This window comes from Citrus clementina, unplaced genomic scaffold, assembly GCF_000493195.1.
Source record: "Citrus clementina cultivar Clemenules unplaced genomic scaffold, Citrus_clementina_v1.0 scaffold_2, whole genome shotgun sequence".
Classification (NCBI taxonomy): domain Eukaryota; kingdom Viridiplantae; phylum Streptophyta; class Magnoliopsida; order Sapindales; family Rutaceae; genus Citrus; species Citrus x clementina.
In genome coordinates, this window is record NW_006262688.1 from 24,880,337 (window position 1) to 25,024,515 (window position 144,179).

General features: G+C 32.6%; 9 protein-coding genes across 10 annotated transcripts; 7 read left to right on the forward strand and 2 right to left on the reverse strand.

Annotated features, from left to right (window-relative positions):
- The first annotated feature begins 1,214 nt into the window (after positions 1–1,214).
- LOC18051621 (heavy metal-associated isoprenylated plant protein 16) lies at positions 1,215–1,956 on the forward strand. 2 transcript variants are annotated; one of them, XM_006447803.2, is made up of 3 exons: positions 1,215–1,364; positions 1,470–1,548; positions 1,651–1,956. In XM_006447803.2, exons 1-3 carry the CDS (start codon positions 1,287–1,289, stop codon positions 1,818–1,820), a joined length of 327 nt encoding a protein of 108 aa, XP_006447866.1. In that variant the 5' UTR covers positions 1,215–1,286; the 3' UTR covers positions 1,821–1,956. The 2 variants fall into 2 exon arrangements, with proteins under 2 accessions (XP_006447866.1, XP_024047454.1); XM_024191686.1 differs by having other exon boundaries at positions 1,215–1,548.
- Positions 1,957–6,261: 4,305 nt separating this feature from the next.
- On the forward strand, positions 6,262–7,723 carry LOC112101003. The gene is made up of 4 exons (XM_024190895.1): positions 6,262–6,291; positions 6,370–7,405; positions 7,499–7,584; positions 7,652–7,723. Exons 1-4 carry the CDS (start codon positions 6,262–6,264, stop codon positions 7,721–7,723), a joined length of 1,224 nt encoding a protein of 407 aa, XP_024046663.1.
- A 9,096-nt stretch (positions 7,724–16,819) lies between these two features.
- LOC112101004 (heavy metal-associated isoprenylated plant protein 47-like) lies at positions 16,820–18,649 on the forward strand. Its single transcript, XM_024190896.1, has 3 exons — positions 16,820–16,886; positions 17,055–17,136; positions 18,432–18,649. The coding sequence occupies exons 1-3, from the start codon at positions 16,881–16,883 to the stop codon at positions 18,647–18,649; spliced, it is 306 nt and encodes a 101-aa protein (XP_024046664.1). The 5' UTR covers positions 16,820–16,880.
- Positions 18,650–29,748: 11,099 nt separating this feature from the next.
- Positions 29,749–30,702, forward strand: LOC18051622 (heavy metal-associated isoprenylated plant protein 16). Its single transcript, XM_006447804.2, has 3 exons — positions 29,749–29,854; positions 29,968–30,046; positions 30,149–30,702. The coding sequence occupies exons 1-3, from the start codon at positions 29,849–29,851 to the stop codon at positions 30,436–30,438; spliced, it is 375 nt and encodes a 124-aa protein (XP_006447867.2). The 5' UTR covers positions 29,749–29,848; the 3' UTR covers positions 30,439–30,702.
- Positions 30,703–33,385: 2,683 nt separating this feature from the next.
- On the forward strand, positions 33,386–34,085 carry LOC18051623 (heavy metal-associated isoprenylated plant protein 46). The gene is made up of 3 exons (XM_006447805.2): positions 33,386–33,391; positions 33,532–33,610; positions 33,787–34,085. Exons 1-3 carry the CDS (start codon positions 33,386–33,388, stop codon positions 34,083–34,085), a joined length of 384 nt encoding a protein of 127 aa, XP_006447868.2.
- A 7,066-nt stretch (positions 34,086–41,151) lies between these two features.
- LOC18051624 (subtilisin-like protease SBT5.3) lies at positions 41,152–45,996 on the forward strand. Its single transcript, XM_006447806.2, has 11 exons — positions 41,152–41,321; positions 41,437–41,546; positions 41,657–41,754; positions 41,855–42,019; positions 42,747–42,855; positions 43,681–44,215; positions 44,313–44,410; positions 44,499–44,744; positions 44,825–44,939; positions 45,027–45,240; positions 45,342–45,996. The coding sequence occupies exons 1-11, from the start codon at positions 41,232–41,234 to the stop codon at positions 45,881–45,883; spliced, it is 2,322 nt and encodes a 773-aa protein (XP_006447869.1). The 5' UTR covers positions 41,152–41,231; the 3' UTR covers positions 45,884–45,996.
- A 69-nt stretch (positions 45,997–46,065) lies between these two features.
- On the reverse strand, positions 46,066–48,734 carry LOC18051625 (cytochrome P450 724B1). Its single transcript, XM_006447807.2, has 9 exons — positions 48,514–48,734; positions 48,096–48,420; positions 47,853–48,005; positions 47,476–47,739; positions 47,277–47,363; positions 47,115–47,193; positions 46,860–46,966; positions 46,663–46,784; positions 46,066–46,400 (listed from the first exon to the last, which is right to left on the reverse strand). The coding sequence occupies exons 1-9, from the start codon at positions 48,732–48,734 to the stop codon at positions 46,286–46,288; spliced, it is 1,473 nt and encodes a 490-aa protein (XP_006447870.1). The 3' UTR covers positions 46,066–46,285.
- An 11,226-nt stretch (positions 48,735–59,960) lies between these two features.
- LOC18051626 (glucose-1-phosphate adenylyltransferase small subunit 2, chloroplastic) lies at positions 59,961–63,267 on the forward strand. Its single transcript, XM_024191998.1, has 9 exons — positions 59,961–60,372; positions 60,726–61,022; positions 61,191–61,460; positions 61,543–61,722; positions 61,941–62,044; positions 62,118–62,229; positions 62,385–62,483; positions 62,662–62,781; positions 62,901–63,267. The coding sequence occupies exons 1-9, from the start codon at positions 60,109–60,111 to the stop codon at positions 63,015–63,017; spliced, it is 1,563 nt and encodes a 520-aa protein (XP_024047766.1). The 5' UTR covers positions 59,961–60,108; the 3' UTR covers positions 63,018–63,267.
- A 1,521-nt stretch (positions 63,268–64,788) lies between these two features.
- LOC18051627 (premnaspirodiene oxygenase) lies at positions 64,789–66,545 on the reverse strand. Its single transcript, XM_006447810.2, has 2 exons — positions 65,617–66,545; positions 64,789–65,406 (listed from the first exon to the last, which is right to left on the reverse strand). The coding sequence occupies exons 1-2, from the start codon at positions 66,532–66,534 to the stop codon at positions 64,789–64,791; spliced, it is 1,536 nt and encodes a 511-aa protein (XP_006447873.2). The 5' UTR covers positions 66,535–66,545.
- Between the last annotated feature and the right edge of the window lie 77,634 nt (positions 66,546–144,179).

The window sequence follows — 144,179 nt, forward strand, 5'->3', positions numbered from 1 at the left end:
GGTGCGCGTGAGGCGCGATTTTGTAATCTAGCGACAGCCACCCATTGATGTGGTTGGCAATAACAACTTTCAATGCTACTGGTGCAATTGGCAACAATGAATTGATTTTGATTTTCGCTCTCTAATTGAATATGATATTAAAAAAAAGCTAATAATTTCTAACTGTCTAATTATTAATAGGGATATTATCATTTTACCACTAAAATTATTCTGGCATATTATGTCAGTACTACGGTTTGGCGAACATAGCATTTTAGCACCAAACGTTTGCGCTGTTATCAATTTACCACAATTTCGTTAAAAAGGTTAAAAATTTGCTGATGTTTTGCTAATGTCATAAGGGCATCAAAGACATATCCTATTGAAGCCAAAAAACTCTATTACAAGTGTAAAATAAACAATAAAACTAAGTAAAAAAATTTTTAGGGAAATAATTAGAGAATTAAGAAATTGATAACCCTAAAATTGGCCCCTCTCTCTCATTAATTTTTTCCTTTAATTAAATTGTTATTGTTTTTAGTTGTGATTAATACTTGAATTTCATAGATTATAATATTAATTTTGAAGCAGAATTTTTTATTAATTGTTCTTTGCCGTTTATCGTAATTCTACATATTATTCATTATTTTTTATTAATTATAATTTTTAGTTGTTTTCTAAATCTTATTTTTGTTCATTATTTCTTCATTTTCAAAGGGTAAAATTATCTTTTATTCTCTTGGGGGTAAAATCGACTTTTAACTCATTTTCTGTTAAACATTAACGTTTTTCTAACAGAATGGTGGTAAATTGATAACAGCGCAAACGTTTGGTGCTAAAATGCTATGTTCACCAAACCGTGGTACTGACATGATATGTCAGAATAACTTTAGTAATAAAATGATAATATCTCTTATTAATCATTTTAAATAATCAGGACTTATATGTCAGAAATTTTATCTCTTTGACTTTTAAAAATATTTCTTAAACGACAGGAAGTGTAATGTTAAAGTTCAGATTTAACACATCTCAACTATTTTTCCATTACATCTGACGTTCATAGATTGAAGTCAGAATAAGTTAAAATTGGCGGTACCTTCCAACAGTTGCTAGTAGCCGGACCCTCTTCAAAACCGACTTCTTAGAAGATTTTACATTATATGGACCCCACGATGCCACTACGAATGTATAGTCTCAGAACATGGAAGCTACGCAGAATTTTCTTCAGCTAATTGACCAACCCAAATCGCCAACACGGCTTCGCATTATCGCATATTCAACAAAGAATTAACAAAGCAAAAGCAAAAATGTTTACCATTTTCTTTAAAAGAGCATGCTTTCTGTTTGCATCATCATCTCCATCAAAACAATTAAAACCCATGAAGGTATCGAATTTGGAATTAGTTTTTACATGCACTTACGGCCCCATGAGTTTCTTGAATGGGAAAGTAAATTTTTTTTTTCTTGGTTTTGTTTTTCTGATATTGCAGCAAAAGGTTGTGATCAAATTGTCGTTGGAAGGCCACAAGTCCCGCTCTAAGGCTCTGAAGATCGCCGTCCGCGTTTCGGGTAACAAACACTTTAGTTATAACAATTTTATACTAAGCAGAAGCATAACAGTCGCAAACATACACTGTACCCGGGTACTAAACATATAATTATTTATTACAGGAGTGGAATCGGTGGCGCTGAAAGGAGACGACAGGAGCCAGATAGAGGTGACTGGAGATGGGATGGACCCTGTTTTGCTGACTAGTTTGCTGAGAAAGACGATGAGATTTGCAGAATTGCTGACCGTTATTAATTTAAAGCCAAAGATCATGCGGTTACGGATAGAGTAATTTGTTGTGTGAAAATACAGATAACTGATTTACTTTTTTTAATTACTGTGTGAGAAAGTAGAGATCGGCAAGGTTATATGAAAATTTGTTAAAATTTCTTGCTTGATGAAATACAGTAGTCTCTGTTTCTTCATTACACACATATGTTTTATCTAATAATATCTAAATCCTGCAAAAATATCCTCACTCGATTCATTTAAATCTATTTAAACGCAAACTGCCCTCAAGTGCAATTAAACGAGTAATTACGGTGTTTTGATGATGATTGATGATGGTTGACAATTTTGATGATGATTGACGGTTGATGATGAATTAATGATGGATGATGGTTGACGATTTTGAAGATGATCGACGGTTGATGATGAATTAATGATGGGCAGGAAAAGGATTAGAGGAATTGAGTAAAAAAAATATGGGTGCTGTACTGCTGTGCCAAAGGGGACCGAAACTCACCAACTTCAAAGAAAGGCGAACCGATGAAGCTGAAGATGAAGATGAATGGCGACACGACCAAGACGAACAATGAATCACGAACGGGATGCTTAATGGACGACGAATTGATGATGCTTAGATGATGATGACAAATTAGCCATGATGAATTTGGGCTTTATGGGGTTAAGTGATTGGCCTTCAGGGTTTCTTTTTCTTTTTTTTTTTTTCTTTCATACTTAAAATTAATCACCAAAAATTAATTATTTAATGAATTGTAAAATACAAATACCGTTCGGATATCCAAGTTCAAGTTAACCGAGAACTCGACTTGGATATGCTAGGGTTCAAAGCATTATTGTTGGCTGATCCATAATATTTTAGCACCCGGCTCTAGGGTTCGCAAAAGAACTTGGGCCAACTCAGGGCTGCAGGTTTAAAGTCCGGTCTATATGGATTGGGCTTAATATGGATCCAAAAAATATAAAGTCCATAAAGATTGATGCTGCGTTTACTTTTTGGATTGGAGTGGGAATCCTGAAGAGTGGGAATCTTTGGATTAGGAGTGTGGAGTAGGAGTGGAAGTAGGGTGTTTACTTAGACTAAATGAAAGTATGGATTCTCAATCAGAATCCTAATTATTTATTTACTTTATCTTGGATTGGGAATAAATTATTTTAAATTATAATTTTATCCTTATGTACAGAATTATAATTTGTAATTAAAAAATTAATAAAATATATTTGGAAAATAAAATATATTTTTTATTATATTTCTAAATTAATAATAATTACTAACATTCTTAATTATGTAAATCATATTTTTTTATTAATTTAAATTTAAATTATGTGAATAAAAATTATTAATAATAGCAACACAAATGAAATATTATTATTGATAATATAGTACAAAATTAATATTTTTTTAGAATAAAATATTTATTATTATTAAATAAATAAATAATTAATATTTATTAAAATTAATGTTTAATATTATTAATTTAAATATAACATTTATTTATTTTTATTTTATTAAATTTAATAAAATAAATATGATATAATTATTATTTTTAATAAATATAATATTATTTATTTTATTAAATATGATATTATTTATTTTATTAAATATTATTTATTTATTTATTTAATTATATGGATAAAATGGGAAGATGGGGGAGTGGCCCCCATGGAGTGGGAATCCCACTCCCACCTCCCCCCATGGGAGTGGGAATCTCACTCCCCACTCCAAAATTGAGTGGGACCCACAGATTCCCACTCCCACTCCCCCCTTTTTTAAGGTAAGTAAATACTGGAGTGGGAGGAATCCACACTCCACACTCCCACTCCAAAAAATAAACACTACCTGAGTCTGGATAAAGGCCCAACAAAAAATTAATTTAGAAATAAAAAATAAATTAAATTTAAATAAAAAATACTGAAAATATTAAATTAATTTTTTATATTAATATTTGTGATTTATTATGTTGTGTTACTAATATTTTATATATTAGACTATTATGTTATTATGTATTGAATATTTATTTTTAACTAAAAAATTTTTTCTTTATAAAAAAATTATTTTATAATTAATGAAGAAATTTAACCCGATCAATCTAAATTCAAATGGGCTTTTGAAGGACTTGTGCTTCGTTTCAATAATGTGGGCTTGAGTCCAACTCTATTCAACTCAGGTCCAAACTAGACCCAGATTAATTTGTTATCCTAGTAGAGAAGTTTTGGTACAACTATATATAACCATCATGACTTCTCTGTCTAGATAAATAGTAATTTCACCCATACTTTACACTTTGCACTTGGGACCTGCAAGTGATAAAAGTAGCCTAAGAACCTTTATTTTTTTGTTAAGGAGAGTTCGTCAATTTTTATTTATTAAAATTAATATATACTGCTTACTTCTTATTATGTTTATAATAGTTAATAACTCATTTGGTATAAAGTATTTAAAGGAAAATAAGTGTAAATGGGTCATTTGCGAGATATTTTAATATCCTATTTTAGAAATATAAAATATATATTTATTATAAGGACATATGTTTAAAAATAACAAAAAATAAAAATATGTTGTTATTAATTTTTTTATTCACACTGAAATTTATATTTCTCTTTTTTGGTATTTTAATTGTTGTTTATACAATTTATTTAATTAATAATAAATATAGATAAAAATGTATTTGAAAATAAGGATAATATTATAAAGTTATGGTGTTAGATAAATTATTGGCTATTATGAAAACAGTATAAAGGTAAGTAGTAAATGTTAATTTCAGTGAGAAACTGGACGATCTCCCCTTTTTCAATGCAATGAAGAACTTGTTAAAATAGTTTGAATATTTATTCATTAGGGTGTGGCTATTTGCACTATAAAAATTACTATAAACATTCTAATTTCAATAAAAATTTATATTACAAAAATACCCATCGTATGAATTACTATTAAGAACAATTTGTTATAAATCAATATTATATAATCATTTTGAAAACCCATAAAATAGACTCATTATTCAATTTATAATTCTCATACTTTAAACCCTTAAACTTTTGTTTCTAACACCTTAATTAATATTTAGATGAAAAATGAGGAAATTAATTTGAGAAAAAAATTTGACTATATGTGTGATATTTTTTATTTTTTAAAAATAAAATGAAATAGAAGTACTACAAATGAATTATTATTTTTTTGCTTTGGCCCTTTTTCTGTCATCATCTTCATCTCTTCGTATTCTTCTTCTCCTTCTTTATCTTTTTTTTTTTGGTATTATTTATGAAATATCACCACGTTATCATTGTAAGTTACTTTGGATACAAAATTTAATGTCGAACATAAATAAGCAAAAAATTGATTACAAAAATCTATTAAATAATTTGTTTACAACTTGACTTTATTATATTCTTGTAATTATATATTAAATCTCTTAAAATCAGTAGTTAAATAGTTTTATTAGTGTTTTAAACAAATAAAGTTAAGAAACTTAAATAGTTTAAGAAAAGAAGTTTATGAAATTTTAAAAAGTGTACAAAGTAAAACTTAATTGTTATAATTAGTGGATAAGTGTGCAGAATAATAGAGTATTCGAAGTAATATTTAGAATACAAATTGCCCCATCCTTATTTATTATTTGCTTTTATTTTAATCTTTGAATTAAGGGTTCATTATTGGCTTGGTTATGCGGGAAATGGGCCAAATTTTTTGTATTTGTTGGATCATAAATTTGATCCAAGATGAATAAATCAAGCCCAACTCATGGAAGGTTCCATGAGTAGGTATGGTTGGTGAGGTTTGAATTATTTGTGTTAGGTGTGTTAGGTGTGGTTGGTGAAGTAGGTGAGTGGTAGGTTTTAATGGATGGTGAGGATGTATTTATTAGTTGAATAAATGAATGGTTGTGATTAGTTTGTTTCATGTATAAATACCCCCTCTCCCCTTTGGTTTAAACATCAAGTGAAGCAGCAAAATCTCTAAGGTGTAGAGAGTGAAAAATAAGAGTTGTAATTGGTGAGGAGTATTGTTGAAGAAATAAAATAGTGTGTTTTTTGTGTGTTTTAATTGTTAATCCTCCAACAAAGTGGTATCACAGCTAGTACTTGATGCTATATATAGTCATATAGCATATCAAATCGAAGATCTCGACGAGAGGAACGTGACGCCGCAAACATCATCGCGATCCGAGACTGGACGCGCCCACACTTGCCGCCGGAAGTTTTCTGTCCTGAAGCTAAGTTGACTCACTGAGTTGAACCAAGCTGAGCCGAACTGAACCAAGCCGAGCCAAGCTGAACCGAATCAAGTCGAACCGAGCCAACTCGAGCTGAACCAATCCGGACTGAACCGAGACTACCAAGCCGGTGTTGACCGTTGACCGACGTTGACCGTTGACCAGTGTTGACCGTTGACCGTTGACCGAAAGTTGACTCGAGTCCTTCCCCAGGTTTTTCGACGTGCCGGATCGATCTGTGCATTCAGAGTCTCCAAATTCTCACTCAATTTGTGAGTTATGGCAAACGGTGGTATGATGTCATTTCAAGTTCCACAATTAAAAGGAAGTAAGTTTGACAATTGGAGTATTAAAATGAAGGCTCTATTGGGTGCACATGACGTATAGGATGTCGTGGAGAAAGGTTTTATTGTGCCAGAAAATGAAGCCACTTTAACTGCGGCGCAGAAGGAAAATTTAAAAGACTTGAAGAAGAAAGAGAATAAAGCAAAGTATCTCATCTTTCAATCATTAGATGAATATGCTTTTGAAAAGATTGCTGGTACAACCTCCTCAAAAGAAGCATGGGAGAAACTAGAGACCTCTTACAAAGGAGCGGAGCAAGTTAAGAAGGTTTGTCTCCAAACATTACGAGGAGAATTTGAGTCCTTACACATGAAGGCGTCGGAGTCAATTTCTGACTACTTTACTCGAGTTGTGACCGTTTCCAATGAATTAAAAAGAAATGGCGAGGAGTTAAAAGAGGTAAGGATCATTGAAAAGATACTTCGATCAGTAGACTCGAAGTTTGATCATATTGTTGTGACAATTGAAGAAACAAGAGATCTGGAGGATATGACGATCGAGCAACTTCAAGGAAGGTTGCAAGCCTATGAAGAAAAACAAAAAAAGAAGCAAGGAATCGAAGAACAACTTCTCAAGATGGAAGTTAATCCAAAGAAAAGAGAAGAAAGCTCCGACAACGAGAGAAGGCACTATGTCCGAGGTAGAGGTCGAGGACGAGGACGAGGTAGAGGTCGTGGTCATGGACGAGGTTGGAATTTCAACAACAACAACTCCAATTATGCCAAAGGAGAAAGCTCAACCAGAGGACGAGGCAGAGGTAATTCAAGATCAAGGTATGACAAATCCCAAGTACAGTGCTATAATTGTCAAAAGTTTGGGCATTATGCTTCAGAATGCAGAGCTCCAAGCACCAAAATTAAAGAGAGAGTGAACTATGCTGAAGAGAAAAATGGTAAAGATGGCACACTTTTACTAGCACGCAATGACACAAGTGGAGGTCAAGAAAATACATGGTATCTTGACACAGGTGCTAGCAATCATATGAGTGGAAACAGAAGCATGTTCGTGCAACTAAGTGAATTTGTGAATGGCAGTGTCGCTTTTGGAGATGATTCAAAAGTACCAGTGAAGGGTAGAGGTAACATTTTTTTTCGTGCAAAAGATGGTAGCCACCAAATAATTTTGAATGTTTACTATGTGCCCAATATGAAAAGCAACATTCTTTGTTTAGGTCAACTTTTAGAAAAGGGCTATGATATTCACTTAAAAGATTATAGTCTTTTTCTAAGAGATGACAAAGGAAATCTAATTACAAAAGTGAGAATGTCAAATAATAGAATGTTTCCTTTAAATATTCAAAATGATATTGCAAAATGTCTCAAAGCCTGTCACAAAGATCAATCCTGGACTTGGCATCTTCGATATGGGCATCTCAACTTTGGAGGACTGGAGCTAATATCTAAGAAGAACATGGTGAAAGGCTTACCATACATCAATCACCCTGATCAACTTTGTGAAGGATGTTTACTTGGCAAGCAGTTCAGAAAGAGCTTTCCAAAGGAGTCAAACTCAAGAGCTCAGAAGCCACTCGAGCTCATTCATACTGATGTGTGCGGTCCATTCAAGCCAAACTCCCTTGGTAAAACTAACTACTTCCTTCTTTTTATAGATGATTTTTCAAGAAAAACTTGGGTGTATTTTTTGAAGCAAAAATCAGAAGTCTTTGAAGCTTTCAAGAAGTTTAAAGCTGCAGTTGAAAAAAAAAGTGGATACCAGATTAAAGCCATGAGATCTGATCGAGGTGGAGAGTTCACTTCCAAAGAATTTTTAGAGTTTTGTGAAGCAAATGGAATTCGACGCCCTTTGACAGTTCCAAGATCCCCCCAACAAAATGGTGTTGCAGAAAGGAAGAACAGAACCATTCTCGACATGGCAAAAAGCATGCTTAAGAGTAAGAGGCTACCTAAAGAATTTTGGGCTGAAGCAGTTGCATGTGCAATCTACTTATCCAATCGATCTCCAACAAGAAGCGTGTGGGGCAAGACGCCACAAGAAGCTTAGAGTGGAAGAAAACCTGGCATCACCCATCTAAGAGTTTTCAGAAGCATTGCCCATGTACATGTACCAGAAGAAAGTAGAGCCAAGCTGGATGACAAAAGTGAGCAGTTCATCTTCATCGGCTACGACAACAACTCCAAAGGATACAAGCTTTACAATCCAAACAACGAAAAGATCGTGATCAGTCGAGATGTAATTTTTGATGAAGAAGGAGAATAAGATTTTGGCTCTAGTGTGGATGACTTCAACTTATTTCCCATTGAAGAAGATGATCATACACAGGTAAAACAAGTAGACGAACAATAAGAGCCTGCCACTCCACATATCTCACCAGCACCAACCACATGCGGAGATTCACCGCCGTCTTTCTTAAATGAAAGAACCGAAGAACGTACAAGGAGTCTTCAAGATCTCTATGAGGTAACTGAGAGACATGATAATCTCACTCTCTTTTGCCTCTTTACTGATTGTGAGCCAGTCAACTTCCAAGAAGCTGCACTAGATGAGAAGTGGAGAATTGCAATGGATGAAGAAATCAAAGCCATTGTGAAGAATGATACTTGGGAGCTTACTACTTTTCCAAAAGGTCACAAGGCGATCGGTGTCAAATGGGTGTATAAAACAAAAAGAAATGCGAAGGGAGAAATTGAAAGGCACAAAGCAAGGCTAGTTGCAAAAAGCTATAGTCAAAAGGCTGGCCTAGACTACGACGAGGTATTTACTCCTGTAGCTCGACTTGAAACTATTAGACTTATTATTTCTTTGACTGCTCAGAACAAATGGAAGATTTTTCAAATGGATGTGAAGTCTGCTTTCTTGAATGGATTCCTTGAAGAAGAAGTTTACATCGAACAACCATTAGGCTATGTGGTGAAAGGACACGAGGACAAAGTTTTGAGATTGAAGAAAGCTCTTTATGGGTTAAAGCAAGCACCAAGGGCATGGAATAGCAGAATTGACAAGTATTTTCAAGAGAAATGCTTCACCAAATGCCCATATGAACATGCTCTCTACGTCAAAGAAAAATATGGAGATATTTTGATTGTGTGCCTGTATGTGGATGATCTCATCTTCACTGAAAGTAATCCAAGCTTGTTTGAAGAGTTCAAGAGAGTGATGATCAAAGAGTTCGAGATGACTGACATCGGACTGATGGCATATTACCTCGGCATTGAAGTCAAGCAAAAGAAAGAAGGCATATTTATCTCCCAAGAAAGCTATGCAGAGGAGATTCTCAAGAAGTTCAAGATGAATGATTGTAAGCCTATAAGCACGCCAGTGGAATGCGGAGTCAAGTTATCCAAACATGATGAAGGCGAAGATATAGATCCAACATTCTTTAAAAGTTTGGTTGGAAGCCTACGTTATTTGACATGCACAAGACCAGATATCCTTTATGCTGTTGGACTTGTGAGCCGATACATGGAGAATCCAAAGACCACCCATTTTAAAGCTGCAAAAAGAATCCTTCGCTACATCAAAGGTACAACTAATTTCGGCTTGCTATACTCATTTTCTAATGACTACAAGCTTGTTGGATATAGCGATAGTGATTGGGGTGGAGATGTAGATGATCGAAAGAGCACCACGGGATTTGTGTTCTTCATGGGAGATACTGCTTTCACATGGATGTCAAAGAAGCAACCAATTGTCACGCTATCCACCTGTGAAGCTGAATATGTAGCTGCCACATCAAGTGTTTGTCATGCAATTTGGCTCAGAAATTTGCTAAAGGAGTTGAGTTTGGCACAAGAAGAGCCAACTGAGATTTGTGTTGATAACAAATCAACAATTGCCCTATCCAAGAATCCAGTCTTTCATGATCGAAGTAAACACATAGACACTCGCTATCATTTCATAAGAGAGTGTATTGCAAGAAAAGAAGTGCAAATCAAGTATGTAAAATCACAAGATCAAGCAGCTGATATCTTCACTAAACCACTCAAACAAGAAGACTTTGTAAGATTCAGAAGTTTGCTTGGTGTCACAGGATCAAGTTTAAGGGGAGGTGTTGGATCATAAACTTAATCCAAGATGAATAAATCAAGCCCAACTCATGGAAGGTTCCATGAGTAGGTATGGTTGGTGAGGTTTGAATTATTTGTGTTAGGTGTGTTAGGTGTGGTTGGTGAAGTAGGTGAGTGGTAGGTTTTAATGGATGGTGAGGATGTATTTATTAGTTGAATAAATGAATAGTTGTGATTAGTTTGTTTCATGTATAAATACCCCTTCTCCCCTTTGGTTTAAACATCAAGTGAAGCAGCAAAATCTCTAAGGTGTAGAGAGTGAAAAATAAGAGTTGTAATTGGTGAGGAGTATTGTTGAAGAAATAAAATAGTGTGTTTTTTGTGTGTTTTAATTGTTAATCCTCCAACAGTATTACACCACTGGATCTTTCTCTTGATTTTATTTTATTCCGCAAAAATGTATCAAATACAAGAGAAATTTATTTTTCTAGCAAAGAAAACTTACACCACGAAACAAAAAACTATCCTACCCCATTGTTTGTGTAAATCTATCCCACTTTTATAAAATATTTACAATAAATTCATATTATTTCTAATAAATACAAATCAACAAAAATATTTGTATAATTAATCAACTAAATCATTCTTATATTTTTTCTTACTTTTTCTTTTTTACTATTAAGGTTGCTTTAATATAAGTTTTATTTAATTATTTTACCTTTATGATATAAAATGACCCAATTACCCAAAAAAAAAGGTGCTCTTATATCTAATACTTTAGGTACTTAATTTTATGACTTGTAATATAATTTTTTAAATGAAGTCTAATAATTTTCTATATTTTACATGCAAATGACATAAATTTGCAACCTGATAATTTATATAACTATTGGCTCATAAAGACATTATGTTAGTTTAATTAAAGATTAATAATCATACTAATAAAGTAGCATTGAAAATTTAAAAACAATGTACTTTATATAAAATAAAAAAATGTTGCAATTAAAATTTTTTTGGCACTTTTACTTTTAAGGGTGAACTAGTCAATTTAATTTTAGGATAAAGCAATCTTACTAGTCAAATATAATATAAAATCTAAGTCACAAAAAATAAATTTAGAATTTAAGATAGATTTAATTGATTAATTCCTTAGAATTATTCTTTAATTAAAATTTTTAAAATTAATATGAATTTTTTATAATTATTTTCTAGGAATGGGGTGGATTCACAGAATTCTAGGGTTGGAAATATCACCACCCTTAAAGTTGATGAAAGTTATAATTTGAAAGGGCATAAGTCATTGCCACGGAACCTTCAAAAAAAATTTTGAAAAGGGATATTATTATTTTATCATCTCATTGTTTTTGAAATATTATTTATCATTAAAATTTTCTATAATTTTGCCATCTAATAATTAATTTTTTAATAATCATTTAATATTTCAGTTTTTACCATTTTACCACTAAACTATTATCTATTAGGAAATTACTAATGTCATAGGGGTATTTCAGGAACTTCAAATATTAAACCAAAAATATTACAATATTTTTAATTTTATCAGTTGATTATTTTATATATAAATTAATCAATTGTTAAAAGCATTATCTCTCTATATATAAGTAATTTTTTTATTTTAGAGGATTAAATAGTATTTAAAGAATTTAGGGATAAAATAAATTTTTACAATAAATTTTGTTTAAAATTCTATTATTTTTACGATTTTATTGTAAAATGATAAAAATTAAAATATTAAATTAAAAAATTTCTGAAAACTCTAATGATAAAGTTATATATTAACAAAAGTAAAGTGATAAAATGATAATATCTTTTTTTAAAAAAAAAATCTACTTGGACTTTACAAAATTAGTTTTACAATGAAAAAAATTTATACTTCTACACACTTTTGATGTTTAAAATTCAATTAAATCTATTATAATGTTTTGCCCTTTTCTATGGTAAGCTATTAATATTACAAGCGGGGTTTGATAAGTGTTTTGTAAAGGTAAGAGGAGCTCAACTCAATGGTAAGGCCACGTGATGATGTGAAGTGAACTACAAACCCCCGGGTTTCAAAAAGAACAGGGTCCTCATATTCTTCTTTATGGTCCTCATTGTTGGCCATCTGAGTTTTATTATTTCATGTTATAGCCTGGTCAGATTTAGGATTTCTTTATTAAGACCCTTATCAAACCAAAATCTTAATTCTTCCCCTTGTCGTAATTATTATAAATTTTTGCAGGAAGTTTATTGTTTTGGGATAAATAAAAGAATTAAAATAGAGCGCCACATGTTGATATAGGGAATTACGAGGATACTCTCTAGATAAACTGATGCGCGAGGTATGCCCTAGTAAAATCAAAGAATTAAAAAAAATGTCGAAAAAATGACCATCACAAGTGCAGTCTCAACACCCAAAATGGAATATTTGATTTGATGAAATCAAATTAAATATATTCTTTCAGAAAAAGAGAGACAGATGGCTTTAAAAATTAGACAACCTCTGCAAAAAGAACCTTGGACCACCTACAGTGTACGCCATGTGCACTAAACGGCCGTGCCCGCCAAAAATCGTTTCCTTGCTCCCCAAGCATGTTCCTAATGGCTAGAAAACCGCCTTAATGATAAAAGGATGTGAGAATTTCAGGAAAGACAATAAAAAATCTCCAATAGAAATGTGACACGTGGTAAGGTACCCATACTATACTATAAAAGGCAAAAAAAGTTTTATCTCTCTCATAAGCTCTCACACTCACACATTCTTAGTCTCATCACAAATACACACATAAGACCTATGGGTTGAGGTCTTTTTCAACCTCCAACCACCAATTTGAGCGTCGGAGTGTGGTAATGCAGTTAATTTTTCTACCTCAGATGGCATAGATTGCCTTATTTTCATTATTTTTATTGCACTTAATTAAGAATCTTTTCCCTTTTAATATTGATTTAGCTAAAATTCATATTGTTGATTTGTTTCTAGAATCATTATATAAGGTTAGAGGTGGCAATATGAGTCAAGACACGATTAGATCATGCGAATGCAATACAATGATTTTGTATTTGGGTTGATATAAATTGATCGATCGATAATTGTACTGTGTCATAACCCTTTTTCTTAATGTTTTATTCATATTGAATCACCTTAACATGTTCAACCATTTACGGACTGTAAGCCTTTAAAACCATACGGTTTTAAAGTTTTTTCGGACCTTTCCGTACTTTAAAATTCTGGACTAGAACATATATATATAATTAACCACTTAGAATTCTAATATAGGTTTAAGAGTTTTACTTGTCTTTCATTAATGTATTTTCAGTTGACTAAATTACACTTGTGTTAGAGGAATTAAGAGAATATGCTAATAACGTGAGATAAAATGGGGTTTCTGTAATGATTCTTTTGAAAGTTTGGGATTAATGTAATAATGTCGATTTAAATGGGGGTTGAACGAAATTTACCCACATATTAATAATACAATATGCCTTATTACATCACCATTAAAAGTTGATATTCTAAATAATTAAGCATGTCATCAATGTCAACCCTTGTTTTGGTTACTCTTCCTATTTTAATTAACTGAAAACGGAAAAAATCGATGCCCAAGATTGCGTCACACGGCCACCTATTTAATTGTCACGTGTTCACAAGAGTAATAAACAAAAATGCCCTTAATTAGAGTGCATGTACCATAGTTACAGAGATTTGCCCAAAATAATTGGAGGATTTTCTTTGATTTCTTTTGGTTAGTTGTCAACTCTCCTATACAAATACATGATACGATGTAGTTAAAAAAAACGCAACTTTCATCTGCAAATCTTGCTCCTTTACATTACTTCTACCCAAAACAAAAGGCAGTCGACTATGAATGTTCAATAGCAAATTACCGCTACTGAGGACTTGACGGTGAAAATACCTACTAAATTCTTAGGTAATTACAAAAAATAATAACAGCAAAATTATATTTTAAAACATGCAGATGTTTTCCACTTTGGAATTTTTATTGATTGTAATGATTATATATATAGGAGTGAAATCGGTGCAGATAAAAGAGCAAGTGCAAGGGATTGTGATGATATTAGAAGGTGAAGACCCGATTGCAATTTGTTCTTTTGTGAGGAAAAAGGATCGGACTGCCAAAATCATACAGTATGGTCCGTTATGAAGAAAATTAAAACGAGAGAGCTGCCACGTCGAAAATAAGAGCCAACCAAAGACGAACAATTGTGTTAGGTCCTAGTATAGATATATTTTAATTTCCGTTAATAATTTCTCCTCACATATATATGCTTGTATGTGTGGGTCGACGAATTAAAAAACTTACATCGATGACGAATGAGAACAACATTTGCATGAGATGTTTTTTGTTGATTTATTCCTCTCTTCATAGTCGTCTCTGATTGTTTTTTTATTTTCTTTTGAAATTTATCATTTTTTGAACATGATCGTAAACAATTCATGTGAAAATTTCGACTCAAACCCACACAGAGAGAGTATCTGTTTGCTGTTTCAGTATTGCTGCTGCTTGTCCATGAGATTTAATTAGAAATTTCTTCTATACATTGTGTGATATTGTTCTGAAAATTTCAGCAATACTAAAGGGGGAGAATGGCATTAAGGTCCCCAATATTTCTGACTAACTTGTGTTCCTAATTTATTGAAAGATAAATGCGACATTTTGAGATATATACACCAAATTCTTCCTACCTTTTGAGTTTCGACAAATATATAATATTGGACTGACAATTAGGTTAATTATCATAGTGAAAGAACCTAAAAAAATGCTTTTGTCCAGTTAGAATTTTGACATAGGGGATGCAATGGATAATTACAAAAATTAGAAAACTAAGAGGTAAAAGTGAAAAATAATAGGAATCTAAGTGTTCTACTCTCTAATTTATATGAAAGTGTTTGATGATCATATACATTCGAGAATATTTGATTTGAATTTGAATTGCTTATAGTTGTGCGTATTAACAAACATGATCAATCGATAACTATTTGCCAACAACCTCTTGGTTAGTTTGGTTTGCACCTTCTTTCTTGACTCTAAAGTGGAGGGTTCGAGTCTTCTCAATAATTGTAGGACTAATTTCTTATACTAAGATTCAATTATGTACTTTCAATTCAATTCGAGCTTAGAATGTTAAGCTTTGATGGTAAATTTATAGAGTTTAATTTGGGCTTTAGAATATTAAGCTAAATTTTTACTAAGTCAGATTTGGTTGTATTGTAGATAATATTTTTAAAAAATTGATGAAGTAGAAGGGGTTGCCTTCAACTTTACTAACTCAGATTTGGTTGTATTGAAGATAATATTTTTTAAAAAAAATTGATGAAGTAGAAGGGGTTGCCTTCAACTTTAATTAGACATTATGTGTATTGTGATGTTGCTCTTAAAACTGTAAATTTGTTTTGGCAGTATGTAGTATTTATAAAAGTATAAGAGTTTTATCAGATATAATTAGGTCTCTTGATTTGGCTTGATTGCTTAATCTGCAAGGTCCACTGGGCAATAGCAAACATGATCAATTGATGAAAATTTAGAAATATTTACATTCATAAGCTTCACAGGAGCAAATGATAATTTCGTCCAAGTTCACATTCCCATAAAATTCCTTTTTAAGGTTTTGTTTACATGTGAACGAGTTTCGGTTCGATAAATATAGGCATCATTTCCATGTATATAGGTGTAGAGGTGAAGACTTTGCAGAATATGATCATTTGCTAAGATAATCAAAAGTAACTAATTCATGGCACTTATGATCAATAACAATAGAAAGAATTCTACCGCTTGATGACACCATCTAATACTAGTCCCATGTTAATTAATTATAAACTAATCAAACTGTATATATCTAGTTAAGTGTATTTCAGATCACAAGGTGGTCCAAAATTCAATGAGAGTCCACTTTATAAGAACATTTTAATAGGAAGCCAATATTTTTTACTGGTTTTTAAAGTAAGATATGCTACTTTGGATTTATTCGTTCATACATAATAATTAATATGCTATTTAATTGTGATTTGTTAGTATCCTTATGATTTATGAAGCATACACTTAATTGTTGTACATTTTATCAATGCGTTTGATCACACCGACCATCGTCATTTTACCATTTCATTTTTTCGTCCAAATGTTGCCTCCACTAATCTACCTTGGAAAAAATAATTATGCACATATAATGACACTGGTTTTACATGAACAAATTTGGAATTTTTTGTGCTTCTAGTTCACGCAGAGCTTACATAAAACACCAGTAATTCACAGACCAATACAGAAACAAGCTCGTGCTACGGATTCTTTTTTTCACATGCATTACTATATTTGTCTATTAACAATTTGCATTGCCTTTCCCTTTTTTGAAAATTAAAAATATGAACACAATAACCAAATTTAATTTAACCTACAATTATATATTTTCTCAATAATATCACGTCAAACTCACATTCCCAACAAGGCCACTCAATTATACAAATAGGAGGAAGAGTTCTACCTCGGCTCCATAATTCTCTGAAGAAACAAGCAGTTATCATTTGGTATATTGTCTTTTGATTTTGGGCAAATCATCTCCTTCAAGTTACGCTGAACCATGAGGGTATGTATTTTCAACGCGCAATTTAATTTTGTATTCAAGAATAAATGAACTAGCCTTTGCTTTTCAAAAAATATTATTCCGTGCTGATTATTTTACGTGCTGAAACGAATTGAAGTTGCTTTAGTTATGTATTTTTCTTCTTACTGCATATTTTTTTTCTCACTGCAGAAAAAGATTTTGTATAGATTGGACAACATGCATAGCCCAAAGTGTCGCACAAAGGCCTTCAAGATCATAGCTGGCTTTCCAGGTAATCAACAGAATGCAATTGATTATTCATATTTCATAGTAGCTTGTTGTACCGTTTCTTAAATTTAATATTGGTTTGTCTTGCAGACCCATACTATATTGTTTAGTTGATTTTTAATTTTCTCTAAGAAATCACCAAACTACTTATTAAACCAATCTTTAAAAATAAATTGTAATTATAAAAATATTCATTAATAAATTATAATTTTAGACACAAAATATAGTTTTAAAAAATTCACTCTTTTAATCCATTTTTACATTCAACTTTATGTTATTTTTCATAAACCCTATATTGATATTCTTTAGTTCCCTTGGCTTCTCACAAAAATTAAACCTCCATGGAGTCAGAGAAGACAAAGGAAGAATCAATTGAAGGAGCTAACGGAGACTCTTTTCAGATCGATATACTGGATATTGGATTTTATTTCTATCAGTACCAAAGTTTTTTTAGGCAGACGTCTAGTCATTTTCCTGGCATCAACCGCTTTCAATAGCATTTCCAAGTTAAAAATGCGGTATAATTATCACTTATTCTCAAAATCAAGTAGTGGTACCACTTGACAAAGGGCTCTCACTTTTACCATTATTAGCTGCTCCAGCCGTTTTGCTTTGGCTTTCCTTACTTCACTTGGAATTTTTCCTCCAAAATATATAATTGGGAGTATTATTTGTGTTCTGTGTAATATTTTAGTTTTCAATTTAATAAATCTAATCATTTATTTAAGGTTTTTAAATAAATTTAATGGGTTTAATTAGTAAAACCATATTATTATAATAGTTGGGTTCAGTAAGAGTATATTGGACATTTAGGTAGATTTGTTGAGTAAAATTTAAAACTTTAAAATTTAAGAGTTTGTTTGTTTAGTAAATGAGTGTAGTGAGTAGTTTGGTGGATTTAAATAATCTTACTCTTTCTCTATTCATACTTTTGATGCAATTTTAATTTTTTCTATTGACGGATTGGGCCCTTTTGTGCCCCATTTGTTTGGATGTTACTTTCAAATATATTTTTTAATTTAAGTTTCCACTTAGTTGTCCAAGTTTTTTTTTTTTAAAAAAAAAGAATATGATCATTGTCTCGACTTATATATGTTGATACGGGTAGGGATAGTTCTATATTCAAGGGTTTGGGGGCAATTGATCCCACTCGAAAATTGATTTTAGGGTAATTTTATAAATTATTATTATTTGTATTATGGTATTGCCACCATGAATCAAGTTTGTAGATCCGCCCCTAAATACTGAGTAAATAACGATAGAATTATTGTAACATTAAGTGTACAAATTGAAATAAAGGTTTGCTATCGGTGGCGATGAAAGGGGATGACTTGAGACACATGGAAGTAATAGGAGATATTGATGAGGTTGCTCTTGCAAACATGCTTAGAAGGAAAATTGGGTACGTAGAGACGATGAAGCTTGATATTCTCGATGGTCGAAATCAGCCGGCAATAGAGCCCGAGGTGCCGCAGCAGCCCTTCCCTGCTGAGACCCCTTGCTGCTCCATCATGTGAAGTGTGAACTCTGAGCAGCCAATTAATATTAACAAAATGTAAATAAATTATTATCATTAAAAATCAGAATCAAGTAGTCGCATGCAGTTGATCATATTAGGAATATATCCAATGATTGTTTCTGTTTGAATTTCCATTTGTAATCTTTATATACGTTCAACGAATTTCATGGAATTAATTTAATCTTTTTTTTTCAAATTTTTGTTACATATGATGTGAGTTGTTGAGCTATAGAATGGCTTTCAAATAGTGATAATTCAAGTGTTTGTGTTTTAACATATGACTTGCCGATCAGATTATTCCTCCCTGTATATATCCATATAGAGATGCTTAATTAAGATATAAACCCAACTCGCTTGTAATCATCATAAAATTAATTGGAGATTTATAATCGACTTAGCTAGCTAACGGATTTCATTCATATTGAAATCAACAATTGATGATGATGGCGACGGGGCACGTGGTTCTGTGTAAAAAGTCATGATCAGTACTGATAAGTCATTAAACCAAACTGATAACGATCAGCATGCAAAATTTTATTTTCACAAACTTTATCCATAGTCGGTCCATAAAACTACACAAACTAATTTCGAAAAAGCAACAATTGTACAGTTATAATGGTAAAAGCCAACTTTCTAACAACTCTCAATCACATAGTTTAATTACATCGTGAGGATAAATAATTGAATAGACAATTGTATTAGGTCCTAATAGAGGTATAATGTTAATATTGAAAATTAAATGTTGATGCATGCAAAGGCAACTATAAGCAAGCATCTTTAAGATGAGATCATCAGATATGGCTTTCATTCTTGACGCACTTGGCTCTCTTGTTCAATTATTCTTTCAATTGCACTCAAATTGATAACACTCGCCATTTCATTTTCAGCCAAAGTTTATGTATGTGTATTCTGCAACTAAACAGAGTTATAATTGTAGTTAAATGAACATGTTTGAAAATTGAGGGGCGATACACTCACCCAATGGGCCTCCAACCAAGAAAAAATTTTGAAAAATAGAAATTGTTTTCGAACGGGTTGATGATCATTTTAGGATTACCCGTCGGGGTAACCATTGTTCCCCTTACAAAATTTGTGTAAAAGATATACAACTTTTGACTTCTGGGAAGCTTTTTAACTACTTTTAATTTTCAATCACATCTACGCGGAGTTTAATAATCACACGATAAAGATGAATAATTTGGAAATTTAACTTAACCACTTAGTCTTTGATTCACAAACGTGATTTCAAGCTTTGTATTATCGAGTTTGTTTTTGTGTTTTCTTCTCCATTGGCCTTTTTTGCCTTTCACATGTATGATGTTGAAAATATGAGCCCACAATTATTGTTGTTTCCTTTGTGATCAACACGTCTAAACTGCGTGCCATGGCGGAAACTTATATGGCTGCAAAATAGTTTAATTAGGTCATTTCTATATATAAATAATTTTGTTATTAGCAGAGCATTTTCCAAATTTGTAAAAATGGTTTAGTTTTTCCTATTTTTGATGTTTTGCTAAATACATAAAACTAATTTTGAGGGTTGGGCTTCTCAAAAGAGTTGTATGATAGTGTGCCCTTTTAATGTTCTTACTAGAAATCACTTCTTCGTTCTCCTTTATCCCTAAACTTCTTTATTATTATATATTTATGATGAGGCAGTTTAATTAATTCACTCTTCTTGAGTGGTTTTCAAAAAAATTTACTGAGTTTTACCAATTTTCTTAGCTTAAAAAAATTAATTAATTAGTAAATTATTTTTCTTGCGGACCAAGCATTAATTTTGTCGAATGATGGTGATGAAACTCTGATGATGTCACCTTAAAGATATCATACAAGCCTTTGCATGCATCACCTTAAACATATTTTACCTTTTTACGAGCGTCTATGGATTATAAATATACGTGTAGGATTAAATAAGATTATTAATTTGTCAACAATTGTAGGCTACGAAATTAATTAGCATCTACTGTCCAAGAGTTTGCCTTCTCCATCGTATCGGTCCATATATAGTTATTTATTATGGTAATTATATTAAGAGAATGACTACAGTGTAATATTGTCTTTGTGACTCTGATATATGGTACTCTCATTCTCTTATTGTTAAAAATCTCTAATTTTGAAAGTTTTCATTGTTGACTCTCCCTCCCTAATTTTACATTCTTATCCTTCTCAAATAGGACTTTAAACTCGATATCCTAGCAACTAAAGATTTAGGGGTCTAATGAAAATTAAAAAAGAGTGTAGGGCATATTGTTCCAAACGGTATTGTATTACATATATACTCGTAATTAAATGAACGCTTTTGAAAATTTGAGTGTTTAACGAACACTTTTGAAGGCTAAAGAAAAACTAAAAGAATGCTTTGTAAAAAAAAAAAAATCACATACTTTGGCCAGCACTTTACCCTTTACGAACCGACCCGGTGCGAGCGGAGATTAGTCTGGGTTGTGGTACGGGCTTAGAGATGTCTCTCACAGTTGGAGCCCACTCATGACCACCTCGTGGTTCAGACACAAAAAAAAAACACATTTTGGATGTAACAAATATTTTGAGAACCAATTGGAAATTAATGCCTAAGCCTTGGGACTATAGTTCTAGCTGGGATATGTTATCAACTGAAAGAACTTGATTAATTTCTTCAATAAATATAAGATGATCGGCCATCTTATAATACGGTGATTAGAATTACAGCGTCGTTATCATAATAGATTTAATAAACAATTGGTTGCTTTTGTCAAATAATTAATGCAATGAAAATTTGATGATCTCATCTTGAAGAAGTCGTATCGATCTTTGGATGCATCAATGTTCATTTTCTTCTTTTAGTTCAATAATGGGTAGTTGTTTAGGCGACCTATTATATATGTTAGTCAGATTTTCAAATCTTGCCCACAATCAGTCAGTTTCCGTGATGACGATGATGAAAATAATTGAAGTCACGATGAAGTCACGATGAAATATATTAATTAATTTTCCATAATTTAAAGCATTGAACACTAATTGGGTCTTTGAAATGTTCATAGATTTAATTTGGTATTGTTTGTTAATTTCCCAATTTAAAAACATTTAAGTTCTTTTCGGTTAACAAAGTGAGGCTGCACAATAATTTATTTAATCTTGAAAACCAGCTCAACCGATAGGCACATCTACTGAATTTAAAATTGATTCCGCAATCACTGATCACATAAAATTTCATTCTCAGGATCTCTTAGAAGAAGAATGGCTGCTAATCAGTTTATTAATTAAGTAACATATGAGTTACGTAGGTTATAATGGAATTAATCTTGTACATACTTTTTATGGTTACGTACGTAAGTTTAAAATTTAATTAAGCCTATTGCAATGTTTTGTCCTTTTTCGTAATCTTAATAAAGGTAAGGCAATACATATAATGAGTGGGGTTTGATAAGAGTTCTAAAAGAGTGTGAGGAGCTCGACTCAAAAGTAAGACCATGCGGAAGTGAAACTACAAATAAGGAAACATGGGGGACTCAACTGCAATTTTACCAACCTCTTTGCATATATTATGTTTGGCACCCTAAAATATATGCTTGTCCCGTTATAACCCACATTTGTTCAGTATTCTTCATTATGGTCCTCATTTACTGCCAGCTGAGTTTTATTATGTTATGTTACAGCCTAGTTAAGTTTAGGATTTCTTTATTATGGCCCTCATCAAATCTTGATTCCTCTTGTCAGAATTATTATAAATTATGGGACGAAGTTATATTTTCATTATTATGTTAACCATTTATATATACATGGGTTCCTCGTACTTTAATAAATGAGATGGTGTGTTAGCATTCCCGCACTTAAATAAAGTATAAGAGTTCTCATGACTCAAATATAGGTATATATTAATATATAAAATATTAAAACTTATTTCAAAATTAATTGGTGTTAACACGCATGAGATGACCTAATTTTATTTGAAAGTGTTAGTAACTTAAAAGCTTTTTCAATTTACGTATTTGTATTACACAAGGTTAGTGATAACGTATCGTGTGGAATCCCGATTCATGAGTTGAAACTGTCTTTCGAGGTTGGTGTTCATGAGTTGAAATAGCAATAGCAAAGAACAAAGAAAGAAGCAAAGAAGCGTCACCGTCAACTCGTACATACTCGTTGAGTCAAGTCAAGCATATATTATTACTCAACTGCCTGCCTCATCACCGTCCAAAGAAAATAAACCATCATACTATCTAACATCACTTGGACGACTCTACACTAGCAAATTAAAATTATTTCATTTCAAGTGACGACTAAATACAAGTTTCATTTTTAAATTAATCTGAATGTGAAACAAATTTTAGTAACTATTTGCTTTATTTTCTTTCAAATTAGATGAAGAAATTAATAGTCGCTGTTTTGTTGGGTGAGCTTTTGGTAAACAAATCTTGAAGTAGGTACTACTAGACGATTGAAGTTTAATTACGCTCACTGCAGCTAGTGCTTGAGAGAGCGTACATATTTGGTTCACATGTATGTAATATTTAAGAAAATCAATTAAAAGAAATTAAACAATGAAGAAGTTAATAATACATATAATACTCAATGAACAATATGCATGACTCGGTCGAGTTGACTTGCTGAGTCCATGGCCTAAGTGGTCTTCGTTCTTGTTTTAAGCTGCTTATGTAACAATCATCAATTCAATGTTCAATTTTAGACTACAGAACAAGTCTTAATTAACTGATAATTGAGTAGGAATCTAAATGGTAAATCACAACGTTGTCTATGATCATTGTCAACGGTTTAGATCAAAATTCATTTAAATTAACAACAAGATTGCTCGCATAAACATAATGCCAAACTCAATAATTTTTTAACCCCTTAGTCAATGTTTGGCACGCAAGATTCGATTGCATTTAGATTAGATTAGATTAGTTTGGAATATACATAGTACTCTCTTAGTTTTGTACAAGATAGGATTGGACTGTGTTAAATTAAATTTGAATGAAGTTGTTCATAGATATTTATTGAGAACAATTAAAATTAATTTTAAAATACAACTAATTAAAAATATATGTAATAAATTAGTAATTGGTGTTATAATTATAATAAACAAATTTAAGTTTTTAAATTATACATTTCTATATATATGAGATATACTATTGCCTATAAGATAAATGATTGAAGCTATTTAAATATTTAAATTACTATAGATGATTATTTTTTGTCCTTAATAGTAATTTAATGAATGGTTATTTTTATAATATTTTTTTATGATTTAATTATAGTATGAGGTCATTTGAACCCACCAAATTACTTTCTACAAACAATTGGTCAAAAAACCCGTAGCCTAAATTAAAATTAGACAATGTACACTTCATAATAACAAAAATAACCCCAATTTAATTTATTTTTGAATAATAAATTATTCACCTCTGTTTTTGTAATCAAAATTGATCTTTTATGGACTAGATAAGCTTACAAAGTGTGGACAATAAAAATAAACAAAAAAGTACTTTAAGTTTCTAAAAATTCAACTCTTAATTTGATAGCAATAAACATTGATTTATCTCTTTATTATTCATTTTTGTACTTGTAATGGAAAAAGAATTCTCTACAATTCTGTTATCAATTGCAAACTTACAACTCTCAAATGGGGATTGGTGCTAAATATTAAGTAAGGACGCTCAGATCTTGTTTTTGTGTTTTTTTCTTTTGGTGCTATTTGCCTTTGGTTTTACGGTTAATTGATCATTATGCAATTCTTCATATAATATACTTCTAGTGTTTATACAATTTTTAAATATTCCTCTGCTAAAGGATTCCATAAAAGCCCAATTCATGCCTCGTGAAATAAATGCTAAAACTTGCTTAAATTAAAGGTCTCCAACAACAAATGCGGATGGTAATTCAATTTGATTCCTTTGTTCCATTAATTTTTACATTTTTTTCTTTTTTTTCTTTTTGAATGAATATTATTTGTTTACAATGAAATTATGTTTAGCTTAAAATAAATTTTGAATTTAAATTAGGATGAGAACAAAGAAAAGTATAATTAATTAAGTATATGTCTTGTCCTTAATAGTAAATTATTTATAGGCATTTTAATAATTGAAATTTCTAATTAAAAAATAGTTGCAAAAAGTATTTTTAAGTCAAATAGCCTAATTTTAATTAAAAAGAGCTACTACGTGTATTTTTATTATTTAAATATCCAAAATACTTAATTTATTTTTTGTAAGGGTAAAATTTTGTTAATGGTCAACTCAACAGTATAAGTATTAAAAATTGAAATGAATAGGACTTGAGTGTCAAAATTTAGAAATACTATTTAGTTTCTTTTTTTTATTTTTAACAAAACATAGACTATAGTGCAATTAAACGAAAAAAAAAAAAAGACAAAGCAAGGGGTTACTTATCCTATTGGTATCGTAATTTTGCCCAATTTGATAATTCAAAAGAAAGTGAAAAAGAACTATGCAATCCATGAATTTGATAAGAGGAAAAAAAGTAAAAAGGGTTGTACAATATATTTTAGTACTAAACTCTCAAACTTTGTTTGGGTCAGATGAACTTTATTCAAAATATAGCTTTTCAATTTATTATAAATAAATCTCATTTCTTAGATCTCACGGCCCAAAAATAATGTTAAATGGAGAAAATCAGATGATTATGGAGGAAAGGTGAAGAAGAATGGGAAAATAAAATTATCGCTATACTTATAACTAAATTGTAAATAAGAAAGAATGTAAGGGATTCAATCAAAAAAAGACAAAAGAGGGGTACGGTGTCACAGGGTATCATAGCTTTGTCCAATTCTAATATGAAAGTGCTCAATTAATTTTCATCATATATTAGATGATTCAGGGCCAGTTTGGGAATATTGTAGCTTTTAAAATAATTATTGTTAGTTTTGTTGTAGAAATAATCAGCTATAAAGAGAATCAATTAAGTGTTTAGTAAATTTTATTTTCAATAGTATTGTGAGTTTTGAAAGCAATTATGGACATTTGGTAAATTTTACTGTTAAATTGCTGAGAAAAAATAAATGACTAAAATGTACATAATACAAGATAAAATTTACTTATACATATAAAAACATATACATATAATATTTTTAATTGTGTATTATAATAATTTTTACTAAAAATAAAATTTATAATATATTGATTTTACTTTTTTATTTTTTTATCTTAAAACAATTGATAATTAAATTAATAATATAGTGAAACAAATTTAATAATAATTCGACCAATAAATTGATATTAATAAATTTATATTAATGAATTATGATAAATATTTATTTTGTTTCCAATTTGAATAAGGATAATTTTAGATTTAGTTAATAATTTTAAGGATATTTATAAAATTGTATTAAAAGATAAAATTGATTTTCAAAATTAGAATTTAAAAATTACTCTTTTCTATTTTTTAAAATTAGCTTAGGAAGTGACAAAAATAATTTTAATTTTTTTATTAAATATTAAAATTAACTTTAAAATTTTTAAAATTATTTCTAGAACTCCTAAAAGCGACAATGATTTAGTAAATAATTGGTAGCTTCTGTCAAATTGTTGATGTGATGAAAATTTGATGATCTCATCTTGAAGAAGTCATGTCAATCTTTGCGTGCGTCAATAATGGGTGGTTGTTAGGACAGGCGGCTATATATTTTTCAATTTACAAATTTCGCCTAGAATTAGTCACTTTCCGTAATGATGCCGATGGAAATAGGTGACGTCATGACGAACATTAAAATTGATCGTCAAAATTCGATGCCATGATCTTAATTAATTTGCTATAATTTGAAGCATTGAACAGTAGTTAGGTCTTTGAAACGTTCATATATGTATATATAATTTGGTATTGTTTATTAATTTGCCAATTTAAAAACATTTAAGTTGTTATCACCTGATCTTGAAAATCAGCTCAACCAAGAAGTACATCTACTGAATTTAAAATTTATTTTACAATCCCTGACTACAAAAAAAAAAAAAAAATGATTCTCAGGATCTTTTAAAAGGAGACTGCATGCTAATTGGTTTAGTAGTCAAGTGATTTTAAGAGTTACGTAGGTCACTGGAATTAGTCTTCTACGTACTTTTCATGGTTGCATAAGTCTAAAATTCAATTCAATCAATTATAATGTTTTGTCATTTTCTATGGTTTTCATAAAGGTGAGGCTATAAGCGGGATTTGATAAGTGTTTTATAAAGGTGTGAGGAGCTCAACTCAAGTCTCAATAGGAAGGCCATGTGATGATGTGAAGTGAACTACAAACCCCCAAGTTTCGAAAAGAATAGGGGAACACAAGGGACTGATTTGAATTTTTTTCTAAATTTTATGCATATATTAGTTTGGCCCCCCTAAACTTTATATTTATCCGTTATGAGCCAATGATGTTTCATATTCTTCATTATGGTCCTCATTTTTGGCCATCTGAGTTTTATTATTTCATGTTATAGCCTGGTCAGATTTAGGATTTCTTTGTTAAGACCCTTATCAAACCAAAATCTTAATTCTTCCACTTGTCATAATTATTATAAATTTTAGGAGGAAGTTTATATTTTTATTATTACGTCCCCCATATATTTATGAGTTCCTCTACTTCAATAGATGAGGAACGCCATGTGATATAATAGCATTCCTACACTTAAATAAAGTGTGAGAACCCTCATTAGAAAATAAATTTATATGTGTGTGTATATATATTCTCATAATAATAATTATTATTATTATTTCAAAATTAGTCAATTATGATGTAATAACATGCACGAGACGACCTAATTTTATTAGAAACTGTTGGTAACCAAAAAAACTTTTTCAATTTACCTATTTAAATTACACAAGGTTATTGTAACATTCTAGATCAAAGAATAAAAAACAAGGAACAAAGACAGAATCAAAGAAGCGTCACCGTCAACTCGTAAATACTCGTTGAGTCAAGTCAAGCATATATTATTACAGAACTGCCTGCCTTATCACCGTCCAAAGAAAATGAACCATCATACGATCAGTGGCGGATCTAGAAAAATAATTTACCGGGGGCTAAATTAGATAATAGTAAAATATAAAAAATTAAAATTTTGAATATATAAAATATTTATAATTAGTCTCTACGCATTTTTATATTTTAAAAATGTTATGCAATAGGCTCATTATCAATATTATTAAATTTATTATTTCTTATAGAAACAATCAAACTATCACGTATCCCATCCGATTCCAAAGATGATTCTTCATGAGTTTTATTACTGAAACTGTTCGTTCTACTATTATTATATAAACTGGAAGAATTAACCATATTTTTTAGAATAGAAAATTTTTTAGTAGTGGGCTATCATTATTTTTAATTAAAATATATATTTTTATATTTTTTAAAAATCAAAGTTTAAATTTTATGGGGTTTATATTTTATAGTGACTATTTTAATAAATTTAATGAGGCTAATTAAAAAATTAAAAAAATTCTTTTATTTTTAAATTTTTTTTTTGGCCAGTGGGGGCTTGAGCCCCCACTGGTCATGTGCTGCATCCGCCTCTGCATACGATCCAACATCACTTGAACGAGTCTCTGGACCTACCGTTGACGTGGTTGACTTGAAATTATTTCATTTCAAGTGACGACTAAATACAAGTTTCATTTTTAAATTAATCTGAATGTGAAACAAATTTTAGTAACTATTTGCTTTATTTTCTTTCAAATTAGATGAAGAAATTAATAGTCGCTGTTTTGTTGGGTGAGCTTTTGGTAAACAAATCTTGAAGTACGTACTACTAGACGATTGAAGTTTAATTACGCTCACTGCAGCTAGTGCTTGAGAGAGCATACATATTTGGTTCACATGTATGTAATATTTAAGAAAATCAATTAAAAGAAATTAAACAATGAAGAAGTTAATAATACATATAATACTCAATGAACAATATGCATGACTCGGTCGAGTTGACTTGCTGAGTCCATGGCCTAAGTGGTCCTCGTTCTTGTCTTAAGCTGCTTATGCGACCATCATCAATTCAATGTTCAATTTTAGACTACAGAACAAATCATCATCATCAATTCAATGTTCAATTTTAGACTAGAGAACAAATCTAAACGCGTAATTGAGTAAGAATCCAAATGGTAAATTAGAAACTTGTCTATGATTATTATCAACGGTTTAGATCAAAATTCCTTTAAATTAACAACAAGATTGCCCGCATAAACATAATGTCAAACTTAATAATTTTTTAACCCCTTAGTCAATGATTCGCACTCAGAATTAGATTTTATTGACTAATAGAATTAGATTGGATTAGTCTAGATTATACATAGTACTCTCTTAGTTCTGTACAAGAGAGGATTAAACTCTGTTAAATTAAATTTGAATGAAGTTATTCGTAGATATTTAATGAGGAAAATTAAAATTAATTTTAAAATACAACTAACTAAAAAAACAAATATATAATAAATTAGTAATTGGTAGTTATAATTATAACAAACAAATTTAAATTATTTAAATTTTACATTTTTATATATATGAGATATATTATTGCCTATAAGATAAATGATTAAAGCTACTTAAATATTAAATTAACCATACATCAATTATTTTAAAAATATTTTAGAACATAACCAACCAATGAATAGCATGCTAATGCTTCTTGATAATAATTTTGTTAATATATATAATATGCTATTAACTGAGTATTTTAAAATAAAATAAAATAAAATAAGACGTCATAAATTCACATATAAGTAAATAAGTACTTAAGAATAAATTAATTGACTAATAGCAAATAAATAAATATTTTGAATTATTAAATAAAAAGAGAAGATTTTGATAAATGAACGAAATATATCTTCTTAGTCTAATCAATAGTTTAGAATTAAATGTAAATCTAATACATTTAATCCATTTCTAATTATGCATGCCAAATAAATATTTTGTCCCAAAATTTAATCTAGCTTCGCTACATTGCCATGGACAGAGAAGACTTATCCGAAGATTTCACATTATATGGACCCCATGATGCCACTGGCGAATGTGTACAAACTCAGCAGCCAATACGAGGAAAGCTACACGAAATTTTCCTCAGCTCACTCTGAACCACAAAAAGGCTCTATAAATATTAAATACCAACCAATGCGGCTTAGCATACCCAACAAAGAGTTAACAAAAGCCAAAGCAACAAAGTTAACCATTTTCTCTCAAAGAGCAGGCTTTCTGTTTGCATCATCATCTCCATCAAAACAATTAAAACCCATGACGGTATGAAATTTGGAATTAGTTTTTTTACATGCACTTACGGCCTTATGAGTTTCTTGAATGGGAAACTAATTTTTTTTTTTCTTTTTCTTGGTTTTGTTCATCTGATATTACAGCAAAAGGTTGTGATCAAATTGACATTGGAAGGCCACAAGTCCCGCTCTAAGGCTCTGAAGATCGCCGTCGGCGTTTCAGGTAACAAATACTTTATTTATAACAATTTTATATTAAGCAGAAGCATAACAGTCGCAAACATACAGTGTATCTGGGTACTAAATATATAATTGTTTATTACAGGAGTGGAATCGGCGTCGTTGAAAGGAGACGACAAGAGCCAGATAGAGGTGACTGGAGATGGGATGGACCCTGTTTTGCTGACTAGTTTGCTGAGAAAGAAGGTCGGATATGCAGAGCTGGTGAGCGTTGGTCCCGCCGGTGAGAAGAAAGATGAAAACAAACCAAAGAATCCTGAGGTCAAACCACAACCACCTCAATACTTGCCTCCCTATTACGGCGGGTGGGTGCCTCACTATGATTACCATGTGGTTTCTGCTGATCGATACGCTGACCCCTGCTCCATCATGTGAGAAGAGAAACAGAGACATGACACAGAGGATTTGAGAAATTAAAATTTGCACTGCACTTGGGGTAGTTATAGTGTGACCTTGGGGTTGGAGATGATAGACGAACAAAAAGAAAGAAAGGGAATTGAAATTCTGATGAAGCAAGTTGATTAATTGGTTGCGTTTCCAGGGGAGAAGCATGCAGTTTAATACTGTATTGATATTGTAATTTGTTGTGTGAATATATAAATAATTGATTTACTATTAAAAAAAAAAAACTTTTTTTAATTACTGTGGGAGAAAGTAGAGATCAGCAAAGGTGATGTGAAAATTTGTTAAAATTTTCTAGCTTATTGAAATATAGTGGATTATCTAAATCCTGCAAAAATATCTTTACTCTCTTGGTTTTAATTTTAGGTCTCTTTGAAAGAAGATTACTCCCAAGGACATTCGAGCAATTAGTTATCAATCAATTTTATTTACTTGGCTGTTTAAATTTGATTAGGTATAAAAAATTATGCTTATCCACTTTCCTATTCCCCTACCTTTTTTGAAAGAAAGTCTCTTTAAAAAAAAAAAAAACAAACGTGTGCTCCATCTACACTAATAATAATGGAGGATTTTTTTAATTAAAAACCCCCATGGGGTGTGCGGGCTAAGCATGACTCCCCTACTTGTAAATTAAAAATAAAAAAATATTCGGGGTATATAAACCAAACTCTCTAACTCAAGAAAGAAATAGCCAACAAGAAAAAATTAGCAAAAGTAAATAAAAAAAACAAAGAATAAGCAGGAGAACACTGTAAAGCCTAACGAAAGAAACCGTATGAAAGTGAGATAGCGCACAGAGCGATACTTGCTTCCATTCACTAATTTAAAGTACTTCTTTGAACCAGAGGCACGCGGGCCAGCAACACTAAAGTCGGGGCTAAGGCAAAATTGAGAGTTTGTCCCGAAACCGAACCAAATCAATGTCCACCCTCGTTTGTTAGCTTTCCTCTATTTAGATTACTATACATTACTTACTCCATATTATTTTTATAATAGCTAATAACTCTTTTGGCATAAAATAATTTAAAGGAAAAGAAGTGTAAATCGGTAAATGAGTCATTTACTTAATATTTTATCTTATAAATATAAAATATATATTAATTATAAGTAAAGATACTTAAAAATATCTTATTATTAATTTTTTTCACATCAAAACTTATATTCTTTTTTTAGTATTTTAATTTTTGTTCATACAATTTATTTAATTAATAATAAATATGAATAAAAGTGTATTTGAAAATAAAGATAACACTATAAAGTTATGATGTCAGGAAGATTATTGATTATTAAACTACAGATAAGTGATATTTACTAATTGCAGTAGGGGGATAAATTGTATTTTATAATTTCAGTAGAAAAAATTGAGAATCTCTTTTTTTTTTTTATTGCAGCAAAGAACTTATTAAAACAGTCTTAATGATTGTTCATAATCTCTGAATTAAGGGTTCATTATTGGCTCGATAATGCTGAAATTAGGCGAAATTTTTTGAGATTACGCCATTCGTTCTCGCTCTTGATTGTTGAAGTAATTTTATTCTCAAAAAATGCACCAAATTCAAGAGGAATTTATTAGCAAATAAAACTTACACCACAAAACAATAAACTATTTTAAAGTTGAGAAAAGTTATAATTTGGAAGGCGACAAGAGTCATGCCACATAACCTTCGAAAATCTTTCTCAAAAGAAATATTATCATTTTATTACCTTTTTTTTAAATATCACTTTACCATCAAAATTTTATAATAATTACTTTTTCTCACCTAATATTTTAGCTTTTATCATTTTATCACCAATCTATTATCTGTGAAGAAACTATTGATATCACAGCTGTACTTCAGGAACTTCAATCTATTAAGCCAAAAGTATTAAAATATTTTTAATTTTATCAATTAATTATTTTAGATATATAAACTAATTAACTAATATAAGCATTATTACTCTATCTATAATTAATTTTATATTATTTTATTTTAGAGGATTAAATAGCATTTACAGATCTTAGGGATAAAACAGATTTTTAATCAAAGTTTTGTTAAAAGTTCTATTATTTTTAACGATAAAAATTAAAATATTAAGTGGAAAAAATAATTGCTTAAAAATTTTAATGATAAAGTAACATATTAAAAAAATTAAGTGATAAAATGATAATATCTTTTTTTTAAAAAAAAAAAACTACTTGGACTATTTCACCCACTTTTGCCAAATACAAAATTAGTTTTACAATGACTTTGAGACTGTAAAGCTAAATGAATGAAGACAAATTAGGGATGGTTAACATGTCAAACGTCATCGACCTTTTGTTTGTTCATTATCATATTTGGTGGTCATAATTTAATACTAATTGCTAAGTTCACTAGTTAGTCTTTCCACATGCCTTCGTTTTCCATTGCATAGTCAAAGTCATAATGTGAACATTTCTGGTCTCATTCATTTCCTACTTATTTAATTAAATAGGAACATTGCCACTTCAGTTTTTTAATTGGTAGATATCATAATGAATCTTAAACGAAAGAAATTTATCAATAGTCTTAAATCCATTTGGCTATATAATAATGTTGTGCAGATCCAGTCCCAATTTAACAACGAAAATTTATATAATTCTGAAGAACCTACTACAATTAATGATGTTTTTATTATGGGAAAAAATTCTTCATGTTATTATTAGGTTGAATAAAAATTTGATTTCTAGAAAGCAAAGTGTATGCTTTTAATTTTGAATAGTTGGAATGAAGGTACAATGAATTTAAGTTGTCATTATCTTTGAGATCACCAAGAAATTGCCCTCTATACGACTTCTGAAGTAGAACCACAAGAGGCGCTATATAAATGCACAATAATAGCCAACAGCCCAACACAGCTCCAAGCCTTCAAACCTCCTAAAGAAATCAAGAATCAAAACAATTTCCAACAGAGCAAGACCATGAAGGTATAAAACCTTGTGATAATTAAACTAATTATGTGTACAAAGTTAAAATATCAAAAATTATTGTGTTCATAAGTGTTTGTTGCGTGTTAAAGTTTAGTCAATATTTGCTGTTCTTTATAACTTTGGTTTAATTGTTGCAGCAAAAGATGGTGATCAAAGTTTATATGAATAAGCACAAGTCCCGCTCGAAGGCCCTGAAGGTCGCAGTTGGATTTTCAGGTAAAATAATCGTTTTCTAATGCCGACATCTTTTTACAAACTTGTACATTGGTAGTAGCAATCCAGTGTCAAATTGCGACCAATTATGCACGAGTCCGCATTAATTAACTATTACTTAGTTTTCATATATTTGAAATCCGCAATGATTATGTCATGGTTCATTTCTTCATGCTTAGGTGTGGAATCAGTGGCATTGAAAGGAGACGACATGAGCCAAATAGAGGTGACGGGAGACGGGGTAGATGCGGTTGCGCTCACGACTTCGTTAAGAAAGAAGGTGGGTTATGCGGAGGTGGTGAGCGTCGGCGCTGCTGGTGCTGGTGCTGGTGCTGGTGAACAGAGCATGGATGATGAAAAAATTGAGGCCAATCCGGAGCCAGTGGTGTGGCCTAATTATCATGTTGCGGCGCCACTGCCTCATTACGATGTTTGCGTGGTTAGAGACTATGACCCCTACAGTTGCTCCATCCTGTAAAAACAAATATACATATACACATACACAGCGAGCCACATACAGGGACGCTGAGAAACAGAGTTAGCTAAATTCGGAGAGATTGGAATTCATAGCGTGGAGGAGCAATCAGTCCAGATGAACCAATAATTCTCAAGTGTGGATGTTTACACGTTAGAAATATTCAGATTTAATGCTATAAACCGTAGTTTTAGCATCTATGCTTCATTGTATAGCGTCAAATGATCTGAGTTTCACAACATGCGAACACTTTCCATAGAAATTATATCAAAAGACTATTAGCTCTATCGTACCAACCTTTCATCTGATTAATCGGAGGGCGGGCATTGGTGCGTCTATCTGCATGGCTCCTCTGATGCCAACTAATGAGAAATCGACACATGTCGACAAGCTTCTTACTTGGCATCCAGGGAGCCAGGCAGATCAAAGCGTATCCTGCAAAACTCAAATCAAGCAGTTAAAATTTTGTCAGCTGAATAAATCAATTAAGCAAATGCTCCCCTGAGCTATATCTGGAAATTTTTTATGACTCCACTTTCTACGTAGCCAAACACTCACTTCACTTTCGCTTTTGATTTGAGATTCTAGTTTTGCTTAAACTGGGATTTTAAAGACAAATGAAGTAAGCAAAGACAACAGAAAATACAGAGATAAGAGATGGAGTGTAAATCGAGACGGCCACTATTACTAGGAGCATCATTACTTTATTACTAGACAATTAATACTTTCAATAATAGTCCGTTATTAGCTTCAATAATGCTAAAATTAAACCCCAATTCTTGCTTTTTGGAGGATTAAACACTTTTGTCTCTTTCTAATAATATAAAAAATGTGGACCTGCGTGTCTGCATCACTGCGTGTTAGGGATGGTTGATGATAACAACGTGGGGGTGAGTCAAATCAAGTCCATGACGGCCTTTTGACCTGTATTAGACGGAGCCAGAGCCAGCGCATGGGACAAATTACTGCCTCGTTCTGGGTGGTTTAACGGATTTTCTTACGGCCGTTTGAGGGCCTATTTTTTTAAATTTAAAAAAACATTGCTCATAGGAGATTGACAGCTTGGCTTTTGGGACCCATTCGCGTGCCGGAACTACCACGTGCTCTCCGGCTGTGGGCTTGAAGTTTTTGACCCTGATTTGACAAGGCCCATTGGTCCACCCTGTCTCTGGGTAAAGATTGACCCTACTGGCACCCGTTCTTTTCTCTTTTAAAACCCCTACTGCTTTGCATTTATAATTTTATCCTTTTTATTTTAAAATGTGTAAGAGATTTAAAACCTATCTAATTAAACCCGCCTCTGGTTTTGCTCTTGTTTTCTTTCTCCATCACAAACTCTTTAAATCTACAAGGTTTACAAACAAAAAACAAGGCAATTAAAAAAGTAAGAATTTGATTTAAAATAAGTTTACTCACTTATTTACAATTTTTTTTTTTTGGGGAAATATAGTTTTGTCATAGATTATTAACTTTTTGAACATGTTAGAGAACAATCATATTTTGTGCCCATTTTGTTTCTTTTTGAAATGGAATGAGAGAATCAATCATTGGTGTTTACAGAGGAAGAAAATCTGCTGAGAGATGATATTCCAAGAAGATTGAAATGGGGGAGAGAGAGAGTCACTCACATGGTTTATTAAGGAAGTTTAACAATGAAGGTTATTTTATGAATTAAATAGGACATAAAGAGTGGGACTATTTTACCTCACCAAATTATTCACTATATCTACCTTTAAAAAATAATTGTTAATTATTAAAATATTTCTAAATCAAATTATAATTATCGTGTGTGTATATAAATTTTACTCTTTGAATCCATCTTTATATTCAAATAGTGATTTTTATCTCTGTGTTTGTAATTTTTTTTTTTCCGATTAGAACTCGCCTAGAATTTGCACCTCTTTAGAATGAAAATATGAGGAAGAGAGTTCACAATTGTATGTACCTATGTATGCAAGGGAAAACGAGTTGTCCGGTGAATTTAAAAAAAAATCATAAAAAATCAATACCAACACTTGGGAGGGGAAAAAAAATTAGTATTCCTTAAAAAACAAAAATGTTCCCAACGCAAACGAAACTCGTCACTCGTTTCTCTTCCTACGACTGTAAGTTCTACCTAAAGCATTAAAATAATTTTTATCTCCATGAGAGAATGTCTCTCTGTCATGAAATCTAGATGTTTAATCGTCCTCTATTATCATCATCGTCACAAAGCTAGAGACATATGCTACAATATATGAAAAAAAAGGTCTCACTTATTGAATATGAAAAATAAAAAATGCAACAAATAATTTTCCTTTTACGAATTCTGGTATTGCTCCAGCGACATGAATATTGAGTTGTTTGGTGGGTTTAAACTATCCCACCCGAACACAATTAAAAAATAAGTTCGAAAAGGATAATAAAGGGGTGGTAATAGCATCACGAGTAAATAAGGTAAAACTTATATAGTTTCTCTCAGTGGACCATTATAGGGTCAAGGCCTAAGCAAATATGAAAACTTTTTAAGTACGTTTTTGGTATTGCCTTTTGTAAAGGTCATATGTGCTTTTTTTATAAAATAATAATAATAATTTGTGGTGTTTTGTTAATTTTGAAATATAAATTTTTTGAGCTCTCTAAAAACTATTGTGTCTTTATTATTAAAAGTTCAAATTAATATTAGAGACAAAATAGCTTCTCATTTTTATATATAATGTTAAAAATAAACCTACATAATTTTATTAATTTCATGTACGTGTGTGTGTATAAAGTTGTTGACGAACACAGCATAAGTTGTTTTTTTTTTTTTTAATTTTTTGCTTTTTTTGAATTATTGGACTTGCTGTTGCCGGTTGCCTTCTGTCTTTATTTCGGTCTTGCTCTTTTTTGTTCCTGGAAATGAAATTCTATGTTTTATATGTACACTATTATTTTTCATTTGACATTCTTTTTATCTTTGCTTTATATGTGCATTGTTTTTTTTTATGTAATAATAATTGATACCGTTTGTCTAGAACTATATATTTGGAAGACTATATTATTGTTGTGGGGTAATTTTTACTTTTCTCCCCTAAACTTTGGGCCTTCTACACTTAGATGACCAAGATCCATTTATTAGTAGTAAATACCCCCCTATGAAATGCAAACGGTAATTCTCATATGGTTAGTTATGGGCAATTTGGTAATCTAATTTGACAAGCATAACTTTTGCGCATTTTGATTGACATGAGCACAGTGAATTGTCAAATCATTACGAAAAAATGGTGTCTTGTAAATATGCATAAAAATAAAAAATTGTCAAAAAATTCAAAGCTTAGATCTTCCTCTCTTTTCTCTCAAATTGATCGTTTCTCTTTCATGAAGCTTAGCCGAGAGCTCTGTTTAGAAGGTTAAAAAAATCTTTATTTCTAACAAAGCAGTATCTATTACTTGTCTAAAGTGAAGAAGAAACATCAAACCTACATCATGTACCGTTCTGAATTTCGCCAATACCCGAAAGACTTGAATCGCTATGTTGAAACTAATAATAGGTTAGTTTTGAACAAAGCTTTTTTTTTTCTTTTTTCTTTTTTGGGTTCCATTTAGAGTGTAATGATACTATGTGAGTTGTTTGTAAATGTCAAGTGGATGCTTCATTCTTTATTTATTGACACATCTTTGATAATGTTTGTGGAACTGTGAAGTATAAAATCGAGAAAAAATTTTCCAACATAAAATATGTGCCATTTTGGGTATTTTGAAAGCATATGGTTTCAACTTATATGATAGATTGTGCATTTGATTTATGCCATGTAATATTCATGATGTACTTTTTTAATTGAGTTTTAATAGGCATGAAAAATGTTGGAAAGTATAAACAAATTTTTTTGGTCTTAATGACAGTTATACAAAGTTGAAAAATTGAAGTTTAAAACACTTAATGATAATTGTTTTTAATTGCATAATGTAAGATATGCCTCAATAGTCTTAAATTAGATAATTGATAATATGTTATTCCGACAAATTGAAATGTTTTCATATAGAATGATAAGTCTCTTTAAGTTAGTTAGATGGTGTTGAATCTGTATAGTTCTGTTATGTACTAAATTTGTTGGCATCTAATAGATGATATGCTGCATTTTTGTGTTATTATCAATCACCTACGCTTTGCATTTTCTATTTACTAAATTTTAGCTTTTTCTTTAACATTGATTTCCATTAACTTGACTCCTCCATTTCATACTACCTTTATTATATCAATTCTTCTTGTTGGTTACTGCACTTGAGCCCTCTGAATCCATGTTGTTGAGATTGAAAGATTGAGACTTTGAGAGAAATGTAGTTGAGTTTGCAAAGTGTTGAGAGGAAGTAGTGATGTTTGTAAACAAGGCTCTGAATTTAAGCCTTTAAATAGGTAAATATGTGGCAATGTGACTGTTGGGATCCAACGATCAAATTGCAATCATGAGTACTTCTTTTAACTTGACCTAAACTTTTGACCTTTTTAAATGAGTATTTTGGTTAATGTAACTTATGATTAGGATTAGAATTATCCTTTTATTTGTTGAATGCAATTGTAAATAATCTAAATTTAAGGGGTATAATGGTAATATTATGGTTGTTATAATTTTCACGCCCAATGTATGAGATGTGAAAGTTCTTGAAAATCCAACTAGGGCATTTCAATTTTTTTAAATTTAACTAACAGTCAAGCACAAAATTAATTGATGATAAGGGGGTCTTTACTAGTAAATAGATCTTGGCCATTTAAGTGCAAAAAACCCAAAACTCAAGGGAGGAAAGTAAAAATTATCCTATTATTGTGTTTTAAATTTTGAACACGAAAGATATTATTGGTTGATTTTTCTTATCAATTGATAGTTTGGTGTATTTTATTAAAATTGGATGATTACGGAGTTAAATCTTTTATATATTTTTATTGGTAATTTAATTTCTGAAAAATAATTTTAGTAATATAAAACTAAACATACCAATAGTTTAAAACAACTTTTTTAATTGACAACCGAACACTATATTCCATTGGCCAACCAGATATCTTTATGCTAGTATGTAGGATGACTAGGATGAATATATATATGCGAATATAATTCGGTGCAGAGAAAATAATGATTTCTAAAATTTTGACACTATATTCCATTGGTCAACAAAACCCTGTACACGTTGACCGTGCCCTAATAATGGTCACAGTTTATTCGCAGTTGCTCAATTCCATAAAAAAGTGACATGACCAGGTTGGGCATAAAATTATAATCGCGAGAAATCCAAATTTGACAGGATGAATTCCACAATGAATTTTTCCCTTTACCTTATCATCCCATATACATATAGATAGTCAAATCCACGTGTCTCTGTATTTACCTACGTTGGAATGTTTGATCAAAATTGAATCCCTATCTATTACTATCAGCCTATTTCTTCTCTTCATTTTTACTAATCAATATACTCTTTTAAAATACAAATTAACTACTTTCAATCATTGAAATTTTAGATAACCCCCTCAATAATTCATCTAAATTAAAATTTACCATTTGGGAGTGTAACATACTATTTTAAAACTTGCGACGAGACGAATTAAATCTCAAAACTGTTATTGTTGTTATGTCTTGTGATCGAGTTGAAATTTCTATTTATTTTCTAATTATTTTACTGTTTTAAATTATTTTTCTATTTTTTATTTTTTTTGAGATTTTTATCTTTTTTTTAGATATCATTTTTGGGTACCGTTTCTTTTATTTCTCATATTTAGACTAGGGAAATTTTGTTATAAAATAATATTTTGAATTTGTTTATTCTAGTATATTCTCGATATTAATCGTTAGTATAAAAAGCCTAAAATTTTAGTTTTAATTATTCAAACTTGTCAATAATATTTTCATGATTGAGAAAACCCATGAATGATGCATTACTTGAATGAAATCTCTTGGAATATTACTTGAAAATTGTTTGGAAAAACCCATATGTAACTTGAGATATATTTGATTTTGGGTTTGTTTACTTATCACAATGTTTAATTAGAATCAAACACGAAAATTTTGAGTTCATTATAATTTTACGCACACAATAAAGATAAGGCAACTTACAGGCCCTTGATGAGTTGGCTAGAGGTGGGCCCGGCCTAGTTTTGCCCATAACTTATGGTAAAGAAGCCTAAGTTTTGCATGTGGCAGTTAGTGATTGGTCAATTATGTTTGCTATACTAGTACACTATTTTGGCAACTAGCACACGAGCTTTAGCCTTTGGCTATATAAAAATGGGAAAGGAAAGGTTGAGATATTTGAGATTCTTGCTTTGCTTACACCGTATCTTCTTCAAAGTCAGAACATTTCACGTTCAAAATTTGACTCATAAAATTTCTCTGTGCAGGTCTTTGCAAAATTATAGACGTAAATATAATTTTAAGAACATTTCAATCTTAGAATTACATTAACATGTGCCCTAACTCACATGTTAAATAAGAGGAGAGATTATATTATCCATCTTATTAGATATTCGTCAAGATCTCGTTAATAACTTTTTATAACATTGATCTCCATTTCTAATTTTTTTTTTTAACAAAAAAAGGAAAAACTTATGAGCTTATTTTAGAGAGTAAGAAAGGTTAGAATAATTTAAAAAAAAAATTGAGTAACTTGTTTTTTAAGGATAAGGGTTGTGATTCCTTAACATATAACCTAAAGCGCACACTTAGAAATCACATTAGTAATGACATAACATTATACTAAAATAGTATCATATTGACTGTTGAGTGTAACTTTTAGGATGATGATGACATGTTAAGGTTTCCGTTTGGGATTGAGGTACTGTAGCTTTTAAGCTACAGCTGCTGTGGAAAAAAAGTTGTAACTATCAAACAAAAATTAATAATATGCAGTAAATATAAATTTTAATTAATAATTTTGACAAAATTATTAAAGATACAATAAATTTTTCATTATATAAGTGAAAAATTATATCAACATAACTTACAAGTTATAACAATTAGTATTTACCAAACACTTTAGTGCAACCTCAATCCTAAACGCACCCTAATCATACCCAGCTCAAACTGCTATCCTCTGTTCCATTATTGTGTGTATAAAAAGAAATGAGACCTTACAAAAACGGAGGAGAAGCAGACCAGCACAATACCAACAACAAAGTAGCAAAGCAACTAGCAGTAGCAAGCAATGAGGATTTTCATTTTAAATCCTTCCCTTTTCCTCTTATCCTGTCTTTTCTTTTCTCTATGCTACAGACCCACCATTGCTGCCAAAAAGGTAAGCATTTTAATCCTCTTACTCCCTCCATTATTAGTGATTTAAAAAAAAAAATTAGAAACTTTCTCTTTGCAGCCAATGTTGCTAATGATTTCATAATCTTTCTTGTATCTAGTCTTATGTTGTTTACTTAGGTGCGCACTCTCATGGACCTGAATTATCAGCTGTTGATCTACATCGAGTCACTGAGTCTCACTATGAGTTTCTTGGGTCATTTTTGCATGGGTAATGAATTTAAGTTCAAGAAAAATTGGTCATATGATATATCTATCTATTTGCACGTCTCTTATTCGGATCCAATTTGAGTGACATAATTGTTTCAACTTCATAAACAGTAATGACAATCCTGAAGATGCAATCTTTTACTCATACACTAGACACATCAATGGTTTTGCTGCAAAGCTAGATGATGCTGTAGCAGCTGAGATTGCAAGTGAGAAACCGAAACAGGGCTCCTCTGTTTCATCTCTGTTCTTGCATTTTTGTGTTGTTTCTTGATGAGTAACTGGCTTTTGATTCTTTACATAATGCAGAACATCCAAAAGTTGTTTCGGTTTTCTTGAATCAAGGAAGAAAATTACACACAACACATTCATGGGAATTTCTTGGACTCGAGCGCAACGGCAGAGTTGAATCAAACTCAATCTGGAAGAAGGCAAGATATGGTGAAGATACCATTATTGGAAATCTTGATACTGGTGAGTTCTAGTTTTTGTTTTTTGGAAAAATAAAATAAAATTATTTGACCATTTTAGTTTACTATATAATTTTTTTATATTAATATAATTTATCTATACTACATGACAGCCACTAGATCTAACATATGGTATAATTATTAAATTAGAGTTCCGATTTTTTGACTCTATCCATGCGTGGAAAGAAAGATAATTCACCATAATATGACTGAGAAAATTGAAAACGATGTTTTGATTGTTAATAATTTGATACAGTATAAACTTGAAATTCATATGAACCATGTTTGTAGACAAACTCTCCTTTTTGACTAATCCAAGTTCACCAATGACAAAATTATTTGATTTAGTGGTTTCTAGATGTTTAATATATTCAACTTTAGACAACCACTTTCGGAAAAAATGATCGAGCTGTTGCAGAATAAAGAATTCTTCTCCTTATGTAACTTGAAATTAAATTCTTACTTTTTAGGTTTGCATCAGAGCCAAGACCCTGTGCAAACTCTAATTTATCAACTTAAGCTGTTGGGTCTAATGGTTTCTTTAATCCATAGTGGGAACTTACATGATTGATTTCTTGTTGGAAAAATGGTCCAGATACATATATGTTATTATGAAACACTATATGATATCAGGTGTGCCAATTTATTATTTCTTTCTCTTTCACTATCAAGTTTGACATTCTGTTATAGGAATCACTTTTGCTTCAATGGGGATTATTGTGTTGTGTTAGGTGTCTGGCCTGAATCAAAAAGCTTTAGTGATGAAGGCTTGGGACCGATTCCATCAAAGTGGAAAGGAATTTGTGAAAATGACAAAGATGCGAAGTTTCTTTGCAACAGGTTTTTCTCATTCATTCCTATACGTTTCCATGCTTATGCACTAGTGCTTTTCTTGTTGAAACCTTTTGTCCATTCCATGAATGGATAAGAATTATTCTCAAAACCCTTTTTGCATCTTTATTGAATTTGAATCCTCACCCTTTAATACCCTTTTTGTCAATGGGGTTAATTTTTATGTTAAAAATTTCTCAAATAGTAGCTTTCATCAATTTGCATTGTAATTGGTCCCCAACACTTTGTTTATGGAATCAATTAAGATTAAACTCTCATAATGAAGGATCTTAAATCTCCTTTCTCTGCGGGTAGGAGTGGTACCACAAAACAAATTCATTTGAAAATTTCTCATAAAGCTGAAGCTTACTTTGATAACATAAATGATCACTATTCATTCTTCCTACAAAAAAAGCAATGAATACAAGATTAAAATAATAATAATAGTAATTAGCACATCTATCTTGCTGCTTTGACAAGTCTAATAGTTTAGTTGTAAAAAAATAATAGTAATTAGCACATCTATCTTGCTGCTTTGACAAGTCTAATATTTTAGTTGTGGAAAGTCAATCCCTTGTTTTTTAATCCGTCGGTTGAGGATAAATCTTAATTTTATGAATTCAATGCAAATCTCACATACTATTGACTTGGATTCAGTTCTAGCTGGCATGATTAATTATGATTTAATTAAAGCGTCGTCAATTTTGCTATTTTATATGCAAGTTGAGATACTAGGCAGAATTGTTCATGTTTCTACTGTAAATTGACTAAAATATTACAGGTCATTTGGGGATTGAAAATTGTAATTTAATTTTATTGGTATGTGCCCTGAAGGAAGCTAATAGGAGCAAGATACTTCAACAAAGGCTACGCAGCTGCTGTTGGACCACTCAACTCTTCCTTTGATACACCGCGCGACAAAGATGGCCATGGAACACACACATTGTCAACAGCTGGCGGTAACTTCGTAGCCAAGGCAAGTGTTTTCGGCTTGGGCAAAGGAACAGCAAAAGGAGGATCACCGAAAGCCAGAGTAGCAGCTTACAAAGTTTGCTGGCCGCCTGTGACGGGGAACGAATGCTATGATGCCGATATATTGGCAGCCTTTGATATGGCCATTCACGATGGCGTTGATGTGTTGTCTGTTTCTCTCGGTGGCGGGCCCTCCAAATTTTTCAATGACAGCACTGCAATTGGTTCTTTTCATGCTGTTAAGCATGGAATGGTTGTCATTTGTTCTGCGGGTAATTCTGGTCCTACTGATAGCACTGTGTCAAATATTGCGCCTTGGCAAATCACAGTTGGCGCTAGCACAATGGATAGAGATTTTCCGAGCTATGTTGTAGTTAGCAATAACAAACGCTACAAGGTTAATGACTTTCCTTTCTTTTTCGATGCTTGAAATTAATCTTTGAGCATATTTTAAAGAACGTGAACTTATATATTAACATACTTTGACTCTGAAGGGGCAAAGCTTATCATCTAAAGGCTTACCGCGCAACAAGTTATTCCCACTAATCAGCGCAGCAGATGCTAAAGCAGCTAATGCATCAACTGAAGTCGCGTGAGAACATAATAATTTTAACTACATTGGTATCTTATGTAGCATGTAAAAAGATGTGGATTAACTACCTAATTATTTCACATTGCAGCCTACTATGCGAGGCAGGAACACTTGATCCTAAGAAGGTGAAAGGAAAGATCTTGGTATGCCTTCGCGGAGATAATGCGAGGATAGATAAGGGACAGCAAGCGCTCTTGGCTGGTGCTGTAGGCATGGTTCTTGCAAACGCCCTAGAAAATGGGAATGAGCTATTAGCCGATCCTCATCTCCTTCCTGCTTCACATGTCAACTACACCGATGGCGCTGATTTATTTAGATATGTCAATTCAACCAAGTAAGATGGCAGAATTTCTCAGCATTTCATTCGCTTCCGGGGGACAACTGTTACTATAATTTGATTTCTATTTCGAACAGGCGTCCTGTTGGTTACCTTACCCGTGCAACCACAGAACTCGGATTAAAGCCAGCTCCAATCATGGCAGCCTTTTCATCAAAAGGACCAAGCTCTATTGCCCCAGAGATCCTTAAGGTACTATAATATCAATGGCAAATAAAATTTCTTCAAACTTTTGTGTCATTTAAATTAAATAACTCGTTACCATAATTTTATGTACAGCCTGATATCACTGCACCAGGAGTGACAATTATAGCTGCCTATACTGAAGCAGTAGGGCCAACAAATGAAGATTACGACAGGCGTCGGATTCCATTTAACGCTCTCTCAGGAACTTCAATGTCATGTCCTCATGTTTCTGGCATTGTTGGTCTACTCAAAACTCTCCACCCTGAATGGAGTCCTGCAGCAATTAAATCAGCCATCATGACCACAGGTACATGAAAACCAGTCCCTTAGTGATCACATGATGCTTGGTTTCAGCTTCAAGTGCCGAAAACTCGATTTTGATCCCTTGCTTTGCCCTCTGTTTCACAGCATCAATACAAGATAATAATAAGGGACAAATTCTAAATGCTTCGTCTTACAAAGCAACACCTTTTAGCTATGGAGCAGGGCATATACAACCAAACCTTGCAATGGATCCTGGGTTGGTTTACGACTTAACTGAGAATGATTACTTGAATTTTCTTTGTGCTTTGGGATACAACAAGACACAAATTGCACTCTTCTCAGACAAGACCTATAGATGCCCCGAGTATGTTAGTACAGCCAACTTCAACTACCCTTCAATCACAGTCCCCAAACTCTCCGGCTCAATCATAGTGTCACGAACAGTAAGGAATGTTGGTTCTCCGGGAACTTACATAGCTCGTGTCAGAAATCCGAAAGGAATCTCAGTATCTGTTGAACCGAGGAGCTTGAAGTTCTTAAGGGTTGGAGAAGAGAAGAATTTCAAAGTCACCATTAAGTTTAGAAAGGTCAGAGCTGCAACTAAGGACTATGTATTTGGGGACTTGGTATGGGCAGATGATAAACAACACCAAGTAAGGAGTCCCATAGTGGTGAACCCTGCCTAAGAGCTGGACTAAGCCTTTAATTTCTCTGATAATGGCTATAAGAAAGCCTTATTAATGTTTTATTTCCATTCTTCAGCTATGTTGCTGACTTGCTATGTTTCTGTTATGCTAATTAATTACAATAATTAATGGTTAGCAAAAGAGAAAAATCTAGTTGACAAAAGTAACTTCTTTCCCTCCGGATTCATGGCCAGTAGTTCATATACATAACTTGTTCACTAGTAGACAGTTCAAAGAAGATTATATATTGCTATTTAATTCACAAGGAAAAATTACACTGATTACAACCACTACATAAAATAAAACTAGCACGGAAGAATAGTAAATAAGAGACCCTTCTGAAAAAATAAACAGATGGAAGACAAGAAGAAAGCCCATATGATTCTTCAAGATACTGGGGATTTAATGTTGCTTGTTCTCAGCTTCATCAGAACAACATTCAACATTGAGCACCAAGCCTCTTTTAAATTCCACATAAGGATATGCTATAGGTTGATCCTCATCTTGATTCCTCCATCTATAGAATCAAAAACAAAAGGCCAAACATTAATCAATAGGTCAATCACTCAATGTATGCTTTTATCTGTAGTTTTGTCTGATAAAATCACTAGTTTGTAAATAAAAGTCGAAATTTAATAAACACTTTAATTGTTTGAGCTTTCAGAGTTAGAAGAAGCACGACAATCCCGAAAATATCCACAGTTTGACTAAAACTAAATCAAACTTATATAAATTTTGTTAATAAATATGATTTATAGATTTATAGTAGAATAAATTACCTGAAATTCTGTACTAGATGGTGAAGGAAGAATGCAACTTCAACCTTGGCAAGTTCAGACCCTGGACAGCATCTAGACCCACCACCAAAGGGTGTGAATTTCTTGCATGTTTGATCTTGATTCTGCATATAAATATTGTGCAAAACAAAATTATTTCAATTATGTCATGTTTGATGATCAAAAGCTACCAATTATACCTCCCATCTCCAAGGATGAAACTGGAAAGCATTTGCATGTAGAGATGGGTCTAAATGAACAGCAGTGAAAACAGGAAGCACTTTCCAACCAGAAGGAATCAAGTAATCTGCATAAAGAATATAAAAATTATATAAAGTAGCTAATCTTTTCATTATAAGACACTAAAAGTAAAAACAAACCCATAAAGTTCATGCATGCATGACTATGTGTAAAGCATGATTTGCAAATTATAATATTTGAACAAATTTGTCTACCTCTATATTTGACATCTTTCAGAGCCTTTCGGTGCACAAATTTTACTACATTACCGTATCTTAGAGCTTCATTGATCACCTACAATAAAACAATTCAAAAAAAGGATCGATAATGAATTAATAAATGTACTTAAGAAAATAAAAATATATAAATTCTCTTACATTTTGAGTAAAATCCATTTTCTTGTAGTCTTCCCAATTCAAATGCTCATTATTCTGCTTCATGCTTCTTATAGTTTGATGCTCAAGCTACAGTGTTAAAATAAATAGGGTAAATTACAAAGTTGAGGGAGTACTGCATGGATGATGCTTGTGATTAATTATCACACACATATATAGAAAATTAATTAATTTATATTACCTTTAGTTGTTCTAATGCAGTGGGTAACTGGCCAAGAAAATGAACCACCAAGGCCATTAAGAGAGAGGTAGTTTCATAGCCACCCAATAGAGAATCCAAAACAAAGCTCACTTTTTCATCCTCAGATAGGGTATCAACACAAAGAAGTATCTCAAGAAAATCACTATTCTTTTTTTCAGAATTATCAGCAGTATTATTATTACTACTTCTTCGTCTTCTTTTCTCTATAATTGCTTTAACAGTTGAAGATATTCTTCTTCTAGCCTGTAAAGATAGTCAAAAAGAAGTTGCTCACATGCCTTAATCTTTTTGCAACACAAAAAGAATAATAATATAATAATAATGATGATGATGATAATAATAATAATTGATGTCACCTTAACAGCTCTTGCATATGGAGTGCCAGGAATATAAAGTGGAAGAGATATAAGTCCTTTCATAAAAGTTAAGAAATCTTCAAGAATTTTTGTGGTCTCTGGCTCTTCTGGTGTTAAACCTAGCACTTGCTTCACTATTACATTGAATGTGAACTGTAAAACAAAAAATATTCAGAATTTATATATGCATGACCATTAACGTTTATAACTTCAGATTAATTATTAATTTAAAAATAACTGTACCTTTCTGGCCTCTTCACAGAAGATGACTTGAGGCTTATCTTTCCAAGAGTCCAATATCTGAATTGCAAAATTTTCAATGTCATTGAGAAACTCAGGCTTTGATTTGGTGATGGTGACTAGAGAAAGAGCAGCGTTTCTGAGCCTTCTGTGAGTGTCACCAACAGCGACAAGCATGGAGAGGTTGCCAAGGATGCCAGGAATTGTCTTTGGGTAGCTGCATTGAAACAACTTGCCTTCATTTTGTAGTATGAAATAATTCAGCTCCGCATCACATGATACCACTGTGGGAGTGAAGAACAAATGAGACTTGAACACTTTCCCATACCTGAAAATTCAAAAATAACCAAATTTTTATTATTTATTTTACTTAGAGCAAGAATTGGAAAATTTATAGATACACATCATACACTCAGTTTACCTAGAGCAATGGTCTTGAAGAAATGTGCCAAGAGAATTTGAAGAATGAGGCTTTAAGAAGCTAAGGGTTTCTCCAAGTAATGGCAGACCAAAAGTTCCCTTAGGGACATGGCTAAGTCTCAAGAACAAGGGCAAGTTGTGGTTCAAGATTATGAGACCCAAAACAAAAGCAAGAAGCATAGAAACCAAAAGAAGAAGCCAAAATGAAACAAATTCAGCCATGGAAGATAAAAAGAAATTAAAACACAATAAGCAATTAATTTTTTAAGAGAGACTTTTGGGAAGCAAACGTATGGCCTCCAGTTGCTATATATAAAGAAAGGTGATGAGAAAGCAAGCAGGCTTTTTCAATTACATTTACAGTCATTGAAATTTTTACTTTTATCAGAGCATAGGAAATGTAATCCTACATAGCTAGACTAGCATCTAGAGCCACTGTTAAACAGCACTAGGGTTTCAGAAAAAGAAAAGAAAAAATTATCATAATAATTATTATTAATTATCAAACAATTAAATGTATTTATTTCATAGTTGGGTTGTAAATGAGGTGTACTTGAGCTCGTGTGAGCTTGTAGAAAGTATAATCATGGCCGTCGGATCGTGCTTTCATGATGAATCATGAAAAAAGCGGATTTTTTTGATGAATTTATATATTAGTTTTACGTTCAAATTTTTTTATTTGATTCCTTTCAGCTGCTAAGCAAAGTACATTGAAGTAGATTGACCGACCGACCCATGCAGGCACATGGACACAACCAATACTGATCATGCAGCTTTTATTACTTCATACTTATTTTTTATTCATTCCCCTTTTTTTTCTGCCCAAATGAGTTTTATGATTTTATATTTATATATATATATAGTCGCGTCCTGCATGATGCAAATTAATTAATATTGCAAATACGTACGTAACTTGTAGAATTTTGCAATTGCGTCCACGAGAAAGAGATTTTCCTTTTCTCGAAAAGTAAAAAGTTCAGTCAAACAAAGTGCCACTTTTGGTTTCATATTTTAATTAGAATAATTGTTTATAAAATTCTCGATGTTATTCCAGGATTATTCATTACATATTGAGTCAAATTACAAATATCTAATTTACTGGATTATAAGATTACTTCGAATTTAAATTAACTGGACTATTAAATAACGACAGGTACCTTTTGAGTAATTTAAAACATATAAGAATTAACCGGATAATTAAACCAAACTTTAATGACTAAAAGATGAATCTTTATTCTTACCAAATGTAGATGTCATAATAATCAATTCATATCAGTACCTTTAATCGGTATATAGTCTAAATTCTTAATGTCATAATTAATCATAATAATGTTCATTGGTAGAATGGCCTTGATTTAAAAGTATCTTCATATGATTTTCTATCAAATCAGCAAAAGTGTGGTTGGGGTACTCTTATATGCAAGTTTAGAAATACATTCAGCACGTTTAATTTGGAACCGGAAATCCAATCTACGCCTTAAGACAAGAATCAATCAAATATCTTGCAGGTCGTGGCATGCCCCCAACGGTTTCATCATGACAGTGTATGATCCAATTTGGTGTTTCATTTTTTTTTTCTTTTTTGGTTTTAACTCAAAGCACCCAAGTTGAACTAAATCCCTTCCCGCCGAAATAAGGTAGTGATGACCATGCTCGTAGCATTGACTTAAAGGTAAAAGCCCCCCCTCCCTCTGTATTATAGTGTAATGTAAATGATCGTTTAGATTTTATATTTTGACTTAAATACTTGTATAATCTTTATATTTTAAAAAATATCTCGAGACATCTTTATTGTTAAATAAATTAAATTAATGTTATTTTTTTCTTATCTTTTACAATAATGCTCTTTTAACAATATCCTTACCTTTTTGAGGATATTAACAAAAAGAAAAAAATGTTGATTTATTAAATTATTCTTAGAAGTAACATAAAAATTTCCACAAAATTTTATATTATTATTTTGCTTTTAGGATTAATTTGGTAAATTAATTTTCTATAAAATAACTACTAATAAAATTGTTGCAATGATATTAAATATTGCTTTAAGTTGATTGATATTAATTCATTTATAAATAAATTACTAACAAGATGATTATACGGGTACAAAAAAATTAGTTCCTTCATATTGATATTAATTTATTGGTTAATTTACTAATAAATAATTATTAGTTAATCTATTAATTAAAATTTTTAAATAAATTAATTAATGTTATTGTTATAGTAATAATAATATAATATATTTAATTGTAAAAGTGTTTTGAAGTACTTTCATAAAGAGGTTAAACGAAGTAAAAATATATGAATTAAATAACCATTTATCTATATTCTTATATATGATATCAAAGTACTTATTTTAGAAGCAGCTTAAAAGATTCGCATATCATGTTCCTATTAACTTCTTTTTTGCATTTTTATTTGAACTTAAATATGATCGTCACACTTGATCCTCATGTCATTAATTTAGGTACTAAATTAACGCATTGACCATTAAATAAGAAGAAAAGTGTGTTTCGATATTTCCCTATCATTTTCCTCGCACTTGGTGCAGCTTTCTTTGACTAATCTGCTTGGCTTGAAACTCCTTTGTCTCATTACAAGAAAAGAGCAAAATAACAATAATGGAGAAAATAAAGTCTCACCAAAAGAAAGCAAGTGGATGCACGTATTCAATTATTATTACCGTGCAATATCTCATGTTGGTCCAACTTTCGATCGATTGAGTATCAAGTTTTGCACTAAAGTAGAAGTAGCAATTCCTTTCAGACAAAGCAGCGCAACCAAAAAAAAAAGAGGAGGGGGGGGGGGGGGGTAGAAGTAACAATTATGCATTAGATTCGTGGACAAACAAAATGTATATCTTACGGTAAAATATAATAATAAACGTATCACTAAATAATAATGCTGTATTAATCACACGTACGAATAAAGGAAATCGACTGGCTATGATACCATGCACGCAACTGAATAATTTGTTTATTTTTGTGTATATTAGATATATATGTACAGTGGTAATGATTTTTTTGTATAGATAGAACAACGATACACTAATAAGAAGAAGATGTCAATACATACAGGGATACAAGACATAGGGTGACTGGATATGAATTTATGCTAATTTATATGATGACGATTCTAGAATTCTCGCAATAGTTTGCACGAAGTATTTCGGAAATTTAATTTACAGAAACGAAAATTATATTTAACTAAGTTAAATGGCGCTGGCGCACCAACTTTAACTTATTTATATGTAGTCATAAAAGAATATTTTAGATAATAATACCCTCAAATATAATGATAGACTAGCCGTATCTATGACCATAATCGATACGTGCGGTTGACGGCGTCATTGACGCTGTCTTGCCTATGGGCATCATTGTCAAAGTGATCCAAGTTAGCTTCTGCTTTAAGATAAAATTAATCATAATTTTGGACCGTTTTAGTAAATTTCTCAAGCACGAATGACCAATATATTTACCTAAACGTTGGTGGGTAGATAAATCTATGTAAACTTTAGGTACTAAATTGAAAGGACCCAACAGACTTGAAGCTTGAAGCTATTATCTTTCAAATATGATCCAAGTCTGGGAAATACAGTACTCACTCGATTCAGAGAGGGTGGGGCTAGTGATTATGATGTTTGTGATGAATGTCCCGAAGAAAAAAAAAAAAGATTGAAGAGAGAGAGAGAGAGACGGAGAGGGAGAAATATAGGATGGGCGCACCATATTATCTGTGTATTTATTTGTTAATATTTTGTTACATTTACACTAATTCAGAATTGACCAATAATAATAATAATAAAGAAAAAGCATTTAACACACATGACATTCACACATTAATTAATTAGACGATCCATTGTTACCACTGATGTCTTATCTAAGTTTTCCTCCAGAAGAAGAAGATGATATTGATTTGAATGACTTGGCTCTTACGGGAGATGATATTCCATTTTCCACCGATTCAGTCAAAGCACAATTTGCAATATATTCTTCTTGGGCTCCTCGATATTATTACTTCCCTAGGGACCATTAGTTTTTCTTCTTTATATCATTTTCCCTCGTGTGGGTACCAAATTTAACCCTAATGCGCTGTAAACTTCTTTACATATATAATTATCAATCATTGAAGTCGAGATCGACTCCAAGATTTATCATCTCTGTACGTATTCCATCTTACTCATGATATTTTCGGTTTGAAATATTGCATACCCATTTGCTGATTTGCTCATGATATTGGTTTGAAAAATCAATTAAAAATCTTAAATTGGAGTAAATTTTCAAATTTGAGATCTTCCTCAGATTCTGAAAATAGTAAATTTTCAAATTTGAGATCTTTCTCAGATTCTAAAAATACCCATTTTGGTCCATTTATGCTTGTCTTCATTCATGAGAAGCTTTGCATCAGTGTCAGTGTGTCTGATAATCACATAGTTCGAGATAGCACGGGGAGATGTCAGTTGGACCAAAACTCTTGTTCTTATTTTTAATGTCTTTGACTCATTTGCCTCGAATTGTCTCTTTTCTCTCTTATCTTTTTCTTTGTATTGATTGATTAAGTAGTTGAACTGTTGAAAACTTGAAGGTCTAATTAACTCTCTAGCTCGTTGTGTGCGATAAATATTTATTTTCTTCTTTTAAAATTTCCTTGATTAAATTTCAATTTTCATAAAGTATTACAAAACGCAATTTCAATGTTGATAAATATTTATGCTCTGACAAAAGAGTCCACAATTGAAAATTTAATAAATCTCAACTCTGTCTCAAAAGTCTACAATTTATATTATATGTTCATGCTGCTCTGCATTAGTAACTTAATACTCTTTATAAAGTATAACAAAATATGGTTATTGTTGCTCATTGAGTCAATTTCGTAACAATACTTTATATAGCTAAAAATTTTTGAGCGAGAATTTTGATCGTCAAAATAAATCATTTTCATATTTATCTTTTTTTCACATGTTTGAATCCAAATCTTAAACCTTTTTGTTTTTTGTCTTTTTAGTTTTTAGCTAACTGCAAGATAAACCACCCTTCCGTAAAGATCTCTCCTTATTTCATATTCTCTTGTTCAAAAAGATTTTCCATGCGTTATTCATTTTGCTTATTGTTTGTTTATGGACACTTTTAGCTAAAGTCATGCATTGATGATGATCACATCCATGAGACTTGATACTAGCTAGTATATCGTTGGCCACAAGATACCCAAATGAGCAAAAGTTGCCCTCACATTAGCCAAGATCATATGCCACATAGAAATATCACTAGCTTGTCGCTAGCTAGCAAGTAGCAACAATGCGCTAGCTTGGTCAAATTAACTTAGGTTTAGCTAGCTAGGTACAAGCCTAAGTACAATATCGCTTTCATGTTTCACAAATTTATACTGCCCTACACGTCGTCAAAGAAGTTTGAGGTACTCCCACTGTCACGCGTCTCTATGATTCTTTATTCGGTGATTCAAATCATGGAACCCCGCGCATTTTTAAAGAGTGGATTGAGACTTTTTTTTCCCCCCTTTAATAATACAATCACACAATTCTATCTGCTATTATCGCAGACAATTATTGGTACTGCAATTACACAATTAGTTAGGATTATTAGTTTATGTTAAATTCTTATGAAATAATGTCCAAGCTGCCTATTAATTAGGTAGGACTATTAATTTATATTAAATCTTTATGAAGTACTTTTTAAATTGTTTATTCTCTTTAATATTTGAGATTTATATAGTCCACTTATAAATTTTTGTACAACTAATTAGGACTAATAGTTTATATTAAATTCTTATAAAGTACTGTCTAGACTGCCTATCCTTTTTAATATTTGAGAGATATCAGTTTCACTCATAATTTTTTATAATAAAAACTACGTGACCTCCACTTAACTGTTCTTAATTGAAGGAAAAAGTTGAATTCACTAGGACTTGAACCACTTGCCCTTTTGAACGTGAGACCAGCATTCCACCAAATGTAAGAGTGGACTCAGACTAAAGCGTTGCCTTAACAACAAACAAGACATTGTGTTAAATTATAGCTAAACAATTTAATTAAATTGCATGGGCCTTTAAATACTCAAAAACTATTACTTGAAAATAATATCAAAAGAGGATAATACGCACGTATATATATTCCGAATGAATGAGTGGGACTATTTGTATTGTAAATAATGTTTTGCACACTCTAATTCTAATAAAATTTAATATTATTAGAGTAATTTACTACAAAACTTAGTTTAATTAAACCAAATGAAATGATTCTTAACAGTTAATACCCATTTTACATAAACTGTAGCTTATCTTGATAAAATGTAGACATAAAAGCAATCAACTCAATAATTCAATAATAAATCTAAAAGATTTTAAGTTGGTTTCTTAATATAAAAAATAAAAAACAAATATTGTAAAACAATCACCCATACCGTCCAACCATCTGAGAAATACGAATATTGGTAAGAGAGAAGGAGAGTTATTTACATGGTGAATAAAATTCTTAAAGTTTTAAAGAATTTTGAATATAAAAATTTAGAAAGCAATGAAATATCTTTTTTGAGATGATTTTACATTATATATGCATGGTGTGCAAAGTTTTTTTTTTTTTAAAAAAAAAGATTTATTGAGGATACTTTTTAGATCCTATTGAACATACATAGTAAAAATTAAATAGTTTAAATTTAATAAATGAGTATTTTAAATATTAAATCGTTCGAAATATTATCTACAGTATAAATAACTACTCCCCAAATTAATTAAGAACATCATTTGCTTGCACTTCAATTCACTTAACAAGGACCACTAGAGCTTAGCTTGAACCATGGCTATATAGTTCCGGCTTCCACAAAATCCCCAGAGACATCAATGCCATTAGTGCCACCCCATCATTGCCACCCCCATTAATACGCAGTGCTCTCTTCTAGGAGCTGGTGAACATATATAATTAATTGATTGCTATTTTGAAATAATAATATAGATATTGCAAAAGCTGCAAATTAATTCATTATATTGTTTAGTTTTTGGACTAAGATTTTTTTTTTATTTGACTTCTTTAACATTTTTAAGAATCTTATATTATATTATGTGTTTATTATTGATGGCATATGAAGATTATTTTTTAATTTATTAATCATCAGGTACTTACGTATAATTTTACTCAGTTAAAGTTCTGATTATAAAAAAATATTAATCCGTAATTTCTATGTAAGATCTCTTTTGTTCAATACTTATCAAATAGTGTCATAATCGTCTTATTAAAAAATATATAGAAAGAATCATGGCTGACCACAGTGAATATTAATTATTGAATGAATGTAGAGTTATTAAGTCAAAGAGCAAGTTTGCCCATCCCTACTTTTTGCTCCCTCTTTTTTTTTTTTGTTGGGTTCAAGAAAAATAATATATTAAAACAAAGTCAAAGAGCAAGTTTAATAATATTTTATGCCAATGATTAATTGCTATATTACTATAATTAATTAATAACAATCACGCCACCTTACTATTTTATAAAGATCGCTTTTGAAGATTGATATGGAGTGACTTTGGATTCCATGATTTGGAATTATGGGAATCGCCACCCATGCCATGCCATGCATGCACCCATGAAACTCAATATAAATGCTTGCATCGATCATTCTCAGTATGCATGATCACAAAAGCGGCAATAAATTAAGAACCAACTATTATAAATATGTAGGGAGAAGGTTTTCAATTAAATTATTTCGAACCAAATTAAAAATTTAGAGATCATTATGACAGAGACACACACACACCGACACATACCATGGCATTTGATTATTCTCCTTCTACGTGTCATTATTTTTCTATATAATCTGAGTCGTCGGGCAATTGTGAAGGAGAATGTATAAGAGAGAAAAAAAAAAATTACTGAAATGCTTTTTATGTTCTTTATGTGCTTCCTAAATAGTTAATAAACCGTAGTAATTTCTTATTAATTATTGTACATTAATGTTGATTAGCGAAAGAAATAAATCTTGATTCTTTTGTGGTTTCTTGATTATTAGGATGCTCGCTCACTGCTGCCGCTTGGTAAAAGTGAAGATGGAATTAGAATGCCAGACAATCTGATGTGAGTGGTGATTACACGTGCAACGCATGTGGTCCCCGGTGACCAAAGAACCCATTATCAATTTGTTTTTTTTTTTTTTTACTTTTTGTGGGGGTAGGGGGACAAAGAATCAATAATTCGGAGTCACTCACCCGTGCGTGTGGTTAAAAGAGAAGGTGATTTCTGGTTGGAGATGGGATCCATTGATCATATAAAGTTGAGAGTACTCACCATCCTTCTATTATTTTGCTTCTGTTCACCTTCTTTATCTTTTCCTTTTGAGCTCTTTTAGCTAACTCATGTAATTAATGGGTATGATTGGTTTTAGCATGTGGGGTGTACGATTCTATTTTTCTCACAATGAAAAAGTATGGCGACGCCATTGAATGATTACTTTATTCAATCTCCAATTTGTTTGTCCAACCAAAAAAAGAAAAAAAGAAATTTATTTCGACGAAAGAAATGGTTAGTACAAATTATAGACTGTAGAATAATAATGATCATTAGAAATGATTAATTTTGACAAAACAAACGGTTAGTACGATTTAAAGACTGTAATTAATGATAAATTTAGGTAAATGGTGGTTAACAAGTTCATTCATCACTTCAAGATAAGGAGAACCGGCCCTTCTTTTTTCCAAACATAGGAAGAGGAATATTCATCAATTTCCATTAATTGTATATAACATGGTTAGATTTCTCTTTAATATGTTATAATAAATTTCTTCTTCATTGAAATGTCGAGAGAAACTCTGATTCTTCAACATTATGGTTCTAATATCAATAAATTAGAATACAATATTTTTATCTTTAACAACAATAATTATATTTAGATTTGAGGATATATATACTTGGAAGTAAGAAACTGGACATACATCGGATTTGAGGAACGATAAATTTATTTGGAATTAAAAATTAAAAAATTATCTTTTTTGTAGAAAATTTTAATATGAAATCTATTCTCTATTGCGAGTGCTCTTTTACAGCGACCAACTCAACTGCAATGGCTCTTTGGTAGAGGTACAATAAATTGCAAGCTTGGGTTTACTTAAAGGTTGGACCTATTTGAACCCAACATTTTATTTCTTAACACCCCCAATATCAATAATTCTAATGGGCCATTACCAAATGACCCATTAGATTGCATGGTTGGATCTCCTTAAAGGTTGAGGCTATTTGAACCCAACTTTTTATCTCTTAGTACCCCTAATATAGTAATATCAATTATTCTTCAATTTCAATTATATGATCTGTGAATTTAGTTGAAAATCTAAAATCAAATATCAGGCATAATCAAAATCTAATGGGCCATTAGATTGCAAGGTTGGGTCTATTTAATCGCGACATCTTATCTCTTAATACCCATAATATCAATTATTCTTCAATTTCTATTATATGATCTGTGAATATATTTAAAAATCCAACATGAAATATCAGAATTAATCAAAAGCATCGACGTGGCAGGAGATAAACAAAGGGTAATTATGGAATTAAACGCTCCTAATATTTTCAGAATTTTAATTATGGATATCAAGAAACGGGGGATAAAAAGAAGGGTTTCGGTTTCAAACTCGAGAGCCGCACTCCAAAAGAAGAGGCTCGGCCCTCCCTATTGTTTCAAATTCTTGGGCCCTCAATTCGATCCCCATTTGTTAAGCCCAATTTCATCCGCCTATTCGCCCAAAGCCGAATGTGCTATATCAAGTATACCTACAAACACAATAAATGAAATCATGAACTATGACAAAGTTATTTATTTATCACGATCACGATCGCGATCATACTGAAACATGGCTACATATCCGGGTAAAAGCTCGTTTAGTCCTTATATTTTGAAGTTAGTGCCCGTTTAGTCCCTATATTTTTAAAAATACCTCAAATCATCCCTACCATTAAATTATTGACACTTTTGCCATTATCTTTTGTTCCTTTTAACTTATTTTTATAATATTGCCCTATTATAATAATTTTTTAGACATTATTAAAAAGAAAAAAATAAATTACCAGTTTAACACCAAAAAATAAAATAAAATAAAAATATATATATTAATTTTTGTGGAACACACTCTTGAGTTAAAATATTAATTTTTCTAAGAAAATTGATAATGTAATTTTTTATGATATTAATTTTTTAGACATACGTGAGCTTCCACAAAAATTAATATATACCTTTTTTTTAATTTTATTTTTGAGTTTAATTTGATAATTTAATTTTTTATTAATATCCAAAAAAGAAACATTATTGTAAAAATGTAATATTGTAAAAGCAAGTTAAAAAAAAAATAATGGCATAAGTGTCAATATTTAGTAGCAGGGACGTTTTGAGGTGTTTTTAAAAATACAAGGACTAAATGGACACTAACCTCATAATATAGGGACTAAACAAACTTTTACCCCTACATATCCTCACTCCTATAGCAAAGCCCAAAGGGTTTGGAGTAGAGTTTTGTTCCCTGATATTTGAAAGCAGCTCAACCAAAAAGCAAATTTGACATGAATAAAAAGGAATAAATTTATTGCCATTAAGAATTTATGGTCATTGTTTCTTATTAAGATATGTCTTAAAACATCCTTGGGCGTAGTATGATTAGCCTTAATTAAATGCATTTTGCACATGCGATCGTTCATCTAAATTTAAGTAAGAGTACAAGAGAAATTTTGATATTTAATGAGTGAACTTTCCCTTATTCAAACCATTGGAAAAAAAAAAAAAAACAACAAGGAGATGTCATTAACACGCAATTATGAATACAATATCTCTCACTAATTGCTTATGCAAGTAGCCCTTTCTAGAAATTAAAGATATTAAAAGAATAAAAATTATTAAATATATAGTGCTTAAGGATCTACAAACTAAACACTGACATTTCCCAACATGTGAAGCAAAACTCACATGTTTGGACATATCTATCTACATACGTTTCTCCCTCTTCCCTTGTTTTAATTTTTTCTTAAATTTAATAAAACTAAAAAAAAGGACGGTGCTAATTGCTTTGAATGAAAAATAAAACAAAAAAATAATGTTAAAAAAAGTGAGAGACAAAGTCTTCTCAAAAAAAAAAAAAATTCCATCACCGCTAACATTTTTTTTTTCTAGAAGAAAAAAAAAAATTGACGGTGCTAATTGCTTCGAATGAAAAATAAAAAACAAAAAATAATAATTAAAAAAAGAGAGAGCGAGAGAGAGAAAGTCCATCGTCCATGTGACCGTTGGTGTTTAATCAAATCAAATCCCTCATCTCCCCCAATCTCGAACCACGACGTCCACCAATTATTCCTCAAGACTCCAAAGATTTTTTCTACGAAATGCCAAAAGTACCCTTGATTGAAATAAAACTTTCAGGTCCCGTCCCGTAATTTCCTCTATCAATAAGTGGTCAAATAACAATCCCAAAAACGCATCGTAATCACACGCTCTCCACATAAAATCACGAGTCATCATCAGCATTTTTCTCTTTACAGTTGACACTCTCACTAGCACACACTCACTCAGGCTCAGCTCGCTTAACGATTACTGTTAACGTTAACAGATTGTACCGATTAATGGCGAGTATGGCGTCGATCGGATCGCTCAAAGTTCCGTCATCTCCGTCAACTGCAGCAACGTCGTCTAACTCCAACAATCACAGCCGCAGGAGTGTGGTTAAACGACTGGCGTTCTCGTCGTCTCAGCTCTCCGGTGACAAGATTTTTTCTAAAGCTGTCACCGGTGATCGGCGAAGGGAGAGGCGTCCGATCGTTGTGTCTCCTCAAGCGGTGTCGGATTCGAAAAATTCGCAGACTTGCCTTGATCCTGAAGCCAGTCGAGTGAGTTTCTTTCTCCTCTAGAGTAGGGGAAAAAAATATTTTTTTTTAACTCCTAAATAAATCTGAAACCGAGCTTGCATGAAGCAGCTTGCACATGGACGGATAAAGTTGACATCCTAGCATTCTTTTGCGAGTGCTTGAGCTTGAAAGAAGATGGATTGTGATCGAATAATTTTTGTTTAATTGTTGAATTATTACTTGTGTCTGGTTCATGTCAAAATAGGGAATTAAAAAAGAAAATAGTTTGTTTAAAAGATTTTACGTAGAGTTTAAGTGTAATAGCTAGCGCATGAACTCACGATTGAAAGAGGAAGAATTGTGACTGAGTTTGTGTTTTCTGTGACCGTTTGCAGAGTGTTTTGGGGATTATACTTGGAGGTGGAGCAGGGACTCGCTTGTATCCACTTACGAAGAAGAGGGCAAAGCCTGCTGTTCCATTGGGAGCTAATTACAGGCTGATTGATATTCCTGTGAGCAATTGTTTGAATAGTAACATTTCAAAGATCTATGTTCTCACTCAGTTCAATTCTGCGTCCCTCAATCGTCACCTATCGAGGGCGTATGCTAGCAACATGGGTGGTTACAAGAACGAAGGATTTGTTGAAGTTCTTGCTGCACAGCAGAGTCCAGAGAATCCCAATTGGTTTCAGGTGATACTGAACAGCATTTTTAGTGTTTCAGAAGTTATTTAGATACTGTTAACGCTTGTGTGTTATTAATTTGATTTGGATAAATCAAACAAGTGTTGTATTAAAGATTGGTAATCTCTTGTTCTTGGCCACGCAATTCTTATCAAAGTTAGGTTCAATGATTTACAGGGTACAGCTGATGCTGTGAGGCAGTATTTGTGGCTGTTTGAGGAGCACAATGTTCTGGAATTTCTCGTTCTTGCTGGTGATCATTTGTACCGAATGGACTATGAGAGATTTATTCAGGCACACAGAGAAACTGATGCGGATATCACAGTAGCTGCGCTGCCAATGGATGAAAAACGGGCTACTGCTTTTGGTCTGATGAAGATCGATGAAGAGGGACGCATAATTGAATTTTCTGAGAAACCAAAAGGAGAGCAACTTAAAGCTATGAAGGTAATTTTTTACTTCTTTTATATTCATTTATTTTTCATTTAAAGATTCAGACGTGATATACTGTGGTAACGCTCTGTTTCAGGTTGATACCACCATATTAGGTCTTGATGATGAGAGAGCTAAAGAGATGCCTTACATAGCAAGTATGGGTATTTATGTCATCAGCAAAGATGTGATGTTAAATCTGCTAAGGGATAAATTTCCTGGAGCTAATGATTTTGGAAGTGAAGTTATCCCTGGTGCAACTTCCATTGGGATGAGAGTAAGTATCCTTTTAGTTTCTTTTTTGTGTTTTTTTTTTTTTTCAGAGATCTCGTTTACTTGCATTGTTAACGAAGCAATTAGTTCCATCTGAGAAATTGAAATTTCAATTAAAGTGATGCAGTATAGTTCACTGACTTTACAACTTTTTAATTTGCTTCCAGTCTTCGGTGTTCCTGCAGTTTTCAGGTGCCTAATTGCTTTTTTTTTTCAATATAGGTGCAAGCATATTTATATGATGGCTACTGGGAAGACATTGGAACAATTGAGGCTTTCTACAATGCGAATCTGGGGATCACCAAAAAGCCAATTCCGGATTTCAGGTAGTTGTTATTCTGTTCTTCAATTTATTTTCATGCTACTGGGATGATCATAACTGTGACCTCTGTTTTACAGCTTCTATGACCGTTCTGCTCCAATCTATACACAGCCTAGATATCTACCTCCTTCTAAGATGCTTGATGCTGATGTCACTGATAGTGTAATTGGTGAAGGCTGTGTGATTAAGGTAAATTCCTGAATTTTGGTTCAGCAACCTTTGAAGATGCCGTTGATGGTTATCATTTATGGCGATCACTGTATTATATCATAATCCCAGTCACCTAGTCTTTCCAGTGTCGAACAGTCTTGTCTTTTACATTAACTTTTCCTATCTGTTGCCAGAATTGCAAAATTCACCATTCTGTTGTTGGGCTTCGATCTTGCATATCAGAAGGTGCAATTATCGAAGATACTTTACTTATGGGAGCAGATTATTATGAGGTAGGTAGCCTGCCTTAACAATATTTTCCTATTATGTTTCCATTCTAGATGCGTAATTTATTTGAAAAATTTTGTGGTTGCATGTTAAAAGGCTTTGGGATTCCAATTAGCTCAAGTGACTATTTTACTTCAATTCTTTTGCTCTTGTAATGATTTCACTTTTACTTTCTTGCTCCAGACGGATGCGGACAGGAGGTTTTTGGCTGCAAAGGGTAGTGTTCCAATTGGTATTGGCAAGAATTCTCACATCAAGAGAGCAATAATTGACAAAAATGCTCGAATTGGGGATAATGTGAAGGTTATAGTTCTATTTCTTAATTTTTTTTCACCCCTTAATTCCTGTTTATCTTATCAAATTGGTGCAAGTAGTCACTATGTCTATTGATCTCTTAAATATATTTTAATTTTGTTATACAGATCGTCAACAGTGACAGTGTGCAAGAAGCAGCAAGGGAAACAGATGGATACTTCATCAAGAGCGGGATTGTCACAATAATCAAGGATGCCTTGATTCCCAGTGGAACCATAATCTAAACTGTCGTCTTCTCTTCTCAGTTTCATCCCAAGCTACGGGCACCTTCCCCTCTACGCTCGAGAATGTCGTAATATCGAGTCTGCTTCCACTTTACCTTTGGCCATCTTTTTGCTATAAGCTGTATATTTCCGGGCGGTGTAATGTTAATTATGAGAGGAAAATAGGACCTGGAAAAGGGACATGCTGTAAAGGTCTAGTTATGCAGAAATAAAATCTTTCATTCTATTCTAATGTCTGCATCTACCCTCTTTATCACATGGGATCTGACCTTTGCTTTTTTTTTTTTTGGTGAAATTCACCTTGATTTTGTTCCAAGTCTTGAGGATGATCGATACTCATTTGGTCCTAATTATATAACAGTTAAAGGATGATTAATAAAAGGGTACACTTTCAACTGCCGGTTCATTCTGCATAAAGACAATAATATGAAGTCTTAGTTTATGAACTTCAAATAAAATGATCCAGTTTGTTCCTTTTCCACCTGTTCCTTTAAGTATTACAAACTCTCTGTTTATCGTTGAGAATTTATTAATTTAAAACACACCAATCGACAATATATAAAAAAAAAAAATACTGCCTTTTCCTTATTTCTTTTAAATCAATGAACCCGGCCGGCCAAGTAATTGAAGCTTCTCAGCCGTTTAGTTCAGTTCAAGCTCAGGTTCCCTTTTGTTTTAGCTTTAACTTAGTTTTATTTGCAAAGCTGATTATTTCCTTTTAACTATTTACTAAAATATGAACTCCAATCGAGGAATGTTAAATAAAATTATGATTCTAATATCTAACGATTCTAAGGTTGATTTACAGAAGAATAACTTTTTCTGTTTGTCGTCGCATTCGAGTGAGAAGCATACAGTACGTAGCTACAAAAAAAAAAAAAAATGATCAGATGGGTGCTTAGACTAGTTAAATTAAGGAAATAAAATATATTCTAAAATTTCTTATGTTGAAAATAAAAGTTAATAGAATTCAAATCTTCCTGACATAAATGGGAAGAAGATTGAGTTGGCTAAATGATAAAAAAAAAGGAATAAAAAGCCAATAACAAATTTTAAATAGCTGTATATAAGTGATGATTAAGATTATTTTTAATTACGAAATCGACCAATTTAATATTCTTTATCCGGATAATTTGAAGCATCTTTTTCTCTATTTTTGACGTTTGAAAATGTCCTAATCGAGCTTGAAGGTCAAAATAGGCTGATAATGTATTGAAGCATTCGAAAGGATTATTTAGAAGCTTACAAAAATTATAATATTTGTCTGGTAAACAAAAGGAACCCACCAAAACTAGATTGCTTGGCCGGCCAAGACAATAGACAAGCAGCACAATAATGAGAGACACAATAATAATCAACAGAACGATTTTATTAGTACACATAAGGACATAAACCTTCTTTTTATAATAGAAGTAAATGAATATCCATAGTAATTATGCTTCTCACTTCTCAAAACAAGATATTCAATTACGGTTTCCAATATTTCATTTACGAAATCATGTCATGGTACTTAACGTATCTCACCAGGACATTTCTAGTTAATTAAAACACGGAAAAATATGAATGCATGAAACACAGGCTGCGGCATAGCAATCCTGAGGAATTTCCTCATTCTGTATTAGCCTCAATTGAAATGAAGCATGCTACATATTATAGAAAATTAGAAATTAACAGCAGCCTCTCCCAATGAGACCACAAGAACAGAAAGCAATTTTGCAGAACATGGTTGCCACATATATTTATTGTATACGACACCTAATTAAGTGTCTGATCAGTTCTGGAAAGGAATAATAGTGGTGGCGATCACATTTAGATTAGTCTTCTTTCTAGCTGCCAGAACAAATTTCTCAGTCATGTCGAGGTCTTCTAGTTTGGTGCCATTTGGAAGTTTCCAATCAAAATGATATAACAACTGAGCGAGTGCAAGTTCAATACTTGCAGTAGCAAATCCAATGCCCGGACAAATCCTCCTTCCGGAACCAAATGGAAGCAATTCAAAGTGGTTTCCTTTAAAGTCAACTGAAGAACCTTCAAACCGCTCCGGTTTAAAGCTTTCAGGATCTTCCCAGATTGCCGGATCTCTCCCGATTGCATAAATGTTTATGAAGATCTTGGCACGAGCCGGCACCGTATACCCATTAATCTCACCGCTTTCAATTGATTCTCTAAAGGATAACGGAGCCGGAGGGTGCAACCTGAAAGTTTCTTTGATAATTGCTTTCAAGTAATCCAGGTTTTGGATGTCCGGCTCTTCGATTTTGCTCTTTCCTTTGCATGCCTCTCTTACCTCTTCTTGTGCCTTCTTCATTACTCCAGGGTTCTTTATCATTTCTGACATTGCCCATTCAATTGATGTTGCTGAAGTCTCACTCCCCGCAGCAAAAATGTCCTGTAATTTACAGATCTTGTTATTCTATAGAGTTATTCTCTTTTGCATATGTCTGAATTTTGTTAAAATCTCAGCCAGTATTTTTCCATATAATGATGTTGCTTGTACGTCTGCACTTGAGAATTTTTATATGATTATATATTACATGGATAAGTATGTTTTTTTCTGTCAAGATTCTGTATAATGATGGCATTAGTGCAAAGGACTTACCAAAATGATTGCTTTAATCTGGTTGATTGTGAGATGAAACTTGTTCTTATTATCCTCCTCATAACTCAAAAGTGTGTCAACAATATCTTCCTGATCATCAGCCTCGACATGATTCCCATTCCTTTTCAACCTATGCTCTGTGAGAATTTCTTCAAGAATCTTATCCATCTTCTTGTGAATGCTCAATACTCTGGCCTTGACCCCTGTTATGGAACTAAGAAATTCGAGTGAAGGATACACGTCAAAGATGTCGAAGCCTCCAGCAAGGCTCATAGTTTCCTCGAGCACTGTGATAAAATTTTGCCCATCTTTGCGCTTGCTACCAAATGCTGCCCTAGCAATAAGATCATTTGTCATGGAATAAAACTTTTCACCTAGATTAATGGCATGTCCCTCAGATGATGAAATGAATTGAACAAGATTCCACATCTCCTCTTCCCTTATCGATCTGAATGATTGCACGCGCTTACTGCTTAAGAGCTCCAGGGCAGCTATCTTTCTCACCTGTTTGCAGTAATCATTGTAAGGAGAGAAAATCAAACTTTGATGATCATATGATAGTATACCAGCAACATATAACTCAGGCTTTCCCGTAAATTTGAGCTCGTTAGTCTTGAACACCTCTTTGGCTGCTTCAGCTGATGAAATGACAACAGAAAAAACCTGACCAAGCTGTAGCTTCATAACAGGACCATATTGTTTGCTTAATCCTGTAATGGCATGGTGCGGCAATTCATGACGAGCCAACTGATGCAAGTTGCCTATAATAGGCAGAGGTTTTGGCCCTGGAGGAAAATTGCCTTGGCCTTTGGAGACCTTCCAATGTCTAACAAGTACCAAGAAAAAGAGAAGAGAAGTTAAAATGACAGGCAATGATGATGGCAATGTGAGCATTTGGGTTAATGAAGAAGAATCCATTGACTCTGTGTTGAACAGTTGAAGTTTTGTTTGCAAAGTAAATTTTTGTGAAATGCTTGATGTTGGTTAATTTGGTCCTTCAGTCCTACTTATATGGCAGTTTTGGGATGATAACTAAGAAGAAACAAATATGAGTATTTTGGTTGTTGAAGAAGAATCAACTGACAATATAAGTGTTAGTTCTATGTGGATGCTTATATATATATATATATATTGCCTCTTTCGAACTTGAAATTGTCAACATTCAAATTAAGAAGCCGTATGTTGGAGTCAGTCAATTGTAGAAAATATCAATTAAGGACGACGTTAATTTCAAAGACATTTTTAACGTTTACGTTGGTGACAATTGTTTCCGACACAAGGAGGAATAATTCGGGGCTCGACATGCCATGCTAACAATTCAACTACGTATTGTTGGTAAAGGTGGCCAACGGGCCGTGCTGACAATCAAAACAAGGCCCGTGAAGATCCAAAGGCTGGCATTGGTGGGTTGTGCCATGTCTATTTTTTTTTTGTTAAGCCCAGCAAGGCCCACGGCATGAACCCACGTGCTGTGCTCGGGTCGTATCCAAAAAAAGTCCATCAATTTTTTTTTCCTTCAAGTCCATATACTTTTTTAAGTCCACGTTCCTAACATACTTTTCCAAACTTATCAGCTCATTTAATAATAATAATAATAATAATAATAATAATAATAATAATAATAATAACAACAACAATAATAATTTTTATTAACTATTAAGAGAAAATTAATATTTTATTATTAGTTTATCACAATTTTGCAACTATATATTTAAATATTTAATTTTACAATTACCAATTCAATTATAACACAACAATATTATTTGAACTGCAGTGAAGTAAATTACACTTAATTTTATTTGAATTATTAATATTATAATTGGACTTGAACTCCATTTAATGAAAATGCAACTTTTTATTTATCATAAAAAATAAAAAATATTTCGTTCATAATTTTATTTTTTTGTGTATAAATATGAAAAATATTTTATTCACAAATCACAAATGAAACATATCTCCGTTAACTAAGTTACGATTTCAATAAAATATCAATTGTCGTAAAATTATGATATATCATTTATAAAATCGTGATATTTATAATCTTGTTTATTAAAATTATGATATTCATTTATTTATTTAATAAATGATAAACATAAAACAATTAGAATTTTTTTAAAACTAAAATTAATTTAATAAAATTTATTAAAAATTTAATTTCAAATGTCACTTTGTTAATTTCATAAAAGTTAAATCTAACACATATTCCTAATTAACTTTAGTTTATCAATCATGAAAGATTATTTTATTGTTATTCTTTGATAGTAATTATAAAATTTGTATGTTACGAAAAGTCATTACTTCTATTATGATAATTAATAGTGACAATAAATAAAATATTGCATCAAATAATATTTAATGGACAAAATGAGGAAAAAATCATTGTATGTTTTTTATATTTCCATTATAAAGACATGATTTGAGATACTTTAACTTAAAATTTTGACACAATATTTAAGACATTAATATCTCATAATCTAATGGTTGATATTGAAAGTCAAAGCAACATTTCATAATGTTATATCCTCCACCATTGAATTGCATGAAATAAATAGTTTAATTTTGGTTAAAAATTTAAATCAAAATATTTCTCATTCTATAGTTATATAGACATATATATTTTTCAATCATAATTGGTGAATAAAATATTTCTCATTTGTTGTGACTCATATGGTATTATTAGTAAAACATATCTAAAAAAGTTTATGAAATACAAGTTATGCAATCCAAGAGGGGGGTGAATTGGTATTTTAAAACTTATCCTAACCAAACCACATAACAATCCAATCTAATGCTTTAATAAATTCGAAAACAATAAATTCAATAAAGGCACCATAATAAATGAGTAAGGGAAGAGAAAACAAATGCAACGATTTTTACGTGGTTCGGCAATCTCCGCCTACATTCACGCCTCCAAGCAATCCAAACTTGAGGATTTCACTATCCACGCCTTCCAAGACTTCAAATGCTTACAATTGACTTCCAAGGTATTAATGAACCTTTACAACAAAGAGATTATCTCCCAATCTCTTCACTCAAGTGTCTTACAGACTTAAACACTCACAAATTTAATGAGTAAATGAAAAGTACAACAAAAACTCTCTTCAAAAGTAGATATACAAATTGAAGAACAAAGATGATTCAATGTATAATAATTTGCGAAATGAGAGCTCAATATATGTTTTGGGCTTTTTGTTTTTGCTTGCAAGAGAGCTTGAAAATGAATTGGATTTGAGTTTATATAGTTTGAGCCCAAAAACTAGTCGTTATGTGTTTTATGATGATAACCGGCTTGCCGTTTTCGGAATCCAGTTAGCCACTTTTATGTTACCGTTACAACAAATATTTAAATTTTAGAACATCCGGTATGTCGCTTTCGAAATCCGAATAGCCGCTTTCATTTCAGTAAGCTACTGCCCAAAATTCGGTCTACCGCTGATCAAATCCCGTTAGCTGCTTGCTACAGTGAACTATTTTCTAAAATTATAGTTTTATCTCAAAACTTTATATAACTATATTATGACCCAAAACGTTATGAAAATTTTCAAATAAGACCAATTTCAGAATTTCTAAATAATGCTTTATTATTCCCAAAACTTTTTTAATTTATGATATGGTTCAAAATATGTGAAATTATCTAATGGCCCAAAGTATTTAAATATTTTCAAATAGGTCCAAATCCGAAATTCAAAATAATATTTATTAAAATCAAAGATGGCAAAACTCTTTCATTTTAGTTTACATCTTGAAGAACAATTTAATTTCATAAAAATAATTTTCTTGTTATAAAAGCACAATGTATAAATCTTTGTTTATCCAAAACATGTGGTTTGTTATCATCAAAATCAACATTTATAGCCCTTTAGGCTAACAGTTTATTGCAATGCCTTCTATTATCATTATTGTTTAGGTATTAATGGTTTGTAATTAAATTCATACAATACAAATTATTATAAGACGTTATGTAATCTCTTTATATAAAGTATTATTGAAATAACATTACTTGTTATTTCATTTATTTTAATGCTATTAAATACATTTCTAATACTAAATGTAAAAGCAAAAAAATATAAAATGGTAAAGTGAGAGAATTAATAATAATTTTAATTCCAAATTATTTGTATTTCTTTCATTTTTTTGGTGATTTAAAATATTTATCAATTGATTAGATAAACAATAATTTAAAGTATGAATAAATATCACAACTTGTAGATTACTTGTTACATAATTACTTATCCATTAAAATTAAATAAAGGGTGAAGATTCTAATATTAAATCCAATGATCCCATTATTAAATGTGAGATTTTTATCCATTATAATATAAATTTTCTTTTATCAATTAATTGAAAATAAAAAAATTTATATTTACTTGCAACATGAAGATTACCTGTTATTATTTAAATAGTTAATTTTTTATTCACTATATCAAATGAATGGTAGAGATGAAAACACTAAAATCCAAGAGTCCACAACAATTTCATTATCAATGTTGTAAAAACTCATACAATATTATAGAGAAATCTTAAACAAAAAGTTCAGATAATAGGTATGTTAAATGGGTGTTAAAAATAATATATACTTCATGATTAATTATACAATGGTCCTTAATATTATATAAAATAAAATAATGAGAATTTTAATATGCGATATTAAATTTTATTAAAACATGTTTGGTCAAATATTTTTTAGGTTACAATCAATCTCACCAATGAGTTTATTGATGTAACTATGATATTTACTTAAGTATATGTACTTAGTTGTGTTATTTATTAGTGTTATATCATATATAAATTTTGCAATTACAACTTATTTATTTGATTTTTGTTAAATAACATACTTGATATTGTATTTTATACTTAATTGTAATTGATTTTGGAAGATTTACTTAAAAAAGATTATCACATTACAAATTTAAAGGAGAGTTGAAAAGTAATTTTAAATAAACTATGCTATTTAAGTGTAATTACTTCAAACTGTAAGGGTGGTTACAGTTAGTTTACAAAAATCTGAACGGTTAACAAACAGTTTACACAATTAAAGATTAGAGGTGATTTGCTATACATTGTTTAGTTTCAGGTTGTGATTGAGGTGATTTGCTAGATGGTGATGATGGACCTTTATTCTGGTGGCTCTGATGAGGAGTTTGATAGAGAGACTAATTTAGATAGAGAGTGGCAGAGGAGACGTGATCAATTCCACACTATATGTTAATCTCTAATTTTAAAGCAAGACATGTTATGCATTGTTTAGTTTCAGGTTGTGATTGAGGCGATTTGCTGGATGGTGATGATGGATCTTTATTCTGGTGGCTCTAATGAGGAGTTTGATAGAGAGACTAATTTAGACAGAGAGTGGCAGAGGAGACGTGATCAATTCCACACTATATGTTAATTTTGTCTTCATATTTTTCCTTTGTGCAAAGGTATGATACTTTCCAAACCTACACTAATATCATCGTTGAAACTCTACATTGGATATCGTGATGGATTTTTGCAGGGAAAGAAGCCTCTGCACAAGAGGGATTTAATATCGGCTTTAAGGAGTCATTTCATTCTGGATACAATTGGGGTCTAGTTAGAGGTGTTACCAGGTATGCTAATAAGAAAATGAAAAAAATTATATAAATATAAGTCGTATGTAGCTTTGCGTAAAAAAATTGAATTTCTTGGGTTCATGAGATATATACATGTATGCGTATTTTGTTTAATTAGATTATGGTTTTTCCTTCTTGAAGTGCCCTGGTTTGCCTTCTCAATGAGCTGAAAGAGATGTTGATTGAAATACAAGAGAAACCAAACAAATTCCAGAACCTGTATGAATCTATGCATTCTCTTTCAACAACAGATGCCCTTAAGTTGTTTCATGATGATATATTGACTGAGAAAGCAGTGGAACAGAGTGAGCACGCTGAAGCTGGCTCCAATGTAACGGGTTTGAAAAATCAAAGTTCAGACCGCAGTTGTCTAGAAAATCACTTTGGAGAGCTTGAATCAATTATTCTTGAAACGCCTGCGATTCAAGTACCTTTAGAAGTTCAAAAGTAGTTGGTGTCATTGTGTAATGAGATTGTGAAATGATAGTTCGCACCGGCATGGAAATGTTATAATCTGCCTACAGCGAGGCAGTAAATTTTGTAGGATCTCATTATTTGAAGAAAATATTGTTCCATTCCATAATTTATAACTGTGATCTTGTCAGAAAAACAGGAACTGAGATTATATTTGTGTGAAGAGTATTGAATATGCAGTAATATACTTACATTTACAAATCAACTCATTAATTATGGAAAATATAGGCATAATTAACAAAGACAAAGAGAGCAAATGAACAGAATGATTGATTTTTCCTATTGAGAACATTGATGATGAATTAACTATAGCCAAGAATCATTTCATTCTGAATCCAATTTGCCTCTTGTCCTCAAGCAACCCATCTGCATCTTGAAACTGAATGTTGATATTCTTATTGGTTACTCCTAAGTGTTGGAGTCGGCAACTTCAGTCACTTAGGATACATTGATGCATCAGTAGAGAAGTGCAAATGGTTATTAGTCAGGCATAAAATGAGTTAATTTATCACCATTAGTACATAATAACAGACATTCATTAATAAATTAAGGCCCCCACTAAAGCAGCAACAAATGATAGATTTATAGCATCCAGTTGAAGAAACTAGACACCATATTTTCTACTATTTATTGCACTACTGAAATAGACTCTTCACTTCAACTACTTAGGAGAATCAGTAACAGTATTTGTAGTCCTATCTTCCTTTTGACCATTGGTTCATCCAGTTGATTTTCTTGTACGTTTGTGAAGCAGCCTACTCTTAAAACATGGCTAACTTGCATGGCCCTCGCCCGTATTCGAAATAACATACTGAGTCACACAAGAGTTTAGCATATTTAATAAATATACGAGAAAGGTCCTAGAATTGATTTTTTCTTGTTTACCTGAGCTATCAACATCAGCTACAAGCATGCATTGGTCTTGCAGGAGCAAAGGTTGCTGAGGAATGCCTGCGATGTGTGTCAAATTTAGGTACTTGGATGACTGTTTCGAAGGCTTCGGCTAGTAGTGCCACCTTCCTCTTAATACTACAACCAAATTCAGATCTATTCAGATTTTAAGTGAAAAACAAACACTACCTAAAATAAGAACTCCTATATAACTTTAGGCCGTCATCCATCTTCCTTGGCATCGTGTGTCACTTCTAGTCGGCGGCTGTGATTGATTTACTTTTGAGGTTGTGGCTTTGTATTTTCAGTTTCTGAAAATTGAGCCATGATTTTAGGTCTTCTTAGGTTTGATTTCTTAATGGATTGTTTGTAAAATGTTATAAACAAATAATTCAATTGGTCAGTGAGCACCTTGATTTCTTTTTTTCCTTTTTCTAGTCTGAACCTGATCTGATGTAATCACGTAACCTAGCCGAAATGAACCGAAATTTTCCAATTTGATGGGGTTCGATCTGTTACGAAGCTCGCCCGGTCGGGTTCATATTACAACTGGTCAAACCTGTCTGAATCATCTTGAGCAAACACCGACCCAAACCGGTTCGTGCCTATTCCGAGTTGCCCCAATAATGCGTTTATGATTTTTATTTCTAGGTCAGGCATTGAAGATTAGAGAGTTCTTCTTTAATGGACTAGAACTGTCAAAGCAATTTGCGGGATTCAGCATAAAACTAATCACACAACTCAATAAACTTTTTTATATGAAATTTTATATTTAATAAACTTTTTTCTGAGTAACAGAGAGGCAATATCTAGTCAATTGTATGAGACTCTGTATTTTTGTTTGAGTTTTGTGAACCAGTGATGATCAATAAATAATCATGTTAGAAATTGGATTTTATTTTATAAATTATTATTATTTTTGCTTTTAGTTTTGTAGATGAAGGGGACTTTTGCTAAAGAGCTTTACTTTGAGAGTTTGCAGTTATCAAAATTAGAATTGGATCCTCCTTTGACTACCAATAGTAAGAATTATTTGATTTAGCGAGCATTTGGGGCAGCTGCGCTGCGGCCCATGCTTTATTCTAGGGGAATATTCCCTAGAATATACGGTGGAGAGCAAACGGACCCTTAAACGATATTATTTGATATAAATGACCTTTTTTTTGTCTTACCAATATTAAAGTTGTATGTGAAATGCTTTTTGATAAGTTTATAAGCTGAGTAAGAGAAAACGGTTTATTCTCTAGAAAATTGAAATGCATCCAATTTCTTTTGTTTAAGCACAGAATGTTAGGTGTAGATTAAATTGCATGTTAACGTTGAAAAAGATATCTCTGCGTGCATGTTGTGGAAAAGTTCCTTTTTAAAGTAAGACATGCAATGCATTGTTTAGTTTCAGGTTGTGATGGAACTTTTCCATCAACGAACGTCATGACACGACTTTGACATTTTTTAGCCATTTCAGCCCACAACGAACGTCAGTCTAATCAACAAAAGCAGTGAAAGACAGTGGGATTCAGAGTTCATACCACTAGCTCCACACAACCTAAAGCATTCATGGGCATTGGATGAGGACCATTCTTGATAAATCCATGAAAAAAAGATCTAGATTGAGCAATTAAACTAATTTTCTTTGAGAGAAAGTGCCATTATTATACATTTGAGCGTGTGTGTGTATTAAAATTGATATTTTAGTTTTTACTTCCCTTAAAATTCAAACTTGAGTGGTCAATTAAAGAAAATTGTTTAAAAATAACTCGATCAAGTCCCTTGTTAAAAAGTCAAAAGTCACATGCTTGGTGAAACTTTCCTACAAATGCCGAGCCATTTCGTTTAGTGAAAGCATCCCAAAAATGTAGGATTATAGAGAGCTTAGATGAAGAGCTCTCTAAGAGTGCAAAAAGAGTTCTCTATGAGAGAGTCCAGAGAAAGGGACTATCTGCAAGTGAGCTCTTAGAAAGTTTGGGAGAGCGTTTCCTCGGGTGTTCAGTTCAGTTCTACATTATTTGTAGAGATATGAGAGAATATGTGTCTTGAGAAAATTATTTTCTTCGAGATGTATAAGAGTACTTAGTGTATTTAGGTATTGGGGAAGATAAGATTTTGTTACTCAAATTTGTACTTTGTTAATTGTTAGTAAAATAATTATTCTCTCTTGTCTCCGTGGACATAGACTTTATTGCCGAACCATATTAAATTCTTGTGTCTATTATTTTTCTATGAAAATTTGGTGCTTATTGATTTCGGTTTGCGCACAAGTGGCATCAAACCACAAGAAATGATGCTTCCAAAGCACATTGTCACCAACTTTTAATAACATTATGTTATGGTTAAGAAATTAGTAAATTCAGCCATATAAATTCTAGATTTACATATAATTCAATAATTTTGAAAGTATCTCTTGCCAGTATTAGCGTCTCCTATTAAGATCTTACGCAGTTTTCAGGGTCGAAACAAGGATTCTAGTTTTGGGGGCCCGGTGTGTCCGTGGGGCGAGCGAAAATCAAGAAGTCATAAATTTAAGTTTGCTATGACATAAAATAAGGACCACAATGCAGAAATACAAACTTGATTAGCATCGATATTGAAAATTAAGGGGCATACGTAATATATGTATGAGTGTTGATCTGGTCCAGGCCTGGACTCCATTAAAGTCCAGAAAAGCTATTAAATTATGTGGATTAAATCACAGACAACTATATCAAATTGATTGTATATAAATATCAACCACGATATTTATAGCTGAGAAGTTCGCAAATACTAGCAAGAGGTGCTTTCATAATCAACTATCCATTTCTCAGCTATCCTCATCAAGTGACACAGCTTAGACCCACCAAGAAGAAAACACATGCATGATCGCATACATTCTATCATGATACAATAAATTAAAATGGTAGAAATTGCAAGGTGGGTGGTGGTTGGAGATGGGGCATAATATCTAGTAACAAGCATATATTTGTAATATGTTTAATTGAACGGAAATGAGATTGTGAAGATGCAATAAGACAATCTCGAAATGATGTCATATAATTCATGACTAAGATTACAGTTCTTTCACGTTCTTGACTTACATATTGCATTCATTCAAAGTCCCGATAGTGGCTCTATATATATTTCGCCTTCTTAACTTACATGTTGCATTCATTCAAAGGACCTATTTTGGGATTACTTTTAACAGGTTCAAAAGTTATTTTGAAAAGTTAAAAATTAATTTTGGTGTTTGTTAATTTTTTTTAGAAATTACTTTTGACAAAATCAACACATCTTATAAGAGATTTGAAAAGAAGGGAAGGAGTGCTTTTCAAAATATAAATTTGAAAATTAGCTTTATACTTAATACAATTCATGTATATTCTCATATATATTATAAAAATATAAAATTATCCTAATCCATTAGAAAACAAAATCATTAACTTTAAAGAGATCATCATCATCATCATTATCATCAATTATATCGAGGTAACGAAAAAATGAAATTAATAATATAAAATATTTATTTTAGTTATTAATTTTTATATATACACAATCAAATATATTTTATATACATTTTTATAAATGTGTAAATAAATTTTATTCAACGTTATGTCCAATTTAATTTTCTATATTCTTGCAGCAGTTTAAAGTAAGATTTACCAAACACATACAACTACTTTTAAAACTCTCAGAACTTTTAAACAAATTTTACTAAATATTTAATTGATTCTCTTGACAGTTGATTATTTCTATAGCATAGCTAACAACAATTATTTTAAAAGATACAATATTACCAAACAAGCCCAAAGTCCTAGTATCAACTCGATTTAAACGCAATAACCCATGAAGGACTACCTAATATTTCAGTTTTATGACAATAAGCATGTTCTAATGAACCGATTATTTACGTTACTATGTAATATATATGCTCCTTTTTTTTTCATATTATAATAATATGGAAACAACAAAGTTAATGAACCAATTATTTATGAACCAATTCGTTTAATGAACCAATTATTTATGTTAATATGTAATATATATGCTGTGCAATTCGTTTTATTTTTTCATGTTATAATAACATGGAAACAACAAACTTTACTAACGCAGCTGACAATACGTGAGAACTATGAAACTGAGTGGGCAAAGAATAAAATTTACCTAGATAAAGTTCATTTACTCAATATTCAATGCTTGGGGTCCAGGACCTCCATAATTCCAATCCTCTGTACATATATTGCTCATGGATATATCAATTATCAGCATATAATTTGAATTATTCTTTTGAATTGGAGTTAAGAATTATTCCTGTTAATTACATGGTACATATTCATATTCATTTGGGTTTTGCTCCAAAATGGGACAAGCTCAGTTGATACACATCCCAAGTCTTATAAAATCTGAGGTAAATAATATTTGTTTTTTTACTTGTCATTCAATATGTTAAAACACATGTACTTTCTCTTTTTCTTGTTTGTCTATTGAAGTCTTATAAAACTAAATTAACTATTTTATCCTATGGCTTTATATTTCAATTCTTATAACTTTTGTTACCATATGGCTTTAGTTTAAATATTTGTCGAGATCTTGCGCATAGCTGCCATTGCTGAATCTCGAAAGGAGAAGATGATGAAGGCAGAAAACTAAGGAAAGTGGATTAGGAGAAAATAATAATAATAATAATAATAATAATAATAATAATAATAGTGAATGAAAGAGAAGACTTGGATTTGTTTATGAAAATTTGCTATTTTACTTTTCTAATTTAAGACATTGTTTTTCTAAAACGATTTTCTCTTGTCTCAAGAATTTCAAAAAATTTAAGAAAAAAATGAGATTAGAAGAAGATCCGAATTCAAATTGATTAAAAAAAAAAACCATCTCCGTACATAGGCTAAATCACAGTATTTAAACTACAGTGTGGTGTTGAATTATATTTATAAAGTAGCGGATTTTCTATTTCCCCCGCTATAGTAGCATAGCTAGACTTAATATCTATTGGAGGTAAATCTAGTTTACTTAGACGAATTTGATTTTCCTCAAATATTTTTATTTAATTTTAGATTTAACATACACATTTAAAATAATTTTGGCGAAGAAAATATAAGAGCTTATTTTTTTCATTTTATTTAAAGTCGATTTAAAAAATTTGTTATTAGGGAAAATAAAATTTTGTGATTAAAGATTTTCTAGAAAAAAAAAGACTAGCAGGTCAATATGTGCGCCTCCTCTACTGCCCCCTGGCTACGCATCCTACCCAGCCGTGGACTTTCCAATTCATCCGGGGATCTAGCCTCAAATTCTGTCTAGCTAGACTCCCAAGTGATGAGTAAAGATAAAAGTTGAAAAAATAAAAGAAAAATTATCATTGTACCACATTTTTTTGTCATATATTCATCCAACCATTACAAAATTCTAACATGTTCTCTACACCACTTTTCTTTTTAAATTTATATCAATTAACCATTTTTGCACTAACATTGTTAAATAATTTTTAAAAAATGATAATTTTACCCCTAAATATATCAAAAGAGCATTTTATTTTATAAAAACTTTGAAAATAAAAAATTATAATTATAAAATACCCCTACATTAATAAAGAAATAAATCCGGAAATTAACAATTTTCTTTTTAATAAAAAATTATAATTATAAAAATAATAGCAAAATTTTGGGATTTAATAAAAATTTCCTAAATTATTAAAATTTTGGGATTTATTTTTTAATAAATAAATTCAGTTATTTTAATAAAATTTTGTACAATTATAATTTTTAATAAATAAATTCAGTTATTTTTATTAAAATTTTACAAAATTAAAATTTTTTAGTACAAATAATTATTAAAATTTTACAAAATCTAAATTTAATAAAAATCAGCTAGGCGCCTCTATTTTGAATTTATTTTTTATTAAATTTAATGGTATTTTTATAATTATAATTTTTTATTTTTCAAAGCTTTTATAAGATAAAATGGTCTTTTAATTTATTTAGGGGTAAAATTATTATTTCGTTTAAATTATTTAACGGTGTTAGTGCAAACGTGGCTAATCGATACAAATTTAAAAAAAAAAGTGATGCAAAGAACATGTTAAAATTTTGTGGTGGTTAAATGAATATAAAGTAAAAGGAAGGTGGTGCAATGATAAATTTTTAAAATAAAAAAAAAAAATTCCATGAGTCTCGTATCGTGCTCCCTTAAAGTATTGGGGGGTTAATACTTGTTTGCCCCTGCTCCACGTTACAGTGAAAATGGAATGTAGCGATATGCATCTTTAATAGCTGCAAATTCCGGAATTTTTGCTTTTTATGTACGTCGGCCATGAACTCGATGATACAGCGGTAATTAAAAAGGTTACAAGCAGAGCATAAATAGGAATAACGCTCTTCGTTTATAATAACGAAGATAGAGCTACAAATTCATTTTAAATTTATTATATATAAACTGAATTAAATAACTCTTGATTTTTGCATTAGTTGTTTGAATATTTTATTTCTCGCATACAAATAATACCGAACCGAGCTGAAGTCTTATGATTTCAGCTTTTCTGCCGTTATCGGCTCAATTTTGAAATTTAAACGATTTATCACTGGCTCCGAACAACCAAAAAATTTCCGGAGATGCGGACCGTTCCTGATAAATCATAAATCCGCGAAACGCATCCAGATTGAACAACTAAATTAACTTTCTTTTGAGAGAACTGAAAGCGCCATTATTATTTTTAATATATATTTTGGGTCTCGCTACCACTAAGGCAAGCAACCAGTGCAACGTTGGCCATGGTTTGGATCGGTTACCGGAGAAGAATCTTGTTTGCCAGGTTCTCTCATTTGTCTCCGATGGTCTAATCCTTCTTTCTTTCTTTGATGGACTAAACTTCCTGTCGCGTATAATTAGAAGTTCAAAGCAAAGAATAATTAATAAAATAAAATTACTATATAAATGATTAAACTGTGATTAATATTAACAAGAAATTAATTGAAGTTGTGAAGATTGATTTGCACCTTGGATGGCTGAGAAATTTTGAATTCTGGCTTCTATAAGCAAGGGACATGAACAAACTAACAAAACTATATAGGCAACAAGCAAAGTGGAGACAGCAGCATTTATTCTTCCATGGTACCTCGACATAATTATTATTCCAATAAGAAATGGAGAAAGTATTTGGTTGCAGCTAAAACAATTAAACTACCTATTCTTTTATACAGTCACTGAGAAGGAAGGAAAATCAGAAGTCAAGCTTCGAATTAATTGTGCTCGGAATTGGAAATGTTCAAGCTTTGAAATTGAAGTTGTCAAAGGAGCATTTAGATACTTGGAATAACGAACTACTGCATTCACATTGAAAGTGGTAGTTATATGTAGGTTTATGATAGTTTTATACAATTAATTTATTCATGTCATATCCTTTTATATACATTTATTTATGTCATTTCTCATCAAACATACACTACTAGTACGGGCACATATGTAGACAAATTAGTATGTATACGAAAAAATCTCAAGTAAAACAATATTTGATAGAATTAATTAAAATATATACTAAATTAATATTAATTCATTAATTTCAATCATTTCATATAAATGTTCCCGAAGGCAAGCTTTTAAAAGAAAATAATTAAGGGAATTTGAAGTTTATTTATTTATTGATTTTTAAATCAAGCATCATTTAAGGTTTATTTATTTTTTTAAAAGAAAATAATTAAGGAAGTTTGGAATTAATTAGATCGAATCTCTTACCAATAATTATAAAAATGTAAAAGGCTCTGCCGATATCATCAATTTCAGAGCCTAAAACATTAAAAGCCAGCATGTTTGAAAAGATTGCTTTGCTTCCATGGCCGATTGCTGAAATTGCTTTTTTGATACATTTTGCATGCTTTTAACAAGAGAAAAATAAGAAAAGAAACTTTGAGAGGTTGAGCAATTAGCAACAGAAAAAATGCTGAGCAATTATGCGTTTCCAAATCTAGCAAGATGTTTTCCTTTACAGCTTCACTTGTCTTGCCGAAATAGCTTATCTGAAACTATTGAGCAGGCAGAGAAGATAATATGCCCAGCTTAGACTAGACTTAACGAAAATGAATCGATTCTTGTAGTTTCAAATGATGGGTCATACGCAATGATGCCAGTGAAAATAAGGATAAATTTGGAATTACATTGTGCATGCTGCCAAAAATAAGTTATTTTTACCTTTTTAAAAGTTTTATTAAGAAATAGGGTCTAGTGAGATAAAATGGAGTTAAATATTACCATTCATTAATTATTTTTCAAGATTTTCTTTAAACGAGGTCCAAAAGCTTACCTTGGGCCTGCAAAGATAAAATCATGAGAGGTGATATTTGATCTCTTCATCTATTTCATTAATCCCCACTTTCTAATTTATCCATTTATTTTCAAAATTACCCTTAATAACAAATTGAAATAAATGTTATTTTTATTTGTTTCTTTTGTCTTTGCACTCTTTCTCTTCATCTGGTTGTCAATGATAAAAGGTCTATTCCAGCTTTCCTATTTCTTTTGCTAATGCACTTCCAGACCATGCAAGTGAAATCAAGGACATAGTTTTGTCAATAGAACCTGCAATGCATTTTATTGTTTGGCAACTTTCTAAAGATGGAAAATTGTCTCTTACTTTGGAAGCTTGTTTTCTGGCTAAATTTTCTTTTCATGTCTGGGAAATTGTTTATTTGGTATTGTATTTCGGACCTTGGGCAATTTGGAATTTCTTTGTGGGGCTGTCCTTTATCCTGCATTATTCCACCATTCCTTGCATCTTTGGAGGTTCTCATGTTTTTTATTCCTTTATAATATCTAGGAGTGCAAATTTTTATTGTGATCATTCGAAGATACATATATGTCTTTATCATCCTCAATGTAAAATATATCTTAATTGATGGTGGTGATAGACTAAGTTTAATTATGATGCCGAGAGAGCAGATGAGAGAGGGTAAAAATATGTTTGTTGTTAATTATTTTTTTAAATTTAACTGAAATGTGAGGCTCGTAAAAAGAATTAAGCAGTATAGTAGTGAATGTTAAAAAATGGTCCGTGTGAGGACACTCAACAATTTACAATTTTCCTTTAACAGTGATGCTCGTTAATAAGATTTTAGTTTTCTACTCACTGACTTAGATTTATGTGTGCATGTTGTATTAAATCAACTTGCATTTTGAAATAACACATTAACACCACAACTTCCAGGAAATTTCTCGAATTAATTCCAAACATATCATTTTTTCCACAGCTTATTTTTCTTTCTTCTTCTTCCTATGTCTGTCTCCTTCAGTAATCTTAGAGAGAAATTCTAAGGTAAAAAGAAACAAAATTCAAGTCGCATGAAAAGCGTTTTGAATAACATTTGTCCCGGTCCCGAAGTCACACGATTTTGACCCACCAAGAAGAAAACACATGTAACACGTATACTTTCATGGTACAACAAATTAAATGGTTGAAACTGCAAGGTGAGGGGTGGTCAGAGATGGGGGATAATAGCTAGTAACAAGCATTTATCCGTAATTTGTTTGTAGAATCTCAGGTGCTATAGACTGATAAAACAACCCAAGACTCTGCCCCAAGACCTCAACCCAATAGAACAAGATGCAGCAAGATGTTTAACTGAAAAGCTACGACTAAGATGAACCTATGGAACTAGACAATTAACGGATTGGAATTAAGAATCTAAAAGGAAGTAATTGAAACAGAGAACAAAAGAATCTTAACGTGGTTCAGCTAGATTTCTCTAGCTTACATCCACGGGAGGGAAAGAACACAGCTTTATTGATTTCCTTGAGATGAATTACAGAGTAATGCTTAGATATCCAAGAAAGACCACAACTAGCTTTATATAACCAGCTTCCTTCTCTCTCTTCAGCTCTCTCTGCTCTCCAATCAATTGCTTCCACATCAGCTGTTCCATAACAGCTTCTGTAAACGAACCCAGAAATCTTCTGCACCTCACGTGAGTTCCTCATGCGTTTAACGACTTCTAACGAACTTTGCAAGATGAACTCAAGCACGTGATATACGCGTGCATCACTTAAATCTAAACGACAAATCCATACGTCGTTCAGAAGTGTATTTCTTTTACTCTTCAAAACGCAGGATCCTGTACCGTTGAGCTTAAGTGTTTCCAGCTTCTAAACGCAAAGTCTTCTGCCGTTTTGGTTTTCTGGATTTGCTTTCACAAACAACAGTTTAATTGAACCAAAGGGAGATCGTGAAGGTGGAGGAAGACAATGTCGAAATGAAAGCATATACTTCTGATTAAGATTACAGTTCTTTCACGTTCTTGACTTACATGTTGCAATCATTCAAAGTCCCCGCACCCGCTCTATATTTCACGTTCTTGACTTACATGCTATATTCATTCAAAGTCCCGCTACCAGCTCCATTTAAACGCAATGACCTATGAAGTGCGACCCAGTATTTCAGTTTTATGACCATAAAAGTGTTCTAGTAAACCATTTATTAATTACAATATGATATTATATGCTCTGCAATTCTTTTCTTATTTTTTTTTATAGTTATAATAGTATGGAAACAACACATCTCATTCCATCAACGTTTATATACTAGTAAGTAATGGCTATTTCAAATCTGCTAAGCATTCTGGTGACTGCGTATGGTGAAACCAGAATTTTCATTCGATGGAGGCATCTGGAAACAACAAACTTTATTAATGCGGCTGGCAATATGTGAGAACTATGAAACTGAGGGGGTAAAGAATAAAATTGACCTAGATAAAGGTCATTTTTAAAGCTTGGCGTCCTAGATCTCCCATAATTCAGCTCCTCTGTCCATGAATTGCTCATGAAGATATTAATTATCAGCCAACTATTTGAATTATTCTTGTGAATAGAGATTGGAGCTAAGAATTTATCCTTTAGATTTAGCAGTTATAATCTTTTCAACAAATAACACATAAATAAGTGCCAAAAGCCCTAGGGCTTGATAGTTTTCTTTGGCTGACTATTCAATTTTGAATCTTTGAGAGATAGGGGCTGAAAATTTGATTTGAACTTTATCCAACATCTTATTTATTTATTTTTTTAAAAAAACAAATTGCCAAAAGTTATAACAATGAAATTATGAACACCATGATCAAAATCAAATGGTGTTCATGCTCTTTCTAATCATTAAGCAAACACATGGATACTTGATCGTTTAATTGGTAAATCCATTTAGGCTTACACAAGCAGTTTAGGGTTTAAATTGCTCATATAAATGGAAATATATATATATATATTTTAAATTTATCTACTACTTTAACAATTATTGAGAAGACATAGAGATACATGAATTGCTCATAATTTAGAGAATAAAGTAAGATCCATAGGGTTTAAATTGCTTATAATTTAGGAAGCGTCCCAATTATGTGAGTTCATGAATCATGGATGGACCTGTAAGCGCTTCTGGACTATTATTATTCTTTTAAATGTATCCCAAAATCCTTCTAAAAGAGTTAAATAAAGAGGATTTAGATATATTTTCCACATGGTAAAATACTTGTAGGTTAATACTTAATGGTAAAAGTGCTATTTAGTGATTTTGGAGAATTGATTCAAATTCCAATAAGCATACAATTTTAGTTTTAAGATATTTAGTGGAGATTAATTACTTAAAAAGAGGATACTTTTACAAATATAGTCATAATAAGGTCTAATAATTTGTTACTATTATTTTTTAAAATTTAAGAGAAATTATAGAATTTGAGTTTTTGTGACTTTAAATATAATGTGCTTAAGTGAACAATAAAAGAAAATAACAAATACCCTAAATTAAATTAAGATCTGCTGAACCAAGTCCCCCGTAATTTAAGTATTTGGATCCGCCACAATCCATGTGATTTTATACATTCAATGTCCTCATGGCATATTAGTGTGCAAACACTTATTCGTACAAGGTGGTTATAGCTCTATCATTACCTGTCATGTTCTTAGTGGGGCTGTCCTATATCCTGCGTTATTCCACCATTCTTTACATCTTTGGAGGTTCTCATGTTTGCTGGTCCTTTATAATATCTAGAAATCTAAAATTTTAATGTGATTCTTTATCAGCCTCTGTGTAAGATACATACTGGCATTGATGATAGACTAAGTCCGATTATGATACTGAGAGAGCAGATGAGAGAGAGCAACAATACATTTATTGTTAATTACTTTTTAAACTATAAAAAGGATAATTGTAAAAATAAATGAATTAAATAAAAAGTAGGGTTCATAATAAGATAAATGATCATATAGTATGTTAGAGACTTCTAAAAAATGTCATTGTGGTCCTTTCATTCACTTAACAATTCTCCTTAATTGGAGATTGCTCTTTAATAAGTCGTAAAGCTATTGACTTAAATTTAAAAATGCAAGTTCCGTTCAATCAACTTGCATTTTGGAATATATAACACAATAACACCATAACTTCTAGGAAATTTCTCGCATTAATCCCAAACTCATCATTTTCTCCGCAGCTTTTTTTTTTCTCCTTTTCCTATGTCTGTCTCCTTCAGTAATCTGAAAGAGAAATTCTAAACAAAAAGAAACAAAATCTCAAGTTGAATGAAAGGCGCTTTCAATGATATGTATATATGCCCATATACTCATCAAGTCACACGGCTGAGACCCATCAAGAAGAAAACGCATGCATGATCCCACACATTCTTTCATGATACAATAAATTAAAATGGTAGAAATTGGTAGGGGGGGGGGGGGGGGGGGGGGGGGCGGTGGTGCAGAGATGGGGCATAATAATAGCTTGCAAAAAGCATTTATTTGTAATTTGTTCAATTGACTCAAAATGAGATTGTGAAGAAGCAAGAAGACAAGGTCGAAATGAAAGCATATACTTCATGACTAAGATTATAGTTCTTTCGCGTTCTTGACTTACATGTTCCATTCATTCAAAGTCCCGGTGGCTCCATTTAAACGTAATGACCTATGACGTACCATCCAATATTTCAGTTTTATAACAATAAACATGTTTTAATAAACCATTTATTAATGTTACCGTATAATATGTATGCCCTGACTTCTTTTTTTTTTTTTTTTAAGTTATAATAGTATGGAAACAACACATCTCATTCCATCAACGCATATATACTAGTAAGTAATGGCTCTTTCAAATCTGCTGAGTATTCTGGTGACTGCGTATGGTGAAGCCAGAATTTTCATTCGAGGGGGGCGTATGGAAACACAAAAATTTATTAATGCAGCTGGCAATATGTGCGAAAAATGAAACTGAGGGGGCAAAGAATAAAATTACCTAGATAAAGGTCATTTTTAAAGCTTGGGGTCCAGGACTTACCCTAATTCCACTCCTCTGTACATTTATTGGTCGTGGAGCGAGATATTAATTATCAGGATATAACTTTGTTAAGGAGGCTCATATTTGCGGCAAAGCACAGGTCACAGAAGCTTCTACGATCAGTTACAAGGTGATGACATGTACTGCCAGCAGCACCAGGTGGTTATGTAGCTGCTTGTGCATATACACGTGATGATTTTGTTAGGCAAGTTGTAAATAGTTAGTTTGTTAACTTTAGCTGAGCTGCTGCGCTTGGGTGTGTGTGTGTGTATATATATATGTATATACATATATAAGTAATCTGTTAGTAGGTGTAGATTGTTCCAGAAGCCAATTGAATAAGATTAAAATTCCAGATCTTGACCATTTTCTTCAACTTTCTTAGCAGCCAAACAATTATTTTTCTGTTCTTTTAACTAATTTGAATTATTCTTTTGTATTGGAGTTGAGAATTTATCCTTTAGGGGCTTGATAGTTTCTTTGGCTGGCTAGTTGAGTTCGAACCTTTGGGAAATAGGGGCTGAAAAATGTTAGGAAATTAATGGGTGAAGCAAGGCCGTAGATAAAATGAAATTGAAAGAAAATAAAGAACAAGCACAAAAGAGAACACTAGAAAATTATGTGGTTCGGCTTTTAGTTTACGTCCATGGGCGATGACAGAATGAAAATATTTTACTAGTAATATGAGGATTATAAGTACTGTAATATTTTTGCTCACTACCCAGAACCCCAATACACCAAATCTCTACTCACAAGAGCTTTATAATTTTAAGCTCTTAAAATCACTCAAGCTCTCTGCTTTCTCTCTCACAAAGAGTGAATGCAAAAACCAAAATGAGGAGCTTCCTTTATATAGTCAAAATTGGCTATTATTTTAATTTTTTTTGTCTCACCACCATTATCTTCTTTTTCTTTCTTCCTTGGCGGTGCCAAATCCTTCAACATTTGTTGCTTTCAAATTTTATTTTTCTTCTTCTTTCTTTTTTACTGTGGAATTCTACTTCTTCTAGATTGGTGGCTGTCAAAGCCAATTTGAATTTGGCTTGTTGAGGCCACCGGCTTTGACATTTCTCCCACTTGGAGATTTGATTGAGAATCAATCAATCTCCATGCCATCCTTTCTGCTTCGCCGCTATCATGTTGCTTTCGTTTCTGTAAGGCCACAAGAGAATCTACTCCATACAAACTTGTTAGTAATTATCGGCTTGGTCAAAACATCTGCTAGGTTCTCCTTAGTATAGATTTTTTGTAAATCCACACTTCCGTCTTCCACTACTTCTCGAATGAAGTAATAATGAACTCCTATGTGCTTTGTCCTGGAATGAAAGGCTGGATTCCGTACAATATGCAAGACACTCTAACTGTCACAAAACACAGATATTTTCTCTTGTTTGTGCCCAAGCTCCTCCAATAACCTTTGTATCCAAATAGCTTCCTTGCAAGCTTGTGTAGCTGCCATGTATTCTGCTTTTGTTGTAGATAAAGCCACATTGGTCTGCAGTTTCGAAACCCAGCTTACAGTTGCTCCCACAAGTGTAAACACATAGCCAGTAGTGGATTTCCTTTTATCAAGATCTCCTGCAAAATCTGAATCCACGTAGCCCCTGACAGTAAATTCTAATCCTCCATAACATAATGCAACATCTGAGGTTCCTCTGATATATCTCAAAATTCTCTTCACAGTTTTCCAATGTTTTCCACTAGGATTCGCCATGTATGGACTTACTGCTCCCATTGCTTGTGCAATGTCTAGTCTAATACATATCATAGCGAACATCAAACTTCCCACTACTGATGCATACGGTACTCGAGACATTTCCTTCATCTCTGCTTTATTGCTAGGACACATACTTGAGGATAATTTGAAATTAACAGGAAGTGGGGTAGAGATTGGCTTACAATCTTGCATGTTAAACCATTGCAAGATTTTCTTCAAGTAGTTCTTCTGAAAAAGTCAAATCTTCATGTTATTTCTGTCTCGATAAATTTGCATCCCTAGAATCTTGTTTGCGGGTCCCAAGTCCTTTATTTCAAACTCCCTAGACAATTGTGCCTTCAATTCTTGGATTCGATCTTTGTTGGGGCCTACTACCAACATGTCATCCACGTACAATAGTAAAATGATAAAATCATTATCTTCAAACCTCTTGTAATATGCACAATAGTCTGAATTGAGTCTATTGTATCCAAGGCTCATGGTGAAGGAATCAAATCTCTTATACCAACACCTCGGCACCTGTTTGAGACTGTATAGAAATTTATTCAATCTGCAAACCAAGTTCTTCTTTCCTATTTCAGCAAAACCTTCTGGTTGGAGCATATAAATTTCTTTTTCAAGTTCTCCATGAAGAAATGCAGTTTTCACATCTAACTGCTCAAGATATAAGTCAAATGTAGCACACATCGCCAAGACTAATCTGACTGTTGTAAGTCAAATCACCGGAGAAAATATCTTATTCAAGTCAGTACCTTCTTTCTGAGCATATCATTTCACTAACAATATTGCATGATACCGCTCCACTTGATTATTGCCATCACGTTTAATCTTGTAGACCCATTTATTACCAATGACTTTTCTTTCATGTGGTAGTGGTACAAGTTTTCATGTTTTGTTCTTGTGTAGAGCTTCAATTTCTTCCTGCATTGCTGTCATCCACAAAGTAACATCTGAGCTATTTAAAGCTTAATGGAAAGTTGATGGCTCTCCATTCTTTGTTAGAAAACAGTATGCAACATTGATCTCTATGACATACTGTGAGTGCTACGGTGGTGGTCGTCATAATGAGTTGATTGACGAACTTCTGGAGTCTCGGACTCGATTAGTTCTTATTCCTTGTGCTATGGTGCTGCTTCAGAAGAATCTGAATCTTCTTTTTTCAGATTATTTTTTACATATATCGGTGCAGTCTCTGACTTTTCTTTTACAGTGCTATCATCCTCATCTCTCATTTGTAGTTGATTTTCTACAAAGATAACATCTCTGCTGATAATGATCTTGTGGGCAGTGGGGTCCCACAGACGATACCCTTTTACTCCATCAGCAGACCCTAAGAAGATATACTTCCTAGATTTTAGATCTAACTTTTTTCTTTCTTGGGCATTGTACATCACGTACATAGGACATCCAAATGCATATAGATAAGAGTAATTAGTTGGCTTTCCAGTCCACATCTCCATCGCTATTTCAGCCCAATAGCTATGGATGTCGACCGATTTAATATATAATAAGCAGTTTTGGCTGCATCTGCCTAAAATAAATTGGGTAGACCAGTAGTTCTCAACATAGCTCTTATCCTTTCTATAAGAGTCATGTTCATCCGCTCTGCCACTCTATTTTATTGATGAGTGTATTCTACCGTGAACTGCCTTTGAATACCTTCTTACTTACAGAAAGCAAGAAACTCGCCGTCTATATACTCTCCACTATTATCCGTCCTCAAGCACTTGATCTTTTTGCCGGATTCAAGTTCCACCAGCGCTTTTTATTCTTTAAACACTGGAAACACATCTGATTTTTTCTTAATTGGATACACCTAACATCTCCTGGAATAATCATCAATGAAAGTCATCATGTACTTTGCACCTCCCATAGATATATCCAGTGATTCCCAAATATTAGAATGAACCAAGTCTATAATACATTTACTTCTGGCAACAGATTTGCTGAATTTTAATCTATTCTGCTTACTTGTAATATAATGCTCATAGAATGGTAAACTTACCGATTTGAGTCCCGGAAGTAATTTCCGCTCAGAGAGAATCTTCAAACTTTGTTTCGACATGTAGGCAAGTTTGAGATGCCAGATCATTGTCGACTCTTCTCCATTTAATGCGACACACGCATCAGCCACTTGTAGTATTTCTCCTTTAAGCATGAATAGATTAGCACTGATCTTTTTTGCCTTCATCAATACAAACGCGCCTTTAACAATCTTCATAATTCCATTTTTTCCACATGAATTTTATGCCCATGACTATCCATTTGTCCCAAACACTATAGGTTCTTCTTCAGACCTTTGACATGTCGTATCTCCTCAATTGTGCGAATTGTACCATCAAACATTTTGATTTTGATAGTACTAATACCAGCAATCTCCAAGGCATGATCATCGCCCATATATACAGATCCTTCTGAGATAGGCTTATATGTGTGGAACCATTCTTTCTGAGATGTCATGTGGTAGGTAGCTCCTGAGTCTATGGGCCAGACGTCAGTTAGCCCTTTTTTGCCTTCTGAAACAGTTGTTGCCTCGCTGTAGAGAATTTTGCCATCATCCGAGGTACTTGCTACACACTCCTGAGCATTTGATGACTCAGGTTCTTTGCCCTATTTTCTCTTCTAGTTACTCTAACACTCTTTCTTGAAGTACCATTTCTTGCCACAATTGTAGCATTTGACATTTTCTTACTTTTTGATTTTGACTTACCATGACTCTGACTCCCACTGGGGCCACGTTCTATTGATCTCCCTCTCGTCACCGATAGCGCTTCTACTTGCTGCAAACTCGCCAGTCTGTCTTCCTTATTTTTTCGCCAGCTTTCCTCATTTAATACGGAGGTTGTAACATCTCGAAAACTAGATTGTCCGCTGGATTGTTGTTCGTCAGGTTGATGATGAGTTGATCATACGAATCTGGTACACTTTGAGGTAGAAGCTCTGCATGTTCATTTTTCTCTATATTATGACCCAACGTTGTGAGTTGTGAAAATGGAGTATTCAAGGTATTGATGTGGTCGATCATAAATGTAGATTCCGCCATTCGAAGAGTATAGAGTCTCATTTTTAAAAAGATGTTATTGTGCAGTGATTTGGCCTCGTACAATTTTGTGAGAGTATCTCATATTTCTTTTACTGTTTTTTTCTCTACCACACTGGATGATACTCCATCCACAAGTGCCAAGTGTAGATCAGAAATGATGTTGCCGTCTATCTCGTTCCACTTGTCATTAGTTATCTCCATGGACCTTTCTCCAATTGTTGCGAAGTAATTATTTTTCCTCAATACATGTTTTATCTTCATTTTTTACAACGAAAAATTTTTTCCGTTGAACTTCTCAATTTCGTATTTTGCCGCCATCACTTTTCACCACGAACTAACTTTGCTAGGATCAGCTCTTACCATTTCACGTGAACAATACCGTATACGTGAAAAGTATCGTATACATGAACAGTACCACAAACTTTAAAAAATACAACCAGTAGCTCTGATACCACTGTTAGGAAATTGATGGGTGAAGCAGGGTCACAGTTAAAATAAAATTGGAAGAAAATAAAGAACAAGCACAAAAGAAGACACTAGAAAATTACGTGGTTCGGCTTTTAGCCTACGTCCATGGGCGAAGACAGAAGAAAATTATTTTACAAGTGATATGAGGATTATAAGTATTGTAATATTTTGGCTCACTACCCAGAACCCTAATACACCAAATCTCTACTCACAAGAGCTTTATAATTTTAAGCTCTTAAAATCACTCAAGCTCTCTGCTTTCTCTCTCACAAAGAATGAATGCAAAAGCTAAGATGAGGAGCTTCCTTTATATAGTCAAAATTGGTTATTATTTTAATTTTTTTTTGTCTCACAGCCATTATCTTATTTTTCTTTCTTCCTTGGCGGTGCCAAATCCTTCAACATTTGCAGCTTTTAAATTCTATTTTTCTTCTTCTTTCTTTTTTACTGTGGAATTCTACTCTTTTTAGATTGGTGGCTGTCAAAGCCAATTTGAATTTGGCTTGTTAAGGCCATCGACTTTGACAAAAAATTGGTCGAGCTTTGCTGAACATATTACTTATTTATTTATTTTAAAAAAGTGCTTAAAGTTATAGCAATGAAAATGTGTTCCATCATGATCAAAATCAAATGGTGTTGATGCTCTTTCTAATCATTGAGCAGACACGTGGATACTTGGTCGTTTAATTGATAAATCCATTTACACTTACATAAGTAGTTTATGGTTTAAACTGCTCACGTAAATGGAAAAATAGTTTATTTTTCATAAAAAAATAGTGTTTTTTTTATTTATCTTCTACTTTATAAATTATTAAGAAGACATAAAAAATGGAAATACATAAATTCTGAAAGAAAACTGGGGTATATATACTTCTGAGGAAGGGAAATTGATAAACCAGTTATTCGGCAAAACTAATGATTTTTCCAAAAACTGAAAGCCCACTACAACACCCCGATAATTGTCATGTTAATCGATACATGCACTTTTTGAAGGTCAAGCAATTCGATCTTTTTATAATAAATGATAGTCGAAAATGTTGAAGATATTATCCCATGTCAGTTACTGTGTTAATAGTATAAGTTTTAGACAATCTTCAACTTTTAAACCAGCTTTTACGTATGAATTAAGTCTAGGAGTTCTATAAAAAAAATGCATAAATTTAATACTAAATAAAATATAATCCTATTAACCTAAGGGGAGTTCTAAATTTTGCCAAAACAAAATATATATGGTTTAGGTTGTTCAGAAAAGAGAAATCCTTGCTTATTGTCAAGAAAGAGCACTACTTCACACTAATTAATACAAAAGCTGAATATAAAACATGAACTACGCCTTCTAAGGAATTTTCCCATTTTGTGCCATCAAACATAAAATCAAGCCTCTCTATATAGATTCATTCTTTATATTTGCTTGAGGAGTCCTATTCACTCGTCATCAAACAAGTAATTTCCACAGGATTTGTGACTGCAAACAAACATCCTATAAAGTCTTTTGGGTCCAGCTTTTTTCGTGCTTTACCATTCAAATAATTAAATTAGACCCACGATTTTAACTTTGAACTGATCATACAAATCTTATCAGATTGAAAATCGGGTCGCATGCAAATTAAATTCACAGGAAAAAAAAGCACTTATTGAGAGTTGTAGAAACTAAGGTGTTATGAACAAACTAAGCAACCTTAGATTCTACCCCAAGATCACCAACCAACTAATCAAGATGCTGCAAAATTGATGACTGAAAAGCTGTAACTAAGATGAATTTATGGAACTAGACGATTAACCAATTTGGATTAAAAAATCAACATAAGTAGAGCAATCAAAGAACAAAAGAAACTTAACGTGGTTCAGCTAGATTTCTCTAGCTTACATTAACGGGAGGGCAAAGAACAGCTTTATTGATTTAACAAGATGAATTACAAAGTAATGCTTATATAACTAAGAAAGATCAGAATTGACTATATATAAACCAGTCCTCTTCTCTCTCTTCAGCTCTCTCTGCACACCAATCTGTTGTTGCCACATCAGCTGCTCGATAACAGCTTCAATAATGAACCCAGAAATTCCCCAACAACTCACGTGAGTTCCTCATGCGTTTAACGGCTTCTAACGAACCTTTGCAAGCTGAACACAAGCATGTGATACAAGCGTACTTCACTTAAACTTAAACGACAAACTCACATGTCGTTGAGAAGAGTATTTCTTTTACTCTTCAAAACGCAAGACTCTATGTCATTGAGCTTAAGTGATTTTAGCTCTAAACGCAAAAGTCTTCTACCGTTTTAGTTTTCTGGATTTGCTTTCACAAACAACAATTCTCCACATTGAAACAAATCACCCCTAATTTTCCCCTCCATTTCCAGAATGAATTAACAGCAGCCAAGACCAGCTATGTCCAAGCAAACTTTGAACTTAGCTGTAGTGACTACTTTCGTTAACATGTCAGCAGGGTTTCTATCTGTATGTATCTTCACCATCTTGACTACACCTATGGAAACTACATTTCTGATGAAATGCAACTTGATGTCGATGTGCTTTGTTTTCTCATGGTAAGCTGGGTTTTTGCTCAAGTAAATGGCACTTGAGCTATCACAAAATACATCAACTGTCTTCTGACTTTACAGGGAACTTAGATAGAATCCTTTCAACCATAAGGCTTCCTTTACTGCTTCAGTGGCTACTGTATACTCAGCTTCTGTTGTTGATATCGCAACAACATGTTGAAGGCTTGCCTTCCGGTTAATCAAGCAGCCATCCAGCATGTACAAATACCCTGTGAGAGATCTTATTCTATCTAAGTTCCCTGTAAAGTCAGAATCAACAAATCCACTTATCCCTTCAGACTTACTCGTTGACCTTTCATAAACCAGCCCATGGTTCAGAGTTCCACTTAGGTATCTCACTAACCATTTTACAGCTCTCCAATGTTCTTTTCCAAGAGACACCATATATCTGCTAACTACACTTAGAGCATAGGAGATATCAGGCCTAGTTAGAACCATAACATACATCATGCAGCCAACTGCATTAGCATAAGGGATCTTGGCCATCTCTAACTTTTCTTCTTCTGTCTTTGGACACTGGAGACTGGAGAGCTTAAAATGTGTTGCCATTGGAGTCATCAAAGGTTTACATGAGGTCATCCCAAAAGTTTCCAGTACCCTCCTCATATATTTCTCTTGAGAAATGAACATAATACCTTTGCTTCTGTCCCTCTTGATCTCCATGCCCAGTTTCTTCTTTGCTGACCCTAAATCTTTCATCTCAAATTCAGAGCTCAGCAAATTCTTCAAAGCTTCAATTTCTTCTCTCGACTTACAGGCTACCAACATGTCATCTACATAGAGTAACAGGTATATGTAGAGGCTTGAACTTATTAGCTTGTAATATACACAGCAATCAAAACTGCATCTTAGGTATCCATGTGACAACATGAATTCATTAAACCTGAGATACCATTGCCTTGGAGATTGCTTGAGCCCATACAGTGACCTTTTTAGCAAGCAAACATGGTTTGGTTTCTTAGAATCCACATAGCCCTCAGGTTGAGTCATAAGAATTTCTTCTTGTAGTCTTTCATGTAGAAATGCAGTCTTGACATCGAGTTGATCAAGCTCTAAGTCATGGACTACAGTCAGTGCTAACAGTACCCTTATGGAGGCATGTCTGACCACAGGGGAGAATACCTCTTTAAAATCAACTCCTTCCCTTTGAGTATGCCCCTTAGCCACAAGCCTAGCTTTGTACCTCATAGGTTCACTAGCTGTGAGGCCTTCTTTGACTCTGAAAACCCACTTGCAACCCACTGTCCTTCTGTTACCAGGCTTCTCAACCAATATTCAAGTGTGATTCTTCTTAAGAGAGGCTATCTCATCATTCATAGCTTCCTGCCATTCTAATTTGTTTGAGCTTTGAATAGCTTCAATATAACTCTTGGGCTCATCTACATCAATATCATGTGAAGCAGCTAGTGCATATGCTATCAAATCAGCGTATCCATATCTTTGTGGTGGTATGATTTGGCTCTTTTCTCTATCTTTAGTCAGCTGATAACCTTGTGCTTGAGTCTGCCTTTGAGATTGTGGTTGAGGGCCACTGCATTCATCATGATCTTCACTGTCTTGATCTGAATTCTTACCCCTCTCAGATTTCTTTGAATCAGGATGCTCCACCTCAAATTGGATCTTATCTTGGACTTGAGGTTTCTGAGTTTTCAACCCAGCATCCTTTCTGACTTCCAAAACAGCCTTCTCATTAAATGGCACATCTCTGCTTATTATGCACCTTGGAGGTTCTAGATCAGTACACTATAGTTTGTATCCTTTAACTCCATTAGGATAGCCTAGGAACTGACCTTTAAGAGCCCTAGGTGCTAACTTTCCTTGATTGACATGTGCATAAGCAGGACATCCAAACACTTTGAGATTGACATAGCTTGCTGGTTTTCCATGCCACATTTCAAATGGAGTCTTAAAGTCTAGAGCAGCAGAGGGACTTAAATTCACCAGATAGCTAGCTGTTAATAAGGTTTCTGCCCAGAGGTGTTTTGGTAGCTGTGCTTGCACCAGCATACACCTCACCTTATCCATCAGGGTCATGTTTATCCTTTCTGCCAATCCATTTTACTGAGGTGTTAACCTCACTGTTTTGTGCCTTGCTATCCCCTTATTTGCACAGTTGCTGTTAAATTGCTGATTGCATAACTCAAGTCCATTATCTGTTCTCAGTTTCTTAACCTTCTTTCCAGTTTGATTTTTAACTAAGGTTTTCCATTCTTTAAATTTGCTAAAGACTTGATCTTTGTGTTTCAGTATATAGACCCAAACTCTTCTTGAATAATCATTAATTATTGACAAAAAATAGCTATTACCACTTAATGAGCTGGTCTGTGCTGGTCCCTAGAGATCAGAGTGTATGTAGTCTAGGATGCCAATAGATTTGCTAGTTGAGTGCTTGAAACTGTTTCTCGTGGACTTCCCAAAGACACAATCTTCACGAAAATCTAACTCTTCTGTCTTATCATTCCCCAGAACTCCTTGTTTTTCAAGCTCTTTTAACCGCTTAACACTCATATGCCCCAATCTTAGGTGCCACAGCCTAGTGCTCACTAGTGCCAATAATGACATCTGTTATTCCTGTAACTGCCTCATCATCTAGAACATATACTGCATTCCTTTTTGAACCTTTCATCACTATCTTAGTGCCCTTCATGATCAACAATCTGCCAGATTCAAGCTTAATACTAAACCCATTCTGATCAATCAAACCTAGTGAGATTAAGTTCCTCTTTAAGTCAGGAACATATCTAACCTCTCTAAGTTCCCAAATTGTCCCATCATGAAGCCTAAGACTCACATTTCCTATGCCTATGACTTTACATACAGCATTGTTACCCATCATTATTTTTCCCCCATCTAAATTATGGTAATCAGAGAAGTAAGTTTTAAATGGGCACATATGAAAGGTGCAACCAGAATCTAGTATCCATTTACCTCTCTGGAGATCCTTTGTAGCCACACATACACCAGCAGATTCATAACCTTCTTCCTCCACTGTAGCTGCATCACCATTTCTTTCCTTGTTCTTGTTCTTTAGTTCTTGACAGTCTTTCTTGAAGTGGCCTTCTTTGTGACAAGGAAAGCACTTTCTGTTTTATAATTTAGACTTATCTTGCTTTTGTTTTTTTCTTCTTTCCATCATTCTTGTTAAACTTACCCTTAACTGATAATCCTTCAGCATGCATCATATTCCCAGAATTTTCTTGCAGCCCTCTAGTATTCAAGGCAGCCTTAACCTCATCTAATGATAATGTTGATCTTCCATACATAAGGGCATCAACAAGATTTGAATAGACTGAGGTAAAGAACTCACCAGAAGCAATACCTTTCCTTCATCATCCAGCCCCTCATCAATGGTTTCAAGTGTGTCACAAACTTGATTGAATTCATAGATATGATCATCAAGAGAGGACCCTTCAGCCATTTTCAGAGTGAACATCCTCCTTTTGATATACAACCTATTAGCCAAAGACTTTGTCATATAAATCTTTTCTAGTTTGGCCCATAGGTCTGCAACAGTCTTCTCTTTGGCAAACTCCCTTATCACTGAGTCACCAAGGCTCAATATGATGGTGCTTCTGGCATTTTTGTCTATCTCGGCAGCCATTTCAGGTGTCTTAGAGGATGATACTTCTTTCTCTTCTTTTTTGGTGATAGGTTTAAGTGCATCTCCTAACCCATGTGTTATCAGCAGGGCCTCTATCTTCACTTTCCACATGTTGAAATCATTCTTGCCTGTAAACTTCTCAAGATCGATCTTGGTTGAAGCCATACTCGTAATTGGTTTGTAGACTAAGTTCTGATACTAATTGTAGAAACTAAGGTGCTATGAACAGACTAAGCAACCTTAGATTCTGCCCTAAGATCACCAACCAACTAATCAAGATGTTGCAAGATTGATGACTGAAAAGCTACGACTAAGATGAATTTATGGAACTAGACGATTAACCAATTTGGATTAAAGAATCAACATAAGTAGAGCAATCAAAGAACAAAAGAAACTTAACGTGGTTCAGCTAGATTTCTCTAGCTTACATCCATGGGAGGGCAAAGAACAACTTTATTGATTTAACAAGATGAATTACAGAGTAATGCTTATATAGCTAAGAAAGATCAGAACTGACTATATATAAACCAGTCCCCTTCTCTCTCTTCAGCTCTCTCTGTACACCAATCTATTGCTGCCACATCAGCTGCTCGATAACAGCTTCAATAACGAACCCAGAAGTTCCCCAGCAACTCACGTGAGTTCCTCATGCATTTAACGGCTTCTAACAAACCTTTGCAAGCTGAACACAAGCATGTGATACAAGCGTGCTTCACTTAAACTTAAACGACAAACTCACATGTCGTTCAGAAGAGTATTTCTTTTACTCTTCAAAACGCAAGACTCTATGTCGTTGAGCTTAAGTGATTTCAGCTGTAAACGCAAAGTCTTCTGCCGTTTTAGTTTTCTGGATTTGCTTTCATAAACAACAAGAGTCAAAGCCATTGGCTATTGGAATGAAATTGCCGTGACAATTGGACCATAAACATAATTAAACAGACACTAAAAATTGCTTGGCGTAAAATACCTGAACTTCTCATTTCATAAATTCATATATTGACAATTCAACTACATATATATGCAAGAAATTTGTCGTCTTAGTGCTTACCATTCAATTTGAAACCATTTTATTTTTATTTTAAGTGTCTACACTCTACACTCAATCTGAAATATCAAGTCATCGCATGGACGGAATGGGATCCAGTCATGAGAAGGAGGATGAAGCTAGCTAGAACTTTCAGTGGCAGCCCTGATTATAATTATTGTTATTTTTTTGCAATAGACTGCACACTCAAAACCTTTTGAGCAAAGTATCCCAATGCACAAACACAAATTAAAGAATCTCTATCTCCACGGCTGGTGTGTAAGGGGAACCTATTCATTGACCTGTAGCTTTTACTTTTAAGAGTTAAAACCAACTGGATCATCCTATTCAAATGACGGAAATGCCCTTACTCATATATACATCATAAATCATATATAACGGTTAAAATTCAATATTATGAAGGTACAGAAGTCGACGACCTGTGTGATAGAAATGTTAAAACTAGGTTCTTGCTAATGTAGAACATTAATTAGGGTCTTGTTCAAAGCCGTGAAATTAAAAGCAGGAATTTTGTTCTTCTTTTTGTTTTTTGTTTTTTGAAGAGAATTTACTAGCAATTAATAATTTTGACTTATACAATTCAAAGCTTGAATTTTGGAAGTCTTTCCTTCTCAGTGATTGTATAAAAGGATTGATAGAATTGAATAATCTCCATTCTTTTTTTTTCTTTTTTCAAAAAAGTAATATGTCAAACTGTTATAGGAATAATGCTCCGGTCTGCACTTTGCTTGTTGCATGTATAGTTATTATATCAATGATTTCATTTCCCTTGGTAATAGAAGCAAGAATTCGGAATTTCTCAGCTATCCAAGGTGCGTAACTAATTAAGAACATGAAATTGGTCCAATTAATTGAAGAACATTAATTTTATATATCGCTCCACTATTTCGTATTTTTATTTTTGTTTTTATTGCATTTTTAATTTTCTTAACCTTTGTCTTGAACTCTCCGTGACAGAAAGTTTAGTCCATAAAAGTGCGACAGAAGGGTTACTCCATCACAGGAGTCTGAGGAAAGTTCCTGTAGGTGGAAATAATCCGGTACAAGGTATACCTCATCACAATGATAAGTTGATAACTATAAATGATTGAAAATTTTAGAATACAAATAGCATGTATATGTCATGATTTTATTGAATTGTTGTACGAATAACGTGATTCAATGAAGATAGTCTAAGTTTTCTCGAGAAACGAAATACAAAGACATAAGGTAGCCTAGTTATTAAAATATTGTAAACTTCAATAGACAAATAATAGTGATCGATGAGATTCAATCAAGTTATATGTATATATTTAATTGGTCGGATTTAATAAGATACCGGATGTCTATAATAATCAAATTAATACTGTTTACGCTCACTATAGGAGACCATATGGATCATTGATGACTTCTTCTATTTATTTTAGTTAAACGAATCAACGTGTGTGTACACACACACACACACATATACATACATACATACTCCCTTGGATGGATGTCTTTACAATATTTCCAAAAACAATTTCTTGTTTATGCTACGAGATGCTAAATTAACCCAATTGAGCTCATCCCATTGGAATTACAAATGAAGTGATACGCATGATCCATTGAATTTCTTGGAACTACAAATGATGTGATACATATGATCCTTTGAATTTATTGGAATAACAGATGATGTGATACACATGATCCCTTGAATATCATTGAATAAGATTAAAATGTAGTGCCAATGCCGTCGACCCCTTACTATTTTGTGTGGACCCTTCAACTACACAATTTTTCCTTGGCAATGATGATTACGTAGTTACATGGAAAATGTAACAATGAGTTTAAGAGACTAATTGCAGTTCTTTCACGTTCTTGACTTACATGTTGCATTCATTCAAAGTCCCGGTACCAGCTCCAATTTCACTTTCTTGACTTACTTGTTGCATTCATTCAATGTCCCGGAACAGCCCCATTTAAACGCAATAGCCCATGAAGCACTAACAAATATTTCAGTTTTATGACAATAATCATGTTTTAATAAACCAATTATCAATGTTATCATATAATATATATGCTTATTATGGAAACAACAAATCTCATTCCATCAACGCATATATACCAGTAAGTGTCCGACATCAGGTTTGGAAAAATATAACTTCACCATTTCTCATCGAGTTCACCGAGTACTAATAGTACAAGAGAAGAATTTGTTCAACTGATTCCTAGCTAGATAAGTGCCAACTGATTCCTAGTATCACGTGTACGCTTGTAATTAAAGTATACATAAAAGATATTTGCAGCAGAAAAATAAAAATGAATAATTAGCTCTTTCAAATCTGCTGATTGTTCTCGTGCCTGCGTATGGTGAAACCAGAATTTTCATTCGATGGGGGTATATGGAAACAACAAACTTTATTAACACAGCTTGCAATATGTGAGAACTATGGAACTGAGGGGGTAAAGAATAAAATTTACCTAGATAAAGGTCATTTTTAAAGCTTGGGGTCCAGGACCTCCCATACTTCCGATCCTCTGTACATGTGTATTGTTCACGGAGATATCAATTATCAGCATTATAATTTGAATTATTCTTATGAATTGGAGTTGAGTATTATTCGTGTTAATTTCATGGTACATATTCATATTCATATGGGGTTTTACTCCAAAATGGGATAAGCTCAGATGATAGACATCCCAAGTCTTATAAAACCCGAGGTAAACAATATTTGTGTTTTTGCTGGTCAATCAATATGTTAAACACATGTACTTTCTCTTTTTCTTGTTTGTCTATTGAAGTTTTACAAAACTAAATTAACTGTGTTACCCCATGGCTTTATATTTCAATTCCTTATAACTTTGTTACCCTATGGCTTTAGGGTTTTAAATATTTGTTGAAGTCTTGCCCATAGCTGCCATTGCTCAATCTCGAAAGGAGAAGATGATGAAGGTAGAAAACCAAGGAAAGTGGATTAGGAAAAAGAAGAATTTGGTTTGTTCGTGAAAGTTTATTATTTTACTTTTCTAATTTAAGAAATTGATTTTGTAAAACAAAAGCAATAAAATTTTTGGCCATTCAATAATCTTTTTGCCACTTGTCTCAAGATTTTCAAAAAATTAAAAAAAAAAATGATATTGGAAGAGAATCTGAATCCAAATTGAAAAGAAATAGCCATTTTCGCACATATTAAAATGCAAAGTTGAGGCTAAATCACATTATTTAAACTATAATGAAGTGTTAAATTATATTTGTAATGTAGAGGATTTTCCATACCCTAACTGTAGAAGCGCAGCCAGACTTAAAATCTACGAATTTAATTTTCCTCAAAAATTTTTATTTAATTTTAGATTTAACATACACATTTAGAATGATTTTGGTGAAGAAACTATAAGAACCTATTTTTTCATATTATTCAAAACCAATTTTAAAATCCCTGAAACGGATCCAGATTAAGCAATTAACTTGATTTTCTTTCGAGGGAATTGGAAGCTCCATCGTTATTTTATACATACATAGTGCTTGTAACAGCATGTCCACAAGTCTTCCGGTTACACTCCTGTTAATTTGTGAGAACAAATTACCAGAAAAAGATTCCAGAAACAGATCAAGAATCACAGAAGAAAAACGCCAAACACAGAAGCACACAACTGATGAGCTTAACCAAAACGACACCGTTTGAAGGAAAACTCACAAGCTTTTATTACTCAAACTGATTACACCTCGATCACACATTATAGAGGAGATTACAAGCTTTCTATTAAAGCAAGAATTACAGAATTTGGATGAGAAAAGAAAGAGAAGACACACGTACACCAGAGGCTGTTCATCAGCCCCTTTTATACTGAGGTTTCTGGAAATTTTCCAGAAACGCTTCCAACGACCATAACAAACTTTGCCACATCAGCAAAGTATTTTCATATCGACCCCAATACTGAATAAGATCTACACTATAGCCCAGTAACTCTCTTTCGATTACATTTTAGTCCCCAAATTCACAACTCAATTCTTCACAACTCCGATGGATTAAACCTCTTGTCTGAGAGTTGAAGAAAGAAAAGATGACTAAATTAACAGAAATCAATTTAGATCATATGAATCACAGATGCAGCCATATAACATTAATTATATGTTAGGGCTCGGCTACCTTACATAAAAGGTAAGATATAGCTCTTGTAGAACAGTTCACTGCAGCCCCTGTTTAATTTTCTTCTCCACCACTACCTGCCCTCCATAAAGCAAACAATTACTCAATTTCCGACTCCAAATGCACAAACTTTCCCCACCATCCATCTATTGATTTTCAGCCTTTATTGTTTAATCGATGTATTGCAATCAAATAAGATGAATTAAAGAGGAGATTTCGAGTTATTTTATGTGAATGAGTAAAAATTAACTCTTTACATACATATTTGGTGCTTCTTACCAAGTGTATTTATTGATTATGAAATCTAAATCTTCGTTGCGAGCAATCAGGTTACCAATTATATATATGTTAAAATTGATACTATAAATTAAAATGGTTGAATTGCAAGGTGAGGGGTGTGGGCAGAGATGGGGCATACTAGCTAGTAACACGCATTTATTTGTAACTAGAAAATAGAACCGCGCTTCACGCGGCTTTGAAAAAAGAATTTAGTATTATCATTTTTTCTTACTTTACACTTGATGAAACTGATAAAAAATATGAATTGATTTTTTTTTAAAGATGAGGCAGCCTTATAAAAATTGCACACAGCCACAGCTCCCCCTTACAATTTCATCTCTGATAAACTGCAACTTTACATCTATATGCTTGGACTACTGATGATAGACCTGATTTTTAATCAATTGAGTGGCACTTTGATTATCACATAAATCTTGGTTTGTTTCCTGATTCAACTAAAGTTCATTGAGAACACCTTTAATCGACACGGCCTCCTTAACTACCTTTGTTGCTATAACAAATTTAGCCTTAGTTGAAGATAATGCCACCATTGGCTGGCTCTAGAGATGCTTTCCAACTTATCATGCACATATTTAACATAAACATATACCCTTAAATAGACCTTCTTTTATCCAAGTCTCCAGTAAAATTAGAATCCACATAATCCGCAACTTCATTTGCATCACTTTCTATACAACAAACCACAAGCAAAAGAACCTTTGAGATATCTCATTTTCCATTTGATTGCACTTCAATGAGTTTTGCTTAGACGACTAAAAAATCTGCTGACAACAGGTTGTATCAAGTCTAACGCAGACCACTGCATATATAAGGCTCTCTACAGCTTGTGCATATTGTATCTCATTCATCTGTAGCTTTTCAGCCTTTCAGGATTGTGCTGTTGACAACTTGAATTGGGGACCAAAAGGAGTTAGAACATGTTTGCAGGCATGCATATCAAACCTCTCTAAAACCTTCTTAATATACTTTTCTTAACTTAGAAACAAGGTATTGGCAACTCTATTTTTTTAGATTTCCAGGCCAAGGATCTTTTTGGCATTGCCAAGGTTCTTCATTTCAAACTATCCTTTTAACAATTTTTTTAATTGATGTATCTCATAGTTGTCTTTGCCTATAATTAGCATATCATCCACATAAAGAGGCAGATATACAACTCCACCTTGATCTGAGCCACCATAATGAACACAACTATCAAATTTGCTTTGGTGGTATTAATTTGTGATTATAACTCATCAAATCTTCCATACCATTATCTAGGAGATTTCTATGCAAGGACTTATATAGTAAACACATATGACCTTCTTTTCCTTTGCACTCACATCATTCAGGTTGAACCATTAGTATCTATTTTTCCAGATTACCATGAAGGAAGATAGTTTTAACATCCGTTTGTTCAAGCTCCCTATCTAACACAGTTAACAAATCCCCACCCGTTTTTGTGTAAGCTCTCTAGCTACAAGCTTTGCTTTATACCTTGAAGGTTCAATACCTGGAATTCCCTCATTCTTCTTAAATATCCACATACAACTAACTAGCTTTCTATTGCCTGGGTTTGGTACAAGTGTCTAGGTATGGTTTCTTTGCAGGGAGTCCATCACTTTTTGCATAGAAAAAAACCATTTAACGTTATCCTCACTTTCAATAGGTTTAGAGTAACTTCTAGGCTCCTCAATGTCATCAACACTTAACAATGGGTAGGCAATTAAATCAATATAACCATACTTCACTAATGCTTTAGTTTGCCTTTTAATTCTGTCTTTAGCTAATTGATAGTTCTGCAAGTCAAATAGTTGCAAATCTGGTAGCGAAATGTCTTCAACTCCACCATTTGTTCCATTCTTATAATCATATTCCTCTTTTTCATGATATCTGTCATTAGAAAACTCCACCTTAAGCTTTGAAATGTCAATTACTATTTCAAAATTATTATCAGCGTATTCATCAAAGTTGGTTGTTACACTTTCTTTGAGTAATATAGATTTGTGGAACACTATATCCCTACTAATAATACACTTCTTTTGCTCTCCCCACCAGATCTTATACCCTTTAACTCTATTAGGGTATCCAATAAAGACCCTTTTCAAGGCTCTAATATCAAGCTTGCCTTGATTTTAGATGAACATAAATAGGACCTCACTAAAATTTTCATACTTTGCAGGCCTTCTTGACCATATATCTTTAGGTGTCTTAAACCCAATAGTAGATGATAAGCTTCTATTGACTAAACAAGTTGTATTCACAGCTTCTGTCCGAAAGCTTATTAGAGGGTGTAACCTGAAAGTTTCTTTGATAATTGCTTTCAAGTAATCTAGGTTTTGGATGTCCGGCTCTTCGATTTTGCTATTTCCTTTGAATGCCTTTCTTACCTCTTCTTGTGCCTTCTTCATAACTCCATGGTTCTTTATTAGTTATGACATTTCCCATTCAATTGATGTTGCTGAAGTCTCACTCCCCGCAGTGAAAATGTCCTGAAATTCATAGATCTTGTTAGTCCATATAGTTATTGTCTTTTACAGTATATTGATCTTGTTGGTCTATATAGTTATTGTCTCGATTATGTATAATTATGGCATTAGTGTAAAGGACTTACCAAAATGATAGCTTTAATCTAGTTAATTGTGAGATGAAACTTACTCTTATTATCCTCCTCATAACTTAAAAGACTGTCAACAATATCTTCCTGATCATCAGCTTTGACATGATTCCCATTCCTTTGCAACCTATGTTCTATGAGAATTTCTTCAAGAATCTTATCCATCTTCTTATGAATGCTCAATACTCTAGCCTTGACCCATGTTATGGAACTAAGAAATTCGAGTGAAGGATACACGTCAAAGATGTCAAAGCCTCCAGCAAGGCTCATAATTTCCTCGAGCACATTGGAAATTAGGTGTCTACCTTAGCAATTTATCTTGAAATTTGCCTCTCCAATGCTGAATGCATGCATGTGTATGCAAGATGGTCAATTGATGCATTAACCAAATTTGAATGCTTATATTTGAGTTCCAATTTTGAATTTTTCAACACACGGGTCTCGTATCGTGCTCCCTTAAAATATTGGGAGTTAATAGATATTTGCCGCTGCTCCACGTTACAGTGAAAATGGAATGTAGCAATATGCATCTTTAATAGCTGCAAATTCAAGAATTTTTGCTTTTTGTATACGTTGGCCATGAACTCGATGATTTAATAGTGGTAATTAAAAAAGTTACAAGCAGAGCATAAATAGGAATAACGCTCTTCGTTTATAATAATATGTTAGGAAATTGGTGGGTGAAGCAGACATGCAGCTAAAATAAAATTGGAAGACAAATAAAGAACAAGCACAAAAGAGAACACTAGAAATTACTTGGTTCGGCTTTTAGCCTACGTCCACGGGCGAAAACAAAAGGAAATATTTTACTAGTAAAAAGGAGTTACAAGCACTACTAGAAAAATGGTCTTTACTGACTTTAGAATAGTGTCAGAAATTACTTTCACTGACACTTGTTAATTGTGTCAGTAATCTGGGAGTCAGAAAAATAGTGACACTTGTAAGTGGTGTCAATGATTACTATTACTACAGTATCACCGATATTATGACACCATAGTGTTAGTAGTTATTGATATTTTATTAGTGTCTATGATTATTGTTACCATGGTATCACTAGTTAATTTATTTTTTAAAAAATAAAAAATTAAATTGGATCATTGCCTATTGATTTATTTGTAAAATTAAAAGCACCACAAAATAATAAAAAGAAATTGATTTATATCACAAAATCTTTCATTTCACATTTAAATATTATTAGTATATATTACAAATTGAACTTCAATAGCCAAAATATGAGATATCCTACTCTCATAACTAAATAATCCAAATTCAATACATAAAATTAGTCTCTGTCCCTATCTGACCAACTTCCATCAGAATTAGCCTCATCACTTCTGCTTTCACTGTGATAATTGGAGCGCCTCCGACTCCAAGTTGTTTCATGAACTTGACGTTCATCATCATGGCTTCTGCCAGAACCACTTTTCACACGATCAGCCTCCCTTGATCTAGACCTTCTATAATGATGCCTATATAAGAAATTACAAAACCATAAATAACCAGAAGATTTCTAACATCAGCAGTAAATACATTAAATAATGAAAATTTGATCATAGTTTGGATCATCATCCCTTGTACATAAGTTTGCAATGCTACATCACCAAAGGCTTCTTGTTGAATCTAATTATTTTCTTGCCATGCTTGGAACATGGTCATTACGCCACATACTAATCATACATTTTTGCGTTTTAAACTCGAACAATAGACCAAAAAACCAACAGAAGAGCTTTCTTTAAATCTTGCATTGTGAGAACATCTTTTCATTATTCATTGCTTCTAAGAAAACCGAGTTAGGAGACTTGAAGAAAACACAAATGAAGAGAATGATACTATGAAGAAACCTCTCAAAATCATCGGTCAAACATGGAAGTTTAAACTAAAAAATTCAAATAACAGAAAGTGAATTAAATAAACAAGAGTTCATATATACCAAGTACAGTTTTTAGTGTCTATGACTAGTAATAAAAGCATACCTGTCGGCATTAGTTGAATCTATCTTGTTGCTCGTTTGTCCTGAGCGTTCTTGATTCCAGGTCCCAGATTCATCAGAATAACCAAATAAAGCAGCCATCTTTTTCACCCAATATCTCGGAGGTGGTTTATCCCAATCAGCCCATTCATAGTCTCCGCCAGGGTTGCAGAAACAATGGATAAAATTGCAAGCCATTCCACGAGAGCATGTCTATTAAAATATGCTCAACGAATATAATAAGAGTGTAAAGAAAAGAAGAAAAGAAACAAACTCATTTCATATCAAAAGAAAAATGGCAAAGAAAAAAGCAAATGTGTAAGCCGCACAATTATAACTCTGAAAAATGAGACAATTGGCTGTACCTTTAGTCTTGACTTCATATATTCGCCACATATGGCAATCTTCCATCTAGTCACATTAATAAATTCACATGTGATCTGTCAAGAAACACACAAATAAATAAACCATCACCATCCAGAAAATGACAAGCTGTAAAATTCAGTAAACAATAATGTGTCGATTACAATTTAAGCATGGAGAAAAATTTCAGATTAGACTATGTCAACAGTGTCCACAGATAGTTAAAAGATGGGAGAATGTGCTGGCGTTCACTAAGCATATAATTTTTCACAGCTTAACCCATTGCAATTTTTCCAGTGTCAAGTCTAAAGGAAACTAGTCAGGAATCTTCTGTAAAGTAAATAAATAGTGAAACAACTATTCTCATAGCAATAAAATGAAATTATTTTAATACTTTTCTTCAACTTTCAGACCAATCAAACAAGTAAAGCAATTTTAGTACAATGCACAGCAATTTAAGCTGAATGGACAATTGGAACAATTGTGGAACTACTAGACCCCAACGAATACTGCAAAAACAACCCTTAAACAATGGCTTAAGAAAGTAGAAGCTTCTCTTAAGAAAGTAGAAGCTTCTCCTAGATCATGCCTTTTCAATCTCCCTTTGCTAAGAAAGCTGCCCTGGTATTTAAGACTATCCAAATCCTATCAACATGTTGGGACATTCAAATACAGCCTCCAAGAAGACATGCTGTAAGCTTTACAACTGAAGTCTATCGGATAAACCAAATCTTATACCCAATGCCAAGAGCTTTAATTCAACCCATTTTAACAGGCACCAATTACCAGGAATTGGTAATCCGACAGGGAAAGGAAGAAAAAGGAACAAAAAATAGGGAAAGGAAGTCAAGACTACGAAATAATTATTCAATAAGCTGAAAAATTATCATATATCATGCACGTTTTATTGAAATTGATGATCATATATACACTCACTCACGCAACACACTCACTACTACACACATGTCCATAAGAGACAACCAATAAAGTTAGAAAAGAACATACAATGCAAGCCAAGACCACCGCAAACAGGACATGCTGTGATGTTTGATAAAAAGCCAAGACAAAAGTAGAGGGCACGACAAACTTTTTTTTCCTTCTTAAATATTGATGTTGATAAATGGCTGGTTGAATTTGACAGACGAGCAAGTACTTCTCAGATCTTTGGAAAAAAAAATGCTTTTGATTATTCCAGCAAACACCATAGTCCATAATCACCCAAAAAAAAAAAGCATTTGAACCTGATAAGAAAAAGGAACAAAAAAAAAGCATTGTCCTTGCTTTGAGATTCTTTCATCATCTATAAGAAAATTAAGACAGTAAGATGCTGCACGATATTCAATATAGTAAAAAGCAGTTGAAGAATATCCTGTAGAGCATTTTAATGAGCAAACAATCCAAAGGTTCCAGAGGCATACTTTATCATAGTTAGCTTCAAGCTTGATAAGTGATGCAAAAACATTTTGATACTGCATGAAATAAGAGAGAAAACAACAACTACAATTAGCAGCCATAAGACAGACTGTAACTTTCCGCAAAATTCTCATGTAAAAATACCGAATCTAATTTTTGCATCAAACACAGAACCCGATATGCATCTTCATACTTCAAAGCTACAGGCCGAGGCTCATCATCAACACCAGGCTTCTCAAGATCCTCAAGTGTTGCATCAGGATTTGTCTTCCATAGTTCTTCTACCTTGTTTATTTGTTGAGCACTAATCTGGCGTGCTCTCAACTGCTCCTGTTCAGATGGGATCTGTGAAGTGCAATACATCATTAACAGGTTGAAAAAACAAAGCATCACATCCTAAAAAATCAATAATACAACATTTACATACTACATTTATAAAATGACATTACACATATGTTCCCAAAGACAAAATAAAAAATTATACAATTTGTAAGTAATCCCGTTCAAATGGGATCTGTTAAGCACAACATGTTGTTAGCAGGTTGAAAAAACAATGAATCACATCATAACAAAAACAACATCTACCTACTGTACACACAGATCGGACACATAAGTTCTTAGAAAATGAAAATATTCAGCAAATTATAAGTGATGATGCGGTAGCGAATCAACAGTACCATGTCATGTTATATGCAAAAGTTTGTATAGATTGCTCATAAGCTGAGTCTTCTCGTAACAAAAAGAAGAAATACCAACCTTAACAAGCCATTGCAAGAAACATCTATCATCAATTAGAGAACACCACTGACTTAAATCCCAATTTATGTCCTTCAATGCATTAACATTCAGGCAAGGTTCCACACACAGAAGAACAACTACACTTTCTGTCTTGGCTGATATAAAGCCAAGAAGGAACACATTTCGGCATCCGCAGTTGTAGCATTCAAAGAATACGAATAATTTCAACAAGTATAGAATAAACCCATCTATAGAATCAATAGTTCAAGCTCAAAATTGACATCAATTTCAATTTCACCAAATCAAAACCTCATTCAAGTTCGCAAACCCTAGAACACCCAAATCCAAACACACCCTCCCTCAAAACTTCCTGATTACAAAATCACTAAATTCTCTAACAAAATAAAATCTCTAAGATAACCAATAAAACTCAAACAAGCTCAATTCATAACCAAATTACAAAATGAAGAATGAACCAAACGATAACAAACATATCACAAGAAGTGATCTTAGTTTCAAAATCACTCATAATTTTTTTAAAAAAATTCTTACCTGATTAATTCGACCGAGAACCTCTTCTTTCTTCGCTGCTTCTTCTTTGCTTTCATAAAGCCCAGCTTCAACCAAAAACATCAACCCCAAAGGAAATCAAAATCAGGGTTTCAGATATATATATATATATAAAGTAATTATAGATAAAGACGAAACAAAACCTTTTCTAAGTCACAGGTTCTTTGTATATCAGCCTCTGTGGATTCTATAACTGATATTGGTTTCGTCGACGGCGACAAACTCATTCTCTCTGATCTCAACATTAAAAACAATAAAATACCCTCAACAAAAAAAGCCCTAATTTTTTGAATCTGACTTTCGAACCCTAACTTTGGCTAAGCTCTTCACAACACTTTCTATTTTAGCTCAAGGATGGCAACTTTGAAGGTTTACAGCAGCGGCTTGTGAGGTAGATCGTTATTAGAGAGAGAGGTAGAGAAAGGGAGAGGGGGGAAGAGAGAGAGAAGAGAGCTTCGGTTCAAAGAAGAAAATGGCGGTGGGGATAGATTTGTTGCTCGTCAAAATTTTTAGATTTTAGGTTTTCATGTACACCTCATTAAGACATAGTTTCTAGATAATTTAATTTAATTTTTCAAAATTAAATACAACTTGTGGTCTAGTGGCTTACCGTTTAAAATTAAAAATCTAAAGTTTAGAAGTCTGCGGTTCGACTCCTAGTGGAGACAAAATTAAAATTTTATTATTTTAATTACTGATACCTTAATGTCATATATCTCTGATACTTAATTTACAGACGCTATAGTATTAAAAATTTGTGATACTTATCTGTTAAACACGGAAAATTCCCCAATCACATGTAATTACTGATACTTGTTAATAAAGTGTCACAAGACAAGTGTCAGTAAAGACCATTTTTCTAGTAGTGAAGTATTGTAGTATTTTAGCTCACTTTTCAAAACCCCAATACACCCAAACTCTCAAATCACTATAACAAGAGCTTATAATTTTAAGCTCTCTAAACTCTCTCTCAAAAATGCTAAATTGCTCTTTCTCTTAATGTAATGAATTTGCTCATTCTCTTCATTTCTATTTATAGAGAAAGCTTTGGCTACTGTTCATTTAATATTTAATTATTATTTTTTTCTTTTCCTTCTTCGGCCCGGCATCTCTTTTTTTTCCTTCTTTTTTTTCTCTTCTTTGGGCGGCACAAAATCCTTCTTCTTGTTTCAATAACGGTGGGCACCACCTTCGAGAAAAGGTGGTGTTTGGCTATCATTTTTCCACATTTCTCCCACTTGGAGATTAGATTGAAAAACAATCAATCTCCACACCATCCTTTCTGCTTCGCCATAATCATGTTGCCTACGTTTCTGCTAGGCCACAAAATGATCTACTCCAGATAAACTTGTCAGCATTGATCGGCTTGGTCAAAACATCTGCTAGGTTATCTTTGGTATAGATTTTCTGCAAATCCACACTTCCATCTTCCACTACTTCACGAACGAAGTGATACTGAACTCCTATGTGCTTTGTCCTGGAATAAAAGGTTGGATTCCTTGCAATGTGCAAGGTACTCTGACTGTTACAAAACACAGAAATTTTCTCTTGTTTGTGCCCGAGCTCCTTCAATAACCTTTGTATCCAAATAGCTTTCTTGCAAGCTTGTGTAGCTGCCATGTATTCTGCTTCTGTTGTAGATAAAGCCATAACGGTCTGCAGTTTCGAAACCCAGCTTACAGCTGCTCCCGCAAGTGTAAACACATAGCCAGTAGTAGATTTCCTTTTATCAAGGTCTCCTGCAAAATCTGAATCCACATAGCCCCTGACAGTAAATTCTGATCCTCCATAACATAATGCAACATTTGAGGTTCCTCTGATGTATCTCAGAATCCTCTTCACAGCTATCCAATGCTCTCCACTAGGATTCGTCATGTATCGATTGACTGCTCCCACTGCTTGTGCAATGTTTGGTCTAGTACATATCATGGCGAACATCAAACTTCCCACTGCTGATGCATACGGTACTCGAGACATCTCCTTCCTCTCTGCTTCATTGCTAGGACACATACTTGAGGATAATTTGAAATTAACAGGAAGTGGGGTAGAGATTGACTTGCAATCTTGCATGTTGAAGCGCCGCAAGATTTTCTTCAAGTAATTCTTCTGTGAAAGCCAAATCTTCCTGTTATTTCTGTCTCGGTGAATTTGCATCTCTAGAATCTTGTTTGCTGGTCCCAAGTCCTTCATTTCAAACTCCCTAGCCAACTGTGCCTTCAATTCTTGGATTCGATCTTTGTTGGGGCCTGCTACCAACATGTCATCCACATATAACAGCAAAATAATGAAATCATTATCTTCAAACCTTTTGTAGTATGCACAATGGTCTTAACTGAGTCTGTTGTGACCAAGGCTCATGATGAAGGAATCAAATCTCTTATACCAACACCTCGGCGCCTGTTTGAGACCGTATAGAGATTTGTTCAACCTGCAAACCAAGTTTTCCTTTCCTGTTTCTGCAAAAGCTTCTGGTTGGAGTATATAAATTTCTTCTTCAAGTTCTCCATGAAGAAATGTAGTTTTCACATCCAACTGCTCAAGATGTAAGTCAAATGTAGCACACATCGCCAAGACTACTCCGACTGTCGTGAGTCGAACCACTGGAGAAAATATCTCGTTGAAGTCAATACCTTCTTTCTGAGCATATCCTTTCACCACCAGTCTTGCACGATATCGCTCCACTTGGTCATTACCATCACGTTTGATCTTGTAGACCCATTTGTTTCTAATGGCTTTTCTTCCATGTGGTAGTGGTACAAGTTCTCATGTCTTGTTCTTGTGTAGAGCTTCAATTTCTTCCTGCATTGTTGTCATCCACAAAGCAACATCTGAGCTGTTTAAAGCTTCATGGAAAGTTGAATGCTCTCCATCCTCTGTTAGAAGATAGTATGCAACGTTGATCTCTGTGACATACTCCGAGTGCCACATTGGCGGTCGTCTCTCACGAGTTGACCGACGAACTTCTGGAGCCTCAGACTCGACTGGTTCTTACTCTTCGTGCTCTGGTGCTGCTTCAAAAGAATCTGAATCTTCTGGATTATTTTCCATATATACCGGCACAGTCTCTGACTTTTCTTTTATAGTGCCATCATCTCAATCTTTCCTTTATAGTTGATCTTATATAAAAATAACATCTCTGCTGATGACGATCTTGTGGGCAGTGGGGTCCCACAGATGATACCCTTTTACTTCATCAGCATACCCTAAGAAGATACATATTCTAGATTTTGGATCCAGTTTTGTTCTTTCTTGGGTATTGTACATCACGTACGCAGGACATCCAAATGCATGTAGATAGGAATAATCAGCTGGCTTTCCAGTCCACATCTCTATCGCTGTCTTCAGCCCAATAGCTGTAGATGACGATCAATTTACTATATAACAGGCAGTTTTGGCTGCTTCTGCCCAGAATGAATTGGGTAGACCTGCAGTCTTCAACATAACTCTTATTCTTTCTGTAAGAGTTCTGTTCATCCGCTCCGCCACTCCGTTTTGTTGAGGAGTGTATGCTACCGTGAACTGTCTCTGAATACGTTCTTGCTTACAGAAAGCAAGAAACTCACCGTCTGTATACTCTCCACCGTTATCCGTCCTCAAGCACTTGATTTTTTTACCAGATTCAAGTTCCACCCGCACTTTGTATTCTTTAAACACTGGAAATATATGTGACTTTTTCTTAATTGGATACACCCAACATCTTCTAGAATAATCATCAATGAAAGTCACCATGTACTTTGCACCTCCCATAGATATATCCGATGATTCCCAAACATCAGAATGAATCAAGTCTAAAATGTATTTACTTCTAGCAATAGATCTACTGAATTTTAATCTATATTGCTTATTTGTAACACAATGCTTGTAAAATGGTAAACTTACCAATTTAAGTTGTGGAAGCAATTTTCACTGAGAGAGAATCTTCAAAACTTGTTCTGACATGTGGCCAAGTTTGAGATGCCACATCATCGTTGATTCTTTTCCATTTGATGCGACATACGCATCAGCCTCCTGTAGTATTTCTCCTTTAAGAATAAATAGATTAGCACCGATCTTTTCTGCTTTCAACAATACAAGCGCACCTTTAACAATCTTCATAATTTCATTCTCCACATGAGTTTTATACCCATGACTATCCATTTGTCCCAAAGATAATAGATTTTTCTTCAGACCATTGACATGTCGTACCTCCTCAATTGTGCAAATTATACCATCAAACATTTTTATTTTGATAGTACCAATATCAGCGATCTCCAAGGCATGATCATTACCCATATATACAGATCCTCCTAAGATAGGTTCATATGTGTGGAACCATTCTCTCTGAGAGGTCATGTGCCAGGTAGCTCCTGAGTCTATAAGCCAGACATCAGACAGTCATTTTCTGCCTTCTGAAACAGTTGTTGCCTCGCTGTAAAGAATTTCGCCATCATTCGAGGTACTTGCTACACTACCCTGAGCATTTGATGACTCAGGTTCTTTGCCCTCTCTTCTCTTCTGGTTACTCCAACACTCTTTCTTGACGTGTCCTTTCTTGCCACAGTTGTAGCATTTAACATTCTTCTTACTTCTGGATTTTGATCTACCATGATTGTGACTCCCACTGGGGCCACGTTATTTTGATAGCGCCTCCGCTTGCTGCGAACTTGCTTGTTTCTTTTCCTTATTTTTCCGCCTGCTCTCCTCATTTAATACGGAGGCTGCAACATCATCAAAAACTAGAGTGTCCGCTAGATTATTGTTCATCAGGTTGATGATGAGTTGATCATACGAATTTGGTAGACTTTGAAATAGAAGCTCTGCAAGTTCATTTTCCTCTACATTATGACCCAACGTTGTGAGTTGTGAAAATAGAGTCTTCAATGTGTTGATGTGGTCGGTCACCATTGTAGAATCCGCCATTCGAAGAGTATAAAGTTTCCTCTTCAAGAAGATTTTGTTGTGTAGTGACTTGGCCTCGTACAATTTTGTGAGAGTATCCCATATTTCATTCGTTGTATTTTTCTCTGCCACACTGGATAATACTCCATCTGCAAGTGTCAAGTGTAGATCAGAAATGGCGTTGCCATCTATCTCGTTCCACTTGTCATCAGTTATCTCCATGAGCCTTTCTCCAATTGCTGCCAAGCAATTATTTTTCCTCAATACAGCTTTCATCTTCATTTTCCACAACGAAAAATTATTTCCGTTAAACTTCTCGATTTTATACTTTACCACCATTTTGTTGATAAATACCGCACACAAGCTAGTGTACCACCTTGAATAGTTGTGAGTATGTGTGAGAATGCACACCAAGAAAGTTCCCAGGAAAGACTGGAGGGGTCATAATGGTCCCACTTAAAACCCAGACTCCTTAAGTTTTTATCGCCTTTGTGACAGAACTTCCTTAGACATGTACAAAACCACACAGTTGTTTTACTCACACCACTATTCCCTGCTTTGCACCACAAAATTATTGGATCGCTCCCACCGTTTCACGTGAATAGTACCGTACACGTGAATAGCATGAATAGTACCGTATACGTGAACAGTGCCATATACATGAATAGTACCCCTTATGTGAAAAGTACCCGACTCCAAAAAATACAACCAATAGTTCTGATACCACTGTTAGGAAATTAGTGGGTGAAGCAGACACGCAGCTAAAATAAAATTGGAAGAAAAATAAAGAACAAGCACAAAAGAGAACACAAGAAATTACTTGGTTCGGCTTTTAGCCTACGTCCACGGGCGAAAACAGAATGAAATATTTTACTAGTAAAAAAGAATTACAAGTATTGTAGTATTTTAGCTCACTTCCCAAAACCCCAATACACCCAAACCCTCAAATCACTATAACAAGAGTTTATAATTTCAAGCTCTCTAAACTCTCTCTCAAAAATGCTAAATTGCTATTTCTCTTAATAGAATGAATTTGCTTATTCTCTTCGTTTCTATTTATAGAGAAAGCTTTGGCTACTGTTCATTTAATATTTAATTATTTTTTTTTTCTTTTCCTTCTTCGGCCCGGCATCTCTTTTTTTTCCTTCTCTCTTTTTTCTCTTCTTTGGGCAGCACCAAATCCTTCGTCTTTTTTCAATAACGGTGGGCACCACCTTCTAGAAAAGGTGGTGCTTGTCTATCATTTTTCCACATAATACAATGAAGACGGAGCTACAAATTCATTTTAAATTTATTATATATAAACTTAATTAAATAACTCTTGATTTTTGTGTTAATTGTTTGAATATTTAATTTCTCGCATATAAATAATCCCGAACCGAGCTACAGTCTTATGATTTCAGCTTTTCTGCCGTTATTGGCTTAATTAAATTACAGGCGTGCACGAAGCGAACTTTGAAAATTTTGATTTCAGCCCAAAACGACCGTCAGGCCAGTCAACAAAAGCAGTCAAAGACAGTGGGATTCGGAATTGATCCACACCACTGGCTCCAGACAACCTAAAAAATTTCCGGAGATGGGGACCGTTCCTAATAAATCATAAATCCGCGAAACGCATCCAGATTGAGCAACTAAATTAACTTTCTTTTGAGAGAACTGAAAGCTCCATTATTATTTTTAATACATACATACATATATAAATACATACACACATAAATCATGCGGTTTAAGCGTTTCAAATTTTAAAGATTTAAAACCCTGCGGTTTTAAAATTTTTCCGGACTTTTCCTGCACTTTATTCCAGACCAGAAAACTACTATATATATCCTAAATTAAATTAAATTAAATTTTTTTGAACTCAGGCGGCGGAACATTTTGCCTGCCTATCCCATTGGTTGTCAGAGGAAAACCTGCTCCAGGAACTTCTCTCATTCGTCTCCGATGGTGTAATCCTTCTTCTTACTTTGATGAACTAAACTTCCTGTCGTATATAATTAGAAATTCGAAGCAAAGACTAATTAATAAATAAAATTACTATACAAATGATTCAATGGTGATTAATATTTACAAGAAATTAATTGAAGTTGTGAAGATTGACTTGCACCTTGGATGGCTGAGAAATTTTGAATTCTGGCTTCTATAAGCAAGGGACATGAACAAACTGACAAAACTATATAGGCAATAAGCAAAGTGGAGACAGCCGCATTTATTCTTCCATGGCACCTCGACATAATTATTATTCCAATAAGAGATGGAGAAAGTATTTGGTTGCAGCTAAAACAATTAAACTACCTATCCTGTTATACAATCACTGAGAAGGAAAGAAAATCAGAAGTCATGCTTCGAATTAATTGTACTCGGAATTGGAAATGTTCAAGCTTTGAAATTGAAGTTGTCAAAGGAGCATTTAGATACTTGGAATAACGAAAACTATTGAATCTACATTGAAAGTGGTAGTCATATTATTTTTTTTCTCTAATATGTAGGTTTATGATAGTTTTATACAATTAATTTATTCATATCATATCATTTTATATACATCTATTTATGTCGTTACTCATCAAACATACACTACTAGTACGGGCACACATAGAGACAAATTAGTATGTATACGAAAAAATCTCAAGTAAAACGATATTCGATAGAATTAATTAAAATAGATACTAAATTAATATTAATTCATTAATATCAATCATTTCAGTAGAGAAATGATAATATTCAACAAAGAGGAGGTAGAAAAATCATCCTAGTTAATGCGGTAGGTCCTATCTAGTGAGAAGGGTATGATCACTGTAGATACTGATCTTTCGCGGCCATTTCAGATAAATGTTCCCGAAGGCAAGCTTTTTAAAGAAAATAATTAAGGGAATTTGAGGTTTATTTATTTATTTATTTTTAAATCAAGCATCATTTGAGGTTTATTTATTTTTTAAAAGAAAATAATTAAGGAAATTAGGAATTAATTAGATCGAATCTCTTACCAATAATTATAAAAATGTAAAAGGCTCTTGCCGATAACATCAATTTCAGAGCCTAAAACATAAAAGACCAGCAAGTTTGAAAAGGTTGCTTTGCTTCCATGGCCGATTGCTGAAATTGCTTTTTTGATACATTTTGCATGCTTTTAACAAGAGAAAAATAAGAAAAGAAAGTTAGAGAGGTTGAGCAATTAGCAACAGACAAAATGCTGAGCAATTATGCGTTTCCAAATCTAGCAAGATGTTTTCCTTTACAGCTTCACTTGTCTTGGTGAAATAGCTTATCTGAAACTATATTAATATTCAGTTTTGAGCAGGCAGAGAAGATAATATGCCCAGCTTAGACTAGACTTAACGAAAATGAATCGATTCTTGTAGTTTCAAATGATGGGTCATACGCAATGATTCAAGTGAAAATAAGGATAAATTTGGAATTACATGGTGTGTGCTGACAAAGATAAGTTATTTTTACCTTTTTAAAGGTTTTATTAAGAAATAGGGTCTAGTGAGATAAAATAGAGTTAAATATTACCATTCATTAATTATTTCCCAAGATTTTCTTTAAACAAGATCCAAAAGCTTACCTTGGGCCTGCAAAGATAAAATCATGAGAGGTGATATTTGATCTCTTCAACCTATTTATTAATCCTCACTTTCAAATTTATCCATCGCCGTTATTAAACCCCCGGTTGTCAATGATAACAGGTCTATTCCAAGTTTCCCATTTCTTTTGCTAATGCATTCCCAGACCATGCAACTGAAATCAAGGACATAGTTTTGTCAATAGAACCTGCAATGGATTTTATTGTTAGGCAACTTTCTAAAGATGGAAAATTGTCTCTTACTTTGGAAGCTTGTTTTCTGGCTAAATTTTCTTTTCACGTCTGGAAAATTGTTTATCTGGTATTGTATTTCGGACCCCGGGCAATTTGGAATTTCTTCGTGGAGCTGTCCTTTATCCTGCATTATTCCACCATTCTTTACATCTCTGGAGGTTCGCATGCTTTATAGACCTTTATAATATCTAGAAGTGCAAATTTTTATTGTGATCATTTGAGGATACATGTATGTCTTTATCATCCTCAGTGTAAAATATATACTGATTGGTGGTGGTGATAGACTAGGTTTAACCGTTTAATTATGATGCTGAGAGCGCAGATGAGAGAGGGTAAAAATACATTTATCGTTTCCACGTCACTGAATTAGATTTACATATGCATGTTGCATTCAATCAAAGTTTAATTTGCAGAACAATGCTGTTTGGTTACTGAGAAATTTGAAAAGAAAGTGTTGACTTGAAAGAGAGAATTTGATGAGCTTAACGTATATTTCATACTTCTTGAATCTGATTTTACTTGCCGATTTATACATACATCCGGAACTTTCTATACACACAAATGGCATGTGCTTGAATTAAGCTCAAGTAAACAAACTGTCTAACAGAATGAGAAATATAGCTCTGCTTAATTCTAACTAACTTGCTGACTCAGCAGCCACATCATCAAAGTTTGTTATTCTGAGCTAACGTAGAGCTGATGCGAATGCTGAGCTACTGCTGACTCTGAGCTGACGTTGAGCTGATGCTAATGCTGACTCTGCTGACTCTTATATTCTTAACACATTCAATCAACCTGCACTTTGAAATAACACTTTGACACCGCAACTTCTAGGAAATTTCTCGCATTAATTCCAAACTCATCGTTTTTTCCGCAGCTTACTTTTCTTTTTTCTTTTCCCTATGCCTGTCTCCTCAGTAATTTGAAAGAGAAATTCTAAACAAAAACAAACAAAATTCAAGTTGCATGAAAAGCGTTTTGAATGATATATGTATGTGTCCATATCCCGAATTCACACGATTTTGACCCACCAAGAAGAAAACACATGAACCACACATACTTTAATGATACAATAAATTAAAATGGTTGAAACTGCAAAGTGAGGGGTGGTCAGAGCTGGGGCATTTATTCGTCATTTGTTTAATGAACGAAAGGGAGATCGTGAAGAAACAAGAAGACAATGTAGAGATGAAAGCATATACTTCTGACTAAGGTTACAGTTCTTTCACATTCTTGACTTACATGTTGCATTCATTCAAAGTCCCGGTACCAGCTCCATTTAAACGCAATGACCTATGACGTACCATCCAATATTTCAGTATTATGACAATAAACATGTTTTAATAAACCATTTATTAATGTTACCATATATTATGTATGCTCTGCAATTCTTTTTTTTTTGTAAGTTATAATAGTATGGAAACAACAAATCGCATTCCATCAACGCATATATACCAGTAAGTAATGGCTCTTTCAAATCTGCTGAGTATTCTGGTGACTGCGTATGCTGAAACCAGAATTTTCATTCGATGGGGGCGTATGGAAGCAACAAACTTTATTAACGCAGCTGGCAATATGTGCGAACTATGAAACTGAGGGGTAAAGAATAAAATTACCTAGATAAAGGTCATTTTTAAAGTTTGGGGGTCCAGGACTTCCCCTAATTCCACTCCTCTGTACATGTATTGGTCATGGAGCGAGATATTAATTATTAGTATATAATTTAAATTATTCTTATGGATTGGAGTTTAGAATTTATCCTTTAGGGGCTTGATAGTTTCTTTGGCTGGCTAGTTGAGTTTGAATCCTTAAGAGACAGGGGCTGAAAATTTGATTGAGCTTTGCCCAACATCTTACTTACTTGTTTATTTATTTATTTAAAAAAACAAGTACCCAAAGTTATAACAATGAAAATGTGTTCCATCATGATCAAAATCAAATGGTGTTGATGCTCTTTCTGATCATTGAGCAGACAAGTGGACACTTAGTCGTTTAATTGATAAATCCATTTACGCTTACATAAGTAGTTTATGGTTTAAACTGCTCGTGTAAATCAAAATAGTTTATTTTTCATAAAAATAGTTTTTTTTTTCATTTATCTGCTACATTATAAATTATTAAGTAGACATAAAAAAAAATAGAAATACATAAATTCTCAAAGAAAAATGTGAAACTGGGGCATATATACTTCTGAGGAAGGGAAATTGACCAACCAGTTATTCGGCAAAATTAATGATTTTTCCAAAAACTGAAAACCCACTACAACACCCTCATAATTGTAATGTTAATCAGTACACTTTTTGAAGGTCAAGCAATTCGATCTTTTTATGATCAATGATAGTCGAAAATGTTGAAGATATTATCATGTTAGTTACTGGGTTAATAATATAAGTTTTAGACAATGTTTAACTCTTGAACTAGCTTTTAGGTATAAATTAAGTCTAGGAGCTTTATTGAAAAAATGCATACATTTTGATGCTAAATTTGCTGGGAAAGGGAGCTGCAAATTAAGCGGAAATAAAATTCTTTCTCTTTTTGTGTGATTAAAATAAGATGTGCATCATGAATAAATAGGTAGAAAAATAAATCAATAAGTCCAAAATAATAAAATCAAACACAAGAGACAGATTTTTACGTGGAAAACCCAAAGCGGGAAAAACCACGAGACTATTGTCCGATATAATCTTCCACTATATTAATGAGATTATGGCACAATTTCTTCTCTATATAATACTAGAGACTAGTAATATTAAGAATCTCAATATTCTAGACTTACAGTAACAACCTAATAATCGTCTCTCTAATAAGTGGGCATCTCAAATAATAGCCAATAAGAGGATAAAATAAAAATCTAAGACTAGTAGGATTGTAAAGGGCGATACCAAGAACTTACCTTCAAAATTTGAGAGAAAATGAAGTTAATTTTGCCGTTTGATCGTCCAATCAAAAATTAAAAATTTTATCCCCAAATTGTAATAGCCTCTATTTTCCCATCGTCTTTTTGCGATCTGACAAATTACGGCTGCCGCTTGCTTTTAGAAAAATTTTCATCTAACTCCAAAACTTAATATTAATTGCACATTAAGTAAATCTTTTTGGACTTTAGACTTTTAAACCCAAATGAGATGGACCCAACAAAATTGAATATAATGTTGGAAAAAAATTAGTTTTTTAAAATTTTTATAAAAACTTTTAGGACCGATCTCATACAATATATAGGAATTCGAAATCTAGAAAATCATATCTTGACAATCCGATTTTGCTTTTTCGCTGGATTAATTTAGGCTCTCAGATCACGATATGTCACTACCAATCTTATTAGATAACGATCAATCACCAATGATCTTCTAGGTTATGACTCAGGTCTTATCTGCACTTAATGTGTGGGCGCCTTTATCACCACTAGAAGCAACTAGTAAGAGAAAATATTCCTCTCAATATTAGAGAGAAAAAATATTTTTCTCTGATATGTATAATGTGGCTCTCTCTTCTTTTTGAGAAAACAAACCCTCTTATATCTTTTTTTGGTGGAAACCCTAAACTCCATATTTTTATATTTTTTATTAAATCAAATTTGATTTAAATTAAAAATAATAAAACCAAAAGTAACATTGCTTCTTCTTGTTATTAGGGCCCACCTTGTAAAATAACACAATACTCCTTATACACAAACATATTTTATGGAGCCTCCCACTAGATAATATATTTAGACTTTTAACCCAAATATGTAGTTATCTTTTTTATTAATTCAGTAGCGGCGCAGTCAATTAAATGAGCTAACCTGGAGATCATTTGGGTATATACAATAGTGGCTACAATAATTAGGTCTGTAATTAAACTAGCCCAATTATTTAATTTCAAATCTACTCCACTAAAAGATCGGAATCGACCTCTATAATTGTATGCTATCCAGGATAGTATTTTCGAATAATAATTCGACCCATGCCACATTGATTTCTTCACTACATAATTCTTTATACCACATCGTCAATTAAATCGATATCTCAACTGTCCAATCAATTTAATTACATCTTGTTTCTTGATACTTATTTGTTTTCTCTAATGATCATTTTCAACATACTAAATATGTTGGCACACTCTGGCTAGAGAATTCTATGATCAAGTACCGAAAACTCATTAAGAGATGTGTTGTACAAATTATATATTGTTAATCTATAACTCCAATACTCATAATTGCTCCCACCAAGATACCGGGTAATCTTGACTATAAGTGTATGTCGTGCCCATTAGTAACTCAAATGGAATAACAATTACAATCATGAAATCATAACTAACTCGTGCCCATTAGTAACTCAAATGGAATAACAATTACAATCATGAAATCATAACTAACTCAAAATTAAGATTACACTATGCCGATGAGATTTAATAAGTCTGATAATTATTCCAAAATTAATTAAATCTCATATGTGATCATGTTTAATGTAGTCGTAGTATATCAATAAATTCATACATAATTAATACAAATCATTCAATAAATTTATTACAGTTTATACCTAAATAAAGTGCTCAATTTTATTTATTAATTACGAACTTAATTTATTTAATCATAAGATAACTTGTATTTATGTCTTCTGTGAATCCACTTGGTGTTCACATAAATTCATATGATATGATTAAATGGACTTTACTCAAAATATTAATGCAATTAAGATACTTGAATAAAATACCTCATTTATTTTATTAATCAGAAAAATTGTTTATTACAATTAAATAAACACACGCTTTAAAGAGCATATTTTCCGAACATATAATCCTATTAACCTTAGGGGAGTTCTGAATTTTGCCAAGATATAGATTTGGTTGTTGAGAAAAGAGAAATCCTTGCTTAATATCAAGAAAAAGCACCACTTCACGGTAATTAATACAAACGCTGAATATAAAACATAAACTACGCATTCTAAGGAATTTTCCCATTTTGTACCATCAACAATAAAATCAAGCCTCTGTATAGAGATTCATTCTTTATATTTGCTTGAGGAGTCCTATTTCCTCATCGTCAAACAATTAATTTGCACAGGATTTGTGATTACAAACAAACATCCTGTAAAGTCTTTTGGGTCCAGCTTTTTTCGTGTTTTACCATTCAATTAATTAAATGCACCACGATTTTAACTTTGAACTGATAATAAAAATCTTATCATATTGAAAATCTGGTCATATGCAAATTAAATTCACAGGGGGAAAAAAAAAAGCACTTATTGAGAGTCAAAGCCATTGACTATTGGAAGGCAATTGCCGTGACAGTTGGACTATAAACGTAATTAACAGACACTAAGGTGGCTTTTGGTTAGGAGGAGAGAATAGAAGAGAGGAAAATAATTTAAATTTTTTTTTTATTTCTATTATTTAGTTTAACAAAATATAGAAGAATTTAATTTCCACTAGAATTTAATATTTATTATAATGTAGAATTTGAATTTCACACTAAGTAGAGAAGAATTTAAATTTCTCTTATGTTAGAAACTAAAATTTCCAAAATTACCCATAAACTTTTTAACTTGTTTAGTGCCATTAATAATTATTATTTATAATTTTATTTTATTGATTTAATATTATAAATGGACCTCCACTGGAATGTCACGGGACTTCGCCGGATGTCGCCGGAAAGTCGCCGGCCACCAGACCACCATTTTAATATATATATATATATATATATATATATATATATATATATATATATTACTAATATAAATAGTTTAATATTTTTTTAATATTTTTTAAGGTAAAAGATAAATTTGTCTAAAGAAAAATAATTATAATTCTTTTCCTTATCAAATTTTATATCAAACCAAACAACAAAATCTAATTTCACTACTCTTCTCTATTCATTTCTTCTCTCTGCCTCTCCATTCCACTCTTTTCCTCTCCTCCCTTTTCTTCAAACCAAACATAGCCTAAAAGTTGCTTGACTTAAAATACCTAAACTTCTCATTTCATAAATGTATGTATTGAAACCATTTTAATTAGTTTGATTTTAAGCGTCTACAATCAATCTGAAATATCAAGTCATCGTATGGAAGGAATGGGATCCAGTCATGAGGAGGATGAAGCTAGCTAGAACTTTCTGTGGCAGCCCTGATTATAATTATTGTTATTTTTTTTGCAATAAACTGCACACTCAAAACCTTTTGAGCAAAGTATCCCAATGCACAAACACAAATTAAAGAATCTCTATCTCCATGCTTGGTGTGTAAGCGTGCGCTGCTCCCCATGTAGTATTCTAGGGGAATATTCCCTAGAATATAGGGTCGAGAGCAGCTGTCCCAAACACACCCTAAGTGGAACCGATTCATTGACCTCTTGATTTTACTTTAAGAGTTATAACCAACTGGATTATCCTATTCAAATGACTAAAATGCCATTACTCATATATACATCATAAATGATATATAACGGTTAAAAATTCAATATTATGAAGGTAGAGAAGTCGACGACCTGTGTGATAGAAATGTTAAAGCTAGGATATTGCTAATGTAGAACATTAATTTGGGATTAGGGAACATTTAACAATTGATAATCGGGGAGAAAACTTCACAAGTGCTGATGGAGATGGTTGGGGTCTTGTTCAAAGCCTTCAAATTAAAATTAGAAATTTTCTTTTTTTGTTTTTGTTTTTGAAGAGAATTTACTAGCAATTAATAATTTTGACTTATACAATTCAAAGCTTGAATTTTTGAAGTCTTTCTGATGAGCATAATTTATATACATATTTTACCCTTTATTGTATATTTGCTAGTTAATTTTATTTGTTATTTTTAATTAATTGAATTGTTTTATTGAATAGGGAATTAATTGGAGATTGGAAATAAAAAGTGCAAAAAAAATAATAATTTGGGGAAATATTAGTTGAAGCTGTGATAGAATTAAGAGCTAAGAGCAATTTGCATTGAAAAAGAATTTCAATTCTCCAATTGAGTTGCACGTCCATAGCATTGCAAAAGGGGAAAGCAATTTAAATGGGGCCCACACTTGACTTTCAAAAGTGGAATTAATGGCTGGCGTTATTATGGAAGCTTTGTTTCATAATTGGAAAAGGATTTTAATTAGTAGACAAAGAGGATTCGGTGGCTAAGCATTATAAAAGAGAGTTTTGGCTTTTGAATGAGGGTGGCCGCCAGAGGAGGAGAAAAAGGCTGGAAGAGAGCAGTTGCAGCAGCAATATTTCGGCTTCCCATGGCTGATTTTATTTCTTTTGTTGCTCCCAATTCAAGTATGTCCAGCTAATTTTCTTATATTGAGGTTAAAGATGAAACCCTATTCAATAAAATAATTATCTTTTTATTTAATTAATTCCCTATATATGTTTTTTGATGATTATGGTTTTTATTTCACATGATTAATTGGATGTTAATAAAATCTTTTCATCAATTCTGTCATGCATTATTGATTGTTAGGATTAATATTCGATTAATTCTATGCTTGGATCTATAAAGTTTATACATGATTATCTTTGATTTTATGTCTTTCATTAAATTGTTTACATGGAGTGCTTAGGAAACTTTGACTCTTTGTTATTCAATATGTTTACATGAGATTCTTAGATGTCATATTATTAAGCAGAAAAAGAACCTACATTAGATTTAATTACTTGGGCTTAATTGTTATATCCATGAGATGACATAGATTGATTTCGAGTTGTCACTCTAAAATTGGGGATTAATTAATAATTAGATAATTACTAGTTGAATAGTGGTAGATTCTGAAACCTTGGTAATTCTTATCTTATTGAATTCTCCTTTATTTTAATTGCTTCCTTAGTTTAATTAGTTTGATTTCTCTTAAAACTCAATTTGCTCAACTAGGTTAGGATTAATATTAATTTTGGATTTAAATTAGACTTTTTCAATTTATAACAATCCCTGTGGGATCGACCTCGTTACCACTATTCTATCTCTAGATTCGTGCGCTTGCGAGTACATTAAAATTTTCACAACACTTTCCTTCAAAGTGATTGTATAAAAGGATTGATAGAATTGAATAATCCCCATTCATTTTTTTTCTTTTTTCAAATAAGTAAAATGTCTGATGGACATAATTTATCGACATATTTTATCCTTAATTATATAATTGCCAGTTATTTTTATTTGTTATTTTTAATTAATTGAGGGCATAAAAAAGTTTAATTTAGGAAGCAATAGAGATTAAATTGAGAATCAATTGAAGGACAAAGAATTAAAAGAATTAATTTATTAAGATTTAATTCAAGTTGAGACGGGATGCATCAAATTTACGTGTGAAGCAATTGCCATTTTAATGCATGGCATTAAAAAGGAATGAAAATCCTAATGTGATTCTAAGTGGAGAGCACGTGCAAGATCAAATCAAAGCTTAGAAAGCCAAGCCTTTTAGCCTTTGGATGAAATAGGTCGATCAGTAACATTATATAAGTCGAAACTTTTGGCTTTTTCAGGAGCAGTAGCCGCAAGACAGAGAAGAAAAGGACGAGAGCCATATCAGAGCTCCAATATTCCCATGGATGGTTTTTATTAATTTTGTTGCTCTCAATTCAAGTATGTCTAGCTAATTTTCTTATATTGAGCTTAAGGATGAAATACTATTCAATGAAATAATTATCTTTTTATTTAATTAATTCCCTACATATGTGTTGTAATGTTTATAGTTCTTATTTCACATAATTAGTTGGATGTTATTAAATTTTTTTCACTAATTCTGTCATGCATTATTGATTGTTAAGATTAATATTTGACTAAATCTATACTTGGATCTATAAAGTTTATACATGATTATCTTTGATTCTGTATCTTTCATTTAATTGTTTACACAGAGTACTTATGAAACTTTGACTCTTTATTATTCAATATGTTTATATAGGATGCTCAAATATCATAATATTAAGCATAAAAAGAACCTATACATAAGATTACTTTTGATTAGGCTTAATTATTATATCCATGAGATGACATATATTAATTTTGAGTAGTAACTCTAAAATTGGGGATTAATTAACAATTAGATAATTACTAGTTGAATGCTGGTGCATTCTGAAACCTTAGTAATTTTTGTCTTATTGAATTGTCATTTTTTTAAAAATTATTTTCTTATTCTCTTAAAAACTCAATTTGCTCAACTAGGTTAGGATTAATATCAATATTAGATTTAAATTAGACTTTTCAATTTATAACAATCCATGTGGTTCGACCTCGTTACCACTATTCTAATTTTAGATTCATGCGCTTGCGAGTATATTAAAATTTTTCACAACAATGTCAAAGTGTTATAGGAATAACGTTCCAGTCCGCACTTTGCTTGTTGCCTATATAGTTATTATATCAATGAGTTCATGTCCCTTGGTAATAGAAGCAAGAATTCTGAATTTCTCAACTATCCGAGGTGTGAAACTAATTAAGAACATGAAATTTTTTTATCCAATTAATTGAAGAACATTAATTTTATATATCCTTCCACTATTTTTGTATTTTTGTTTTTGTTTTTATTGCATTTTTAATTTTCTTAACCTTTGTCTTGAACTCTAAATGAAAGAAAGTTTAGTTCATAAAAGTAGGACTGAAGGGTTACTCCATCAGAGGAGTCTGAGGATTGTTCCTGCAGATGGAAATAATCCGGCACAAAATATACTCCCACACAATGAATAAGAATTTGCAAGGAGGGGGTGGTCAGAGATTGGTCATAAAAATAGCTAGTAACAAGCATTTATTTGTAATTTGTTTAATTGAACCAAAATGAGATTGTGAAGAAGCAAGAAGACAAGGTCGAAATGAAAGCATATACTTCATGACTTAATAACATTCACTTGCTGGTTTTTATCCACGTTGATGAGAATTTAAGACATAAAAGCGTACGTATAACTGATTGAAATTTTTAAAATACAAGTAACATATACATCTCATCATTTTATTGATTGTTGTACGAATAAAGTCATTCAACGAAGATAGTCCAAATTTTTTCGAGAAACGAAATGCTACGACATGGGGTAACCTAATTAATTTAATATTGTAAAACTTCAATAGACAAACAATAATGATAGATGAGATTCAATCAAGTAATATATATATGTTTAATTGATCAGATTTTATCAGATTTCGTATGTCTCTAATTAATAAAATTTATATTGTTTACGCTCACTATAGGAGACCAAATGGATTATTGATGACTTCTTCTATTTATTTTAGTTAAACGAATCGGGGTATATATATTCTTTACAATATTACCAAAAACTAACAAATATTGATTTTGTATGTAAAATTGGTGTGACCATGAGTCGGATCTATCGCGATCGAAATTTCTTGTTTATGCTGCAAGAGGCCAAATTAACCCAACTGAGCTCATCCCATTGGAATGACAAATGAAGTGATACACATGATCCCTTGAATTGATTGGAACTACAAATGATGTGACACATATGATCCTATGAATTTATTGGAATAACAGATGATGGGATACACATGATCCCTTGAATATCATTGAATAAGACTAAAATGCAGTGCCAATGCCGTCGACCCGTTACTATTTTGTGTGGACCCTTCGACTACACAAAATTTTTCCTTGGAATTGATGATTACGCAGTTACATGGAAAATGTAACAATAAGTCAAGGAGACTAAGATGGCAGTTCTTGCACGTTCTTGACTTACATGTTGCATTCATTCCAAGTCCCGGTACCAGCTCCATATTTCGCCTTCTTGACTTGTTTCATTCATTCAATGTCCCGGTACAGCCCCATTTAAACGCAATAACCCATGAAGTACTACCAAATATTTCAGTTTTATGACAAGCACCATGTTTTAATAAACCAATTATTAATGTTACCATATAATATATATGCTCCGCAATTCTTTTTTTTTTTAGTTATAGTAGTCTGGAAACAACAAATCTCATTCCATCAACGCATGTTATATACTAGTAAGTAATGGCTCTTTCAAATCCGCTGAGTGTTCCGGTGACTGTGTATGGTGAAACCAGAATTTTCATTCGGGGGCATATGGAAACAACAAACTTTATTAACGCAGCTGGCAATATGTGAGAACTATGAAACTGAGGGGCTAAAGAATATAGTTTGCCTAAATAAAGGTCACTTACTCATTTTCAAAGCTTGGGGTCCAAGACATCTCATAATTCCGATCTTCTGTACATGTGCATTGCTCATGGAGATATCAATTATCAGCATATAATTTGAATTATTCTTGTGGACTGGAAGCTTGTGTAGACTTTTTGGAGGCAGTTGATTTCTCAATTCGAGCCCGAGCTATTTTCTCTGGATTAGCACCTTTTAGTAGGGATAACTTATAAGATAAGTCAACATTCTGAGATTTTTTCTTTCACTGGGCTGGCACCTTTTGATGAGGGCAACTTTTTTGGTGAATCAACAACCCCGAGATTGTGCCTTCTTACTACTTCATGCAACACACCTCAGGCGCATCGACATTGGCTCTATATCAGAATCAGACATTTCATTTCTCAAAGTTCTGGGGTCTACATTCTCTTCTTCTTCTCGCTTTTCTTCCCTCAATTTTTCAGTGTCAGGTATATCCCCTTTCCATAAATTAAGTAAAATATCCACAATATTTTCTTCTCCAACACAACAAGCAGTGTAAGGCTCTTCTTGCAGTTGGTTTTCAACAATCTTCTCATGTCTACTGTCATCGACATGTCCTAAATCTTCCACTGGTATCATTTCTCCATCTTCTAAAAGTTCAAGCTCATATGTTTCACAGACATTTTCCTCACTGGGCCTTTCTTTACTAGTATAATTCACAAGTGATCCAATCCCAGGTGTTTTATCACGACTATTATTTATTTTGTCTCCAGGATGAGAATGAACAGCCAGAGGGTCACTCTGACTTTCAAGTGCCCTCTTAAATCTGTCACAAGAATCAGCTGTCTTTGCATTGTCCCCATCATTCTCTAGCTCGAACTCCACTTCCACAATTAGATCCTCAACTTGAACATCATCCATTCGATCCTCACAACCACCATAACCGTAATTTCTCTCTTCATGAAGAGATGATATACTCAGCTCATTTGCTTTATCTGTTCTACAATTCTCCTTCTTTTTATCACCACTAAAACTTTTAGAATCAATAAAACATGCCAACTTTTTCTTTGTTTCCATAGCCTTCTTCCTCAACTCCTTTGTCCTCATCAATTCACATTTATACCAACAATAGGGACGGTAAAAGTTTCCCACATCATCAAATTCAACTCCACAGCTCAGGCAGTTTTCATGTACAGAAATTGGGCATCCAGATTGACTACAAACCAACAGGTTCTCATCACGTCTATTACACTTAATACAAGGCTCTTCCTCCAACAAATCAACATCCATAAAATCTCCACTCCGGCCTGAACCACTATGATTTTCTATGTGAATACCATTCTCATGATCATTATATGCAGAAGCCATGGCTACATCGCCATTCATTTTGCTTAATGTTTCTCCATTTGCTTCATCCTTTGTAAAGCTCCAACTATTTCAGGAGTTGACAATTCAAAAGTTTCTTAATTAAAAGTTAAAATTAACATATAATATCATCGACTAATATTTTCTTTTTTCAAAAAGCAATGTAAAATTATAGTAATGATACAGCCACAAACTCTTATACAAACTGACGTGACATTAATTCATTAGTTGAATAAAAATATAAAATAATAAAAATAAATCATGTGAGTCAAGAGATATTTAATTTAACTAATGAATTAACAACACATCAGTTTGTACAAAATAAGTTTATACAAGAGTTTGTATCTATATCATTACTCATAAACTTAATATATAATATCATCAACTAATATTTTATTTTCAAAAAGCAATGTATCACTTCAGACTTCAGAGACTTCCCCTGATCTTTGAAAATCACACACACACATTTTTCAAACTGTAACAAAAGAGAATAATCACGAAAAGAAAATCATCATATTAAATCATTAAAAAAAAACACATTTGCATGAGCAATTGCAAGCGAGCATCTTTACTTAACCATTTTGTTCAAAAAAAAAAGAAATGGTTAACTAGGCAGAAGGAAAAGCTCTCGAGAAGCAAACAGAGAAAGATGAAGGGACAGAGAGAAAATAACAACCAATTTATGTTCGTGATTGAAGAAACGAAGTGACTGACTTGTTGAAATTCAACCTGGTGAAGCAAATTTATGGACTCGGGCCCTGCCACTGCTCATTTTTGTTCTCATTTCCTTCAAAGGTGCTACGATTCTCCGAGTGGCACTGCGGGTTTTATACTTTTATTACAATCAAAACGCTGCATTTTAGTATATACCAGCCGCAGGGACGATTAGGGGCTTGCATGCATTCTACCTCGGCTTCGTGCACATTTACCCGTTTCACTTACTAATTACACCGCAAGTTTAGTCATCATCCGAAACGACACTGCATAGACGGAGAATCGATTCAATTTTCAGCTTCTGATCAAACTAAGAACAGAACAGCAGATCAAGCATGTGTGTTTACTTTAGGGTTTGGGGAATGGAAATGAAGGAATGTAAATAAAACTCATATTTATTTGGTAAACTAGGAAATAGACCCTTGCTTCGTGCAGTTTTAAAAAACAAAATTTAGTATTATCTTTTTTTTTTTTTACTTTGCACTTGATGAAACTGATAAAAAATATAAATTATTTTTTTTAAAGATGACACAACCTTATAAAACTAATGTTATTTATGAAAGTTAATTATTTTTTTGTTAACTTTAAAAAAATATATTAATGTGTATAATTAAGTGTACACAACTTTTTCATCAATAAAAATTATGCTCACACTAATCAATTCTCCATTCTTCTTGATATTCAACTCATGAAAAAAAGAATATTTCATGAAGCACACAATACTAAAAATCTAAATAAGTCAAAAAATAAAAACATAAGAACATTTCTAAAGAGTATGTTGGTTAAATAATAATAAAAAACCCAAACATAACAAATCTTAAATACTTAATGTTTATAGAGTTTGAAGAAACCAAAAGATACTAAACAAAAGGTTGCATAATTAAATATGAGATTATGTCATTAAATTAGGCCCTAGTGGCATTGGTGAGGGAAAACAAAAGGAACATTCCTTCATGTATTAATTAGTTTATGTATTTTAAACCACTAAAGTTTAGTTGTTGGCTTAATAAAATAAATGAATGTTTCAAAACTTATAATTAATTATTATTAATGGTTATATATTGTTGAATTTAAATAGAAAGAGGAAGAGACATGTAATCTTTTGTAATCTAATAATTATTTTCTATTTTTAATATTTTGTAATGTAATTATTTTTTAATCTCAACCAATATATTAGATAATAGAGAATATAAAAAGATGAGAAATAATGATGCCACAAATCTTAACTACTTAATATTTATAGAGTTTGAAAAAGCCAAAAGGCACTAAATAAAAGATTGCATAATTAAATATGGGATTATGACATTAAAATTAGGCCCTAATGACATTGTTGAGGGAAGATGAAAAAACCTTCCTTCCTATATTGATTAATTGATGTATTTAAGCCACTAAAGTTTAATTATTGGCATAATAAAATAAATGAATGTTTCAAGACTTATAATTAATTATTATTAATAGTTACACATTATTGAAATTAAATAGAAAGAGGAAGAGACATGTAATCTTTTGTAATCTAATAATTATTTTTTTATTTTTTATTTTTAATATTTTGTAATGTAATTATTTTTTAATCTCAACCAATATATTAGATAATAGAGAATATAAAAAGATGAGAAATAATGATGCCACAAATCTTAACTACTTAATATTTATAGAGTTTGAAAAAGCCAAAAGGCACTAAATCAAAGGTTGCATAATTAAATATGCGATTATGACATTAAAATTAGGCCCTCATGACATTGTTGAGGGAAGATGAAAAAAATCTTCCTTCCTATATTAATTAATTGATATATTTAAACCACTAAAGTTTAATTATTGGCATAATAAAATAAATGAATGTTTCAAGACTTATAATTAATTATTATTAATAGTTACACATTATTGAATTTAAATAGAAAGAGGAAGAAACATGTAATCTAATAATTATTTTCTATTTTTAATATTTTGTAATGTAATTATTTTTTAATCTCAACCAATATATTAGATAATAGAGAATATAAAAATATGAGAAATAATGATGCCACAAATCTTAACTACTTAATATTTATAGAGTTTGAAAAAGCCAAAAGGCACTAAATAAAAGGTTGCATAATTAAATATGGGATTATGACATTAAAATTAGGCCCTAATGACATTGTTGAGGGAAGATGAAAAAACCTTCCTTCCTATATTAATTAATTGATGTATTTAAGCCATTAAAGTTTAATTATTGGCATAATAAAATAAATAAATGTTTCAAGACTTATAATTAATTATTATTAATAGTTACACATTATTGAAATTAAATAGAAAGAGGAAGAGACATGTAATCTAATAATTATTTTTTTATTTTTTATTTTTAATATTTTATTACCAAAGAACGGTGTCACGTTTAAAGTTAATGGTCAAAGATTAAAGCCATATCTAGAGTACCAATCACATGGAGAGGACATCGAAATAAATTTGAGTGACCCACCAGATTTGAATTAGGTTTTTCTTTCTTTCTTTTCAATGATTTGATTTTTTTTCTCTCTTTTTATTATTCTTTTGCTAATTGAAATTATTTTTGCATAAGTGTGTTTGTTTAACCATTAAGTTTTTTTTCTTATCATTGTTAATTATGAGTACCATACTTAAACCGTTCCTCCTGAACATTTTTAAACCACTTCAATGTGTAAAATCTCATCTCAAAAGGCAGATTCGATTTTGTAAGACACATCGTATTTGGGCTCTGCAACCACCAGAGTTAGTATCCTATGTTGAGGGTTTAGAAAGCCAACTTAGAGACATTGAGAGAAGTGTTTACGACATCCAGTTGGAGCTTGAGGTAAATTCAATAAGAGGACGATTTTAATTTTTTTTGTGTTTTAATTTATTTTTCTGTTTGTGTGCTTTATTTTGTTACCCCGGTGAAGTGGCGGATAACGGTACTCCATGACAATCAAGTCGGTTACTTCAGTTTCCCATAATAACTGATATTCTGAGGCGAAGGTATGGACATAAATGAGATTCTAGCAAAGCTTCACAATCGATTCCCTTCACTTCCTCAGAATGCCCTCCTTACAATCTATAAAGCTCGGTCTGAACGCATGCGTTTACTCATGAGGAATAACATACCTGCTGACATCCGTTGGTTAATCAAAGCTAAAGTATGATTGGCAGGTGAGTTGCCTCCAAAATTTATTGCATACATGCCTGATTGTGGTAAAGGAAATTATGCAAGAAAATGAAGAGCTCAAAGAATTTTTGTTGCTTGTCATAAGTGTGCTAGAATGAGATGCAATAAAAACCAATGTTCTTTAGGAATGATGTCTGATAATAGGAAAGATAAGATTTAATTCATTAGGGATGGCTTGAATAAGGAGTCATTGGATGATATCCTTTTGTCTCTTGAAACGCATCCCAGTGGATATGTGCAAGGAGCGATTCTCCAGTTATGACCATTATTCCAGAAAGAGCATGCACGATATAGTCTCGGGAATCTGACTATAAACGACCATGTTTGCCAGTTTATAAGAAAACTGGATGGGAAGCCTATCATCGACCCATAGAGGGCGTTCAAGCTGTTTCTGGACGTAAAACCAGAGGAAGATATGAGCCACAGTCGCAACTACCTGTAAATATCCTTTTACTTCACTGTTGTTTTACCATTTGCATTATTGTCTTTAATAATTTTATTTTATCATTGTTTCTTTTTCTTTTTACTATTTCCTTTTTGACTTGCGAGCCATGTGTTTTACGCGTTATTTGACACTGACATGCCACCTCATACATAGTTGTGATCCACTGTCGCCAAGATTCTTAAATAAGACTTTTTGTTAAGCACTCACAAATTATTTTTGAGAAATATTCCAATGGCAGCTACTCCCAATAGATAATTCAAGAACATTTGTGTGCTTTCTGGATTTAACTATGGCAAACATAAAGAGTTCGTTGAGGCAACCATAGATCTTGGTCGAAGCATAGCAGAGAGAAAATTACACTTGGTGTATGGAGGAGGTAACCGAGGATTATCAAAATTGGTCTCAGAAGCTGCTTTTTTCAGAGGAAGCCAAGTGTTAGGCATCATCCCAAGAGTCCTAAAACCTTTGGGCAGTTTGTCTGACTCACCAACTGGAGAAGAGTTAGTCGTCTCAGGTATGTAAGAAAGAATAACTGAAATGCTTCATCATGCTGATGCTTTTATTTTCCTTCCAAGAGATCTTACAACACTAGAGGCACTTATCACACTAGCATCTTGGGCCCATCTGCACATTCACCAGAAACCCATCAGTTTGTTAAATGTAAATAATTTTTATGATGGTTTTATCGCATTTCTTAACCATGCAATAAAAAAACTATTTCGTTCCTTCCAATGCCAAAAAGCTTTTTATTTGTGCTCACACTGCTAATGAGCTACTTGATCTATTACAAGCTTATAGACCGGAGCCAGACCCCTGGACCTTTGTGTTGGAGCATGCAAATAATGATAGTAACAGTAGCCGCAGTAAGAAGTACAAATTTGATTTAACTCTCTGCTTGTAAATATTTTCTTCTGTGTTGCACCACCCAGGTGATGTCTTCTAAACTCTACTTCTTTCATTTAAAATATTAAGGACAATGTTTCATTCTGGTTGGGGGGAGGGAATAGTCGACAATTGTGGAATCTTGGTTAAGTTTTTACTCTTTTTTTTTTGCTGTAAAAACTAACTGTTGCTAACTTTTTGTGTTGAAGATGGCTGAATATGGAGTGTAATGACTCTAGAAACGCATCTTCATTCTTTGAAAAAAAAAAATTCAGACATTTTCTTTTTCTTCATTATGTTTTGATGTTCATTTTTCTTATTCTTTTTAATTTCTCCTTTATAAATATACATTTTCAATTTTTTTTTAGTCGAAGATGGCTGAATATGGAGTGTAGTGCCTCTAGAAACGCATCTTCTTAAGTTAAAAAAAAAATATTTTCATTTTCTATCATTTTCTATTTAGTTTTTCTACATTATTTTCACATCTCTGCATGTATATTTTCCTTTCATGTTTAGAATAGGTTGGGGGTAGGATGTTGTTTAAAAAAAAAATTGTGTGATTTGTTTTAACATTGGATGACATGATGAATTTTAAATTTTAGTATTTGTATTATCTTTGGTCTAAAGTGATGTTACGCTATGTTTGCTACTCTACACGTTGATGTCAGAGACAAATATGAGTTGCTTGAAGGAATGAACATGTCATAATAAGTACCAAGTGAGTTTTTTAGCCTATTATTTTTCTTGGAGAGTGACCTTTTTGCCCATTCTTTATACATCTTAGCAGTTTATTATTTTATACAAGATCTTTAGATTTCTTTTGAGTTAACCCTTAAAAAAAATTGTAAAAAAAAAGAGAAAAAAATGTGTGTTGCTACATTTGGAGGCCCATCTAACTAGTAGATATGGAAGATTATTTAGAGCCCTAAAAGATTATGGAAAGGCCATCTTTAATCCGTTTGAGCCTTTCTAGCCATCCCTTTTATGAAATATCCATAGTTAACCCTTTTGAGCCTTAAAAAAAATACATTTTCTTTGTCAAACTTATCATCTTAACCCACTCCGATTTGGAGTATTACCCAATATTTTACATGTTTCATCACCTATTTATGTTTGAGAAAAATGTAAATAATTATTTTGTTCAGTGAAGTTGTGCCAAACAAAAAAAAAAGAGAAAAAAATTGTTGTTTAAAAAAAAATAATAATAGGTGAAACCCACCTTGCAACTTCAAAAAAAAAATCTCTACATATTTATCAAACATACACTTTGTTTTCCTTATTTCCTTTCCTTTGTTAGCCATGTCCCTAACCTACGTTACGTCCTAATAAAAGTCCTTCTTGATTTTAGGGAACTATAATCTGAAGTAAAAGCTAGTTATATGGGCTAAAAAGATGTAGTGGTGCATAAAAAATAAATAAATTGGGTTGACTAGCATTTTTATTTGACTTGAGATCGTATTATTTTTAAGCTGAGGGCATATTTCTTTTATTTTGGTGAGAGTATGTGATATCACTTCTTTATTATTTTCTCTCAATTACCATTCATTGGAGTGACTATTTTTATTGGGTTTAATTTCTTTGTGAGAGTGTCACTATTTCCAGTGAGATTTTGGGGTTTAACATGTCATTCTTAAAAGTAGCTGTGACAAAGTCTACTGGGCTGATTCATGTGGATGGTTGATGTGTGTGTGATATTTTTTTAGACTGGAGATAATGCTTATACCTTTATTTGATTACTATCATTAGTCTGATTGAATAAACATGATTGTTAAAAAAAAAAATCATTTTGGATTTGAATTTTGTTTTCGCTTTATTTGCTAGGGACTAGCAATAAGCTGGTTGGAAGGTGTGTTGAGTGTTAGAAAATGCATATTTATAAAGGAGAAAATTGTCATTTTACATTTCATGCCTTACTAACAACCCTTATTTTTATGTATTTAAGCTTCTTGTAATTTAATTATGTGTGTTTTATTTTAATTAAGTATTTTATGTATTTTAGGGGCATCATAGTCATTTCACAATGAACGAGAGATCAGACGGCAAAATAGACATCACTTTTGAACTCAGGACGGTCGAAAACCTTAGGAGGAGTATAAAAGGAAAAATGGCACTGTTCACATGTTCGGTACTATTCACATGTACGTTACTGTCTACGTTACTGTTCACGACACTGTTCACATAGACGGATCGATGACGTGGCATTGACCAATGATGTGGCATTGACTGATGAGGTGTCACGATCCTGTTGGACTAAAATTCTTATGCATTGTTGATCGATGACGTGGCAGCATATCAGTGGACCAAAAATCTCGCGTACGGTACATGCATTACATAGGATTATTTTCAACCAAACCGCGTCACTGTTCAACCCAGGTCAAACCGTGTTATTGTTCACCCACGTGGTCAAACCGTGTACTGTTGACTGATGACGTGGCGCAATCATGAGTGTCCAAACTATTTTTAATCCGATGGCCGCGATTTACTCAATGTATCTATAAAAAGGGGGCCTCCCCCCCTAATTTGATAGCTCTGAATCCATTTTTGGACTCCATTTTCTGTAATTCCTTCTCCATCTTGTATTTTATATGTATTTTAATAAATTCCCATTTTGCCCCTAGTTCAATTATGAGTAGCTAATTTTCTTTCAAGCTTGGGTTGAAGGTGAAGTCTCAACATGTGTCATGGGCTTTATTTGGTAAATTTATTTTCTTTTCCCCTCTAATTTTTGTGGATGATTTGACTTTTCGTCGACAAATAATAATAATCTTGTCTAGATACCCCTCTGGTTACACCGGCTCCCTAGTACAAGGTTATTATTATTAGGCACGATAAATCCTTAGCACCATATTGATTAGAGTGTGGTTCATGAGGTGTGGATTCCCCCCTCATGATTTAATTGGTATTAATAAGGAATATTTAGCCCATTGTGCATGTTGATACGGATCCAAATACCCAAGTACGTCAATTTAATAGATTTTCACTTCAATTTACTCTTGCCATCTTAATTCGAATTTTAGGATAATCCAAATCATTTTCACCATAAATCCAACCACCCTTATAGAAAATTAATTCTACATATAATTAAAATCCACCTCCTTGTGGGATCGACACTCGTCTCCATTAATCTATTCTACAATAGATTCATGCATTTACGAGTTCAATAAAATTTGCACAACATGCTCTAATCAAAATTTGCACGAAATCCTGCGAACCTGGGAGAAAGTAGGTAAATAGGAAAATATTGAGCTTGCGGCTCAGTGAGTGGATGTAATAATTTTTAAAAATAATAAATATCATAATAAAATAGTGTACTAGTGCATATGTATAATCATGTGATTTAACTCCACACTGAACATCATGCTTTAGTAGACATGGAATTCATAATACATACATCACAAATTGCACCAAATGCCCAGGGGGAATAACTCTCAATACTTGTCTGGAACATCATCGCACGAGTGGAGCGGGGAAAAGCCTCTCAATACTTGGCGTAATTAAACTATCTCGCACGGGTAGAGTAACCTAACTCTCAATATGCATGTGCAAAGTCTGTGGGGAATGGTACATATATGGTGTCTAGCAATCACATCACATGACTCAATCAAACATATAATATGCGTACATATAATCATACCATGATATGAATTCATACTATCAAACATAAATGCTTCACGGAACACATAATAGTAATAATAATATCCACTCACAGATCATGTTTCACTTCAAGGTTCGTTGGGGTTGTTGTAGGTCTCTGGACTCGTGGATTTCTCCTAGAATACGAGATTAAAAAATTAATAGTTATAACTGATATAAAAACTTGTACGTATAATGTAAATTAAATCGTAGCTGCTTGGATTTCATAAATCTATTACCCACTAACTCACTTAATATAAATCTAACGTCTAGTTCTAATTGTTACAAAAAACAAACACAATGAGATAACAATTTATACAGTAGCTAAACAACGAAAACTAGCTACTGGAAATGTCAAATGAAAACAGAGAGCAAAACAGAAGAGAAAGGAAACCAAAACAGAAAAATAAAATGGAACCCGAGGCCTGCACAGGGCAGTATCCTTAAAACAGATTTACCACTTACCGGAGTGCTTTAGGTCTGCTGGTAACTGTTTCTCAGGATACAACGGGCACGAATTTCTGGCTAAGCAAAGGCTGAAAATTCTGGCAAACCACAGCAGCGAACTCGATCAGAGAAAACAGACAACGAAGAAGGAGGAAGGAAAAACAAGTGTGCTTTGTACTGGTTTTTTTTAGTGTCTAAAAACAGAAGAGGAGGTGCCTTTTTATACTCATGTGAGGATGTAACAGCTGCTTTGTATTGAATTTTCGAATTCAATATGTTTTATTTAATTGTTATAACAGCCAAATCAATTCAATGAATTGATTTCAAAATTGAATTAAAAAAAAAGGTGGATTATATAACAGCTAAGAAATAATTTTTGAAGCTGTTACAAATCCTTTGAATTCAAAACGTGAAACTATTACAATTAATTCAAAGTGAAACTATTACAATAAAAAATTCAAAACGTGCCAAGCTTGCATGGATGATTTTAGGTTGACATCACACGAGTTCAACCAAATCGGTCTTGGATTTGCACCCCCCACCCACGCACGCGCGTGTGGAGAGAGCCTCTATCTTTCTAATTCTTACTTATGCATGGTTAAGTGTTTATATATAAACACTAATCCCAAGGCTTCGTTTTTCCATTTGGGATAAGCCTCATTTCCTTTTAAATTTCCAACTTCAAGGGTGAAATTTGAGAGATAATTTCCCATTCACCCAAGCTCCATTTTGAGAAAATAAGATTATACTTTTGAAGTATCAATGGAGTAGAATCCGAACCTCACAAGATTTTCCACTTTCATTAAGTGGGGTCCACTCAAAATGTGCCCTCAAAATAGAATGATATGCTATTTTTTCAACACTAACACCACAACAGAAATGGCTTTTTGCAACAAAAAGATTTTGTTGCCTAAAGTGCCAATTTTGTTGCCATAGGTTATTGCTACAAAAATAAGCTTGTCGGCCCGGTCGTCGGCCTAGCACTGTCGCCCTCTATGTTTAACAACATATCAAAGCATTTCTCGCCTCAAACTTCCTTTTGCAACAAAACAGATTCATTGTGAATGAGTCTTCAACTTGTTTAGAAAATAATTTGGCAACAAATTTTTTTGTTGCGCTAAACAATTTTACACAACAAAATTATTTTGTTGCGCCAAACAATTTTACATAACAAAACTATTTTGTTGCGCCAAACAATTTTACACAACAAAATTATTTTGTTGCGCCAAACAATTTTACACAACAAAATTATTTTGTTTCTATATAGTTATTTACTACAAAACTAATTTGTTGCTAAGAAATAAAGTACTACATAAAAAAACGCATACCAACAAAGGTGTTTGTTAGCTAAGATCATTTTAGGCAACAAAACTACTTTGTTTCTTTATGTTGAATATTTTACAAATTTGCAATAAATATTTAAATATTTTTAGAAACAAATCAATTTTGTCATTAAAAAATACTACAATTTTTTTTAATAATATCATGGTATAAAAGGAAGCAAACCAAGTTCGTTGGGAAAGATACCAATTTTTTTTCCCTACCATGACAATAATAAACTAGAAATATATGTTGAGAAATCTAACAAAAAAATCATTAATGTCATTGAACTAATTTAAAAGTTAAAGGCCCATTCAATATCCAAGCTATATATATATATATACAAATTGACTTTAAGAATCACATATGATAGTCAAATACAAAAGTGGATTGTCATCTACCCCAAAAATGTAATGACCAAAAATTATAAACGATCTCTAATTACAGCTACTCCAAACTCCAAATACTTAAAGATATGACATGCACCAACAGTAACCAAAAAGATCAAGTGATGGCCAATTCAAAATACTAACAAGTTCAAGATACTCTAAGGACATCATTGAAATGAGTAATCATTGAGTAGCTGAATCTGTAAAGCGAAAAGCGGATCCTTGAGAAGAAAAAAATTGCTGCATCATACCCTCAAATTGGGACAATCTGGACTCCAATTGATCAATAGTCTTCTTTTGCCCTTGAAGCTCAACATCTTGTGAATCCAATCTACTTTGTTGTGAAGATATAATACCATGCAATCTGTCAGCCTCAGAAGTATCAACACCATGGTTTGAAGTTGGGCGTGGTCCGTTGCCAAGTCCTCGAAAATAGCCTGATTTCTTTCCAAGTACTTCAATGCATATTTCCCTTTGAGTTAGTGGTTTTGCTTCTTCAGGATCAGTTTGTTGTTGTTGTTGTATCTCTACCACTTGAAGCTGGTAATAAAGCATTACACATGCGATTAAAAGTCAATATCACTATCATCATAATTCTTATTTAACTCTTCTTCACTGCTGGAGAAATATTCCTCCATTGTTTCATCTTCATCTTCCTCTTCAACAAGTTTGAAATCATTTGCATCATGATCTCTTGCCTTTTCAACATACACATTTGATGAAATTACTTGCGGAGCAACATCATTTCTATTATACAATTGTGCATTAGGATGTTCAAGTTGTACAAAGAGAACAAAGTCAGATGACTCATTCTGCTGATACACATGCTCATTTGCACTCCACCTTCCATTTTCATCTTCATTTAACCTTTCTTTCTCTTGAACATCCCACAAACCCTTATGCTGCACCTTTTCTACAACCTTCCAGCCCACTCCTAACTTTGGATCATCGGTATAAGAAACTTCTCTAATGCTTTATATTCTTTCCAAAATAAAGCACAGTCATACTTACATGCATGTATGACTTCATACCCTAAGCCCAAGTCCTTCAACATTTTTTTTGCATCATAAGTAGTACTTGGTAGTGTTGTGCCTTTTGGGAATGCCTCTTTCAACAATTGGAGAATCATATTTATTGCTTTGTTGCTCAATTTATTAAGAACTTTTATATGCATTAGCTTGACAATAAAACTCAAAGCAGATAACTTAGAACTAGGAAATAAACTTTTTCCAGCCTTTTCTAACAATCCTGCACCCATTCTAAATTCTCTAGTATCATCGTGTATCATGTCAACATTCTCTTCAATATTTGTCTCCGAAGTGACTGCATCCATTGACATTGGCTCCCACATATCATGAATTAAATTATACATTTCATCATCATCCTCTTCATTGTCAAATGTAAAGGCACTCCTATTACTGGGCATAGATCCTACATTCATTTGACTATTGTCCACAAACTCAGGTTCTTCACCATGAAAAACCCATTTTGTATAGCTTGCTGCAATGCCATATCTTTTTAAGTGGGCTTTGACAATATGCAACGACTTGAAGAATGCATTTTGACATTCTTTACATGGACAACGAACAAGATTATTCTCATGTGCACATTGCTCAGCAACCTTCATAAAAGACTTGATACCATCTAAGTATTCTTTACATAATTTATTTCGCAAATGCATCCAACTCCTATCCATTGTTCACTGCTAGATACTATAAATTAATATATGTAGGGAACAAAAACAAAACAAAAATAAAATAATTTTACAC

Coding starts and splice junctions, on each gene's coding strand:
- LOC18051621 (XM_024191686.1), top strand. CDS start 1,287: ATGTTTACCATTTTCTTTAAAAGAGCATGCTTTCTGTTTGCATCATCA. Junction 1,549..1,650: donor GATCGCCGTCCGCGTTTCGG/GTAACAAACACT, acceptor TATTTATTACAG/GAGTGGAATCGGTGGCGCTG.
- LOC112101003 (XM_024190895.1), top strand. CDS start 6,262: ATGGCAAACGGTGGTATGATGTCATTTCAA. Junction 6,292..6,369: donor GTGGTATGATGTCATTTCAA/GTTCCACAATTA, acceptor CATGACGTATAG/GATGTCGTGGAGAAAGGTTT. Junction 7,406..7,498: donor AGTACCAGTGAAGGGTAGAG/GTAACATTTTTT, acceptor TTCTTTGTTTAG/GTCAACTTTTAGAAAAGGGC.
- LOC112101004 (XM_024190896.1), top strand. Junction 17,137..18,431: donor GATCATAGCTGGCTTTCCAG/GTAATCAACAGA, acceptor ATTGAAATAAAG/GTTTGCTATCGGTGGCGATG.
- LOC18051622 (XM_006447804.2), top strand. Junction 30,047..30,148: donor GATCGCCGTCGGCGTTTCAG/GTAACAAATACT, acceptor TGTTTATTACAG/GAGTGGAATCGGCGTCGTTG.
- LOC18051623 (XM_006447805.2), top strand. Junction 33,611..33,786: donor GGTCGCAGTTGGATTTTCAG/GTAAAATAATCG, acceptor CTTCATGCTTAG/GTGTGGAATCAGTGGCATTG.
- LOC18051624 (XM_006447806.2), top strand. CDS start 41,232: ATGAGGATTTTCATTTTAAATCCTTCCCTTTTCCTCTTATCCTGTCTT. Junction 41,755..41,854: donor TGTAGCAGCTGAGATTGCAA/GTGAGAAACCGA, acceptor TACATAATGCAG/AACATCCAAAAGTTGTTTCG. Junction 42,020..42,746: donor TATTGGAAATCTTGATACTG/GTGAGTTCTAGT, acceptor GTGTTGTGTTAG/GTGTCTGGCCTGAATCAAAA.
- LOC18051625 (XM_006447807.2), bottom strand. CDS start 48,734: ATGGCTGAATTTGTTTCATTTTGGCTTCTTCTTTTGGTTTCTATGCTT. Junction 47,740..47,852: donor CATATGCAAGAGCTGTTAAG/GTGACATCAATT, acceptor CTATCTTTACAG/GCTAGAAGAAGAATATCTTC. Junction 46,785..46,859: donor TTCATCCTTGGAGATGGGAG/GTATAATTGGTA, acceptor ATTTATATGCAG/AATCAAGATCAAACATGCAA.
- LOC18051626 (XM_024191998.1), top strand. CDS start 60,109: ATGGCGAGTATGGCGTCGATCGGATCGCTCAAAGTTCCGTCATCTCCG. Junction 60,373..60,725: donor TTGATCCTGAAGCCAGTCGA/GTGAGTTTCTTT, acceptor GACCGTTTGCAG/AGTGTTTTGGGGATTATACT. Junction 62,484..62,661: donor TGGGAGCAGATTATTATGAG/GTAGGTAGCCTG, acceptor TTCTTGCTCCAG/ACGGATGCGGACAGGAGGTT.
- LOC18051627 (XM_006447810.2), bottom strand. CDS start 66,534: ATGGATTCTTCTTCATTAACCCAAATGCTCACATTGCCATCATCATTG. Junction 65,407..65,616: donor AGATTAAAGCAATCATTTTG/GTAAGTCCTTTG, acceptor TGTAAATTACAG/GACATTTTTGCTGCGGGGAG.